The sequence below is a fragment of the Gymnoscopelus braueri genome, assembly GCF_963280865.1.
Source record: "Gymnoscopelus braueri genome assembly, chromosome: 22".
NCBI classification, from domain to species: domain Eukaryota; kingdom Metazoa; phylum Chordata; class Actinopteri; order Myctophiformes; family Myctophidae; genus Gymnoscopelus; species Gymnoscopelus braueri.
Genome location: NC_137624.1, coordinates 42,922,451 through 43,066,629, shown reverse-complemented (window position 1 = coordinate 43,066,629; position 144,179 = coordinate 42,922,451). Strand labels below are relative to the sequence as shown.

At 41.2% G+C, this 144,179-nt stretch overlaps 11 protein-coding genes and 1 long non-coding RNA gene across 14 annotated transcripts; 9 read left to right on the top strand and 3 right to left on the bottom strand.

Annotated features, from left to right (window-relative positions):
- The first annotated feature begins 3,123 nt into the window (after positions 1-3,123).
- Positions 3,124-5,379, top strand: LOC308078362. The gene is made up of 3 exons (XR_013932504.1): positions 3,124-3,194; positions 5,083-5,152; positions 5,327-5,379. It is a non-coding gene; the product is annotated as an uncharacterized lncRNA (long non-coding RNA).
- Positions 5,380-15,683: 10,304 nt separating this feature from the next.
- Positions 15,684-17,990, top strand: LOC308079053 (GTPase IMAP family member 8-like; the record flags this gene model as incomplete). Its single annotated transcript, XM_080420389.1, has 1 exon — positions 15,684-17,990. One exon carries the CDS (start codon positions 15,684-15,686, stop codon positions 17,988-17,990), a length of 2,307 nt encoding a protein of 768 aa, XP_080276515.1.
- Positions 17,991-23,268: 5,278 nt separating this feature from the next.
- On the top strand, positions 23,269-23,826 carry LOC308078442 (glucosamine 6-phosphate N-acetyltransferase-like; the record flags this gene model as incomplete). Its single annotated transcript, XM_080419605.1, has 1 exon — positions 23,269-23,826. One exon carries the CDS (start codon positions 23,269-23,271, stop codon positions 23,824-23,826), a length of 558 nt encoding a protein of 185 aa, XP_080275731.1.
- Positions 23,827-31,351: 7,525 nt separating this feature from the next.
- On the top strand, positions 31,352-36,287 carry LOC308079052 (uncharacterized protein; the record flags this gene model as incomplete). Its single annotated transcript, XM_080420388.1, has 3 exons — positions 31,352-31,421; positions 33,163-36,068; positions 36,276-36,287. The coding sequence occupies 3 exons, from the start codon at positions 31,352-31,354 to the stop codon at positions 36,285-36,287; spliced, it is 2,988 nt and encodes a 995-aa protein (XP_080276514.1).
- A 6,667-nt stretch (positions 36,288-42,954) lies between these two features.
- LOC308079051 (WD repeat-containing protein 44-like) lies at positions 42,955-45,477 on the top strand (the record flags this gene model as incomplete). The annotated part of the gene is made up of 2 exons (XM_080420387.1): positions 42,955-43,441; positions 43,823-45,477. 2 exons carry the CDS (start codon positions 42,955-42,957, stop codon positions 45,475-45,477), a joined length of 2,142 nt encoding a protein of 713 aa, XP_080276513.1.
- A 2,403-nt stretch (positions 45,478-47,880) lies between these two features.
- On the top strand, positions 47,881-70,497 carry gnsb (glucosamine (N-acetyl)-6-sulfatase (Sanfilippo disease IIID), b). The gene is made up of 13 exons (XM_080418944.1): positions 47,881-48,361; positions 53,077-53,136; positions 53,894-54,097; positions 54,919-54,984; positions 56,471-56,569; positions 60,544-60,711; positions 61,740-61,822; positions 62,920-63,038; positions 66,640-66,743; positions 67,234-67,335; positions 67,640-67,750; positions 68,303-68,410; positions 69,298-70,497. Exons 1-13 carry the CDS (start codon positions 48,095-48,097, stop codon positions 69,448-69,450), a joined length of 1,644 nt encoding a protein of 547 aa, XP_080275070.1. The 5' UTR covers positions 47,881-48,094; the 3' UTR covers positions 69,451-70,497.
- Positions 70,498-73,037: 2,540 nt separating this feature from the next.
- On the bottom strand, positions 73,038-77,090 carry mrps24 (mitochondrial ribosomal protein S24). Its single transcript, XM_080418820.1, has 4 exons — positions 77,024-77,090; positions 75,533-75,613; positions 74,998-75,109; positions 73,038-74,094 (listed from the first exon to the last, which is right to left on the bottom strand). Exons 1-4 carry the CDS (start codon positions 77,063-77,065, stop codon positions 73,811-73,813), a joined length of 519 nt encoding a protein of 172 aa, XP_080274946.1. The 5' UTR covers positions 77,066-77,090; the 3' UTR covers positions 73,038-73,810.
- A 1,098-nt stretch (positions 77,091-78,188) lies between these two features.
- nudcd3 (NudC domain containing 3) lies at positions 78,189-89,184 on the top strand. Of its 3 annotated transcripts, none has more exons than XM_080418958.1 (7): positions 78,189-78,548; positions 80,755-80,880; positions 81,918-82,159; positions 82,768-82,900; positions 83,954-84,097; positions 85,063-85,251; positions 86,446-89,184. In XM_080418958.1, exons 1-7 carry the CDS (start codon positions 78,351-78,353, stop codon positions 86,554-86,556), a joined length of 1,143 nt encoding a protein of 380 aa, XP_080275084.1. In that variant the 5' UTR covers positions 78,189-78,350; the 3' UTR covers positions 86,557-89,184. The 3 variants fall into 3 exon arrangements, with proteins under 3 accessions (XP_080275084.1, XP_080275085.1, XP_080275086.1); XM_080418959.1 differs by lacking the exon at positions 78,189-78,548 and adding an exon at positions 79,381-79,394; XM_080418960.1 differs by lacking the exon at positions 78,189-78,548 and adding an exon at positions 79,516-79,529.
- A 395-nt stretch (positions 89,185-89,579) lies between these two features.
- Positions 89,580-93,582, bottom strand: LOC308078663 (uncharacterized protein). Its single transcript, XM_080419930.1, has 3 exons — positions 93,480-93,582; positions 92,296-92,502; positions 89,580-91,808 (listed from the first exon to the last, which is right to left on the bottom strand). The coding sequence occupies exons 1-3, from the start codon at positions 93,547-93,549 to the stop codon at positions 90,718-90,720; spliced, it is 1,368 nt and encodes a 455-aa protein (XP_080276056.1). The 5' UTR covers positions 93,550-93,582; the 3' UTR covers positions 89,580-90,717.
- A 4,326-nt stretch (positions 93,583-97,908) lies between these two features.
- LOC308077935 (uncharacterized protein) lies at positions 97,909-106,831 on the top strand. Its single transcript, XM_080418949.1, has 3 exons — positions 97,909-98,097; positions 103,166-103,235; positions 105,373-106,831. The coding sequence occupies exons 2-3, from the start codon at positions 103,166-103,168 to the stop codon at positions 106,692-106,694; spliced, it is 1,392 nt and encodes a 463-aa protein (XP_080275075.1). The 5' UTR covers positions 97,909-98,097; the 3' UTR covers positions 106,695-106,831.
- Positions 106,832-108,826: 1,995 nt separating this feature from the next.
- LOC308079049 (uncharacterized protein) lies at positions 108,827-126,420 on the top strand (the record flags this gene model as incomplete). The annotated part of the gene is made up of 7 exons (XM_080420386.1): positions 108,827-109,217; positions 112,012-112,236; positions 114,052-114,199; positions 114,783-114,954; positions 122,938-123,031; positions 123,762-124,460; positions 124,545-126,420. The coding sequence occupies 7 exons, from the start codon at positions 108,827-108,829 to the stop codon at positions 124,883-124,885; spliced, it is 2,070 nt and encodes a 689-aa protein (XP_080276512.1). The 3' UTR covers positions 124,886-126,420.
- Positions 126,421-134,019: 7,599 nt separating this feature from the next.
- LOC308079048 (macrophage-expressed gene 1 protein-like) lies at positions 134,020-137,292 on the bottom strand (the record flags this gene model as incomplete). The annotated part of the gene is made up of 2 exons (XM_080420385.1): positions 134,020-136,423; positions 136,828-137,292. 2 exons carry the CDS (start codon positions 137,290-137,292, stop codon positions 134,768-134,770), a joined length of 2,121 nt encoding a protein of 706 aa, XP_080276511.1. The 3' UTR covers positions 134,020-134,767.
- Between the last annotated feature and the right edge of the window lie 6,887 nt (positions 137,293-144,179).

The following is a 144,179-nucleotide window of genomic DNA, read 5'->3' as shown; positions in this document are numbered from 1 at the left end:
AATGTCATATGTTTATGTTATCAAACTGATACGGGTCATATTAAAACCCCAGTCCTTTCCTTTTGCTGCCACCTGTGATTCTGTAACCTTCATCTCTGTCTGAATAGAATACAATGTAATCAACATACCCAATGTCTCTGTCTGAATGTTCTTGTTGCCTTTCTGAAAGTTATCTGTACTTTATATGGGTGATACGAAAATAACCATTATCTGTTTGACATCAGTCTGGCATTTTGTGGACTATGATTTATTACAGCAGGTATCATGTGTTTCTGTTTTGTAAAGCACTTTGGGGCAACTGTTAAGTGTCAACAATATTCTGCCTGTCAGTTGGCAGACTGGGCTTAAACAACAGCATTGTCTGATGCAGTCTCACATGTATTTTATATTGATGCAGTCACTTAGTCCTTTGTAAGAGTTTGTCATTGTTGTCAAATGTAATTAAAGCACATACAAAGTGCTGTAGGCTACAGAGCAGGATCAGTAGCTATGATACAGAAACCATCAACAACGCGGACGTTTTGCCATTTATTTCTATTTGGTACATTATATCATTAGTTTTTTCATTTTTTTCATTTTTTTTTTATATCAATTGTTAATGCCTCCAAGACAGAAACGACAGAAACGATCTACTGTTTAGATGCCTCAATAAAATTACATACTGTGCACATTGAAAAATTAGAAAACAAAGATTAGAAAACAACCTGTGATACTCATGTCTTCTTTTATATTCCTGAACCGATTATATGACAAAGGTCGCAATTGTTCAGAAATATTGTTGGTCCAGCCGGCTCCCATTCACTGCCATGTATTTCATCGAACAGTGGTGGAAGCCGACAAGCCTTCACTGGGGCCTAGCGATCAGTGTGCACCACCACCCGCCAACCAGCGTGCACCACCGCCCGGAGACCAGCGTGCATCTCTGCCCAGCGATGGTGAACCTCCTCAGCTGCCCAGCTATGGTGACGGTGAGTCTCCGCTGCTGCTGCTAAGCAACATCGAGGTGCTGCTGTACCCGAGCGACATTTCGTCTAATCCTGCGTCGGCTGTCCCCACCGACGTCCTGTCTGAACTCTGGTCGGCCAAACCTGCCGACATCCTGTCTGAACTCTGGTCGGCCAAACCTGCCGACACTCTGTTTGAACTCTGGTCAACCTGCGTCTGCTGTCCCCACACACAACCTGCCCAAACCTACATCGGTTGACCCCACCAATGCCCCACCTGACCGCCCGTCAGCTCTCCAGGCCAACTCCCCGCCTGAAGTCCTGTCGGCAGTCTCTGCTGACAGCCTGCCAGGACCCATGTCAGTTTTCTCTGCTGTCACTCCTGATGAACTCTCTGTAAAACCAACCCAGCACTCCAGCTGCTGGACTCAGGGGCCTCTTGGGCCTGCACCCCAGTCGGCGGGTCTTGGGCCTGCTCTCCTGCGGTTGGACCCTGGCCTGGCACACCAGTTGCCAGAATCAGAGCCTGCACTCCAGCCGCGAGCTGCTCTTCTGTTGCCCTGCTCCTGCTCTGCACCGCAGAGGCCGGTCTCTGTCCCTGACCCAAGGTGTGTTTCCAGCCCTGTCATTAGCCCCGTCCCCAGCCCTGTCTGTCCCTCATAGCTAGCTAGCCCGCCTTTTCCATTTCCCCAGTCCAACTCAGTTTTTCCTTCTGTCAGCCCTTTCACTCCCTGCATCCCTGGCCCTTTGTTTCCCTCAAACTGCTTCCTCTTCTTAGCCCCCTCTGTTCCCCCCTGTAATGTCCTGCCCTTCAGCAACCTTCTGCCTGTGTGTCTGCTAGTCTGTCGGTTACCGTCTGTCTAGTCCCCGGTCCACCAGTTTCCCTTTCGACCCTTTTACCCGCCTGATGTGTCAAACGCCATGTTTGTCCGCCTGCATGGCTGTCTGTCAGTTGATCTGTCTTGTCTCTCGGTCTGTCTCACCTTAACCTAACCTTATTTTGAACTCTATGTTTCTAACTCACTTCCAGGACTACAAACTAATTCTAAAGATAAGAATCGTACATTCCGATTAACTTTATTTTATTTTTTAGATTGTTATGCTTTATTTCAGATACATGATTAGAACATGCTTAAACATTCAACAATTAAGGTTTATATTTCTACAATTGCTTCAAATTGCTACAAATCTGTGTATCCAGTCATTTTGGGACATAAACAAGAAGTTGAAGGATAAAATCTGATAATAATGATGTACTGTACCATATTCACATCATGTATACCTTATATTACTTTTTCAAATATTTAATGTTTTAACATTTTGGACAAAATAACCAATTTTACATTGAGGTGCCCAGATGTCCCTAGTGCCCACCTATCCTGTTACCCTTACACTCACACAGAGAATAATGGTGTTGTGCACTAATTGGCTGAGCCACCTGGCGGTCCCTCTTTAGAACTATTTTAATAGTTCATATGATAATGATTTTGAATGCAATCAAATTGCTGTACTGCTGCACTTTGGACTTGTGGCATATTGTCAGTTAAAGTTATGTTTCATGGTTCACTACCAACTTAAAATTTCCCTTTTAATATGACAGAATGTTTCACAACCAATGTTGTACTTTTACCTGTGTGACACATGTAATGATATCAAATAAACTTTGCTATCAATTGTGGTTAATATTAAATACATAATCTTGTGTAAAAGGGATAAAGTCCAACTGTGTGTGGACTGTAAATTAATGTACAACAGGGTGAACAAAAAGGCAACGACACATTGATATAAATATATGAAAGACAATTTGTTCAAAACAAACATGTTCTTCCTTTATTTCCATTTTCAGATGTCCAGTGTTTGTGTTATTGAGTCTTCAGCTGTTATGTAGTATAAATGCCTTGTTGTTAATTAATTTAATTTATCTATTTTGTAATCAAATTATTGTTTTAATCGCAAGACTCTTTAGACACACAACTAGATAATGTAGTTTATACAGAGAGGGGATGAGATGGAAACCTGATTGACTTTTTTTGTCACTTTTTGTGTTTATTTTATTAAATATGTTTCCCCATCATGTTTCATATTAAACAGTCTGTTACTACAACGTGAGATTAGACACTTAATTGCAGGATTTATGATTCCTGTTAATGATTGTCCATTTCACATCCTATCTACAGTTGATCAGATCTGGTCTCTCATCATTCTACTTTACTTCTTCTCCTGTCCTTCAACGAGAGGAAGAATCCATTGGTAAGTAAAGACAACAGAAAATAATGAATTAAACAAAATGACTTTTAATCAGAAAACATGTCTGTTTGTAAAACATTATATACAATCATTATTCATCTGTTTCTTGATGGTACTGGACTTTTAAAGTGTTTTGGATCAGATAATGATTGTAAAATCAGACATTCAGGCTGATAAGTATGTATTATCTACTTTACTGTTGCCTTTTTATACTATTATTATACTGTTGTCACTTTTTCTACATAACGGAGCACCTGTCTGCAATCTGCAACTGGTCCTAGACAAGTCCTCTAAGCTTGACACCAGATATGACCTTCTGTACAGACTTCTGGACTTTTATTTCTGAATAGATGCCAGAATTCAAATGAAATGGCAAATATGAAAATTCAATTGAAATAAGATAAATGCTTTTTAATCTTCAGGATGTCAAGGGATATTTGTGACATTATTGAAATGAAAATGCAATATATAATTTAAAATGTATCTCCCAAGTATGCTCATTCTATGATGGATTTCAATTGATAAATAAAAGATCATTTGATTTGAAATGTTCCAAAAATGCCCTGCTAATTAGTGGACAATATTAAAATCCAAATTTTAATAAAAAGAAATGAAATAAAATAAATGCTTTTTAATCTTCTCATAATTAATTTTTTTTTTAAGACAAATTAATATATTATGCAATAACATTTACATCTAATCTTCAGGTGTGCTCATTCTAGCATGGAATTTAAATTATACATAAAAGGTCATTTGATTTAACATTTTCAAAAAATGCCCCGCTAAATAATGGACAATTCTCAAATGAAAAGGCTATTTTGAAAATGTAAATTAAATAAGGCTATTGCCTTTTAATCTTCAGCTTCTGTAATAAACACAATTTGAGACACAAATTAATGTATAATTCTATAGCAATTACATTTCATCTCCAGGTATGCTCATTCTACGACAGAATGAAAAAGCTAAAGAAAATGACATTGCTTTATCATTTACAAATCCTACTATTATTGTGCAGGGTAGGATTTGAAAATGATAAAGCAATGTAATTTTCTTTTGCTTTTTCATTTGGTCATAGAATGAGCACACCTGGAGATGAAATGTAAATGCTATTGAATTATACATTCATTTTTATAGCTTAAGATTAAAAAGCATTAGCCTTATTTAATTTTAATTTTCAAATTAGCATTTTAATTTTAAGATTGTCCACTATTTAGCGGGTCATTTTCTTAAAATTGAAAATCAAATGATCTTATATTTATCGTTTTAATTCCGTCATAGAATGAGCACACCTGTAGATTAAATGTAAACGCTATTGCATTTTACATTTATTTTTGTGTCAAAAAATGTGTTAATTTCCTGAAGATTAAAAAACATTCCTCCTATTTCAATTGAATTTTCGAATGTGCCATTTCATTTGAATTATGGCATCTATTCGCTTCCATAGAAACAAGCCCTTAGGGCTTTTTGTGTGATCCTTTTAGCATTATTGTATAATCGTACCACTGTACTTTTTGCAAACTGTTAATAATACATTAAACCTATCAACCATAAAAGCTGAACCAGAGGTTACCTCCACCATTCTGACTCTGATTCTGGTTCCTATGGCCCATTTACATTCTTGTAGCATTGGGTTTTAAGAAAGTAAGCTTTGTTGTAAACAAAGGACTTTGACATCCACATATACTGTAGCCTCGTCACCTTCTTAAACTAATGGCATATATTTTTTTTTCAGAAAATTAAAATGGCTTTTAATCAGAAGACATGTTTGATCAATAATGGTAATCATCACCATTAATATTGGGAATGTTCTTTATTCCTCTACATCTCTCATTAACGATCTAAGCTCTAATGTGTGTTGCATGCATTGTTTTTTCTTGGTAATTTAATCCAGAACCCTGGTTGGAACTTTGACCACCCCCATCCTCCCCACCTGTGTGTTGATGTGCTGAGGTTCAGTTCAGGTGAGGAAGGCCTCCATTCCCCCACATTACATCATAAACACAACTAGACCTGAGTTCTTTCATGTCTTCCTGATCATTTTTATGACAGAAAATACTCTGGCATAACATGGAGCCATGTTGAAATGTAAACTTAATCTGTTTATTTGAAGTCAATTTATTTTAATCTGTATTCAGATGGAGTTGGGATACAGCTTGTGTGAGTGAAGACTGACCTGGATGACGTTATGGCAGAATCACTGACTACATCACCTGGTGAGTCCAGTCACATGTTACCTCATACATATATAATATATGTGAACTTTCACTGAATCTGTTGACAATTACATTACATTTAATTCAGCCACATCACAAACCTTCTAAACCATTTTTCTCATTTTGCTTTTATTGTTTTGGTTAGATGTTTTGTGTAGTCTGTCTGTAAAGGGACATACAACTGTATTTTGACAGTTGCTTTTATCCCAGTCAGGTCTGGTACTACCAGTCACAGACTAACATTTTGTCTCTGTCGGGTACACATTAATCTGTGTGAGCATCTCAATCTACTTCAGACTTCAACTTTATTATCCTCATGAGGACATTTTCTTGGTCTTTTGCTCCAGATATAAAACATACATAAAATCCACAGTAAAACAACAACAGATTGCACAGTGACTACAGCACACATTCACACATTGGGGTCTGCAACAGGGCATCCGGGACCCCTAGGGGGTCCTCAGAGTTACTACAGGGGGGCCGCCAAATGTGGTTGTGATAGGATATTTAGTTTTTACATTAAAGCAGCACTACAGTATGTAGTTCTGGGTATCAGTGGCCACTTTAGACACAAATAACATGCCAAGGTCTTTATCTGCAAGCATGTCGGGCGAGGACGCGCTGTGATTGGCCAGTCTTCACTTTGACTGACAGTTCATGCCCTGGTGCCTTGGCAAATGTCAGGATGAAACTCATTGTCTCTCCTATACATAATAATACAGTCAAGCCCCTAGCAGGGACCTCCCTGAGTCTAGTTATACAGTCAAGCCCCTAGCAGGGACCCCCTGAGTCTATACATTGTAATACAGTCAAGCCCCTAGCAGGGACCCCCCAGAGTCTATACATTTATAGAAGGATGATTGTTATTGCTTAAACATGTAACTTTATAATTTTTGTGGGACATAATATGCTATATAGTTGTTAAAAAGTTACATAGTGCTGCTTTAACCACTTGAACCTTAGCATCCCTATTCTGAGGGGAACTTTAGCCATAAGCACACAATGCTTCACAGAGTAGATCGTCTTTTTTCGGCAAAGAGGTTTGGTGTAGAGGGAAAAAAGAGCTGACCAAGTACAGAGTGAAAGGTCAGGTTTACTAAGTATTTAGGGTTTAAGTGGTTAAACTTCTGAAAATACATATTAACATGAATCCAACACTGATGACAGTGCTGTTAAATAAGTCTATGAATCTATCTGTGAAATCTATGAAAAAGTATAATCTTTAACACAATTGTATACAATATGTAGTGGGGGTCCCTGCTTCATCTCTCTCGCAGCTAGGGGGTCCTTGGCCTGAAAAATCACAATGAGACCGGAGTAAAACAATAACATCTAATAAAAACAATTAATCACTTAATGGTCAAGTTAGATATAAAGTAACAGTTGATTTACACCTTTACCATGTTTTATAGACTGTTGCAGAATATTATTGAGTTTTGTTGTAGAATGTATAACATTGTGTGGCATGTGTGTGTTTTAACCTTTGATCACCGTTGATCTTTGTAGCAGGCTCTCTATAGTTATCTGATTAATCATTTATCTAAGAGAAGAAATAAAAAAAAAAAAATCTACAGTCATATAGTGAACAGGAAACTAAAACAGAATTATGATGCATTAACTGCAGGTCTGCTATTTATTTGAAAACACAACTGAAGACCTTTCTGTTTGCTGCTGCCTTTGAGTTATTTTTCTCTTTTCTTTTCTCTTCTGCACTGTAACTGTATCTATTGATTTTTACTTATTTTGTTTTAATGCATCCTAATGTCATTTTATTATTGTGTTTCCTCTGCTTGATGTTCTGTGTAAAGCACATTGAATTGCCTTGTTGTTGAAATGTGCTTTACAATTACAACTGCCTTGCCTTGCCTAATGGCCATATACCATACGTAATACATAAATTAACCATCTTCAGTAGTTAATGGAACATTTTAGTAATTATTTTGAGAGAACCTGAAGATTCATATGTGGATCACATTGATAACTCAAGGCAACAGTAAACCCACATTCATGTGATCATGACTAGGCAGGAGGCAATAATACACTCTGCTGTTTCCCATTGTGAATAAAACAAATACTATACAATTAACCTTTTGTGTATTTGGTGAAAAAATGGTGGATGCAAAGAACACCCAGTTTTATTAGCTTTTTCCTCCTTCTTGGGCTCTGCCCGACAATTACATCAATATTCAAACTCACAACTGACAACCAGGCAGCAAGAGGTTCAGGATTTGTTATCAGTACCTCAGTCCATATCCATTCAAATGTGATGACTTGTCTCCACCTAGTGGAATTACATGACACAACATTGGAAAGACAAGTAATGATGGAATTATTTGTCAATGATTTACTAGTGATTACAATGTGTCCATATTGTATGACAGGTAATTGGAAAAGACATATACCATAGAAACTAATATAAATGACATCTATATTAATATAATCATTATATTTTTTTCTATTTTCTATATTGTTACAGAGGGCCACGGTAAGATACCTCTGTGGGGGTATCTTGAACCCTAGCATCCCTATTCTGAGGGGAACTTTAGCCACAAATAGCAGATCTACAAACTCACAATGCCTCGCAGAGCTTGTAGATAGTCTTTTTCTGCAAAGAGTTTTGGTGTGGAGGGAAAAAAGAGCAGACCAAGTACAGAGTGAAAGGTCAGGTTTACGTATTCAATTATTGAGGGTTTAAGTGGTTAAAAATACTGATGGCCGAGAATACACATTAACATGAATCCAACACTGATGTCAATGCTGTCAAACAAGTCTATGAAGCTATCTATGAAATCTTTCAGAAAGGTTAATCTGTAACACAATTTTATACAATATGTAGTGGGGGTCCCTGTCTTATCTATCTCTGCAGCTAGGGGGTCCTTGGCCTGAAAAAAACATTGAAGACCCCTGCATTAAATCACAATAATAAAATAATAATAATATCTAATAAAACCATCACTTAATGGTCAAGTTAGATATAAAGTAACAGTTGATTGACACCTTTATCATGTTTCACAGACTGTTGCAGAATATTATAGAGTTGTGTTGTAGGATAGGTTTGGCTGATGATGTTTCCTGGTCAATGGCTATATTTATATCTGCAGTCTAACATGGTCCTGTATTACATTTACAATCACACAGATAAGACCAATAAAAGACATGGTACTGATGTGTAAAACATTCGTACAATCTCACACTTTACATTAAAATGGTTAAGTTTACATAAAAAGTACATTCCATGCTGCAATGTCCTGTTCATTTAAATGGCACAGTCCCTGAAGTTACATTTAGATTCTACAATAACATTGTGTGGTATATGTGTGTTGTAACCTTTGATCACCGTTGATCTTTGTAGCAGGCCCACTATAGTAATCTGATTTATTATTTATCTAAGATAAGAAATAAAAAAGGTAACACATGTAACTAAAACAAATTATGATGCATTAACAGGTCTGCTGCCACTCTTATCTTTTAAAACACAACTGAAGACCTTTCTGTTTGCCACTGCCTCTGATTTAGTTATTTTTTCTCTTTTCGTTTCTCTTCTGCACTGTAACTGTATCTATTACATTTCTTACTACTTTTGTTTTATGCATCCATTTTATAATTGTGCTTCCTTTGCTTGATGTGCTGTGTAAAGCACATTGAATTGCCTTGTTGTTGAAATGTGCTTTACAAATAATTCAAGGCAACAGTAAACCCACATCATGTGACCATGCCTAGGCTGGCAGCAATAATACACTCTGCCGACTCCCATAGTGAATACAACTAATACTATACAATTAACCTATTGTGGTGAAAAAAGGGTGGAAGCAAAGAACACCCAGTTTTTAGTTTTACCTTACCTTCTTTCTTTGGGCTCCAGTTTAGTTTAGTTTATTAGCACATTGTAATAAAAAATATAAACAATACATATCAATAGAAAACAAGTTACTGTGCAAGAAAAGGAAGAAACCGTCAGGCTTATTTGGAACCCTTTTCTTAATGGAAGAGGTCATTAAATAACATACATTAAAAGTTAAGAACAATGTAAAGAAAACAAGTTTACAAGGGGACCAGCAGTTCAATAAAGAAATATAAACACAAAAACTGCACAAGAGAAGAAAAAGACAGAAAAAATAATTATTAAAAAGTACAGAACTAAATCATTATGGACTACAGTGAGGAAGAAATTAGATATATATTTTTAAAATGTTTCTTAAATATTGGCAAGGATAGTGATGACTTAAGTCTCTAGAGAGCTCTACCCCATTAAATCAATATTCGAAATTACAACTGACAACCATGACAGGCAGTAAGATCTTAAAGTGGTAAAGGTTCAGGTGCCTATACACATGCAGTCATAGCTGAGTGGTTATAGTGAGCCCTTCTGGGCAGCCAGAGCCCTGACTCTTACCCTGAGTGCCGCAAAATGGCTGCTCTGTGCTCCAAGTAGTCATAGGATGGGTAAATACAGAAGACAAATTTGCAAATATACAGTGACAATAAAAACACACCAAGGGGATTGCATTATTATTACACTGTGGGTGTGGGTGTGCGTGTGCGTGTGCGTGCGTGTGTGTGCGTACGTACATAAGATATATATGTCATAGAAACTAATATCAATGACATCCTATATTGATATAATTGTCTCATTACAGATGGCCAGGGTAAGATACCTCTGAAACATCACAGCAGCTATGAGTGGCTACCTCCTCACAGTGAGTAAAACTGAACTGAATCAAACTGTTCTGGTGTTTCATTTGTAAAGACTTGTCATTTTTGCTATTAAAACACACCAATAGGAGTATTTGAATTTACCATTCCTGCTGTATTTTTACAAACTGCTCTAAAGTGGACATTAATTCACCTGTATTTTGCATTGTCAATGTTTATTTAAACTGATAAATCTGAGAGCAGAAGTGTGGCGTGAGTTTGTGACGTCCTGCATACTCATGTTAGGTCCAAATATATATCAGGGAAAAGTCATGAAAGTTTATATTTATTATTATGCTCCTGGCAAGATATGTTGGATGGGCAAATCTGTTCTTAATGTTAAGAACAATTGGTAACCGGAACGGTCGCCCACAAACCTAATCATCTTCATGTTCTTTTCTCTGAACGCTCATCACCATAAATTGGTAAATTAGGGAATAAGGGTTATGCATAGTTTTACTGAAGTTACGTTTAGGAATAAGGTTAGGTTTAAGCATAGTTTTACTGAGGTTAAGTTTAGGAATAAGGTTAGGTTTAAGCATAGTTTTACTGAGGTTAAGTTTAGGAATAAGGTTAGGTTTAGGCATAGTTTTACTGAGGTTAAGTTTAGGAATAAGGTTAGGTTTAGGCATAGTTTTACTGAGGTTAAGGTTAGGTTAGGCATAGTTTTAATGAGGTTAAGTTTAGGAATAAGGTTAGGTTTAGACATAGTTTTACTGAGGTTAAGGTTAGGAATGCCGACCATTCCGAGGTTGCCGGATTTGACCGGGGCGAGTATGTTTGGGAGCGACCGTTCTTGTATTCGAACAATTAGCATCTTTATTTTCATCCTGTAATGTTTCAATGGACTGTTTTTATTTCAGTGTCTGAGCTGAGTGTTGCACAGGGAGGAGCTGTGAGCTCGAGTCCAGTAGGAGCTGCTGGTAAGTGCAGGACAGCATTGTTATGATAATGTGATTAGTACATAATTAATACAAATTATTCTATAACATAATAGTATAATTTTCTAAAGAATCATTTTTTTGGCATCTGGCATGGCTAACCTCCATGTTGTCTGTAAGTTGACCTTTAGGAGTTTGGTCCACTTTTAGTTTAATGTTAAATCTTCCATCCTATTGGGAGTGGAAAACCAACACTTTCTCATCCCAACTCAATACACTGCTTGGTTTGCCATGATACGATTGGGTTATGGCGTCACTTTCAGACGCTGTGAGAATTTGGTAATTGAGATCCTTGGCAGCATGCACAAGAAATATGCTGATTAGCCTTGTAGTTTGCAAGATAAGCACGCGCGCACACACACACACACACACACACACACACACACACACACACACACACACACACACACACACACACACACACACACACACACACACACACACACACACACACACACACATTTTAACCATTTATTTATGTCCACATAAAGGATAATACATACAGGGACACAAGTATTATAGGTGCAGTAGGGTTACATTCACAAAATCATGGCATATGTTTTCATGATACAATAGGCATGTCACTCAGTACTCTACGGGTATAAGTAACAGCGTCTCCGCCATATATGGCGACTGCCAATTATAGCAGAGATAGCACAATACTTTGCCAGCCTTTTTGCCTCCTTTTTGGGCATCCTAAGTTGTTGAAGCCCTCTAACAACTAGTCTGTGGGTATGTCCCAGGCTGCCGAATATAAAAACAAATAGTCTGCACCTATAACCTAGCTCTGAGATGGTATGTAGGAGTGGTTGGTATTTAATGACCTTGGTCATAAAGGCCTCCTCTAGGCTAAGGTCAAAGGTGCATGCTATCTCTAACACAGACACTTCCCTGGACTCTTCATTCACCACAACAACATCTGGTGTATTAGCTGTCAAAGATGTAAAGATGTCTGGGTTATCACAGAGATGGAACATGGATGAAATGACACGGGAATGTTTGTACATTCTCACTGTAGATGCATGATATTTTGATATGTCCTTCGCTATGAGCTCCACTATTCTATCGTGACGTGCTATGTACATCCCTTTGTATGCATAACAGCCATTCAAGATGTGCGACAATGTTTCAGTGATCTGTTCTGTGGTGTGGTGCATGCAATGAGGAACCTGAGTGCTGGGGAACCAGATGGATAGGTTGAGTCTGGTGGGAAGGACTTGTAGTCTGGCTTTTATAGTGAATGTGATGATGTCCTCATTGAGTGCAGTGTTCTTAAGGAATGAGTGTGAAACAGAGTGATCAGCATAGGGAAGACATGCAAGTTTCCCTTGTAGTTTTAGTCCAGTCCAGTGTTGTTGTTGTTGATGTTGGTGTAGATCCATGAGGACTCGTCTGGCACCTGCAGCTGTTAGCAGGTGACTGTGACCAGCAAAGGTGACTGTTGCCCTGACCTGGATATGGGGGTCAGTTATAATGTCCTCTGAGACCCTCACAGTCCCAGAGTCAGACCGCACCCACTCTAAGGACACTCCAGTGCGGGTACAGAGGTCGTTCAGATCTGGCCAATCTGACCAGACCCCAAAACCAGTGGAACGGGTGTCAAGTTTCCCACTGGGTTTCCTCTTAAATCCAAGAAAGTGTGGCTCTGACTCACTGGCCAGTGGGACCTTACGCCTCCTTAGGTCCAGAAACAGGGAGGATCGAGCCAGCTCCCTAACATCCTTGTCGTCGTTGTTCAGCATTTTGAGGAGGTGGGACATCCTCATGCTGGTGTAGATCCATTCCACATTTGGCACCCCGAGCCCTCCCTCCCACTGTGGATGATGGATGATGTCACGGGTGCTGTGTGAGTTGAGTCCAAACCATTTTCGCACCAGGCTCACTGTTTTGTTATTCATCTCACACAGTACTTTCTGTTGAATGTGGACATTGGAGAACAGGTGTTGGATTTTAGAGAGCGCCACCTGTCTGACAGCTTCCAACTTCATAGTCAGAGGCAGTGGACATCTGTCAATCAGGTCCAGCCGAGATGTAAAATCAGACAGGATGTTGTTGACCTGCTCCTTCCATTCTCCTGCAATGTTGATTTTATGTCCAAGGTAGTTGTATATCTCATGGAGAGCGTATACACGCAGGGGTTCCGATGCTATGGTGAACACTGGGGGTGAGTCAGTTCTTGAATGGTACCACCTGTTCCCTCCACTCCTCCTCTCATACAAGACAGCACATTTTGTGTTCTTAACCTCTAGGCCTGACCATTCTAAAAAAAGGTCTGTCCTAGAGAGCATGTTCTTTATTGTGCTCTCTTCCCTAGAGGCTAATAAAATATCATCCGCATAGCCCTGTACCGGGTTGGGGGAGATTACACCATGGGGGACACACAGACACATCCACTTTATCCACTGATTGGTGGCAATTATAAAATTAACTGCGCTCCATGGACAGCCAGTTTTAATGCCTATCTGTAGAGGTGTTGGCTGGGTTCGCTCTTTTCCACAGATTACATGTATAAAGGAGCCCTTGTACACATTTTTCACAATATCAATAGATATCTGGGGCAGCTGTATTTCCTCCAGTGATTTAATCATGACATTGTGACTTAATGTCCCAAAAGCATCTCTGAAGTCAAGGAACACACAGTACAGTTTACAAGACTCATGCTTAAAGTCATCTATCCCCGTTTTAAGGCTAAAAACATGTTCGTTCATACCCTGCCTGTTGATATAAGCCTTCTGCTTGGTGGACAAGATGTTAGCATCCACCAGCCATGGGAGGACTCTGGCAAGTATACACTTCATGAATACCTTGTAGATGGTAGGCAGGAGAGATATATCTCTCCATGATGTTAAATCCTCTGGGATATTGTCCTTTTTGGGGATACGGTGGATTAATGCTCCCTTCCATGTATCTGGTACTCTTCTGTTTTCCAGACAGACATTAAAGATTGGTGTTAAAATCTGACATGACTGCGTGGTTTTAAGGGTCTCGTATGTCACCCCATCTATGCCACTGGCTTTACAGTTAGGGAGGCCATGTAAAACAGCCTGTACCTCTTCAACTGTAAAGTGCTCTGTGTTAGGGAGGAATGTAGGTTCAGGTGGTGGCACATCCCTGTGCCAAGGGGGTGGTGGGAGATCACCATTATGCCCGTGATTTTTACATTTATTGTCATAAAATGACTGTATGACTGCAATGTCACTGGGGCTGGGGGGCGGGTTGGGGTACTCACTGTTGTTCAAGATCACCTGGATCGCCTTTGATCTCCTGTTCTGCCAGAGCTCAGCCAGTTTGTCCCTGGTGCACAGCTGGAGGCGGATCCAGTCAGCTGTTGTTGTAGCTGTCAAAGTTTCGGGATATGGATACAACCGTGGGAACTTCTTAAGAACTCTTGCCACGTATTTCAGAAGTTTTATTCCAAAAGCTGTACCACTGTGGCTCTGAGCTGTGAATGCTCCGTTCTTGAAGAATATTCCATTGAGAATTGTAGCGAGTTTAATCCACTTTCGCGGATCGCCAGAGGAAACAAAGTTCCTCGTCTCGCATGGCCGCTTGGTGTTCAAGCTGTCCCTGTAGTTGTTCTCTTGGGCCTGGAAATCCACCCATTGCTGTTCCGACAGTGGACGGACATACCACTGGAATGTAGCCGGGTCTAAGGCCTCTCTCCCCAGTAAATGTTCACGGGGGGAGGCCGCGGCTGTTGGTAGATTCTACCGGTGAGCAGTGCCTCCTTGTATACAAGTTTGATCGTCGCGATCAAGCACATAATCCATATAAGTTGCAAATGCATCTCGATTCTGCACCTACTACATTAACGGTGGTAGTTACAACGGGTGTGGTTGTTATGTTATAAGAATAACATTGGAGTTTCGCTGGTGCTTCACCTCCGTGCTGCTGCTGCACACACACACACACACACACACACACACACACACACACACACACACACACACACACACACACACACACACACACACAAATCTCCTGGTGGAGATTAAAGAATTTCCCTGTGGGTTTGTAATCCACTGAATCAACATTAATTGGTGTCTATAAATGATAACAATGATTTTTATACTAATATGTCTCTAGTCCATATATAATATATATATGAGTATATACATATATTTATACATTTATTTGCTGCATGGATTGTATTAAATGAGCGTTTGTTGAAAATTATGAAGATTATATATCTTTTTAAACTCTTGTTTCTTTTAGCTTCTGGACTCAGGATTGTGCTTCTTGGGAAAAACAAAGAAAAAAAGACAGCGCTTTCTAACTTAATTACAGGGAAACGTGGTTCTTACAAACCTTCCTTCTTTCAAAACAAGCACGTTGAGGTGGAAGAAAGGGAGTGGCAGGGACAGTCTGTCACTGTAGTGAAAACCTCAGACCTCTTCAGTCAGTCTGTTGGATCGGTTAGACAGGAAATGGAGAAGTGTGCATCTCTTTGTTCACCTGGACCCAATGTGATCCTAATGTTATTGAAGCCTTCTGAATTCAGCCAGGGAGACAGACACACACTGAACTTCATCCTGCAATTGTTTCAACCAGAGGCCTTTAACCACACAATGCTCATCACAACACAAAAGGAAGCAAACATCTCTGTAGATCAGATCATTGGAAACATTGGAGGAAGACATTACAGGATGACTGAAGACGACCGTTCATCACTGATGGAGAAGATTGAGAACATTGTGAGTGACAACAGAGGAAGACACCTCACCTACGTGAGACCAAAGTCCAACCCTCCTCTGAACCTGGTGCTGTGTGGCAGAAGAGGAGCTAGGAAGATTTCTGCAAGCAAAGCAATTCTGGGTCAGACCCAGTACAACCCAGAGTCTAGTTCTTCTACAGAGTGTCTAAAGAGACAGGCAGAGGTGTGTGGGTACTGGGTGACCCTGGTGGACCTGCCTGCCTTTTATGAAACACCTAAGGAGGCAGTGATTCACAACGCTTTCAGATCTGTCTCTCTCTGTGATCCTGAGGGGGTTCATGCCTTTGTGCTGGTCGTGTCTGCGGGTTCCCTTACCGATGAAGATAAGAGAGAGTTACAGCGCATGCAGGATGTATTCAGCTCTCAAGTAAATGACTTCACCATGGTTCTGTTGACTACATATACAGATCCATCCGCTCCAGCCGCTGCCAACTTTGTAGGTGAAGACACAGACATGCAGGAGTTGTGTCAGAGCTGTGGAGGCCGATACATTGTCTTCAACATTAAGGACAGCAAACAAGTTCCTGAAGTGTTGAATGCTGTAATAAAGATGAGACCTCTTGAGGGGAAACCACTCTGCTTCACAAGAGAAATGTTTATCAAGGCCCAGATTGAAAACAATATACAACTGAAAGAACACAACGCCAGGCTGCATGCTGAACTTCAGGAGCTGAAAGGTATTCCAGGTGATGATGACAGTCAGAGCAGTGATTGCCTCAGGATAGTGCTGATTGGGAAGACCGGTGGTGGGAAGAGCTCTTCAGGAAACACAATTCTGGGCGAGAAGAGATTTAATTCCAAACCCAGCCAAACTTCTGTCACACAGCGTTGTCAGAAAGAACAGGGAGAGGTAGACGGCCGTCCTGTTGTTGTAGTTGATACACCAGGTTTGTTTGATACAAGTCTTTCCAATGAAGCTGTTCAACAGGAGATGATACAATGCATCAATTTGGTGGCCCCGGGGCCTCATGTGTTTGTGTTGGTGTTACAAATTGGCCGGCTCACACCAGAGGACAGAGAGTGTTTGAAAATACTCCAGACTGCCTTCGGAAAGAATTCCAAAAGGTTTACCATCATTCTTTTCAGAGGAGGAGACACATTGGAGCGTGACAAACAGTCCATTGACGACTACATCAATGGTTGTGATGATTCATTTAAGAAGCTGATTGCTGAGTGTGGAGGAAGATATCACATCTTCAACAACCGTGATAAAAACAACCGTAAACAAGTCAGTGATCTGCTGATGAAGGTTGAGAGGATGATGAAGGAAAATGGTGGGGGTTGCTACACCACAGAGATGTTCGAGGAGGCAGAAGCAGCCATTCAAAAACAAGTGTTGAAGATTCTAAAAGAGAAGGAAGATGATATGAAGAGAGAAATGGAGGCCCTGACAAACAAATATGAGGAAAAAATCCAAGCAATGACAAGAAAGATTGAAGAGCCGAATGATGAAATTAGAAAGGAGAGTGAACAAAGAGAGAAACAACTGAAAGAAAAGGAGGATTGTGCACTTAAGAAAGTGCATGAGGAAAGAGATAAAGAAGAAGAAAAAAGAAAAGAGGAGGAAACAAAAAGACAGGAAGAGGATGAAATGAAACAAAGGGAGTGGAAAGAAAAAGATGAGGCCTTGGAGAAAGAGAGAAAAATAGCAACCGAAGAAACAGAGAGAATGTTGGAAAATGAGAGAGAAGAAATGAAAAAACAACAGGAAGCTTGGGAGAACAAAAGAAAAGAATGGTGGAATAAAAGACGCCAGGACGATGAAGAGAGAAGAAAAGTCGAACAGAAGAAAATGGAAAAGCTTCGGGAAGAATTTAATCAGGAAAGAGAAAAACTTGAGAACAAAAGAAGAGAAGAGGATGAAATCAGACGAGAAGAAGAAGAAGAGGAACGGAAGAAAATTGAGAAAGAATATCAGGAAAAACTGAAGACCATGGAGAAGAAATACAAGAATGAGGCCAGAAAACAAGCTGAAGAATTCAATGAATTCACAGAAAAACACACCAAGGACATGGAAGTTCTCAGAGCGAGACAAGGAGCTGAAATTGATAAGCTGAAACTGAAAAGAGCTTCAGAAATGGAAGAGAGCGAAGAAAAATATGATCTTTTAGAAGAACTTTTAACCAAAGACATGGGTGAATTGAAGAAAGAACTTGAAAAGAAAACAGAACAACTGAACGAAATGAAAAAAGAGAAGCTTGCCGCGCTAAAGAAGCATGGAAAATGCAAGGCCAGCTGAGAGCATTGTCATGATGTAAGAATTTAAAAAGCACTTTGGATTTTACTATATTGTCTCTGTTGGGTGTAAACCTCATTGATTGATTGATTGATTGATTGAAATTTTTATTAGGCAAAAGAATGTAAAACAACACAGTTACATTTATAATGCTTTTGTCTAAAAGGTCCGGCCAAAAAAGTCCTTGCGGACTTGTTTCCGTTGGGGTCCTTGATCCTCATATGTCCAAAACCGTTACTTTTCAGTATTTAAATTCAAAAATAGCAAAAAAAAAAAGCAGATCTACAAGCTCATGCTTCGCTTCACGCCACGTTACAAGCTTGTGGATCTTCTACTTTTGATGCTTTTGTGTGACGCTGTAGTATGATCATATAGGGCATTAATTTACGTAAAAACACAAAAGGTTAGGATAGGGAGATGAGAGGTTTCTGCCCGACAGCAACGATATTCATCGGTCAATCACATGATTTGAATATGAATCTTTCACACAGAGATTCAACAAATTCAAGATTCAAGAGGCTTTTATTTGTCACTCACTGATAGTTACAAGCAGTGAAATGTTGGTGTGGCAAGACCACAAGATTTCTGAAAACTACAATATACACAAAATAATAATGATAATACTGGATGTAATAAAAAAAACAGAAAAAATAACAAATTGGCAATAGTAAGTACAGTATAGATATTATTTAGAATTATGGTGTACGCTTATACTGTATAATGTGCCTTATTGCATGTAACAGTATGAACCAAACCTACAAGGGAATATTCAAGGTTCAAGGTTCAGGTTCAAGGTGTTTTGTTTTGATGATTGTTGTTTCTGTGTGAATGTTTTGTCTCTTTCAGCAAGCCCCAGGCTTTGAGACGCCTCACACGGTTGCCATTCATTCCACATCGTCACAGACAGTCCATTACTGGGGTGTTGTTTGTCCTTCATAATCCTCTTTGCCCTGCTCAAGCACCTGCTGTTGTATGCGTCCTGCATATGACAGCATCCTGCAAGCATAACTAGTAAAGCTTTGTATTGAACCTGTATAATTATGTTGTTAACTAGTAAAAGTTGTATTGTTTGTTAAACTAATTGGTTAAAGATTTGTATTGATCCTGTTAAACTGTCTTGTGAAAAGCCTTGTATTGATTATGTAAAACTATCTAGTTAACTAGTAAAGCTTTGTATTGATTATGTAAAACTACCTTGTTAAAGGAGAATTTTGGACTAAAGTTTTCTTACCTTTTCTATGACGTTATGATATCTTAGGATGAATGGTACAGTAGAAAATTTTCATAACTCCACCCCTGAGCCGCCACAGCTTAAAAGGTGCGCGGATAGGCCTTAGGTTAGATCACATATTTTAATTTTTTTTTTTTTTTTTTTTTTTGTGAGATCTGACGTTCATAGTGACAGAACACTGTCCCAAAAAAAAAACAGAAGTCTCGCTAAACGAGATTGAAATCTCGAGATTTCAATCTCGTCTAGCGAGACTTCTGTTTTTTTTTTTTTTTTTTTTTGGGTTGCATAATGTTCTGTCACTATGAACGTCAGATCTCACCATTTTTTTTTTTTTTAAAAGCTATTAAAATATGTGATCTAACCTAAGGCCTATCCGCGCACCTTTTAAGCTGTGGCGGCTCAGGGGTGGAGTTATGACATTTTTCTACTGTACCATTCATCCTAAGATATCATAACGTCATAGAAAAGGTAAGAAAACTTTAGTCCAAAATTCTCCTTTAACTGGTAAAACTTTGTACTGATCCCGTACTGATGAACTGTCTTGTGAAAAGCTCTGTATTGATCCTGTAAACTATCTGGTTATTAACTAGTAAAGCTTTGTACTGAACCTGTAGTGAGTGTTACTTCTTTCCTGCAGCACAAGCAGTTAAACTATAACGTTATATTTTGTCCTATAGTGATGACAACATGTCACACTATTTTTCAATGTGTTCACTGTTCAAAGACATTTCTCTCATACAGCCTGTCACTCTGGTTGCACCGTAATGATGTAATAACGGTCCTTTATTATATGCCTGCCTGCCCACCATTACCCTGAACCATTTCATACACGTTCACAACCCCAAAGCCTCATCAGAATGATCTGGACAGACAAAAAGATGGAGCGCAGAAGGACATGCCTCCTGGTGGAGATGTGCGCTCTACAGAGCACCCCTTTCTAGTTGACATACTGCAATGGTTCCTAAACTTGAGGTCGGGACCCCCAGGGGGGGCTCTACAAATGATTTTGGGGGTCCCCAGATGATTTGCTTAATGTGTAACATTGTTTTCTCACTCAGAAACAGTAAACAAACCAAAATACAGTATAAGTGTATACAGGGTATCTGCAAGACTTTTAATACCTTTAAAAATATATATAATGATATCATAAAAAAGCTTGTAGTTAGGATATTTTCACAACATTTATTTATGGGACTGAGTTGAACTAAATGTAATGCCTCAACAGTGCTTGTCAGTTCAAATATGATTATTTTGGCCTTTGGGGGGTCACATCCTGAAAGGTTTGGGAACTGTTGACATATTGGACTGATGTCAGCATTAATGAACTGTCATAACGTTGCCACTTAGGTATATCATAGTATAACTGGAGAGGATCTGAGATCTCCACCTACTGAATCGTATGAGAACATTTAAATCAAATTTAGAGGCCCAGAACTGGACGGAAACTATTCAGAAATATAAAAACAAATCGCTTTGCAGAATTAATGCCTAGACTTTAGGGTGGTCTTTCATAATGGGAAAGTATCAGGGATGGTTTTCAAAGCAGTAGATGTAGGTTAGTACTAGTTCTCGCCACTGTTCTAGCCCATACATTGCATTTAGATGTCACCAAATGTATCAGCATCATCTGGCTACACACAAGGCAAGGCATAACCCATTTGTTGTCATTTGATGTCATGACTCAAAGTCTACATAGTATTTAAGTGATGACATATGTATCAGTGAAACATGCTGCTACTGTATATGACCAACCCGATCTCCAGAGAACTAGTATACATTGCACGGATCCAGTGCACTTCATTCCGTGGATAGTCGCCTAGAAACCCCAAAATTCCGTGCATATGTACATCTCTCCCTTTGTGACAAAACCATTTCGGAGGCGCGCAGTCTCAAGGGAATTGTCGCCACGTAAGGGGCCACCGAGCGAGCTAAAGCGAGCGAGTTGCCGTCCCGAACGTTGCGACATTCCCTTGTGCCTACTCAGCGCCGTTTGAGTTATGTACCGATAGGCACAGAATCGTACATTTTGTTGTGGGGACTGCTCTGCTTCCGGGTTTTTCCGGGTTGCGACTGGTTACGCCCACCGTGGGACTCGCCGTACATATGCACGCAATTTCGGGGTTTCTAGGCGACTATCCACGGAATGAAGTGCACTGGATCCGTGCAATGTATACTAGTTCTCTGGAGATCAGGCTGATATGACACTGTGATAGCTGTATCCCTCCTTCTTCTCCTCTAGGGGGTGCTGTAATGCTGCCTGAGCAATGGGCAGGATGCATCCTTTGCATTCTTAGTTTTTTGTTGTTTATAGATTTGTGAAAAACCATTTGAAATAATAATGAAAAGCAAAAGTAGGATATGCAAAAAAAAGGGGATATTTACCTATACTACACTTCTGTATACACGTCTGCTGTGTGCCTCGGTAAGTAACCTGCTGATGTATGTTAGTATCCTGTCTGAACCCCTGCCTGTGTTTATCTCCTGAATGTCACCTATAGTACTCTGTCCTGCATGTTCTGATCAGTGGTGGACAAAGTACTCAACCCCAGTACTTTAGTCAAAGTATAGATACTCCTAGATACTCCATGTCCACTACAAGTGAAAGTTGCATGCTTTAAAGAAAACGTACGTATTCAGGTACAAAATACAAAGTATATTTTCTTTTTGATATCAATGCAGTGTAAATAGCAGATCTAAAAGCTCACAAGGCTTGTTGTGAGCTTGTAGATCTATGCTAAGCCCACATAAGTTGGCACATGTGGGAAAATGTACTGTAGGAGTATGTTAGGTTGTGATTGGTGGAGAGATGGTTCTATTCTCTTCTTTGGCCAATAAGCCTTTTTCACAGCAGCCATTTTGATATACATTGTTACTTAACAGGTGTTACCAACGCTATTGACCCCGGAGTCCCAAATGTAGGCATGTAATTCATTATAGACTAATAATAATAAAAAAAACATTTTCTAAATGATGAGGGAGATTTAGACGCTGTCATAACACAGTTGTTAGGTCAGTGTGAGAACAACGGTCCTCCTCCAGCAGAAACAGAAACAACCCTCCTCTCTCCCAACTCTCCTCGACATCTCCAAGGCCATGGAGGTCTTGGACGAGGCGGTCCGACAGCTGCCTTGTAACCACTCAGACTGTATGGTGCCCTGGCTGGGAATGCATGACACATGTCCAGTATGCAGGAAGGGCTTGAATGGAGAAGACGACAGTAATCAGCATCCATCAGAGCCCACCCGTTCCACTGGCCCCCGAACACAGAACGAGAGAATGACCAGCATGATTCCATTTTGAGGCCTTACTCCCCTTCCTTATACTGTATCCTCTGTGGGACATATCCTTTCAGTTGTATCCTTTCAGATAAAACGCGAACCCAAGATGCCTTAACCACATGAACCCTAGCGTCCATATTCTGGACAAGGCAATAATAGGCGAAACATTTGTGAAAAATAGGCAAACATTTGTAGTGCCCCAGACAAGACCCAGCCACAACAGCTCTGGCAATCAAGCTCAGCTCTATTGGCACTGTAGGTTGTGCGTAATATCTCTTTTTGGTTCAATATTCATGAACCCCACAGAAAGAGAAAAACAAAACCATTGAAAGAAACAACCTAAAATCCTAACAAATATCAAACCATAAAAGCCCAAATTAAAGTGCATCACTAAACTGTAGCTTTTGCCATAACAGTTTTTTTCACACTGTTTTTAAGACAGTTTAGATTGAGACTGCCTAACACACAGAGATATCAAAGTGCATACGTCATATATCATGTGCATATGTCATGTCATATATCACTTCATATGAATATGTCATTATGCATAAGTCATATGCATATCTTATGCTTATGTCATATCACGTCATGTCATTATGCATATGTCATGTCATATGCCTATGCCATAATCATATTTCATATATGTCATATGCATATGCCAAATGCCACATTTATATATTTCATATGCAGACATAATTCACACGTTAAAGCTATTTCCTTCAGTCTTGTGTTACATTTCCTGTACAACGTATTGCCAGCTGAGCGAGCGGAAATGCCGTTAGACGAGACGCCCCTGTTTGAGCCCGCTCTGCTCCAGGAGCTGGACTGGAGCGGCCCCTCCCTCCCCTCCTTCTCCCCGCCCGTCTCCCCCTCGGACCCGGGCCCGGGCCTGCTGCTCAGGCCCCTCTGCACCGCCGACCTCTACCGGGGCTTCTTCAAGGTCCTGTCCCAGCTCACCCGGGCGGGCGACGTCACGCCGGACCAGTTCATGGACAGCTTCGAGCGCATGAGGAAGACGGGGGACTACTACGTCGTCGTGGTGGAGGACTCCAACCTCGGGCAGATCGTGGCCACGGCCACCCTGGTCACGGAGCACAAATTCATCCGCTCCTGCGCCAAGAGAGGCCGGGTGGAGGAGGTGGTGGTCAGTGATGTCTGGAGAGGGAAGCAGCTGGGGAAACTGCTGGTGTCGACCCTCACTCTCCTCGGCCGGAAGCTGGGTTGTTACAAGGTCACGCTGGAGTGTGCCCCCGACAACGTGGCGTTCTACCAAAAGGTCGGCTACGCCGCCTCGGACGAGACCTACATGCAGTGTCGCTTCCACGACTGAGGAGGTGTTTGTTGAGCACTTTAGAACTTCACTTAGAAAGCCCTGTTTTATAGTAGGCTGTCGCTCGAGCCTGAGTTTTCATTTTGTTTTCGCTCCATTATAAAGTCTGAAATGCAGCCGTTTTCTGAGATAGGGGCATGGCGATTGGTTCATACTGGATCATCTCCGTCCCCATTGGGCCGATTAGATTTTAAACAGAGAAAACCCCGCCTTCCACAGCGTCACCACCAGACCCTGAATGCAGCGATTCAGGGGCTGGAGCCAGGCTACTGTTTTCGGGCTATGATCCCCGATAAACCCTTTGAGATCACGACTGGCTTTTTTTTTTTTTTTTACAACTTTATTTATGGTATTTTCAGTTTTAAGGACATACAACCCCACATATACCCCACCCTCCCTGGTTCCCTCACAAAAATAAAATTACAACAATAAAACAACATTTATAAATGGGGGAGAAAAAAAAATAAAATACGAGAGCAGTAAATAATTGAAGTTCGAGTTGAGAACAATAGACAAAAAATAAATAAAATTGAAATTAAAAGGAAAAGTTCTTAATAAGCTTAAGGGGGTTTAGCATAACCAGACCAGACAGTTAGCAATGCATTTGGCAAATATAGGGTACCACGCATCCAAGTACAGTTAGAGAAGCGACCAGCATTTCTAGAAACCACAGTAAACAGGAACAAAATGAAAACACTTATTGAGTCAAAATACAGTATCACTTTCAGTAGTTGTAGGAAAAGACAGAGTAAGGGTGAACTCAATAAAAGGGGACCAGGCCTTTATGAATTTTCGGCGAGACTTGTATCTGTTGTACCTGAGCTTTTCTAATGGTATAAAGGACAGCACATCCTTGACCCAACTCGTAAATGTTGGAGGTTTATCTGATTTCCAATTGCGGAGAATAAGCCTCCGAGCTATAAGTGAAGAGAATGCTATGAAGTTGGCCTGAGGAGAGGTAATTGGTACATCATCATTGGGAACTCCAAATATAGCAGTTATTGGATTGGGCTCAATTATAATATGACAAATGGTTGAGAAGGCATTAAAGATATTATTCCAAAACTGAGTCAAGGATGTGCATCCCCAGAACATATGGCCAACAGTGGCTGGTTCCAGATTACATCTAATACAGGTAGAATCTATATCAGGATAAATTTTGGACAGTTTTTCTCTCGAGAAATGCAAACGATGAAGTATTTTAAATTGGATCAAGCAGTGTCTGAGACACAGGGAGGTGGTATTAATGCGTCTCAAAGAGCGCTCCCAGATATCCTCATCCAGCTCAATACCTAGGTCCTGTTCCCAGGCTAGTTTTGTTCTGTCCAAGAGAGGCGGTTTAATCTCCTGTATGGCCTTATATATATTAGATACGCTTCCTTTGGTGTATGGGTCCCAATCTAGTATGGTGTCTAGTATACTCTTATCTGGCATTGTCGGAAATGGAAAATGTTCCCTAGCAAAACTACGTACTTGGAGGTATCTAAAAAAGTGAGATTTTGGTAACTCGTGGTCCTGTTGAAGGATTTCAAAAGAGGCAAATGTACCATCTACAAATAAATCGCAAAAAAATATCAAGCCATTGGAGTGCCATGTCTTAAAAGCTGTGTCCGTCCGGGAGGGAGGAAAAAGATGATTGTTAGTCAGGGGCATATGGCCACACATGTTTTTAAAACCAAAATGATTTCTAAATTGGCGCCAGATTTTGAGAGAGCTTTTTATCACCTGATTACTAATGTGTGTAATAGTACCACCCGGAAGTGCAGAGCTCAGCATGGACACCGGAGAAACCCTAGGATCAGAAAGTGATTCCATGAGGGCCCAAGTCGGGCCACGTTTGTTTTCATGAACTGATACCCAGTAAATCATTTTTTTGATATTTGCTGACCAGTAATAAAACATAAAGTTAGGCAACCCCAGTCCTCCTGATGACCTTGGTAACTCTAGAAGAGCTTTTTTGGCTCGAGGACGGGCTTTATTCCAAATAAAGGTAGAGATACAGCTGTTGAGATCCCGGAACATGGATTTAGGTAAGAACAATGGAATCATTTGGAATAGATACAGAAAACGGGGTAAAACTGTCATTTTAATTGTGTTAACCCTCCCTGCTAAAGAGACGGGTAATGAAGCCCATCTCTCAAGATCTGATTTGGTGCGGTCTAACAGCTGTTTAAAATTACGCACATATAGGTCCTTATAGGATCGAGTGACAGTGACCCCCAGGTAGGTAAAAGACTGAAGTTCCAACTTAAACGGGAGGTTGTTATAACTGAGATCTAGGGCCAATTGGTTAATAGGGAAGAACAAACTTTTGGAAAAATTTAATTTATAGCCTGAAAGTTTGCCAAAATGATTGAGTATGTCTATGAGCGGAGGGACGGATTCAATTGGGCTCGAAACATATATGAGCAGGTCATCAGCATAAAGCGAAACCTTGTGTATAGCGCCCCCTCTCTCAATACCAGACACCCTGTCCTCTTCTCTGAGTGCTATAGCTAATGGTTCAATAGCGATATTAAATAAATATGGCGAAAGACTGCAGCCCTGCCTGACAGAGCGGTGAAGCGAGAAGTAATCTGAGCGTATAGAATTGGTTATCACTGAAGCTTTAGGAGCGGTATAAAGTAATCTGATCCAATCAATAAATGATGGGCCGAATCCAAACTTTTCTAGTACCGCCATAAGGTATTTCCACTCAATTCTATCAAAAGCTTTCTCACAATCGAGCGAGAGCACCGCTTCCGCCCGGAGGGTTGAATGAGAAGAGTAGAGCACATTGAAAAGTCGCCGCATATTGTAAAAGGATTGTCTGCCTGGTACAAAACCGGTTTGATCGGGTGCGATAATATTAGGGATCACTGTGTCGATCCTTTGAGAGAGGATCTTGGTGAGAATTTTGTAATCAGAACATAAAATACTAATAGGCCGATAGGCACCACAATCCAGAGGATCTCTGCCCTTTTTAAGCAAAACCGAAATAGTTGCTTGTGTCATGGTCTCTGGCAGCCTCTTGGCTAGGAGCGCTTCTTGGTATACTGAACTTAGTATGGGGGCCAATTTTGTGGAAAAAGCTTTATAAAATTCTATGGGAAACCCATCTGGCCCCGCTGCCTTGCCATTATGTATTGAATTAATAGCTAGAGTGATTTCTTCATTCGATATGGCAGCCTCAAAGCCAACTTGAGCCACTGGGTCAATTACTGGAATGTTAATTTTGTCAAGAAAGGCATTAATCTCTGACGAGTCAACATTGGACTCTGATGTATAAAGATTACTGTAGAACTCTCTGAACCGATCATTAATGATTTTGGGATTTGTGGAAGTCTCACCAGGTGCTACACGTATCTCTGGAATAGCTCTACTCGCCGCTGCCTGTTTAAGTTGGTGGGATAGGAGTTTACCTGACTTATCGCCATGTTCATAAAAAGTTTGCCTAGATTTAAATAAAAGCTGTTCAGTGTGTCTTATCGATAAGTTGTCAAATTCAGTTTGGAGCAGTAAACGTTCTTTATATAATTCAGGATCAGGGTCAATAGAAAATTTTTGGTCTAATTCAGCCATTTGAGTGGTCAGTTCTGTAATACGTTTTGTGCGTTTCTTTTTGTCATAAGCCGAATAAGAAATGATCTGTCCTCTGAGATAAGCCTTCAGAGATTCCCATATTACAGTAAAAGACATCCCCGGGGTAGTATTAATATTCAGATAGGTATCTATTTGGTCAGTCAAAAATTTTATGAAATTATCACTGGCCAGCATTAAAGGATCCAATCGCCAGGTACGCTGTGGCGCTACACTGTTGGGGAAACACATATCCATTTGAACTGGACTATGATCAGAGATTACTATATTGTGATATTGGCAGTTTGTGACAAACGGGAGAGACCCACAATCGAGAAGAAAGAAATCGATTCGGCTGAATGAACGGTGAACATGTGAAAAAAATGAGTATTGTTTAGCTGTGGGATTAGCCTTCCTCCAAGGATCTGTAAGTTTATACGAGTCCATAAATGACAAAACAACCTTACCGGATTTGGAAATTGTACTGCCGGGCCTAGGTCTGGATTTATCTAAACCTGGGTTCTGTACGAGGTTCCAGTCCCCGGCCTGGATCAGATAGTGCGTGTGAAGGTCTGGTAGCTTTGCTATAAAACGAGAGAAAAACTGTGGATTGTCCCAATTGGGTCCATAAACATTAGCCAGTACAACCTGTGAGCCAAAAAGATTCCCAGAAACAATTATGTATCTGCCGTTATTGTCTGCAATCACTGAAGTTGGAACAAAAGGAACTCCCTTCTTAATCAGTATGGCTGCACCCCTAGATCTATCACCATATTTAGAACAAAAAATCTGTCCAATCCAACCCCTCTCAAGTTTAGAGTTATCACATGTACGGAGATGGGTTTCTTGCAAAAACATAATTTCTGCACCCAGAGATTTCAAATGTGTAAATACACGAGTACGTTTAATTGGATGGTGGATCCCCTTAATATTCCAACTAATAAATCGAATTGAACCTAGAGTACCAACATTAGGAGACACCATAATGCGTTTCTAAATTATGTAATAAAATCAGGTGCATCAAATCTAGATAGACTGTAACCCTCAAGCTTAATCGTTCAAAAGTGAAAAGGCATATATAAAAAATAAAAACACATTTAGCAAAAAACAAAAAGGGGAAAAAGAAAAAACGGGTGGAAAAAGGGGAACCTAAACCCCTGTGCTGGTCTCCCAATCCGTGGGAGATCGCACTATCCCTCTCTACACTAGAGAAGGAAAAGCACATAATGAGTGCTAGAAAAACAGGGAAACCGCTATGCAAAACTGGAGGATTGCTGAACCCACCGCGGTCCGAAGAACAATTCTTATTAAACTGTAAAGGCCCAATCTGCGATAAACATTGGTGAATATATCTTAGATAGATCACAAAAACTATTAGATCACAAAGCTGAAAAATGTCAACATTGAGTAGAAAAATGAATACAAAAATAAATACAAAATCAACCCCTATACAGAGATCTCAGCCTCACACAGAAGGGAGGAAAATAAATAAATAGAATAAAATAAAAGACCCTTAATATGAGCATTAAGCCGTGAACAATGACAGTCCAATGATCAGGATTTAGAAATATCTAAAAAATGTATGTCCACTCACAGCATTAGAGAGCACCGCTAATGATCAATGTCCAAATATTTTAAAATAAAGGAAAAGAGTAGGAACTTTTCAAAAAAGAAAGTCGTGTACAGTGCTCTCAGATTGTATATTATACAACCATCCGAAGTGGAGAGGAATAATAAAAATAAAATAGAATTATGATAAATGAGATATTTATAACAAAGCCACTGGCTGTAGGGTCATAACTAGTAAGATAGATATCTAAATAGAGATCAAAATAATATAAATGAAAATAAACAAAAGCCCAAGCCTATTCTAGACAAAAAGTACACCACAAAACAAACACACACACACACACACACACACACACACACACACACACACACACACACACACACACACACACACACACACACACACACACACACACACACACACACACACACACACACACACACACACACACACACACACACACACACACACACACTCTAGCCTTGGATATTTACAATATTAAAGAGCCCCCTCTCCTGTATGAGGCTTAACTGAATAGACCTGTATCAAAGTAGCAAAAGGGGTGAATGAAGGAATAATAATAAAGTCAGCTTGTGCTGGTTATTCTTATGTAAGCCTAAATAAGCTATGGAGGTGGCTCAGGTGACGTGCTGCCTGCTCGAGATGATGTGCTGCCCGGTCGGGGTGATGTGTTGCTCGCTCGAGGTGACGTGTTGCCCGGTCGGGGTGACGTGTTGCTCGCTCGAGGTGACGTGCTGCTCGCTCGGGGTGAAGTGTTGCCTGCTCGAGTTGTCTGAGGAATGATGGTCTGTATGGTGTAGGACTGGGCCTCCCTGGAGTCCAGGAAGACCTTCTCCACGCCGTTGAAGGTGATGTGGAATCGGGCGGGATGGGTGATGCCATACCGGACCCCGGGTAGACCTTTGAGTAGATTCCTCACATCATTGAAGGCAGCGCGGGCTTTGGCCACCCGAGCAGGAAGGTCAGGGAAGACAGAAATAGTCATGTCATTTACCTTAAGCCTCTGATGTGTCTTGGCAAGACGTAGTATCTCAACACAGTCAGCGGCGTAGTGGAGGCGTGCTATGATGGTTCTAGGCGGCTGACCTGGCTTGGGTACCGGCTGGAAGGTCCTGTGTGAGCGGTCCACCATCACCTTGTCCCCCAATTGGAATGCTTTCTGTAGTAGATCTGCCACGAAGATAGGAGAGCTATTGTGGGGACCCTCTGGTACCCCCAGTATCCTCACGTTCTGTCGTCTTGACCTTGACTCAAGGTCGTCACATTTATTCAGCAAGGAGTCAGTCACAGTATTCAGTCGTTTAATCTCACCCTGCAGTGCTGTGATGTCATCAGAGCAGCCTGACCAGCTGTGCTCAGCGTCGCCAAGGGTGTTGCGCACTGAGGCTAGATCAGTATTAATTACCGATTTAAACTCTTCAAATCCTGTCTTAATTGCATGAACATCATTTCGAATCGTCGCCATTTCGCTCTCTAAGACCGTTCTGAACTCTGTTTTCATCATATCTACAAAGTCTGAGCGAAGAGAAGAGAGTAGCTCACGTTTGAAATCCTCCGTGCTGAGAGCCGCAGCCGCGACTCCCGAGCCGGCATCCTTATCACTCGAGACTGAGGCTACAGCTGGTGAAGTAGGCCTCAGCGACGCCATGAGTGTAGACTGTGTAGTCTGTCGTCTGGTGCTCTTCTGAGCCATATTTTCGGTTGAGAAACAATCCAAGTACTTATTCAAGCTTACAAAGTTAGTATGTCGCAGTGAACTAAGTTTTGTGCCGTTCAAATCATTATTTAATTACACGTTCTGCGGAGCTCGCAAATCCACGTCTTACTCCATGGTTTGCTCAACAGCGCCCCAAGACCTCACGACTGGCTTTTAATAGGTGCCTGTACTGTAATATGACTTCTGGTGATTAGTGGTTTTCCTGCCTACCTATGTTGAATGCACTTACTGTAAGTCGCTTTGGATAAAAGCGTCTGCTAAATGACTGTAATGTAATGTAATATCTGTGAGCAATTGCTGACCAAGAGGCAGAGAGGCCGAGTTTCAACAAACAGTATTTCATTCCAGGGATTTTTTAACATGGAGGGGGAATAATGCAAACAACCTAAACCCTATTCGCAACAACATTGTTTTCAATCTGAATCATTATGCGTCCCTCGCTGCGGAGAGTGAGCCTTCAGTTTACATAAGACCCTGGTTGATCAGAGCACAGGTGTCATCCCTTGATTAATCAGACACACCTTTCACATTTCTGATTGATTGTGTATTGTTTGTTTTTATCTGTATGAAATATGGACCCCCTGTGTGTCTGGAATAAAGTTTGAATTGAATTGAATTGAATTGTATGACACACACATGGGGAATGTACCTACCCTCAAATGTCGCTTTCTGAAGTGCTGAAGCTCAGCCAGAGAGCTCCTCTTACCTCTGTGAGGACGCTGGGCCGGGGTGAGCCCATGAAGACTCTCCACATATCATTGACCTATGTGTAGGTGATTTAGATCCGAGCTGGGATCGAACCCCCAGTCTCCCACTTGGCAAACCGACACACAACCTACCGTGCCAATAGAGCTGTTGTGGCTGGGTCTTGTCTAGGGCAAGACCCTACATCTACCCCCTGGGTTTTTGGGAGCGATATTTATTGGTGGGGGGGGTCGTCTCTGGAGGAAAAGAGGTGAGGGTCATGCTTTTAAAATGTTTTTTTAAAAGGGGAGGATCAACTGTTTTGAATGTGAATCACAGCAGTATGAACTAGTAGAACTACCCTGTCGCAGATCAGCTGATGGCTGTTTTACAAGAGATTCAACTTGTCAAATCGCAAGCAACAAGTTGCAGCACATTTCTAATCACACATTGCTCACATAAATCTGCAATTGTAATGTTACTAAATGTTCAGGCTAGAGTGCACTGCGATTTATTCAACTAATTGGCTGTATGTAAAACAGCAGCAACATAGGTTAAGAACAATAATACAAAATATAGTTTTTTTTTTTTTTTTACATATTGTGCAAATTGTTTAGGAAACGGACTACTATAGTCCAGAGCCACGTGGCCGCACTTCCAAAGACATAATATACATAGGCACTGCATTGGCCACTGCATGGATCGTTGCCAACATCAGCAGCATATTGGTAGGGGGAGGGGCAATTAGCCATAACTCATCATTCCTGAGTGTTCTGTTTGATAACTATTATTGTCACAATCTATGCAAGATACGGTATTTTTATGATTTTAACTAGGCTAATAGACAATGGCTGCGTCCCACATACTAACATACTATTTAGTGTGCCAAATTCCTATTCAAATCAGTCTGATAGTCAGGCTGGGCTTCATACACACATAGTCAATTGCAACATTCACATTAGCAAACTCCCAGAGCGGCCAAAACCCCCAACACGGTAGCCTGGACCAGACTGATTTGTTCCGTTCGGTCCTATTTGACTTGTATTGTATGTCCAAACGTCACTAATTACGTGGGCAAGTCAGGAAGTGACTCGAGTTTTACATTGGAACAGGAATTCACAGGTAGTAAATCTTTGGATCACGTTATCTCCTGGTTCTGTGTGCAAAATAAATAAAATAATAATATATGCATATATAAATATATATATATATATATATATATATATATATATATATATATATATATATATATATATATATTTAGAGACGTCAAAAGACGTCATTGGCAGTGAGGGCTTTCAATTTACAGCCGTCAAAAGACGTCATTGGCAGTGAATGAGTTAATTGAGGTTCCTCATAGACATATGCCTTCAGAGACATCACACTTCATAAAAAGATACATGCGGTCCAGAAAGTGGTCTCTCGCATTACATGCACGTACCGAACCGAACGCGACAGTTTGCCAACCGCCCGTTCAACAGCAGATTTTCAGCAACAGATGCTTTCCAACACTTACCGCCGCCGACGTCAGTACGGTGGAGAGTTACCTTAAGAGGGGTAATAACCATGAACCTGACTATGGCAGTGATGTGTTGCTGTTGTGGGCAACACGTCATGTGGACAACACGTCACGGGACACATCACCCTCAAATCCCCCTATAATTGTGTACACAGCCTGCTAGCTCATTATCGCTAAGACAACTTAGCTGAGCTGATTGAGTGGTAATAATGTCACTACACGTTAGGTCCGAAAAGATAAAGTCTCTCATTAATCAATTGTTTCCAGAAGAGAGACAACCAGAAGGTCTCTGCAGACGGAGCCCCCGACGGACCGTGACCAGAGATGCTAGCGTGGAGTCACCGGAGCCATCTAGCCTGCTGTCCTCCACCAGTACTATTAGTAGTAGCACCCAGGATCTCCAACACTCCCCTATTAGTAGTAGCACCCAGGATCTCCAACACTCCCCTATTCGTAGTAGCACCCAGGATCTCCAACACTCCCAGGATCCCGCCGCCAGTGCCATCAGCGGAGACGATGATAATGATGAGCAGGCTTCATTCCCCGGTGGTGCAGACATGCTGGACCCTCAGCTTCCATGCCCCGACTCTGGCACAGAGCACACAGACGAGGGGATCCCGGCCGACTTAATGATCAAGAATCTGGACACTGGAGAGGAGATCCCACTGATCCAGGCAGTGGCGGATCTTCCTTCGGGAATCTACCCGCTCACCCAGCACATCATGACGAGGACCCAGGAATACGGAACTTATGATGCAGACCAGTCAGATGATGATGACAGGGCGACAGACACGGATACAGAAGATGGAGGAAAAGTGAAACAGAAAACAATCAAACTGAAAGAGAGAACAATCCAGCTGAAGAACATTGTAGCGAAGTATGTGAAGGAGACCAAGCATCTAGCTGAGAAGTTTGGAGAGATGGCCGTCAATAAGGTGAAGAATGTTCACGATGATGCAGCCCAATCAACCCAACTACAACAACAACAACAATCAGATGATGGTGACAAGGCAGAAGGTCTGGTGACATACATAGAACAACAACAATCAGATGATGGTGACAATGCAGAGTCTCTGGTGATAGACATAGAACAGCAACAACAACAACAATCAGATGATGATGACAAGGAGGTAGATCCAGTGACCGACGCAGATGAAGGAATACCGGAACAGAAACTCCAGCTGGAGTTCCTAGGCATGTCTGTGGAGGTGGACGAGCATCTACTCAAGGACTATGGAATGGAGGTGGACGATGTGGACTATGGAGAGAGGGCCATCGATGATGTGAAGAGTGTTCACGATGATGCAGCCCAGTCAGGTGATGGCATGGCGGTAACTCCAGTGACAGACATAGAAGAACGAAAACTGAAACAGAAAACGAGAAGAGAAGAGCTGAAGAAGTTCATGGGGAGTTCTGTGAAGGGGGCCAGGCATTTTGTTAAGAAGTATAAGAGGAAGAGTGTTCGTGATGATGACGGAGTCCAGTCAACCCAACGACAATCAGATGATGGTGACAAGGCGGAAGCTCCGGTGACCGATGTAGACAGATCTAAGCTGCAACAAAAAACAGACCAGCTGAAGAAGTTCATGGGGAGGTCTGTGCAGGGGGCCAGGCGTCTGGCTGGGAAGTATGTCAACGTTGTGAAGAGTGTTCACCAAGATGCAGCCCAATCAGCCCAACAACAACAGTCTGATGATGACAAGGTAGAAGCATCGGTGACAAACACAGATGGAGGAACATTGAGACAGAAAGCAGACGAGCTGAGGAAGTTAGTGGGGAGGTCTGTGAGGGTGGCCAAGCTTCGGGCCGATGCGTATCGAGACAAGGCCATCAGTAAGATTAAGAGTGTCTATGCTGACCAGGACGACGAGGGAAAGCCATACACGGGGCCAGCCAAGTTCAAGGCAGCGCACAGCTTTGAGGGTCCCTTCAACTTTGATCAGATTAAGCTCGTCCAGGACCTGAGTGGAGAGCACACGGGGCCTGTGTGGACTATGAAGTTCTCTCATTGTGGGAGGCTGTTGGCGACGGCCGGGCAAGACAAAGTGGTACGTGTCTGGGTCCTAAAGGATGCCTATGACTTTTTCGACCATATGAGGAACAACCCTGAAGGTTGTGCGCCATCTTCGCCCTCTCAGAGAAGTGTGTGCTCCTCTGACACGGATGACGGGAATGCCCCCTTCTGCCAAGTCCCCTTCTGCGAGTACAAAGGTCACAAGTCTGAACTCCTGGACCTGTGCTGGTCAAAGGACTATTTGCTGCTCTCCTCCTCCATGGATAAGACGGTTCGATTGTGGCACATATCCAGGAGAGATTGTCTTTACTGGTTCCCTCACAAGGACTTTGTCACAGCCATCACTTTCCATCCCAGGAAGCAACTATTCTTCCTGAGTGGCTCTCTGGATGGGAAGCTCCGCCTCTGGAGCATTATAGACAAGAAGGTGGTGCTGTGGAACGAGGTGGAAGGCCCGAAGCTACAGCTCATCACTGCCGCCAGCTTCTGTGAAACCGGAAAATACGCCATTATCGGCACCTACGACGGCCGCTGTGTCCTTTATGACACGGAGCACCTCAAATACCACACTCAGATTCTCGTGAGGTCCTCCAAGGGGAGAAATACAGTTGGCCATAAAATCACTGGAATTGAGCCTCTCCCCGGAGAGAATAAGATTTTGGTGACGTCCAACGACTCGCGCATTCGACTGTATGACCTTGCCGACATGTCTCTGGTGATGAAGTACAAGGGCTACACCAACAGCAGGAGCCAGATAAAGGCCAGCTTTAGCCATGACTACTCGTTCATTGTCAGCGGATCCGAGGACAAATATGTGTACATCTGGAGCACTTACTACGACTCACGCAAATTCCCCTCCGTGCGGCGGGACCGCAATGACTTCTGGGAAGGAATTAAAGCTCACAATGCATTGGTCACGTCGGCCATCTTTGCACCTCACCCTGGCCTCATTGTCCCACAGGAAACCAGGGCGGAGAAGTCGGAAGCTGAGTGTAAGAGCATGGGTTCCGAAGACTCTGAAACCGTACCCTCAGGGACCCTAAAGACGGACCACTCAGACTCAGAGGTTTTAGTCTCTGCCGACTTCACTGGTGCCATCAAAGTTTATATCAATGTAAAAGGGAGGGAGGTGGCACTGAAAACTGACACAGGTCTGCAGGTACACAGAGTAAGAGGGGAGGACTCTTCTCCAAGCAGTGTTTCAAGTGTAGGAACAGAAAGGTAGTTCCAGCAGAGTAAGACAGCATGTTCTGCTAACTAGGAAGGAAAAAAAAGTGCTCTGTTGTCCAGATGGTTGACCTCCTGTCCATAAAAAAGGACCACAGGACCTTGAATTAAACTTGTCCTCCCATTTTTTCTTTGGCAGTTGGTCAGCTGAGCTGGTAAGCGTGTCCTTTTTTAATACATTTTTTTTAGTTAGTTAGGAGAGTGTAGAGAAAGCGTGGGCAGCATTTTTTTCCACAGGGCCATACTGGCGTTGATAAAGTGAGTGAAGGGCCACTTATTGGATAATAGAATTGTTTAGAAATAGAAAATTATATTAAAACTGCGTCGATTTGGTTGACATGACAGATTTACAATAGGCTATTTGCCAGGCCAGAAAGCCTACATGTGTGTGTCTTTGCTTCACAACACAAGAATGTTCTGTTAGAAAATAAAAAAATAAAAAGGAAATCGACATGCACGTCCCCAACCCCAACTTGGGCAGGTGCTGAGCAGAGAAACATTTATAAGCGCTCGCACACTGAGGGCTCCAATTCGACGGATGCTTTATTGCACCACAAAAAGCTGTGACATTTCGAGCTCAAAGCTCTTCCTTATAGTCCTGTAGCAAGTCCTTAGTTTTTGAGATACCCCCACCTGAGTTAGAACAAAACACAACCATGTTTTTTCTTATCTTTAGGGTCTCCCATTAATGAAATGGATTGTTGTGAAATTTTATTTTGGGGCAAAATTAGTTTTTTTGGCTATTCTTTAGAACTACCCCAATCTCTGAAAAAGGCAAATCCGAATAGGGCAAAGGTGACCAAATATGCTATAACTTGAGAATGCTCACTCTTATCTTCATCAAATTTGCTGAGGTATGAACCAGGTGTCTACCCTACATCACCAAAGAGTCAGAATGTAATTTACATAAAGAAATACTGAAATATAGTCCTTTAAACATACCTTTAGTTTGGGCGGAAATTGTACTTTTGTAGTGAGGACTCCTCTACTTTCCCTCATTTAGAAAAAAAACATACATTTATGTCAAATAAGCTGTTACTGCATAGCCTAAGATGCTATTAAACAATAACCAGTGGTTGTGTGGAGAGATCTAGTACAGTTTTATTGCAAATTAGAGTTCTTTAGACATACCCCTTCTCTGGAAATAAAACATTATAGGCGGGTGCAAATATGGTTTGACCCAAAAATTATTAGAACAAAAGGTTTCTCAATGGTTTATTGTAGTATCAGGTGTACTTAATAACATATCAAAAGTTTACCTAAATCTGATCATTAGAAATGTCAAATTTCCAAGATGGCCGCCACCAGTTCCTTAAAAGACCATTACTCCTTCATTATTTGCCCTACACAAGTAATTGTGGTGCCTAACCCCATGTTTTGGTGATCTAGGAATCCAATTAGCATATATAAATTATAGTCAAGTGATTATAAGTACAATTATATATTAAAGCAATTGGATATAAGCATATTTAACAATGTAATTTGACCTTTTCTGCCATAATGCCCAGGATTGGTGAATTCATCACCTATACATGTAATTCACATTCTGTTGAAGCTATCTTTTGATACCAATAAGGATAATTATTACTGGGTGGTACTGTGACATTTGTAAAAACATGGCTGCCAATGTGATAGACTGGGAATATTACACAAATCTTGGAAGAAATTCCTTACCGGGAAATTTCTTCACCAATTTGTTTGTAAAGGTGTCTGGTTCCCAAACTGGGGGTCCCCCAAATGATTTTGGGGGGTCCCCAGATGGTTAGCCTGATGTGCAACATTGTTCTCTCACTCAACAGTAAACAAACCAACATACAGTATAAGTGTATACAGGGTATCTACACATTTCTAAAGTTACAATTTAATTACTCTTAAGACTCAATATTATCTCAAATATTAGGTAAGAAAAAGACAAACATTGTGAAAATAGCCGATGTACAAGCTCACAACGCTACACTCAAAAAAGATGGCCACTTGTCTGGTCTATGGAGAAGATGGACTCCTCAGTGGGGATACAGTGGAGATAAATGGCCCCTTATGGGCCTAGAGTGGGTGTGCAAGTCAGTACAGAGCTATCACAACATGTATCTAGTGTCTGGGTGTCTAGGCAGGGGTGGTGGAGGAGTGTGGCGTGGATAAGGTGCAGATGTGCTTGTCACAAACATCTCCTTATTCCTGAGACTAGTAGTTGTGTGAGGTTTTAGTGCAAAATTAATTTCACATGTCTTTATTTTGTGATTAGTACTGCTGGCAATAAGCTTGAACCTTGATCTTTTTTTCTGGATAATTTTAACAGCAAGAAGGTACGTATAGGGGACAGCCCATGACGCCCTGGGCTCCAGTCTCCCCATAGAATCCTAATCTAACCGACCTCCACACCCATAAGGGGCTGTGTCTCTGCTGCTATCCAACAAACAAGCATTGCTTTTGGCAAACACCAAGTTTTTGTTCTGGAGCTGTTCTGGAGAGGGGAGAGGACACTCTGAGCCATAATGATAAGTCAGTGGGGGCCCCTGGGAATATTAATGGTCAGCCACCACCGACTCTCCTGTGAGCCAGTCCGACATACACCCTTGTCTGCCTGACACACAGTCATGCACCACCACGTGGAGGTCTTACAACCACTACTATGGGGGGGCTGACCCTCCTCACGAACGCCTATGCCCACTCACGAGCGCTTATCTCGGGCATAGGAGCCAGCCAGACCCGCCAGGTGGTCCATTTGGGGCCAGCATACATACATATGTATATGACACAGTCTTGCAATATGTGGAGGTCTTACAACCACCACCACTGGGGACTGTCCTCACTACCTATGCTAACTCAAGAGAGCCTATCTCAGGAGCCAGCGTGGAGGTCCACTTGGGACCAGTGGGACTATCCAGTGAGCCAGGCGACATAGGGACACTCCTCTCAGCCTCACGCATTAGCTAAATTCCAATACCTTAATTTCTGCCTCCTCCTCACTCCGTCCTCTAGCGTGCCGTGACTTAGAAATCGTTTGCTTCCCAAATGCTAATTTGCTTTTGGAGGAGCTGAGAAAGAAGAGAGCGCAGGCTCCCTAAGCCACTTGGAGTGAGATCTGGCAAAGATACAAGTTTATCTTTCATGTATCGTTTGCAAAAAAATCGTTGAAATGGCGTATAATTTCTGTTGGAGATTTTGCACATCGGGCATGGGGGAGAGGAGAAACTAAGGGTCTCCTTGGCTCCTAACTTTGCTCTTCTGCGCTCCAAGTGCCCAGGGAACAATCCAGTGACCCCCATACTCCCCTCTACCCACCTGAGGGGAACCCTAGGCCCACTAAACTCTAGACCAGACCCACCCCCCATACTCCCCTCTGTCTAGGCACCCAGTAGATACTCGGTTCTGACAGCTCTACACTAACCTCCATAACCACCCCCACCCCTCTTTGCACACTCACACTGATTGCCTTCCTAATGCGTTAAAACATCTATTTAATGTTTTTCAAAATCTTGTATCTACAAGATGACACTGCGCTAAAAAATATATATTCTCGTGTATGTAGGGGAGGAGTTATGAAGTTGGGTGGGTAAGGGGAGGGGTGCAGAGAGATTGGTTCATAATGCAATAATTTTTTTTGGGGTGGGGTGTATAGTCAAAGATGAATTTAGTTTGGGCTAAATTTGATCCACAGAGCAATCCAAAACCTTTCAATATTGAAAACAATACTATCTATCAACTGACAATATTCTCTGCCACCACCTTCTGAATTACTGCAAATTGTAATTTGTGACTATTAGTTTTGTTGTGTTTTGAGAATATCTTGAAGCCTTGTTCCAGTAAAACTTTGGGCAATGTTGAGGCAATTATGTATGTGAGCAAAGTACAGCACCATATTCAATCAAACTCACACATGATTGCTGTGTGTGGCAGGGGCAACATGAAGCCATGTCATTAATTAATGGAAATATGAATTTATGATTTCAGTAAGAACTTTTTTATATACACATCCAAACCAAAGGTGCATAGATTAATTGATTTTGTTGAGAATTGCAGGCCTCAATACAGAGAAGCATTACACAAATGGAATACTGTGATTAGGGGTATGTCTAAAGAAGTCTCATTTGCAATAAAACTGTACTAGATCTCTCCACACAACCACTGGTTATTGTTTAATAGCATCTTAGGCTATGCAGTAACAGCTTATTTGACAAACTTATGTTGTTTTTCTAAATGAGGGAAAGTAGGAGTCCTCACTACAAAAGTACAATTTCCGCCTAAACTAAAGGTATGTTTAAAGGACTATACTTTGGTGATGTAGGGTAGACACCTGGTTCATACCTCAGCAAATTTGATGAAGATAAGAGTGAGCATTCTCAAGTTATAGCATATTTGTTCACCTTTGCCCTATTCGGATTTGCCTTTTTCAGAGTTTGGGGTAGTTCTAAAGAATAGCCAAAAAAACTAATTTTGCCCCAAAATAAAATTTCACAACAATCCATTTCATTAATGGGAGACCCTAAAGATAAGAAAAAACATGGTTGTGTTTTGTTCTAACTCGGGTGGGGGTATCTCAAAATCTGAGGGCCTCTGCTACAGGACTATTAGGCTGTCTGAGGAAGAGCCTTGAGCTCGAAACATTGCAGCTTTTTGTGGTGCAATAACGCATTGGAGCCCTCAGTGTGCGAGTGTTTATTCATTTTTCTCTGTTACAAAAGTTACTTAGTCATCAAAAATGTTTAATAGTTTAATACATTGCCAGTTGTCTGACAGGGCCTATACTCACCACTTCATATGTCACTGGTGAAACACGTTATGGGTGCACGGTGCATGGGTGGGTGCAGAGCCTTCTATTGGAGAGTTACTTCAGCTAGGGGGCAGAAACAGCGCCGGTCACGTGGTTCATGTAAACTCGAAATAGTGACAAACGCTCATAGACTTATAGTCAGGGCTTTGTCACTACTCGTCAAAGAAGGCTCTGTAGAAGACTCGCCCGATGAAGTGAACGGAGGTGACGCAACTCTCCTTATATGGCTCTGGGTGGGTGGGCGTCACAAACGTAACATCCGCATTTGATTGGCCAACAAATGTCACAAATGTAACACCCAGATTTGATTGGACAAGCTTTGTGAGATTTTCAAGACCTAATGAAATGAAAAAAAATATCTGTTTTCCAAACCTTTAGAGCATCTGTGGTCATAATGAGGACAATAGATGCCAAGAAAATAAAATAAAGAAACATTTACATCAAAAGTCCAATTCTAAATACTTGACGTATGGGTTAGGTGAACGGAATAGACAGACCAAAAGATTGCATTCCATATATAGGCATATATGACATCAGGGATCTCCACAATGGGCATAAAAGGGACATGGACAGACTGGTACAATGGGTACTCTTACAACGGGTATTGCATAACCAGGTGGCGCATCTGCATTCCCAACTTGCATCGTTACCGAGTAGGCTGGTGCCCAGCGGGCATCGCTCTATTCAAATCAAAGTTAAATTAAACAAATTGAGAATCACTGGAATAAGATCAGTGTGAATCTACGACCTTGTGCATGGTTGGACCACAATGGAAACAAGCACTCAGGGCTTTCTGTGTTATCCTTTAGCATCATCCTACCACTCACTGCACTATTTGCAAACTGTTAATAAAGTATTCAATCAATCAATCAATCAATGAGACACCTGAATTCACCATCTGCCATTCCCACACTGTGGTGGATTATATTACCATAGACACAATCTGGGAACCCAGAACCAAATGAGAAGGAAAAACAGCGCCCTCTGCTGTTTGTACTATCTCACTTGGCTCTGGGACAATGACGACGTAGCACCCGTGCACAAGGAAACCAGGGTTTTGGTCTGCCTTCAGCGTTTCACTTCCGGTGGTGCGACTATGTTTTCATTCCCACTAACAATATTTCTACACGGAACACTAACACCACTTCTCCCAGAGAACATGGATCGTTTTGGTTATAAGCCCACTTGTTTCTATGATAAAAGAGCAAGTTAAAATGTGAATATCTTTTCGTGGTTTTGTCTGCTCCGCGGACGCTATTGTTAAATTAGTTTCGGTTGGTTTCGAGTGGGGAATGATCGGCGGACACGTAAATCCCGCCAACTACATTTGATTGGGTAAAGCGCGGCCTGCTTCCTGATCTGAAGGCACGCCCACTTGTAGCCCAGTGCGTACGCGTTATGACGAACCTTCACGACAGATTCCAACGCAGAGCAGAATCTGTTCTTGAGAGATTACCATAGACATAAAGGTGTCTACCTTTATATGTAATAAAACAAACAAACAAACAAACAAATATGTCTATGGTAATATAATCCACCACAGTGTGGTAGACGCCTCCTCTGACTCTGGGGGCGTCTGTATCTGCGGACGCCATTTTTGGGAATGCAAACTACCTACAGTATCAAAGTGACTACTGGCCAATCACAGATCGTCTTTTCCGGGACTTGGAAGAATCTAGTAGTATACAAATATAACAGGACATTTTTTATACAACTAGATTCTGACAAGTCCCGGAAAAGACGCGCTGTGATTGGCCAGTAGTCACTTTGAGTGGCAGCGTTCCTTCCTGATTATATCTCTCTGCGTCACCCATATACATGCATCCGCTAGCATGCTAAGATAAATGAACAGAAGCCCGACTTACGCCAGTGACACGTTGCCGGTCTACCTTGAAGTGCTAACCCTTATATGGGGTCGTGGGCAACACGTCATATGACTCATCACGCATAAAACACCCATAATTGTGCTCACCGCCTCCTGGCTCATTGAAGATAGCTTAGCTGAACTGATCAGAATGTAATAATGACAAAACATTATCCCGGGAAAATGAATTCAGTATTATTTCCAGAACACAGTCGGACGGAAGGTCTCATCAGAGGGAGCACTGATGAGGGTGAACGAAAGACTGTGTCCGGAGATGCTGGCGTGGAGTCACCGGGCCTGCTGTCCTCCACAGGTACTGTTAGTAGTAGTAGTAGTAGTAGTAGTAGTAGCACCGAGGATCTCCAGCACTCCCTGGATCTCGCCAATGCCATCAGCGGAGACAAGGTGGTGACAGCACATAATAATGAGGTGCAGGCTTCATTCCCCAGTGGTGCAGACATGCTGGGCCCACAGCTTCCATGCTCCGACGCTGGCAGAGAGCGGACGGATGAGGAGATTCTGTCCAATGTGATGATCAAGAATCTGGACATTGGAGAGGAGCTTCCACTGATCCAGGCAGTTCAAAATCTTCCTCCAGGAATCTTCCCGCTCACCCGGCACATCATGACGAGGACCGAGGAGTACACCTCTAATGATGCGGACCAGTTAGATGATGACAAGGCAGCAGATGGAGGAACACTGAAACAGAAAACAATCCACCTGAAGAAGTTAATTGGGAAGTCTGCGAAGAAGGCCAAGCATCTGGCTGAGAAGTATGGAGAGAAGGCCATCAAAAAAGTGAAAAGTGTCCGTGATGATACAGCCCAATCAACCCAACAACAGCAACAATCAGATGATGACAAGGCAGAAGCTCCAGTGATAAACACAGATGGAGGAAAACTGAAACAGAAAACAGACCAGCTGAAGGAGTTCATGGGGAAGTCGGTTAAGAAATCCAAGCATCTGGTTGAGAAGTTTGGAGAGAAGGTCGTCAGTAAGGTGAAGGGTGTTCACAAAGATGCCGCCCAATCACCCCAACAACAACAATCAGATGATGATGACGGGGCAGAAGCGCCCGAAGCAGACACAGATGAAGTCGAACTCAAACAGAAAAGCCAGCAACTGAAACAGTTACTGGGAAAGTCCGTGAAGGGGGCCAAGCATCTGGCTAAGTATGGAGAAAAGGCTGTCAATAAGGTGAAGAGTGTTGTTCATGATGAAGTGCTCTATACTGACCAGGACGATGAGGGAAAGCCATACGTTGGGCCTGCCAAGTTCAAGGCAGCACACGGCTTTGACGGTCCTTTCGACTTTGATCAGATTAAGGTTATCCAGGACATGAGTGGAGAGCACATTGGGGCTGTGTGGACTATGAAGTTCTCTCCTTGTGGAAGACTGTTGGCGACAGCTGGCCAAGACAAAGTGGTACGCATCTGGGTCCTGAAGAATGCCTTCGACTATTTCAACAATATGAGGATGAAGAACAACGCCGAAGAGTATGTGTCACCTTCACCCTCTCAGAAAAGCGTATACTGCTCTACATCTGAGTCAGACACTGCAGCCTGTATGCGAGAGGATGCTGACACAGAGGACACGAATGCCCCCTTCTGCCAGGTCCCCTTCTGCAAGTTCAAAGGTCACACGTCTGAGCTCCTGGACCTGTCCTGGTCAAAGCACAAAGGTCACATGTCCGACTTCCTGGACCCGTCCTGGTCAGAGAACTTTTTCCTGCTCTCCTCCTCCATGGATAAGACGGTTCGATTGTGGCACATATCCAGGAGCAAATGTCTGTGCTGCTTCCAGCACTTTGACTTTGTCACAGCCATCACTTTCCATCCCAGAAAGAACTGGTTCTTCCTGAGTGGCTCTCTGGATGGGAAGCTGCACCTCTGGAACATTATAGACAAGAAGATGGTGCTCTGGAATGAGGTGGACGGCCAGAAGCCACAGCTCATCACTGCCGCCAGCTTCTGTGAAACCGGGAAATACGCCATCATCGGTACCTACGACGGCCGCTGTATCCTTTATGACACGGAGCACCTCAAATACCACACTCAGATTCTCGTGAGGTCTTCCAAGGGGAGAAATACAGTTGGCCATAAAATCACTGGAATTGAGCCTCTCCCCGGAGAGAATAAGATTTTGGTGACGTCCAACGACTCGCGCATTCGCCTGTATGACCTACGGGATCTGTCTCTGGTGATGAAGTACAAGGGCTACACCAACAGCAGGAGCCAGATAAAGGCCAGCTTTAGCCATGACTACTCGTTCATTGTCAGCGGATCCGAGGACAAATATGTGTACATCTGGAGCACTTACTACGACTCACGCAAATTCCCCTCCGTGCGACGGGACCGCAATGACTTCTGGGAAGGAATTAAAGCTCACAATGCATTGGTCACGTCGGCCATCTTTGCACCTCACCCTGGCCTCATTGTCCCACAGGAAACCAGGGCGGAGAAGTCGGAAGCTGAGTGTAAGAGCATGGGTTCCGAAGACTCTGAAACCGTACCCTCAGGGACCCTAAAGACGGGCCACACAGAGGTTCTAGTCTCTGCCGACTTCACTGGCGCCATCAAGGTTTTTATCAATGTAAAAGGGAGGGAGGTGGCACTGAAAACGGACACAGGTCTGCAGGGACACAGGGGTGCCAGAACAAGAGGGGAGGACACCTCAAGTGGTTCAAGTAGAGGAACAGGAAGGTAGTTCCAGCAGAGTAAGGGGCCGTGCCGTGTCCACAGAGAGCATTTTTTGAGCTGCCAGCGCTTTTCGTCCATGCATACGTAGTCCCCTGGATATGACATCCAAAGTGCTCCGTAGCTCAAAAAACACTTTCTGTGGCCATGGCCCTAAGACTCTGTTAACGAGGAGAAAGACATAGATGGTCGACTTCCTGTCCAAACCCTTCATAAAGACCACAGGGCTTTAAATTAATCTGCCCTCTCCATCTTCTGCAATTGGTGAGCTGCAGGGTGTCTTTTTTTAAATATTTTTTTTATTTAGAGAGTGTAGAAAAATAGGAAACCTGGGGCAGAGAGAGGGGAGACATGACCGGGTTTGATTCAACCCCAGATCCTCCCAGTTCACAAGGAGCACGTTGTCAGCACACTTGCTGATAAACTAAAGTATCATTATAAACTTAGAAGTCATGTGTCTATCACAAGCTACTGCCTGCCTGCTATCTGTCAGTCCTTGTCCCGTTTATGTCCACATATGGGGATCCCTGATGTCATCAGTATATGCCCATATATGGGCATGCCCCCTTTGTGCCCATTTATTGAGCTAATTTGTTTGCGCCTGATGCCATGACGACACATTGAGGTTAGACAACATATACATCCATATTTGGGCGTAGCTGCATTGGGAACTCCTTATATGGTTGTGGCTGAGTCATGGTGACATGAGCGTGAGAATGTACGTGGTCCGCCACAATTTTATGATTCAAATAACATTTTTCACACTAAGCGAATACTAAGTCAGTGAATACTAAGTCAGTGAATAAGTGAATACTATTACTAAGTCAGTGAATAAGTGAATACTATTACTAAGTCAGTAAATACTAATTGAATACTCAGTCAGTGAATAGCCTAATAAAGTGAATGGTCCCCCACCAAAATGTCTCCTTATTTTTCACCATCTAATGTTGGCAGGTTTGCACGTGAGTGTTGGTTTGTTTGGTAGGCCTACCTGGAAGAAGTACTCACATCTTTTACTTAAGTAAAAGTATCATCGCATCACATTGTGAGCTTGTAGATCTGCTATTTTCAAATGGCCTAAATATATATAGGGCTGAAGTGTGTGTAAAAATAATAAAAATCTACAAATGAACTCGTTTTCATATAATTGTAGTGGAGTAAAAGTACAACATTTGCCTTTGACATGTAGTGGAGTAGAAGTAAAAGTATTGAAAATTGTAAATACTGAAGAATGTAAAAAAACAAACCTCAAAATTGTACGGTAAGTACAGTACTTGAGTACATGTACTTAGTTACTTTGCACCACTGCCTACCTATATAAGCTACATCAATAGTTAACTAGTTGTTAGAATAGATGAGGAAATCTTTACAATTCTGTACTGACAGCTGTTTGATTTATCATGCTTCAATAGCTGTGACTGGTTTATTTTAACAGGTCACTATTTTCGGTATAACACTCAACTATAGTAGTGAGTGACACAGCCATCCAAGCTGTGAGACAGGTAAGTGCAAGCAGACTGAAATCTTAATAATAATAATAATAATAATAATAATAACAATAACAAACTCAACTTCGCACTTAGTTTTATTTGAAGATACAAAATAAAAACTATAAGCAGGTTGTGAATCTAGCCTTGAAACATGACTCTCATATATTATGACAGTCATGGATGAACTTCAAGCTGGTGTTTGCACTTTTTTTTATTTACGGCTTGTACATGTACATAAACGTTCATATTTCAAATATAGTGTTCACCTTATGGCCAGGGATGTTACAATTGTGTACGGGCCCTCAGAAGTACCCGTATGTTCCGTATTGTTCAATAAAAAGCATTTTAATCCGATTGGTCATTTTATTCGTATTTTCTCCATGCTTTCAACTATGCGACCCTATCGATTGGGAGGTGTATTGCACCCTGATACATTATCTAAAAAATGACCACCGGTCAAATTAAAATGCTTTTTTATTGATTAATACGGAAGATACGGGTATTTCTGAGAGTCCGTACATAACAACAGCATCCGTGGCCATGAGGTCAGCACTTTATATTTGACATTTGAACGTTTACGTAGATGGACGGGTCGTAAAGGCAGAAAGTGCAAACACCAGGTTGAAGTTTATCCACGACGACCGTCGTGTGATCCATGGCTGGACGCGCCGCCCCCTTATGGTCTGGGGCAGCGTGATCTAATATGAGAGTGACGATACTAGCGTTAACGCCCATCGCGTAAGAACGGAATGCGGAAATGCCCGTTTTATCCCAATGAAGAAGTTCCAACGTTTGGGAACTATACAGCCGTGTGTACAGCGTGTCGTAACTCTTTCTCTATGTGGGTCTGGGTCTGGGGGAAGAAACAAACAAAAACGTGGTCATATGACCAGCAGCAGCAGCAGCACGCTGAGTCTCTCTACTTCCTCAAACTTTGAATTGCTTCACAACCACAAAACAACCAGTGTCCTGAGACTGTTCTCTGTTCTCTTTTCTGTAGAACAACGTCCATGTTCCTGCTGCCAGGAAACCAAAGTTACCGACGCAGAGAGAGACCAGCAGACAGACAGACAGACAGACAGACAGACAGACAGACAGACAGGGTGGTGTTAGTACTGTAGTCTCTCTGATGGCCTAATGGCAAGCCCAGACACCAGCACAACACATCATGGGCTTCAGAAGAACGACCAACAGAGGAGAAGACATCATCATCATCATCATCATCTGTGCAGCAGCACCCTAATAACAGGGAGGTGCAGCCTCCTCCTCCCCTCATGGTCATCATGGTGCATCCTCCTGGCTCTGCTGTCCTCCATGGTGAGGGGCAGCCTGTGTGAGGAGGAGAAGCCCAGCAACATCATCCTCATCCTGGCCGACGACCAGGATGTTCAGCTGGGAGGAATGGTGAGTCAGAGAGAGAGGGGTTTCCTGGGTCCTGGTTGATTTTCTTTGTGGAAAAAATGGTCATTATAATGTGATAAATGTGTCAAATGTATAAAAATCCATTGAAAATGAGCTTGTGAGCTTGTAGATCAGCTATTTTCAAATGGCCGAAAATGTATGTGGCTGAAGTGGTTAATGTATGTTTTGTAATAATAATCAAAATCTACAAAGTAACTAGTAACTAAAGTTTTCCAATAATTCCAGTGGAGTAAAAGTACAATATTTGCCTCTGAGATGTAGTGGAGTAGAAGTACAACGTTTTGAAAATTGGAAGTACGCCAGTAAAAGTAAAAAATACCTAAAAATTGTACTCGAGTACAGTACTTGAGTAAAAGTACTTACTTTACACCACTGATTATAATATGTTTTGTTTTAGTAACTTCCTTCTTGGTTGATTTCTTTGTGCAAAATGGACATTATAATGTGATTCAGTGGTTCTCAAACGTATTCATTTGGAACCAAATGGACCCTAAATGGACTCGTTAGGATCCATTTGGTTCCATTTGTACACTGAGTTATAGACTTGTATAAGGGTCAATTTAGAACCCCCTCAAGGAACCTTGAGAGTCCCCGGACCCCACTTAAAGAACCACTGTTCTAAGTGTTCATTTAATGACATTTTTACAGTCTCAGATTTAACATAAATTGGTAAATTAACAGGTTTTCACTATAATATGCTCAATATTATAATGTGGGTTCCTCGTAAAATCCTCTCATTTTCATTTTGTCCAATCTGTATGTTAATACAATATAACCTATTCAATCTGTATGGTACAGTTTGTTAAAGGGATAGTTCACCCAAAAAAATTATTTTTTTTCCCTATGGATTAGTCACCCCATGGAGACTTGAATTCATGGATGTTGTTTTTTGTTTTCCTAAGAAGACAATAATTTGATGACCAGTGGACCGGTAGGCAGGGGACACAAAGGAGGCTCTTTGTGTCTCCTACCGGAACCTCTGCCAGTCATCAAATTATTGGCTTAGGAATGCGATAAAAAAAAAAATACCCATGAATTCAAATCTCCATGGGGTGACTAATCCATAGAAAAAAAGTCATTTTGGGGGTGAACTATCCCTTTTAATACAATTAATATAACTTATATAATTGTGGTGGTTGTATTTTGTCTCCCTGCTCGTCTATAGACCATATTCACACGGCGGCCATGTTTCTATGAAGTCAATGAAAGTAGCTACCCCGGGTGGCGGCACTTTCAATGTTAAATTCCAATATGGCCGCCGTGTGAATATGGTCTATTGAGAGACATTTAGATGGTGTCAAAGGTCACGTCTCACCTAGACACAGGATCTGACACCAATTTTGACCTGATGGTCAAGATTCAATTTATGAATCCCCTGAGCAAGCAGGCAGGCTCTATTAGCTCAATGAGAAGAAAATAAATCAGCACTTTAGCAGGAAACCAGGTTCAAATCCGGGATAGAAGAGGCAAGTCACATAGTGCTGCTTTAAAATAAATTGGTAAATTAACAGGGTTTTTGCTATAATATGCTCGATATTTTAATGTAACCCTTCTTATAGTAAAAAACCTCAGTGTTCATTGAACTCCAGAGGCTGTACAAAATGTCACAACATTTTGGGTCCATTTGGTGACATTTGTACTGTTCAGCCTTCACAGAGTTACAAATGGACAAATTAACAGCATGTTTTACTGTGTTTTCCACTGTGTTGTTGTCTACTAGGACATTATGGGAACTGGTCAGACCTGTTGATATCCATGCCTTCACAGTGAAAGTGCTCAGTGTTGTTCACAGTGTTCATCTCAGGCTGCAATATACGGAACTTAAGTTAATGTATAACACGTTATTTATAACCCCTCTGAATGTATGGTAGAGTATGTTAATGGCTGCAGATGTGAAGCAGCATATCTACTGTGGTTGGTGGTGGGCAAATCTTTATGGGGGGTGGGGGGGGGGGACAGGTGAGAGGCAGCAATGTCGGAGGTGGTTTGCCAAGACCGGGAAGGCATCTGTGTCATTTTTAGATGTCTTTGGCTATTCAAAAATAGAAGATATAGCACAGAGTGCACCGCGCTATGAGCTTGTAGATCTGCTATTTTTTTTAAATCTTTCAAATTTGTGCAAATCTTTGAATATGTATTTTTTTAAAGTGAACATTTGCAACTCAAATCTTTGCTTCTGAGGGGTCCCTGGAACAAAACATTTTCAGATGGGGGGTCCACGGCCAAATGCATATAATTTTGAGGGTACTTGACATGAAAAAGTTTGAGAACCACTGATATAGAAACATAGGATTTAGAAGACATTTGTAGAATCGTGGGCAACAGTGTCTGCCTTATCACATGTATCTCTGGAAATAATAAACAGAGGCCCCCCTTTTCCACCAAAAGAACTTTGGCTCTAGAACTGGTTCCGTTCTAGATTCTTGGAACCTTTCACGGAACCGGCTGCGATTATTATACAACGTGAGCCGACGTTTGGAGTTCTAGGATGATGCAACTGTGCCATCATCCACAATTATGCTATGTACTGTACGGCAAGACAGCTGCAAGACCAGGACATTTCTTCTGTTGACTCAACTGCATCTTTTTGTCTTTAACCCATTAAGACTTGAGGCCGATTCTACAAATCGCCTCTGTCGGGTCAGTGGAAAGCTCACATTTCCAAAAGAAACTGTCACTTTTCAGGATTCAAAAACGGCAAAAGTAGCAGATCTACAAGCTCAAAACGCGTCGCTTCACGCCGCGTTTCGATCAAAACTTTTATGCTTTTTGTGTGACGCTGTAGTGTGATCAAGTAGGACGCTAATTTACGGGGAAAAAAACACAAAAAGTTAGAATATGGAGATAAGAGGTTTCTGCCCGACAGCAACAAAATGCCTTCTAAGTCCTTTAAGAGTTTTCTGAAAAACACATGTTGCTATATAAAGCTAAAATCTAAAAATTAGATGGATGCTTTCCCGGTCTTAATGGGTTAACAGAGTAGAGTGTAGATCTCACACTTTCTGTGTACAGACAGTCTATCACTGGTTTCATTCTCTTGTCAACCACACAGTCTCTCCCCACATGACTCCAGCACCAAAAAGCACCGTTATTGTGATGACTGTAGCACCAAACAGCCGTTTGGCACATGGCTCTAATGAGGGGGGGGGGGGCAGGTGAGAGGCAGGAATGTCTGAGGTATATATACAAGCTCATAACGTGGCACCGTGTAGATCTGCTATTTAAAAAAAATTATGACAATTTTTGCAAATCTTTGAATATATATATATATATATATATATATATATATATATATATATATATATATATATATATATATATATATATATATATATATATATATATATATATATATATATATATATATATATATATATTTTTTTTTAAAGCAAACATTTGTAACTCAAATCTTTGCTTCTGGGGGGGTCCCTGGAACAAAATATTTTCAGATGGGGGTCCGCGGCGAAATACATATAATTTCGGGGGTCCTTGACATGAAAAAGTTTGAGAACCACTGATAATAGCAACATTTTAAACTTAGGATTTAGAAGACATTTTGTAGGGTCTAAACAGGTTAAGTACCTCCACTCATCCAGAGAGGGGGTCACTCAACCCCTTTCTCATTCCTCTTGTGGCCGTACGACATGAGTGTGTCTGAGTACAGGCTCTGACTCCTCAAGATGTGTTGTCTAACCAAACATACTTTCAGTTCCTCCAAGTGCTTCTGAAGTTTTGTGAAAGCAGTCCTTTTTCCTTCTTTGAAGAGAGAATAAAAGTGTGTGTGTGTGTGTGTGTGTGTGTGTGTGTGTGTGTGTGTGTGTGTGTGTGTGTGTGTGTGTGTGTGTGTGTGTGTGTGTGTGTGTGTGTGTGTGTGTGTGTGTGTGTGTGTGTGTGTGTGTGTGTAGGATGGCGTACAACTACACTATCCTGGTGTCTGCTCTTCTTCATCACTCATACTAATGGATTCATTCGTACTGTGTATTTATTCCAGTTAGTGACTTGACTGTTTTGCTCTATAAAGGCATACAAACAAAACTGTATCAAAGGAAACTAAAATAAAATTCTCCATAGTGGAGGTGAATTCATCACTTTGTAGGCTGTTTGTTAATAGTCTACCTCTAACGTGATTTTAGAAGCGGATGTTTTGGGAGCTGTGGAAGAGCTAACCAGGCTGGAAACCAAGTCACCTTGGTGCTAATCTAATAAAACACTTCTGGAGCTTCCAGTGTGTGCAGACATTATTGTTCTCTTTTAAGTCTGTGTGCCTTTGGACGTGCGTGCTTTATTTACTTATGCTTAGCATTTCCAGTGGTAACGAAACCGACTGCGGAATGCCCTCCCTGACCTCCTGAGAGCACCACAGTCTGCTGATTATTTTAAGAGATGACTAAACACCTACCTTTTTAACAAAGCATTTGTTTTTAGCTACACTGGTTTTACCTCTAGGCCAGGGGTTCTCAAACGTTTTTATGCAGGCTTTATGCCCTCATGTTTTTACTACTGTAATCAATCAGGAGATTGTTGCTTCACATATCCATCCGAAAGGTGCACAAAGAAATGCCGTTGTGAACTTTTAGCCTCAGCTTTCTTTGAGAGCTGTGTTTACTGAAGGGATTTATTTTGAGATACATTTATATCAAAATCAAAACCCCTTTTTCATGTCTGTCTGTCTGTCTGTCTCTGCCTTCATTCTATAGATTCCTATGAAGAAAACCAAAGCTTTGATCGGTGATGCTGGGGTCACATTCGCCAACGCTGTGAGTAGATACTGAACCTTTTGTCTGATAAATGTCGAGTAACTTAACAGATGCACTACAACTACAAACCAGACCTTTTTTAAATATACTTTTATTGCAATTTTTTCATATTATATTTCATGTTGCAGTACACATATTATATCTTCTTGCAATTGTTTTGTTTTTCCCTTTCTTTTTATATACAGTACACCCAGTGTTACACACTAAATTAAAATGCAGCAAATAAAAAACATAATTACACAAATCTAATGTCAAACCAGACCACTTGAGTATGTTGAAACTACTTTTGAAAGTATTGAACTATGTTTGAAATATATATATTCCGTCATTGTGGGCAAAATAAATAGCAACAATAGCTGATCTACAAGGAAAGCTCACAGATAGCTTTTAGATTCTATTTCCACTGTTTGAGCCATCAGACAAAGTATATAGCGCTTAAGTCAGGGGTCTTCAACGTTTTCAGGCCAAGGACCCCCTAGCTGAGAGAGAGATGAAGCAGGGACCCCCTCTATATTGTATATATGTTTCAATTATTTTTATTTTTTTACTCTTTTTCCCTCTACACCTATACTTCTTTGTCAAAAATAGCCGATCTACAAGCTCACAACGCCTCACAGAATCATATCACACAGAGATTTGGCGGACCCCCTGTAGTAACTCTGAGGACCCCCTAGGGGTCCCAGACACCCTGTTGAAGACCCCTGGCTTAAGTTGTTAACTCTCTTCTCGTTTCCCTATTTTGTCGTCCTCTTCAAAGTTCACGTCCACGCCCCTCTGCTGTCCCAGTAGAAGCAGCATATTGACGGGTCAGTACCCCCACAACCACGCCGTGAGGAACAACTCTCTGTCTGGAAACTGCTCCAGCCTCCTGTGGCTGAAAGGCCCCGAGTCCGTGGCTTTACCCGTCTACCTCAGCAAGCAGAAATACCAGACGTTCTTCGCCGGGAAGTATCTCAACCAGGTCTGAACAGCATGCACCACATAATAAGCATGCAAACAGATCCGTCTCCTCTTGCAGTTGTGTGGGACAGTCACACCAAGCACTATAACTATCACTTAACACATTCAATCCAGGGACGCATATGTGTAACTTTAGATTTATTTGGCTATTCAAAAATAGCAGATATAAAAGCTCATAGCGCTTGTAGATCTGCTATTTTTGAAAAAACGTTTTCTGCAAATCTTTGAATATTTTTGAAAAAACCTTTGTCGCTATAATATCAGTGGTTCTCCCAACCTTTCCATGTCAAGGACCCCCAAAATGATATACTATTTGCCCGCAGACCCCCATCTCAAAATATGTTGTTCCAGGGACCCCCCCAGAAGCACAGATAGAGTTGAAAATGCTTGCTTTGAATCATATATATATATGTTCAAAGATTTGCACAAATATTCAAGACTTTTCAAAAATAGCAGATTTACAAGCCCATAGCGTGCCACTCAGTGCCACGCTATGAGCCAACATATAAAATAATATGGTTAAAGTGGTTGAAATGATTGTGACCCTATATTAACTAATTTAGCCAAGGACCCCTCCCAAGGACCCCTAGGGGTACCCGGACCCCACTTTGAGAACCACTGACTTAAGGTATAAAGATATATATATATACAGTATAGAGTCCAGTCCACACCACCACTTTACAGTATGGTGTTCTGGGGGGGATGTTGCAAGGAAACGATAGTTAGATGTTTGCAGCTTCATGTTGAAAGACTTTGGAAAAAGCGTACTATGGTAATGTTTGTTGTGATGAATGTTACTGAGCAGTTGTTTTGTCCATCCAGTATGGCAAGAAAGAGGCAGGAGGTGTTGAACACGTGCCACCTGGCTGGGACCAGTGGCATGCCCTGGTGAGACACACTCTCACACACACACACACACACACACACACACACACACACACACATATATATATATATATATATATATATATATATATATATATATATATATATATATATATGTATATATATATGTATATGTATATGTATATATATATATATATATATATATATATATATATATATATATATATATATATATATATATATGTATATATATATGTATATGTATATATATATATATATACACACACACACACACACAGAGACAGAGACAGAGACACAGACACACACATTTGAAATATTTATTTATGTCCACATAAACAGATGTACAAAGGACATAAACACTGCAGTCAGATAAAGGGAAAACAGCCAGTTACAAAGTGCATGTAAAGCAGAACATTGTTACATACAAAACAAAAGATGGCATACTTGTCGAACACAACAATCATGGGTAAAGGAAACAACGCCTCCTCCAAATTGAGCGGCTTCCTATAATAGCTGATATTGAGCAGAACCTTGCTAATTGTTTAGCCCTCCTTTTGGAGAGGCCGGCCATTTGAAGGCCCCTAACAACCAACTTGTGCACGTGCCCTATAGGCTACCAAATATAAAAACCAAAAGTTTACATCTGTAGCCTAGCTGAGAGATGGTCTGCTCTAGCTGATGATATTTTAGCACTTTGGTTAGGAAGGCTTCCTGTCTAAGCTGTAATCAAAAGTACAGCCGACCGCGAGAATGAACACCTCGCTATGGTTTTCATTAACAACAATGACATCCGGGGTGTTAGCTGAAATGTTAGAGAACACGGTGTCATTATTACACAGGTTAAACATGCTCAGCTTCACAGTAGAATGCTTATACAGCATGATGGAGGACCTGAAAATAGAAGTGATATCTTTTGATATCAAATCCACTATTCTGTCATGCCTACTTATGTAGAGTCCCCTGTATACATGGCACCCATTTAAGATGTGGGACATGGTTTCAGCTATTTGTTCATGACCATGATGTATACAGTGAGGAGCATGGTTGCCTGGAAACCAGATGCACACACACACACACACACACACACACACACACACACACACACACACACACACACACACACACACACACACACACACACACACACACACACACACACACACACACACACACACACACACACACACACACACACACACACACACACACATTTACCGATATAATATTTAAAAGAAGCACCCATACACAGCACCTCAAAGTGTGTTATTTCTTAACTCACTATTTGTTATTCTTAATAATTTCATGTTATTGTTCATTTCTTAATGCTGCTACAGTGTTGAGGAACCGAAACCAAAGAACTTCACTCTTGTGTACTCGTATGAGATTTAACACATTGAATCTTGAAACACACTCACGTACATGTACCGATAGGCCCACGCAAACACACAATACTGTATGCAAGTCTTTCTAATGCTAATATCATAACCTGTGGTTTTGCTGGTTCCAGGTAGGGAACTCCCAGTACTACAACTATACCCTATCAGTCAACGGCAAGGAGGAGAAGCACGGGGACAATTATGAAAAAGACTACCTCACCGACCTCATAGTAAGTAATCTGAGTTTTCCAGAAGTTTTTGCCAGCTCTGGCGAGAAACTTCTGGGCCAGAGCCCTGGTATTTGTGGGCGGGATGTAGCTTACGCTCAGAATCTGAGCGGACACGCCTCTTACCGGTCTGAGAGCTGTGCAACTCGTCTAAAAAGTCCGACGAGAGGCAAACAGCAGTACACAACAATGGCGGCCGCAATTTCTCAAGGGGAAATTGCTTCCCGTCGATCCTATTTAGATGCAACACCCACTGCATGTGGATCCTGCCCCCTTTTCTTAATTGGCTAGGATTTGGGGTCAATCGCCATTAAATCAAATGGGGGTCCATGGCCAAATGAAACTGGGGGTACTTGAAATAAAATAAAAAAGTTTGATAAAAAAATTATCTATAAGAGACAGAAGACTATTCAAATCAGCTTTCCTTGACAGTTCATGTAGAAGGAAACTCTTTTGTAAATTTGCTACATCAGCTTTTGTGAAATATGCTCACATTTTACACAATTTGACCCCTTCCTCTGTATTGCTTTGTACTTTTTAAAGGTGTCATCAGTTTAGAAAGTTAATTATCAACACAAGGCACTATACGTACTTGCAGGTACAGAAACTGTAGGTAAACTGTACACCTTAATGTACTTTATGTCTCTTGACAAAAGACCCAAAAAACTAAGAAGAACTTAACAAACGATCACAGACATTCTTACATGATCTGTATTACTGATGATGAGTAATACTGTGTTGCAGAAGACGTGTGGTGACTTGTCTGTGTGCGTTGTGTCATCTGAGCACATGTTACATGGAATCAGCATCATGTGACATTTGAGGATTTCTGCTCTGCCAGCTTTCTAGAGGCAGAATAAAAGTCACTCACATGTTACAGTGTTCCGTTCAGGGTTCAGCTCAACTGTTCCTTATTGTCAGTCTCCTGCCCTGTACACATGTGGCTATAGTAGCTTGGGAGTGCACTTAGCCACATAAACCCTATTTTGTACTTAGGCTATCCAAAAATGCAGATCTACAAGCTCATAACGTGGCGCGATGTGTTGTCAAGGAGAATTTAAAGGAGTAGTTCACCCAAAGAAATTACTTAGTTATTTTTGATCAATTACACACCCAATGAAGCCTTGAATTCATGGAGATTTTTTTAGTTTTTGTCGCATTCCTAAGCCAATCATTTGATGACCGGGTCATTGGTCAGTAGGAGACTCAAAGAGACTCAAAAAGTCTACTACCGGAGACTCCACCGATCATCAAATTATTGGCCTAGGAATGCGACAAAAACTAAAAAGTCCACGAATTCAAGGCTTCCTGACGTGTGTAATTGATAGAAAAATGAAGCATAGCGTTCGTTCATGCAGGACACGGAAGTCTTGCACGCCAAAGCTGTAACCAGCGGTCAGTCGGCTGATGTGAACATCAGCTTTCTATTCCCCATTCACAGCTCAGCTGGTCATTACGTCACACACTCATACTCCAATCACAGCTCACGCATTAGCAAAGAGGTTCCCTTTAAATACGGCTTCATATTCTCTAGGTCAGGGGTCTTCAACTTTTTCAGGCCAGGGACCCCCAAACTGGTGGGGAGATGGAGCAGGGACCCCCTACATTATATTTATGTATACAATTGTGTTTTATATTGCCTGCTCCTATACGCACCTGCCCCAGTAGGTGTGCAAAATAAAAATTCTCTACAAAATATGTATAAACATACCATGTTATTGTGCATTGTGCCTCCATTTATCTGTTTGCTATGGATTCATGTTATGTTTAAAGACAATGTGACATTTTGGGGATTTTTTTTTTTTTCAAACAAAAATATTGTTTAATCAAACAACAATTTCGCGGACCCCCTGCAGTACCTCCGCGGACCCCCTAGGGGTCGCGGACCCCCTGTTGAAGACCTCTGCTCTAGGTCTTTCTTGGTTGCTGAACCAATGCATTTTGCTAGCAAATTTTTGGGTGAACTATTCCTTTAAAGACGTCATGGCCACCGGCCCACCGCCAATATTTCCCAGAATGTGGCTGATTTAAAATGTGTTCATTTCAAGAGTCTGAAAGCCAACGATGCTGCGTGCTCCTTTACAGAATCAGTAGGGTTAAAACAAGATGAGGTCGAATCAAAGTGTGGCTTCTCTTTGGATCCCTGACGTCATGTCGACGACGTCAGTCTTGACCAAACATGGAGGGACATCAATCTGAGATTATGAATTCACACAAGGTGAAGATTATCTACAATACAGTATGTGAAGAATATTCAGGTGTAGGGGCTGTGTCCCACCAAGGCATTATGCTGTGAATATTTTTCAATGGGAGAAACATGTATTTACGCTATGCCACACTAACGCCAGCAGCGTGACAAGGCGATGAGCCGTGCACGTCTGGCGTCTGTATCTGGTTGCTGAGAGTTGATAAATATCAAACGGATGAGCGTTTTAGAAGACTCAAGAGTTTTCAGTTTTACTTCCTTGGCCTACTGGCGCAAGAAATGTTATGCTGATTGCTTGCTCCAGGGGTTTGTGAGATTTGCTGCAGACAGACTCTCTTCTAGACAGCTTGGCCCCTAGGAGCTAGCCTGGTAAACCCTCCCTCCGGAAATCTCATTTCTATTTGATTCCAGGAGTGAGTCTGGCCTGATAGACCTTTGTGGGGGTTTCTAGTGGAATTACCAGCTAACCGAGCCTATCAGCGTCGTCGCACATCGTTCTGTGATTGACAGCGACAGTTGGCCAATCAGGTGGCGAGTTCGAAAACACGAACGGCAGCCATCTTTTTCTTGTCCGCTATAATCTCCGCTATTTTTTGACTTCAAAAAGCTCTCTAACTTCTATTTTGAGGCACGGAATTTACTTATAATATATCGTTTGGATAGAATGTAGTTGTTTAACTTCATATATGTGGTCAATTAATCATGACAAAGCCTATTTAAAAATACAAATTTAGAGAACCGGTAGGGGTGGGCAGTGACACCCATGTATCCGAATAAGGCAACCCATTTTGGCCTTGGCTGTCTCAAAAGTCCCGTTGCGTCACACATTAGACTGGTGAACTGCTGATTGGCTGAAGGGGAAAAAATATCATTGGCTGAAGGGGTTGTCAGTCAACGGTATTACTTCCGCCCAACTCAGCCTGCAGCCAATATTGCAGAATGGGCGATCAGCCCAGACTCACTCCTGGAATCAAATATAAATGAGATTTCCGGAGGGAGGGTTTACCAGGCTACCTAGGAGCCACAGCATAAAAACTCATTTTAATCTAGTTGTCTTGCTAACATACTGTAGATTGTTGGTGGTGTTGTTGTTGGGTATCCGGTGCTGGTACTGTCTAGTTTTAGACCACTATTCCCTGAGTTCTGCTTTCACTTCCTTGTCTGGATCATCTAATGCAATGATTCTCAACCTTTGTATTTTATTCCAAGGACCACGGTTTGATATTATCTATAGATTAGACCACAGAACCCCATTTGATATGATTTGAATCTCTGGGACCCCCAATCTACTCTGTAAAATCCTCAGTGTTCATTTAACTCAGGGTGTGTACAAATGGAACCAAATGGACCCTTAAGGGTCCATTTGGTTCCATTTGTACACTCCCTGAGTTACAGTCCTGTAAGTACAAAAGTGTCCATTTGGTTCCTAACTTGCTAGCTCCATAACTATTTTTGAATCTAGATTAAAAACTATACCATATTATTAAAAAAAGCCTTTTAACCCCCTAATGCCCAATGCAGAAATGGGTGCATCTATTCTCACTGATACACTGTTAATGTGTGTTGTTGTCTTGTTATCCTATTTTTCCAGATTGTTTATGATTTATTGTTTGATTTCATGTTGTTAAGCACTTTGTAACTTTGTATAAAAAGTTAAATAAAGTGTTATTATTATTATCATCGGTCATTTAGCTGAAAGTTGATTGAATAATAATGTACACACAGCCTGTATACACTGTAACGGTAGCGTTGTGTTGAACCTGTGTTGTAGCTGAACAGGTCCCTTCACTTCCTGGACGACCGGAGCCCCCAGCACCCGTTCTTCGTCATGCTGTCCCCCCCGGCCCCCCACTCCCCCTGGACCGCGGCCCCCCAGTACCAGAAGGAGTTCAGTGACGTTAAAGCCCCCCGCGACGGCAGCTTCGACAAACCGGGGAAAGTAAGAAGAACCACGTGCACGTGGAAATGTTTTATTTGTACAACATACGCACACACACGCGCACATGCAGGTACACACACACACACACACACACACACACACACTAACTGCTGGAGAATGAAAGGGATCTTTCACTTTCAAACATGTTTGGGGTCATTTTATCGTCTACTCAGGCGTCACCCCAAGCATGTTTGAAAGTGAAATATCCCTTTAACACATCGACCGCCAGAGGTTAATCTCATAATGTACTCACCAGTGCCAACGTTTTATTGTTGTTTTTTGTTTTTTTCACGTCGCCATAGACCTCGTTAAAATCCTTAGGATCGAGCTGTGCACTTTTTGTAAACATCGCGGAGATCTCCCTGCGTCTACCAGTCCAAACCACGTGTCAAACGGAGCCGCCATGTTGTAGTTAGAACGGTTTATGTTAAACAGTGATCAGCGAGGAGAAAAAACTACAGGAAGAGAATTGAGTTTCAGTGTGCGCTTTAGAATGGGAGCCGGCGTGATCGCCAAAACCGGATCCCAAATAATTCTGTTTCCAGTGGTGTTACAATGAAATGTGCCGTACCGGAAAATTGAAAAAAGTTTTTTTTTTCGGAAAAAAAGGAAAAAGCACCGCAGCCCGTAGGCTACGGGATCGGCGCTTAACCGTTGGATTTAACGGCCCGTAGAACTACGGGCCCGGCGGTCTATGTGTTAAGCTGAACCGTCTCAATCAGTAGCAAAGTTCATTTACTCATCTACTGTACTTGAGTACAAGTTTTAGGTACTTTGAACGTGCATAATTCCACTTCTACACTGCATTTCAAGGGACAAATATTCTACTACAATTATTTGACAATTGTATTTGCAATTTGCAAATGTATATTGCTCATACAAAACATGCGAAAAATGTAACCTTTTGAATACAGGACTTTAACTTGTAACTGAGTATCTCTACGTTCTGCGATATGCTAGTTTTACTTCAAGTAAAACAAATATATTTTCCAGCATGGTGATAACATGTGTTACGTATGTGTTTTCAGGACAAGCACTGGTTGCTGCGTCAGCCCGTCAACCCCATGCCCAACACCTCTGTGGAATACCTGGACAACGCCTACAGGAAGAGGTGTGCTTCTGTTCATCATTATTCCATAAAGCAGCAGTGACCAGCAGGGAGACGTTAACACTTAGGAGCTTCAGGCAGTGCTACTTGCCAGCCAATCTCAGTGGTTCTCAAAATGGGGTCCAGGGGGACTCTCAGGGTTCCTTGAGGGGGTTCTAAATGGACCTTTACTCTGACAGTGGACAAATGGAACCAAATGGACCCTCACGGGTCCATTTGGTTCCATTTGTCCACTGTCAGAGTTAAAGGGATAGTTCAAAAATATTTTTTTTATCGATTAGTCACCCCATGGAGATGTTTTTTTTTGTTTTTGTCGCATTCCTAAGCCAATAATTTGATGACCAGTGGGCCGGTTGGCAGCGGTAGGCAAAACAATTAAATATCCATGAATTCAAGTCTCCATGGGGGTGAGTAATCGGTAGAAATGTTGTTTCATTTTGCGCGTGAACTATCCCTTTTAACCATTTGACTGCCAATCACGTAGATCTACGCGAACCGATTTAAAGCCGCCACGTGCCAATCGCGTAGATCTACGTGAAGTGAAAAAAATTAATAAAATATATATATATATATATATATATATATATATATATATATATATATATATATATATATATATATATATATATATATATATATATTTTTTTTTTTTTTCTTCCAATTTCACCCAAAGACCAAGGAGATATGATTAGTTGAAGATCTAGACTCCTATCCACTTCCTTGTTAACTTAAAACTTAAAAAGTCTATATTTCGGCTCCTGAGTACTTTTTTTTTTCCAATGAAAAACTCTGGCACTGGCTAAAAAAATATGAAAATACCTCTGGCAGTTAATGGGTTAAGGGGGGTCCTTGAAATGTAAAGGTTTGATAAACACTGCCCTATCTGACAACAGGGTCTGATTATAATGTAGTCTCTCAATCTGTTCTGAATTTTTTTTAAACAACTGTTGAATAATAGTAATTGGAGTGTTTATTAAATGTCACCTGAACCACTTATTAATACTAAACATGAACCACTTATTAATACTAAACATGAACCACTTATTAATACTAAACATGAACCACTTATTAATACTAAACATGTCATTGTGTTTTATCAGGTGGCAGACTCTCCTCTCTGTTGATGACATGGTGGCTACGCTGGTCAAAAAGCTGGAAGAAATGAAGGAACTTAATAACACCTACATCATCTACACTTCAGACAACGGCTACCACACAGGTGTGGGTGTCATTCTATCTGAGCACACTCTGTAAAGTTAACTCCAAAGAGTGTTCATTTGGTTCACTCTTTAAATTAACACTTAGGATTTTACTCTGCAACAGCCCTGAATATGTCATTGAAACACAAGACTTCATATCTCTGATATGTATTACACTTATAATAGGGGTGGCAGTGGCTCAGGGGTAGAGTGGCCGGGTAGAGTGAACTGGAACCTTTTAAAATACATGTAGCTGTATCTAGGCAGTTCAAAAAAGCTGCGAGGAGCTAAACATGGAAGTTAGAAACACTGTATGACACGCACAATAATCCAGGTCCACTCCAATCCTTGCTTTGACCATTTTATTCTCCACAACACACGTAAAATACAACAGTTCCCAGCAATTAACTATTGTAAACTAAACATGGATGTTAATGTTTTTTTGCAGTGTTTGCGTTGCGGTCAACAGAAAAGGTTGGCTCCCACGCTCAACCCCTCTCTGTACAAATTCCCACGTTATAATAATATGAATAAAACTTTATTTATATAGCACCTCTCAAAACCGGGTTACAAAGTGCTTCACAAAGGAAACAACAAAAGAAAACGACACACAAAACGGAACAAAAGAAGGAAAACAATGCAGAGATGCACACCAGCAGAGATAGACTATAATCAAGAGGAATGGGCATTAAAAGCTAATCTATAGAAGTGGGTTTTAAGGAGGGATTTAAACCGGGGGACAAACTCAGTGAGAGCCTGCTCCTCTAGGGCAGGGCATTCCAAAGGGTAGGGGGACTCTGAAGGCAAAGGCCATGCAACCTTTTGTATTTAACTGACCTTTTGGAATGGCCAGGAGTGCTTTGTTTGAGGATCTCGGACGCAAACGGGTGCTTCCTCCCACGTCTCACTAGCCTCGCCCAGTAGGGTGGGCATTAGAAGAGTTGGGAACGGTGGGCGTTGTCACATTCTAATCCAGCCCGAATACCCAATCTCAGCTCCGGCCTCAGTGGCTTGCCTCGTTAATCTCTGGACTCTCAACCCACACCTCCTGCTGATGACCGCGGAATACTTTTTTTCGCCGATAAAGTATTGTTTTGGACCGCGACGGAGGGGGCGCAGTCTCAAGCGAACTTAAGCCTCGAGAAGCACCACCGAGCTCGATTAAAGCACGCAAGTTGCCGTGCTGAACGTTGCGAAGTTCGCTTGAACCTACTCAGCCCCGTCCCCGTACCGATAGGCACAGAAACGTAAATTATCGCTAGGCAATGCATCGCATCCCTAGGCAATGCATAGCAGCCGAGCATTATTTTCTACCACGGAGTACTGCATGACTAGTGAGACGCGGGAGGAAACGCATGGTCGCATCTCAGACTACGTGCTGATGGCACGTAGGGGGGGAGTAGGTCCGAGATATAGGCTGGGGAAAGACCTAGCCTGGCCTTACCTGTAGTCAGTAAGTAGTTCACTACTGTGAGCAGGTGAACGCCATGACTAGGGATGGGACGATAATCGTTATTAACGTTTATAGTGATAAACAATAATCGTATCGCAGAGATTTTAAGTTATCGTGAAATTGTCCTCCATCATACACTAGGATGAGTTAATCAAATTCAGTACAACTTCCAAAAATAGTCGATCTACAAGCTCAAAACGCGTTGCAACGCAACACGTTGTGTTTATGTGAACGTTTATGGAGTTACATTTGTGTCTTTATCAACCAAACAAAAGAAAAACATTTGAGAGAGAAAAAATATAAACAGAGCAAAGAATAGTTTTGAATGAAAACGAATTAAAACAGCAAGCAAAAAAATATAATTTGTAAGCAAAGGAAATTATATAAACAGAACAAAAAAATATTTTTAATTAAAACAAATTAAAAACGCAATCAAAAAAATATATTTGCAAGCAAAGAAATTTAAGATTTGAAAGAAAAGAAAAAAATAATTGAGAACAAAACTTAAAATTCAAGAGTAAAAAAATAAGGAAAAACGGTTTAAACTACATAAAACAAAATACTTAGTAAAATGTTTGGGTAATAAAATGTGTTGTGCTAAATAAAATGTTTTTAATGTTTTTTTTCCTCATTTGCGAATGAAAGTTGTTTTTTTCTGATTGCAAAATGCCTTCTCTCTCAAAACCTATGTCTTTGGTCTCGATTTTTTTTCTCTCTCTCTTGGATTTGTTTGTGTGAGGGGTTAAAGTTCAGAAGGCGGGTCCTACGCTGATAGATGTAAGACACCTCTCCATTGGTCACTTGGAGTCTGAGTGACAGCTCCCCCTTCCTTATGTAGCTTGTTGAATGCAGGGATGTGTTACGGCCAGCATGGTTTTTTGATTGATTGAATTAAAAAAAAAATGAATTTGCAAAAAAAACTAAAAAACATGAAAGTATAATGCAAGGTCAGCTAAGAGTATTTAAAACCCAAGAAAGATGACTTGTTTCCATTGGGGTCCTTTGTACTCAATTCATAGAGACATTTAATGACAGACAGATATACACTACTATGCAAAACATCATAAAAACAAAAAAAATATGTACAGTAAACAGTTTGAGTAAACAGATTGATGGAATACTTTATTAACAGTAGGATACAGAGGTACAATTGTACTGCTAATAATTCAATCAATCAAAAAACCATGCTGGCCGTAACACATCCCTGCATTCAACAAGCTACATAAGGAAGGGGGAGCTGTCACTCAGACTCCAAGTGACCAATGGAGAGGTGTCTTACATCTATCAGCGTAGGACCCGCCTTCTGAACTTTAACCCCTCACACAAACAAATCCAAGAGAGAGAAAAAAAAATCGAGACCAAAGACATAGGTTTTGAGAGAGAAGGCATTTTGCAATCAGAAAAAACAACTTTCATTCGCAAATGAGGAAAAAAAACATTAAAAACATTTTATTTAGCACAACACATTTTATTACCCAAACATTTTACTAAGTATTTTGTTTTATGTAGTTTAAACCGTTTTTCCTTATTTTTTTACTCTTGAATTTTAAAAGTTTTGTTCTCAATTATTTTTTATTTTCTTTCAAATCTTATATTTTTTTGCTTACAAATATATATTTTTTTGATTGCGTTTTTAATTTGTTTTAATTAAAAATATTTTTTTGTTCTGTTTATATAATTTCCTTTGCTTACAAATTATAAATTTTTGCTAGCTGTTTTAATTCGTTTTCATTCAAAACTATTTTTTGCTCTGTTTATATTTTTTCTCTCTCAAATGTTTTTCTTTTGTTTGGTTAATAAAGACACAAATGTAACTCCATAAACGTTCCCCCTAGAATAGGGATGCTGGGGCTTCAAGTGGTTTAACAAAAGTGTCATTTTAAGTTTTAAGCATATTTTGATAATATCGTTAATCGCAATTATTTTTGCCACAATAATCGTGACATGTAATTTTCATATCGTCCCATCCCTAGCCATGACTAATTATTAGCGTGGCAGCGCCCCAGCTCCGGTGATCACGCCCACCGCCTGCTACCAGTGCACTGTGCAGTGCCCAATCTGTCAATCAAGTCCATACCTTCACGTCAAAGATAAAAACACTTGGCTTAGTCTCACATGACTCCTACTGTACATAGTCCTTTAATAATAGGTGCTGTTTCCTGTTTCAGGTCAGTTTTCTCTGCCCATTGATAAGAGGCAGCTGTATGACTTTGACATCAGAATTCCCCTCATGGTCCGGGGTCCTGGCATCAAACCAAACCAAACACTGCAGGTGAGAACAGAGACGGTTCCTTCTCACTCTCTCTATGCTCTCTCAACCTCTGCTTTCTCGTGGCTGTTGTGTGTTCAAGCTGCAAAACACAGCAAAAACAGTAATGCCTTATATTTTACCTACAGTAGAGTATAATATAACTAGTGTTGGGCAATGTGTTTTTAGCTAGGTAAGCTACTATACTGTAGTTACTCTACATGAAAAATAACTGACCTGCATTAAAAGCTGCCTTTCAAAATATAAACTATGTTGTATTTGAAGTAGTTGGTAATGTGGCTGAGAACATAGACATTAAGTGATTGAATGAAACATACAAACTGCATTTCAAAACTCATGCTATTCTATGTTTATGTGCCATTTAAAATGTTATGATGTAGCTTTTGTCAGGCTATACAAATACTCGTCTCTTATCTTATGTTACTGTGGGGTTCTAAACTACAGCCCAACACTGAATATAACATCAGACATTCATTCCCTTGTTCTCCGCCAGGCTCCAGTGCTGAACATTGACCTGGCTCCCACCATCCTGGACATCTCTGGTTTCAACCTGTCCTTCGTCAACATGGACGGACAGTCCTTCCTGCCTCAGATGGTTAGAGATGTCCAGCACTAAAGGAAATACTTATTAGACTTAATGATAGTCATGGGAATTTGTCGACTAATCGACAGTGGTGGCCTTTGGATTCCATTGAAGTCTTCAAATGGAAGCACATGTCGCGCACCGAAAATAGCCGATCTACAAGCTCACAACTTGTAGATCGTCAATTTTCGGTTGTTTGTTATTTTAAGATGAAAGAGTATTTGAAGTGGACCAAACTAGCACTAGAATAAACGTTTATTAATCAAAACAAGAAGTCTTCATCCCAAGCCATTCCTTTACCACTCTGTACCTCCAGGCACCCTCTCTGCGCAACGGCACCGTGCGCCCATATTTCCTGGTTGAGTACACCGGGGAGGGGCACCCAGCACCGGACCCCGCTTGCCCAAAACTTGGCCCTGGCCTATCGGTGAGTCACTAACCCGACTGACTAACTCTAAACACAGCATTTAAACTGTGTCCACCCATTCAAGATGGTTCTACCGCTCACATCTGTGAGAGGTAGTTCATCAGGTCTCAATGGATCTCAAATGGTTGATAGCTTTAGGAACCAAATGCACCCTCATGGGTCCATTTCATTCCACTTGTACAGTCTCTGCAACATTAACACTGAGGATTTTACAGTGTAGATTGGGGTCACAGAGAATGTTATAAAATGGGGGTCTATAGAGCAATGACTATGCATTTAGTAATGTAGGAAAGTGAAGACTTGTTGAGAAACGGCGCACTAAATTACCTGGTGACCTCTGATGACGCGTCAATGAGGTCAGTTACTGGGAAGTCAGAGGTCGAGAAATTCCACAGAACAGGGAGTTAGAATCTCAAGAAGTGAAAGTGTACCGGATTGATTGATTCATCATTATTAGGAACATGTGCCCATATAATCACATGTGTCTGCTCATAAGTTACAATCAGTATATCAGTTATATCAGTCACCATTTTTCTTTTCTGCGTCTCTTAGCAATGTTTCCCTGACTGTGTGTGTGAGGACGCGTACAACAACACCTACGCCTGTGTCCGGAGCCTGGCCGAACACAACCTGCAGTACTGCGAGTTCGCCGACAGTGAGGTATATTCATGCATGTTGTGTGTGCTAGACCAGTGGTTCTCAACCTTTTCAGGCTGCGACTCCCCAAAACAATCATAATTGAACTGGGGACCCCACACAATAATCATAATTGAACTGGGGACCCCACACAATAATCATAATTGAACTGGGGACCCCACACAATAATCATAATTGAACTGGGGACCCCACACAATAATCATATTTGAACTGGGGACCCCACACAATAATCATATTTGAACAGGGGACCCCACACAATAATCATATTTGAACAGGGGACCCCACACAATAATCATATTTGAACTGGGGACCCCACACAATAATCATAATTGAACTGGGGACCCCACACAATAATCATATTTGAACTGGGGACCCCCCAAAATAATCATATTTGAACTGGGGACCCCCCACCCTGACAAGCACTTGGGATTGTAGGAGTTGAGGCATTACATTGAGGGTTTTTTTTGTTCAAGGTTTCTTTATTGGTATTTTCCATTTTCACACATAGGTCAACACGTATATACAAAAACAGCGTTTGTTACCCCTCCCACCCCCCAGAATTCCCGCTCCGAAAGAGCCACAACCCTGGTATCTTGTTGTACCATTAACACAAAAAGACAATACAAACAAATAAGACACAATTGCAATGAAAGTTGAAAGAAAATGTAAAACCAGGTTGAAAACAAGTCAAAGCATTTAGCATTATTTAGTTTCCGACTCAGTTCCGCAGATAAATATTGTGAAAATGGCCGATCTACAAGCTCACAACGCCTTGCAACGAGCTTGGTAGATCAGCTAAAATCACCCCAACTGTTTCACCCCGTTGTCTTTTTTGTTGTCGACTGACATCCTCTCTGCTGTGTTTTTTGTCTCCCCCCTCGTGGCTCCAGTCGTTTGTGGAGGTTTACGACCTGACGCCGGACCCTCACCAGCTGGAGAACATCGTGAAGAAGGTAGACCCCGCCCTCCTGCAGGCCATGAACCAACGGCTCATCAAACTCCAGTCTTGCGTCGGCGCTAGTTGCCGGGACACCACAAAATAATAACCCAAAGCTACACAACTTAATCCCATTAAGAAGACCGGGAAAGAATGTCATTTTTGAGATTTCTTTGGCTATTAAAAAATAGCAGATATAAAAGCTCATAGCGCGGCAACGAGTGCCGCGCTATGAGCTTGTAGATCTGGTATTTTTAGAAAAATCATGACTTTTGCAAATCTTTGAATACATATTTTTTTAAAGGGAACATTTTTAACTCATCTTTGCTTCTGGAGATTCTACAAATGTCTTCTAAATCCATTTTTTTAAAAGGATGTTGCCAACATCAAGGACCCCCAAAATTACATTTACTTTTACATTTAATATTTTGTACCAGGGACCCTCCCAGAAGCAAAGATTTGAGTTACCAATGTTCGCTTAAAAAAATATATCTATTCAAAGATTTGCACACATTTTCACGATAAAAAAAAGGGTTAAGCTGTGGCTGGAAGATTCCACCAAATCACCGACATAAATAGTCTGTCGCACGATGTCGCCGTAGATCGCCGTTCGATCTTACGAGATTGTCGAGCGCTGAAAATAGCCGATCTACGAGCTCTGCTATTTTCGGCAACGTGACGGCATCGAACGACAAAAGCACAAACCAGGCAATACTCCTAGCGTGGTAAAATAAGGCATGGAATTGGAGGATTTTTAGGGTACTCTCCTAACCTTATTCATAAAGAAGAAGTTATGGAGTATTTCCATCTGCTGTCTTAAGCCAATCCATAATGCTGTAGTCCTTAATGCTGATATATTGCACTTTTGTGCATATTTTTTAGCAATATCTTTTACAAAGTACAGGGAATATAAAATTAAAACAACTCGTAAAGACTGTCGGCGTGATTGTTAAAGAGGAATTGACAACGAAAATGTTAAAATGGTGGTGTGGGTAAAAAAAGATTAAGCCCATCATACAGTTAGTTCATGACCAAAGATTTTGCTAGTTGGCCAGTTTGGGATAAAGATGTTAGTTTAAAGGAATAGTTCACCCAATTTTTTTGTTTTGTTTTTGTGGCATTCCTAAGCCAATAATTTGATGACTAGCGGACCGGTAGGCTAGCGGTTCCGGTAGGAGACACAAAGGACACTCTTTGTGTCTCCTACCGGAACCGCTGCCGGTCACCAAATGATTGGTTTAGGAATGCCACAAAAACAAAAAAATAACCCATGAATTCAAGTCTCCATGGGGTGACTAATCCATAGAAAACTTTTTTTGGGGCGTGAACTATCCCTTTTTTTTTAAAGCAAAAATGTAACTTTGGTAGAGGTTTGGGTTGTGTAGTTAACCGTAGAAGTTAACAAAGCACGCACACATCCAAACAATCCCAGGTGTTGAACAGAAGAACAGTCTGAAATAGAGTGACTTGCCATGATGGAACTAAAACATAATGGCGAGATATCTTCAGCAGTTGCTCCTTTGATTAGAAACTGTTATTTCAAAACTAGTCTCGTCCATTGACTTACATTACACGGTGAAACTGGGCTCACACACAGTACACTAATGTATAATAAACACAGTGGATTCTGAGAATGTATAACATTACAAAACCCAACACAAAAAAATTATATTATAATTATTTTATACAAATGTCAACTTTCAGTTGATTTGACTATTTTAACCCCATTAACATTTTATATTTTGGCTATTCAAAAATAGCAGATATATATTTTAAAGCAATTTCTTTTACTCAAATCTTTGCTTTTGGGGGGTCCCTGGAACAACATATTTTGAGATTGATATTGTAAAATAAACAGGAAGTTGATGTTTTTGTTATGCCAGGTTTTGTAATGTTTGGCAGAATCTACTATGGCGGATATGGCAGCAATATATGTGGAGAGTTACATCATAGCAAGGCAACTACACGACCCAGACCTCTACCGATTCCAAAGTGTCTTTTTCCTGGAATGGAGTTTCTTAGAAGTTGACCTTGTTCTAACTCAGTGGTTTTCAACCTTTTACATGCCAGGGACCTCCTAAATTGATATACATTCAACCCCCCCAGAAGCAAATATTTGAGATAAAAATGTTCTCTTTGAAAGATTAATATATTCAAAAGATTTGCACACATTTTCAAGATTTTTCAAAAATAGCAGATCTACAAGCTCATAGCACGGCACTCGGTGCCGGGCTATGAGCTTGGCTATTTTTGAATAGCCAAAGCTAAGTGGTTAAAATGATTCTGAGGCTATGTTAACTAATTTAGCTGGGGACCCCCCTGGTAGCCCCCCAAGGACCACTGGTGGTCCCCGGACCACTGGTTGAGAACCACTGTTCTAACTGTATACTTACAGCATTTCTGCACAGCTTGAGTGAAGTAAAGACTGCACACACGGGTCTGTCTCCATTGTGAATGTGCCTTCAACTTAAAGAGAATGGACGTTGCTATAATTCTTCATTCTTTTATCTTTATTTTCTATCAACAAGATTTTTTTTTACATGAGTATTAATGTTGTGCGGTTGGCTTTCACAGAGGGAAATGTGATGTTGTTTTTCCCTGATTTCAACGTTTTGTGTGCCGTGTGATGTTTCCTGTTTTTGTCAAATTAATGACTGTTCCTAGTTTTTTTTTAATTTAAGGGAAGTTTACTTTAATAACTTTTTAAAAGATTTTTGAATGAATCAATCGTTGTGCCTTATATATTTGCACTGAAATGCACCTGCCATAAATGTGAATGGGTCTTCACTGTGACTATGAATCAATAAATATTCAAAGAAGCATTCCAGTTTAATGATGAGTAGCCTACCTTTTTTTTCTTAAGAAAATACATTTAAGCAACAAACATTTGTCCAGTGAACAAAGAGAACACAATGGACAGTGCCGTCGCATTAAACCACTTAAACCTTGTGAGCTTGTACATTTTAATAGCTTATATTGTAGAAACTAGAACCATATTATTGCATCATCTTGTTTTAATGTTGTATTTAATTTAACTGAGTGAAGTACAGTGAACACTGGATTTACTAACGATTCCCACTTGTATTTATTCATTTTGTCCACAGGAGGGCGACAGACGCTTGAATATAAACGGATCAACGGAGTTAGAGAGAGACAGATCTTTGCAAGTGTTGTAAAGCAGTGGTTCTCAATCTGTGGGTCGAGACCCCCAGGGGGTCCCCACATGATTTTAAGGACTTTTAAGACTGTTTTAATACCTCGAAAAAGACCATTACAGCATCAAAAGTAGTGATCTTGTAGATCTGCTATTTTCACAGTATAATGTAATGCCTGAACTCCTACATTCCAAGTGCTTGTCAGGGTGGGGGCGTCCCCAATTTTAATACCACTGATTATTAACATTAACACACGATGACATTTATCACACTATATTAATGTTCAATGGATTTAGACATTTTATATGAATGTTGCGTTTTTTGCCCCCATGCTGTTATTTAAAAATGTAACAAACTGTTGTTTTTTGGGACTAGCTTTTGTCATAGCTAATGGGTATCCTAATAAACAATAAACTAATAAGTGTTTTAAGGTTCTATTACCCTAATCCTTCAGAGCTCTTTACACAAAACTAACACATTTAGGTTGAAAACTTGAGGATAAATGACATTTAAACCGGAAAAAAACGGACCACACTGATCAGGAATTATAAACCATTTATTGATTACTTTTGAACAAAGACAATTGGTTTTCATAGTAGTTCATAGTTATAAAGTAGCATGACTCAGCAGACTTTCGTGGTGGTGAACTATCGCAGTGCTTTTTCAACATGGGGGTCATGGGAACCCCCTGGGGTCCTTGGAGGGGGTTCCAGGGGTCCCCAGCTAAATAGTTTGGAACCAAATAAGACCCTTATGGGACTAACTCTGAGAGTTAAATTAGCACTGAGGGTTTTAGTGTAGATTCTTGGGGTCCCAGATGACCTAATCGGGTCGCGAATTGTCCTCGGTTGGAAACCCCACATACAATATGCAACGGTTTCATGTTTCTGTAACTTGAATACATTGTGTTTTTTATACTGTCCCCGTTAAATAAACATATACATAAAATTCATGTCAAATCTGTGACATTAACCCCCTTCAATCCAGGAACGCATCTCTGTCATTTTAGATGTCTTTGGCTATTCAAAAATAGCAGATATACAAGCTCATAGCTTGTAGAAAAAAATGTCCGTGGACCCCCCATCTCAAAATACTTTGTTCCCGGGACCCCCAGAAGCAAAGATTTACCGGTAAGTTAAAATGTATTCAAAGATTTGCACACATTTTCATGATTTTTCTCGGTACTCGGTGCCACGCTACGAGCTTGTAGATCTGCTATTTTTTGAATAGCCAAAGAAATAAAAAAATTGACACACAGATGCGGAACCAGTGAACTTCTTAAATCTTTTCCACGGACAAAAGGCGTTTAAATCAGAGGTATTTGTACACGGCCTTATCCTGCAGGGTCTGGAGCTCCAGCTTGACGGGGCATTTGTAGAAGTGCGAGAGCAGCGACTCCGCGTAGCCGATCAGGAAGTAGAACTTCTGCGGCGGCATCTTCTGCAGCATCAGAGCGCACACCGCCAGCGCGTTGCCCCGCCGCTTGATCACCACCTCGTTGGCCAGGCAGCCGTGGAACGTCCCGAACATGAAGCGCCGCACGAACACGTCCTCTACGGTCCGGTCGGCCGCGCCGCCTTCTCCTTGCAGGTTACCTAAAAAAAAAAGAAAAGGAGAATGGAGTAAGGCTGTCACCAATTAGCTCATTTAAGTTGATGATTAATTGTCATACGAATAATTGAGATTAAAGGAGTAGTTCACCCAAAAAATTACATATTTTCTATCAATTGCACACCTCATGAAGCCTTGAATTCATGGATTTGTTTTTGTTTTTGTTGCATTCCTAAGCTAATAATTTGATTCCCGTCTCCTACCGACTAATGTATCCGGTAGGAGACACAAAGTTCATTCTTTGTGTCTCCTACCGGAAATACACACGGCCATCAAATTGTTGGCTTAGGAATGCGACAAAAACAAAAATAAATCCATGAATTCAAGGATTCATGGGGTGTGCAATTGATATAAAATAGGTAATTTTTTGGGTGAACTCCTCCTTTAACGTGTTATATTTAATATTATAACATATTAATATTTTCTAAATCACGATTTAATCGTGATTTTGGCATTGAACATTGGAACATTATGAATGAAAATTAGGCTAATACATTTTAGGCTTTGTAATCAAAAATTGCACAGGGCAGATGCGACAAAAAACTTTTTTTTTTTACTGATATATTTAATAATTTTATAACTTTCCAAACGACAACGACCCGACGACACCAGGGTCTAAAACCTTCAATGGAAGAGTGTGTGTACAAATGTAAAATTTGTACACACACTCACACAAAAAAAAGCTATAAATAGATAAGTTAACGCTGAGGATTTGAAAGTGTAGAGGAGCTCTATACTGAGGCAGACCCTGTGACAGGAATAAATGTTTACCCTGAGTATTACCAACCAAGCAACGGACAACAATGTTTTCAGATGCTCTGAGGTTTCACCACATGTAGTGATGGCCCTGGTCATCATCGACAACAAATAAATGAATGAATACGTACTAGTATGCTGTGACAACCATCCTTTGTAGTGTCCTATGTGATGAGGGTGCAGTGCTTGCTCATAGGTTATAGGCCTGTCTCCTTTCCCCACGCGGATACGAGCCGCTCGGTTCTGGCACCCAGACAAAGAGAGGAGATAAGAGTCAGAGATGACAGGACAAATAGAGTAATGATCTCTCACAGTTACAGAACACAGATGGATATATAATAAAGACTGTGTGGGCCAGTGGTTCTCAAAGTGGTGTCCGGGAACACCGCAGGGGTCCTTGGGGGGATTCTAGGGGGTTCCAGCTAGATCGCTGATAGGTACCAAATGGACACAATTATAGATCTGTATTCTGTACAACTCTGACAGGGTACAAATGGAACCAAATGGACCCTTACGGGTCCATTTGGTTCCATTTGTACCCTGTCAGAGTTGTGGGGGGGGGGGGGGTCTGTGTGGCCTAATGCATTGCCAAACTGGGGGGGGGTCCTCGACATTAAAAAGTCTGAGGACCACTGGTGGTAGGCTGATGTTGAAGACATGTTTTACCTTGCAGCACACTGAGGAGACATGGATGGCTCTGCTCCCAGCGGGACAGCACAACGTGCCAGAGGACTTCACCAAAGTTCTCTACAACGGCAAGAAGACGGAAAACCTTGGTTAGAGCAACGTTTCATTAGTTTAGTTACTTGTATATGTAACGTGACGGTCAGTGATTAAAATCAGCTGCACCTTGACCAACTGCAACATTAAGGAGACGAATACTGAACAATAGCCTCAAGAAAAGTAGCCGTAGTGTTCTAAGAACTTAGATAATATGTCTTTCACGTGTGACTCTGTGGTGAAACCCCTTTTAAACAGGGAACATTCCTGCTTGTTAGACCACATGTCTGCTCGGGTCATCCTGATGACGCTACAACAAATCAATCATATCCATAAATGGAGTTTCCACAATATCTACGCCCAAATATGGTGTGTATGAGTATGACATCCAATCTATCCTAACAGGTCCATTTGGTTATGACCCGCTCAGTTGCCTTGTGGTTAGAGTGTCCGCCCTGAGATTGGGAGGTCGGGGTTCAATCCCCCGGCCGGCTCATACCAAAGACTATAAGAATGGGACCCAGTTCCTCCTCGCTTGGCCCTCAGCATCAAGGGTTGGATCGGGGGGGGTAAGACCCTGTGACATGCTGGCATCATGTCCAGAGGATGTACTTGCACGTAAAGCTGCCTCACGCTACAGAAACAGGAGACAGGCTCCTGAGCCTATGGACCACATGGCTCGGCAAGGCTTACTTGAACTTTAAAAGTTTGAAAACCCAGTGGAAACAAGTCCAGAGGTCCAGTAATGATGAAGTGACGCAGGTGGAAGTCGATCTGCGCTCTGCCCTAGGCTGGAAATGTGCTTATAGGCACATTTTGGATGACAGGAGCCAACTCAATCAGACAGTAGAAAGTTTCTACTGTCTGATTGAGTTTGCTCCTGACCTGTCATGGCGATGAAGTCATGATGTGCCAACCATGTCCAAATATGAAGCCCGATAAGTCGCTCACCCTAAAACCTCTGTAGTAACCATGGCGATCTAATGTATCAGATCTAGTGACATGAAATCAGCTCTAACAAACATTAACGCCTTAATTAAATGATTAATGAAATGGGCCATATTTCTGCTTAATTAGTACTTCTATACGTTTGGTTCTGTGAGTATATTTAGTTTGTGCTTTTATTCTAAATTAAGTTTTTTTTCAATAATTGTAAAATATATACATATTTGGCTGGAGATTATTTCAACCACGAACATGTTTACATAAAATGACGATTTTTACAAACCACTAATAAATCCTCTACAGATTGTCTGTGATGATGAACTGTCATGTTTACATCCAGTTAAACTGTTATCATTCATTCTCTGGTCAAATAAGCATTATTTCCCAGTGGAGTTAAACACAGCTGACGGTATTTAATCAAACTAAAGTCCTGACATTATAATAATGTTCCCTCAAACGTTTATAATTCATATTTTAAGCTGGTTTTCTCACCAATAACGTCAGGCTCCGAACGTTGCTCAAGGACGCAGCCATTTTCCTCCCTCAGGTGAAGCAAAGGATTGTGGGAAATGTAGTGTCTTCAATCTGTGGAAGTGTAGTCTTCAATCTCTTCAATCTAATAATTATGAATTGCTACCAGTATAAGTTAAATAAAAGACTTAAATCACTATTCTAATATTCATATTAAGAATCAGACATGACCAGCATTTATTTTGTAGTTTAATTAAACATTCGTAAAATGTAATCATGGAACTGTTCATTTCAAGAAACGTTCCCAGACGGACCATACGTCGGGTCGTACCAACCGGACGTTGCCAAAGCAGAAGTTGCCAGATCCGATAATTATGTGGAAAATATGACACAAAAATAAATATAGAATCATTTTAGTCTCTGACTTTTCATAAACATAAACAACTTCTAATCACTTCCAGGCTCACTTTGAAGTGATACACTGAACCTTTTCAAACATTATGTTAAGCAGTGGTGTAACTAAGTATGTACTCAAGTACTGTACTCAAGTAAAAAAAATAAATGAGTACTTTTTTCCAGTGGTGGAAAAAGTACTCAAATATTTTACTTAAGTAAAAGTACTAATACTGCAATGTAGAAATACTCTGTTACAAGTAAAAGTCCAGAATTAAAAATGTACTTGAATAAAAGTACAAAAGTATTGGCATCAAAATGTACTTAAAGTACCAAAAGTAAAAGTAAAAGTACTAAAATATTTGAAAATAGCCGATCTACAAGCTCACAACGCGTCGCAATGCGACGCGTTGTGAGCTTGTAGATCGGCTATTTTCAAACAGCCTAGGTATAAAATAGGGCTAAAGTGATTAAAGTATGTTTCATAATATAATAATTTATATATGAAAAGTAACTAGTAACTAAAGTTCTCAAATAATTGTAGTGGAGTAAAAGTACAATATTTGCCTCTGATATGTAGTGGAGTAGAAGTAAAAGTATTGGAAATTGGAAATACTCAAATAAAGTACAAATACCTCAAAATTGTACTTAAGTACAGTACTTAAGTAAATGTACTTAGTTACTTTCCACCACTGCTTTTTTCCACCACTTGTCTTGCGAGCGTGCTTTGTTTTGGTCTCTGCTTTCAACACGCAGGGTTTACTTGTATCTCTCACAACACCTGGCAACCCAACCCGGGCTCTGGCTGCTGGTCTGTTATGCTATCATTACTTAGCACGTCCTGCTAGTTTTATCTCTTAAACTATACTTTAATTCACCGGCTTTTCCACATCGTTACGGACACAGACTCCATCATAACGCGTGTTTATCGGTAGAGGACTACAGAACTACAACAATGGCGTCGGGTCCTCCTCAGACAGAGATGTATGACCACGCTCTGCTCGGCGTGCTGCAGCACGTCGGGAACATCCAGGACTTCCTGCAGGTTTACTTCGGCTTTCTGTACAGAAAGACCGACTTCTACCGCCTTCTGGCCCGACCCACCGACCGTATGGGGTTCCCCCCAGGGGCGGCCCAGAGCATGGTGCTGAAGGTGGGCTTTATCACACTTTAGAACCTCCTAGAACCCTGTATATAACCCTTTAGAACCCTGTATAACCTTTTAGAACCCAGAGCATGGTGCTGAAGGTGGGCTTTATGACACTTTAGAACCTCCTAGAACTCTTTAGAACCCTGTATAGCCCGTTAGAACCCACTATAACCCTGTATAGCCCTTTAGAACCCTGTATAACCCACTATAACCCTTTAGAACCCTGTACAACCATTTAGAACCCAGAGCATGGTGCTTAAGGTGGACTTTATCACCCTTTAGAACCCAGTGCATGGTGCTTAAGGTGGACTTTATCACCCTTTAGAACCCAGTGCATGGTGCTTAAGGTGGACTTTATCACCCTTTAGAACCCAGTGCATGGTGCTTAAGGTGGACTTTATCACCCTTTAGAACCCAGTGCATGGTGCTTAAGGTGGACTTTATCACCCTTTAGAACCCAGTGCATGGTGCTTAAGGTGGACTTTATCACCCTTTAGAACCCAGAGCATGGTGCTGAAGGTGGGCTTCATGACACTTTAGAACCCTGTATAACCCTTTAGAACCCAGAGCATGGTGCCTAAGGTGGACTTTATCACCCTTTTTAGAACCCAGCGCATGGTGCTTAAGGTGGGCTGTATGACACTTTAGAACCTCCTAGAACCCGGTATAACCCTTTAGAGCCCTGTATAACCTTTTAGAACCCAGAGCATGGTGCTTAAGGTGGACTTTATCACCCTTTAGAACCCAGTGCATGGTGCTTAAGGTGGACTTTATCACCCTTTAGAACCCAGTGCATGGTGCTTAAGGTGGACTTTATCACCCTTTAGAACCCAGAGCATGGTGCTGAAGGTGGGCTTTATGACACTTTAGAACCCTGTATAACCCACTATAACCCTGTATAACCCTTTAGAACCCTGTATAACCCACTATAACCCTTTAGAACCCTGTACAACCATTTAGAACCCCCAGAGCATGGTGCTTAAGGTGGACTTTATCACCCTTTAGAACTCCCTAGAACCCCCTATAACCATTTAGAACCCAGGGTGGCCCAGAGCCTGGTTCTCAAGGTGGGCTTTAGAACCCTTTATTAGACTTAAAAACCCTGGATAACCCGGGGTGGCACAGAGCATGGTCCTTAAAGTGCACTTTAGAACCCTTTTTATAACCCAGGGTGGCAGGGAGCATGGTCCTCAAGCTGCACTTAAGAACCCTGAATAACCCTTTAGAAGCTTTTAGAACCCTGAATAACCCCTTTAGAAGCTTTTAGAACCCTGAATAACCCTTTAGAAGCTTTTAGAACCCTGAATAACCCTTTAGAAGCTTTTAGAACCCTGTAAAATCTATGTTGGCACAGAGCATGGTCATCAAGGTGCACTTTACTTTAGAACCCATTGTTCTGATGTTGAACCTTTTGGCTACACAGTAAACAAACAGCCCCGGTGTTACGATTTACATCTTAACCAGAGAGACGTATACAGTAAGCAAGGTAAACACATCAAATGCAGACGGTGTAGTGCAGTCTACGGTCCATAGACCATCATGGCCAGAGTCTAAAGTTTAGACTGTAATTGTTAGTTTAGACTCTAAACTAACAATTACTATCAAAAACAATAATATTTACATTGAAACTATAGCCTAGGATACCAACCAGGTAAACAATGAACCTAGCATCTGTCTAAATATGTGGTCTTCAACGTTTTTCAGCCCAAGGACCCCCTAGCTGAGAGAGAGATGAAGCAGGGACCCGCCCACTACATATTGTATACAATTGTGTAGCAGATTAAACGTTGACATAGATTTCATAGATAGCTTTATAGACCTCTTTCACAGCACTGTGATCAGTGTTGGATTCATGTGTATTTTCAGACTTTTAGCCACTTGAACCCTCAATACTTAGTAAACCTGTCCTTTCACCCTGTACTTGGTTCTGCTCTTTTTTTCCCCCTACACCAAACCTCTTTGCCAAAATTAACCGATCTACAAGCTCACAACGCCTCGCAGCGCGAGGTGTTGTGAGCCTTTCCTGGCTTTGCCCTGGGTTGGCTTCCACAGTGTCAGTTATACAGAAGACTTATCTAGGTCCTGTTGAGCTCTTTTTCTTTGTACACTACACATGTATAAATGAACACTGCTGTTAGGATGTCACTGCCATAAAACCTTAAGTTTAGGTGAAATCTTTCTGGCTTGTGTTTTGTTTTCTTTCCTCCAGACATTCAAGTTGTTTGAGCGGCTGGCGGAACAGGACAGAGAGAGACAGCAGAGAGAGGAGGAGACCAGAGCTGTCCCTCCTGCAGCCATTCAGGAGGTGGAGGTGGAGACTCCACAGCAGAAGGAGGTAGGGATGGATGGGACCATATTATGAAAACTACACGCCACGGTTATTGCGGCAAAAATAATTGCGATTAACAATATTATCGCGATAATCAAAATATGCTTAAAACTTAAAATGCCACTTTTGTTGTTAACCACTTGAACCCCCAGCATCCCTATTCTGGGGGTGGGGGGGGCGTTTGCCAAAAATAGCCGATCTACAACGCGTTGTGAGCTTGTAGATCTGCTATTTTTGGAAGTTGTACTGAATATGCAGCTCAACAAAAGCTAATTCATCCTAGTGTATGATAGAGGACAATTTCACGATAACTTAGAATCTCCGATTATTGTGAGCGTTTCTTATCACGATAAACGATAATCCAATCCAATCACTTTATTTATAGAGCACATTTAAAAACAAAAGTGTTGAACCAAAGTGCTGTACACTCAATAAAATACTAAAATAAACAAGAGAACACACACAATAAACAAGAGAACATTTGACACAATGCCTGGGGAAGCAGCAGCTTCTCAATCTGAATTTTCAAACGCCAAGGAGAACAAGTGAAGTTTTCAAACGTGATTTAAACACAGGCAGGGTTTGAGACACTCTAACATGGGGTGGCGGCTCGTTCCACAATGTGGGCGCTATGGAGGAAAATGATCTATCTCCCCGTGTTTTCAACTTTGTTGCTGGGACCTTAAGGAGTGACTGGTCAGTAGACCTCAAGACCCTTGTAGCGTTTTTGTGAGGTAGAAGTTCGGATATGTACAATGGTGCCAGCCCATTTAAAGACTTAAAGACAAACATTAAAGTCTTAAACTGAATCCTGTAACGAACAGGGAGCCAGTGTAGGGAGGCAAGGATAGGGGAGATGTGATCATATTTCCATGCCCCTGTTAAGAGGCGAGCGGCCGCGTTTTAGACTAACTGTAGTCGTGACAAGCAGGCTTGGCTAATGCCAACATAAAGTGCATTACAGTAGTCTAGTCGGGTTGAGATAAAAGCATGGATAAGACGTTCAAAATCATGGATAATAATGATTATCGTCCCATCCCTAGAAGGAGGCAGGGGAGACGTCATCGTCGTCGGACCACCAGAGTGCTCCTGCTGTGGCTGCCCGCAAGACAGAGGCCTTTACCTCCTCCGCCAAGGCCATGGAATCCTCCTCATCCTCCTCCCCATCCTCCTCCTCCTCCTCATCCGGCCCTCAGCTCCTCCCCCCCAGCAGCAGTGCTCCTGTCCTCCAGACGTCACAGAGAGACCAGACGCCTGCAGCCAGCGCCAACACATCAGCAGACGCGTTAGTAGGCTTATGTTGTAAATGCTGTGTGTGTGTGTGTGTGTGTGTTGTGTATGTTTTTATGGTTGGAGGATTTATATATGTTGGTGGATTAAAGGGGTGGTTCACCCAAAAAATTCCTAAGACAATAATTTGATGACCAGCGGACCGGTATGGAATGCGACAAAAAACAAAACAAATATAGAGTGCATGTCAATAAATATTTCTGTAAATGTAGCAACATTGCAATGCGAGAGTGTGTTCTAGCCAACACCAACTCGGGACTCCTGAATCGCTGCTCTCCACACTCTCCTCTCTAGCGTCAGGGTCTTGAGCTCTACAGTGTTGTTAGCTAAGCTGTCGTGCCGCAGTGCATCTACGTAGGTTTACTGGTATCGTCTAGGGCTAAGGGGCCTTTCACACCAAGAATGACTGCTAAATGTTTTGAATTGAAGCTAAGTGCAGTATTATAAAAATGAAATAATCTATAGTCGCCACCTCGTCAAGAGCCAGATGACCAGTTAGCTGACCAGCTGACTGAGGAGAGATTTCCAACATGGTTGTGATTTAGTTTATAATTGTTTTTAAAGTGAGGTTCTGTGCATCTGTTTTGTTATGTTTTGTTTCAGGGGTCAGGAGAAGTTTCAGTCGGACCCAGAGAGTTATAATGGTGCAGTGAGGGAAAACTACACCTGGTCTCAAGACTACACCGACGTGGAAGTCCGTGTCAACGTCCCTAAAACCGTCGTCAAAGGCAAACAGGTGAATAAAGACACGTCACAAAGCTGTTCTCCAGGACTTTAAGCCTGATTTATACTTGGTTATGTTGCATACATTGCAACGCATTGTGAGCTTGTACTGTAGATCGTCTTGTCTTTGCGTGTAAAACACTGGTGTGCAACCTAAGATGAATCAGACTTTACTTGCTTGAGATACTTGAAGACTCACCTCTCCAGGCTCCACCGTAGCCTAGCCTTGACGACCTTGCAGGCTTATGCAAAGGCTAAAATGTCATTTAGATAGCATGTTAATATGTAGACAGATGGCAGGTTCATCTGTAGACCTGGCATCCTATAGTGTGTGTATAGTTTCAATGTACAGATGTTTTGTTGTTGTTGATATTATACTGTTTACACTGGTGATAGGTTCTTGGTTTACCTATGAACCAAGAGTACTATTTCTATGCATTTGTTGATGTATTACAGTACCTTGTGTTTACCTTGCTTACTGTAAATCGCTCTGGATTAACCCATTAAGACCTGAAGACGATTCTACAAATGTCTTCTAATTCCAGTAACAGTTTTCTGAAAAAAAACATATGTTTCTATATCAGTGGTGCTCAAACTTTTTCATGTCAAGGACCCCCAAAATGATATGTATTTGGCCGCCGACCCCCATCTCAAAATATGTTGTTCCAGGGACCCCCCAGAAGCAAAGATTTGAGTTAAAAATGTTCGCTTTAAAACAATATATATTCAAAGATTTGCACATTTTCACGGTTTTAAAAAAATAGCAGATAAAAAAATAGCAAAAAAAAATAGCAAAAAATAGCAGCTCTACAAGCTCGTAGCGCGGCACTCGGTGCCGCGCTATGAGCTTGTAGATCTGCTATTTTTGAATAGCCAAAGTGTAAAATAATGCTTTCTTTAGCTCAAATCAAAAAGTGACACAGATGCGTTCCAGGTCTCAATGGGTTAAGAGCATCTGCCAAACGCCTAAATTGTGAGATACTAATATCTTTTGATAACACATGAAATCCTTGATTGTCGCGATGCAAAATGAGTTTGTATTCATCCATGTTGTAACGGTCGTCAGGTGGTGGTGAACCTGCAGAGCAGCAGCGTGCGTGTCTGTCTGAAGGACGGAGCAGAGGAGAACGTGTTGGTGGAGGGGGAGCTGACGCACAAGATCAACCCCGAAGAGTCACTGTGGAACCTGGAGCCTGGACGCTGTGTGGTTGTGAGTACCTTTATGGTACAGATAGTACTTTTGGAAAACCAGGGAGTTTTGCATTACATTTCCTACAGGCTGATAAGAAGTTTGTCATAGCTGTCCCCCCCACCGCAGAGTCTTGCGGTTCGGATCTACACAAACACAATTGGCCCGTGTTCGGGGGAGGGAGGGCGGGGAGGGTGATATTTGTCACTACATATAATCATACGGGCTGGGGGGGGGGGGGGGGGCACCTGTCGGCGGGAGAAGTAGGAAGAGAATAAATGTAATATATTTCTACTAAATTTCAATTCAATTTTATTAAAGTGTCAAATCACAACAAGTTGTCTCAAGACATGTCTCAAGACATGTACAGTAGAGCAGAGACCCAACAGTCCTAAAGACTGTAGCCTTAAAATATGAGCTTTGATACAGGTGATAACATGGCGCTTGTCAACTTGGAAGGCCATCGGCTGCTCGCCGTGGGCACTCGCTCGCCTGGCGGCTCGCTCAGAGAGACTACACAAACACCATACTAACAGGGGCTCCGGGACCCCTAGGGGGTCCTCAGAGTTACTACAGGGGGGCCGCCAAATCTTTCTGTGATGGGATATTTTTTTACATTAACCTCTTGAACCCTAGCATCCCCAATCTGACGCGCTGCGAGGCGTTGTGAGCTTGTAGATCTGTTATTTTCGGCAAAGCGGTTTGGTTAACTGTCTGAAAATACGCTTTTATCATGAATCCAACTCAACTCAACACATTGACAGTGCTGTCAAACAAGTCCATGAAGCTATCGATGAAAATGTTTAATCTGCAACACAATTTTATTCAACATGTAGTGGGGGTCCCTGCTTCATCTCTCTCTCAGTTAAGGGGTCCTTGGCCTGAAAAACCTTGAAGACCCCTGACTTAGACATTTATTTTAGTGTGTGTGTGTGTGTGTGTGTGTGTGTGTGTGCGTGTGCGTGCGTGCGTGCGTTTGTTTCCAGCTAACGCTCAGTAAGGTAGGAGAGGTGTGGTGGAGTGCGTTACTGAAAGGAGAACCAGAGATCGACATCCAGCAGATCAACCGTGAGCGCTCCATGGCCACGGTGGGAGAAGACGAGCACGCCGTCCTGGACAGACTGACCTTTGACTACAACCAGAAGCTTCAGGGCAAGCCTCAGAGCCATGAGATGGTGAGGACCTCATTATACTGTGAAACCGTGTTGGAAACAGAAACAGAGTGGCTAACAGAGTGAAAGCACAAACAGCAAAAAAGGTCTTGATTTTACTAATCAGAGATGGTAGTTTTCTTTCAATTCATAGCCTATTTTAACATCATCTATGATGCGGTGTTGATTTTGACAAAATTGTTTTATTTTAGTCATATTTGAGTCATCAGATTTTTTTTCTTTTAGTCTAGTTAGTCGACTTAGTTTGGTCAACTAAATCTACAGTTGATTTAGCCGACCGTGACGGCATCGAAATGATTTTCACTTACTGTAGCTGCATGCCGAAAATAGCTCACAACGCGGCGCAGCGCGACGTGTTGTGAGCTATTTTCGGCATGCAGCTACAGTAAGTGAAGATCATTTCGATGAAGATCAACTATGTTGGGTCTGTGACACCTGCGTGCACCTTTACCGTGTCTTAGTTCTACTGGATCTCTTCTCCACCAGTCCCTCCCAAACATTTTAGTCTAGGTTTTATTTGTTCTCGAAATTGTCAGTATATTTAGTCATAGTTTTAGTCATGAAGGCTTATTTTTTATTTATTTTTTATTTATTTTTTGTAAGTGCCATTTTTCGTCATAGTTTTAGTCAACGAAATCAACACTGCTATGCTGACAACAGAATTTTTTCTTTGGAGACCTTATTAACTAAAAACATTATTGCGAACTGTGCCAGCCAAAAATACATAGTAAAAAAAAAAGTGCTCAGGAGCCGAGATACAGCCTTCTTTCAGTAATAAGTTAAACAAGAAGTGAATGGAGCAGCAAATCTTCGAATGATGATATCTTGTGTTCTGAATGTTTTTTTTCTTCATATTATTTCAAAAACACGTCAAACACGTCATTGGCACCCAGCGCCATTGCGGTAAAACACATCAAACACGTCAATGGCACTCAGTGAGTTAATCCAGCGTGGGAAATTCTGGTTCTGTCTGTCTGTCTGTCTGTCTGTCTGTCTGTCTGTCTGTCTGTCTGTCTGTCTTATCACACAGTATATGTTACAACGTGATATTATAACACTAACATCTACTAACTATACCATGTATAGTTTGGTATGTTCTGTACGGTCATGGAAAAAATAATTTCTTGGAAAAAAACCCAGGAGACCCTGATCATCATCATCACCCTCTGATCTGTTGTGTGTGTCTTCACTTCACAGAAGGTGCACGAGATGCTGAAGAAAGGCTGGGACGCAGAAGGCTCGCCGTTCCGGGGCCAGCAGTTTGACCCCACCATGTTCGACATCCCGCCCAGCGCCGTACAATTCTAAAGCCCCCCCCCCCCCCCCGTTATTTCTTTTTTTTGGTATTACTTTTCTCGTTGGATGATGACACAGGCGTTCCAGAAGATGACAGCCGCGTCTACCAGCTCACAACGAGTCGTGATGAGCTCGTAGACGGGGCTGTTTTCGGCGTCTAAACGAGTATACGCATATTTATACGCCGTACAAACCAAGCCAAAATGCAAACCCAAGGGGGTTTAGTTTACAGGGGGATGGCAGGGGCTGACCCGCCTGTACCAGTATGAACGTCGTCATCACTGTCGGGTTAGAAACCTCCTATCTCCGTATTTCAGCTATCTCTCTAAATTAATCTCCCATCCTATCTCCTATCATACAAGAGTGTTGCACGAAAGTAGTGAAAATAGCAGATCTACAGGTTGTTGTGAGCTTGTAGATCGATGCGTTGTGAGCATCGAGGAGGTTTTGGTCAATACAAGGTTTCCACCCGGCAGTGAAGATTTATTATTGTTTGGATTGATACATTCAGAGAGGAAGGGGCTCGAAACACGTTTAGTTTAACCCATTAAGACCGGAAAACGCATTTGTGTCATTTCTGTCTAAGATTTCTTTGGGCTATTCAAAAATAGCAGATCTACAAGCTCTGTGCCGCGCTATGAGCTTGTAGATCTGCTATTCTTTTGAAAAATCATGAACATTTGTGCTCAAATCTTTGCTTCTGGGGGATTCTACAAATGTCTTCTAAATCCTAACAGTTTCTTTTTTGAAAAAAAATAAATGATGTTGCTAAAACATCAGTGGTTCTCAGACTCAAAAAATAGCAGATCTTAAAATGACGATGCGACCGATGCGTTCCTGGTCTTAATGAGTTAAGAGGAACTTGTGATCAAAAAGCATTTTTGCGTTTCTGTTCAAAGAAGTCACAGTACGATTGTTTCAGACTGTTATTGTTTGTATTGCGGTGTCTGCCGCGCCACGCCTACTGAGAGAGGGATTACGTCCGTGAGATTAATTCATGATGAATACAGCTTTTATATATCGACTCTCCATTCGTGTAGCGCTTTTTGAAACGGCGTTTGCAAAGTGCTTTACAGAAAACCAGATGACGATTACAGCAACGTCATGGACTAGATTACAGATAAAAAAAGTACAAATGTATAATTAATATCAAATAAAAACTAATAAGAAAACAAACATCAAAGGAGGGTAAAATAACCACTATGACCTTTTCTGACTGATACTCCTTGTTGTTGACCATTTAGTTTAAGAGTCTAAAGCTAAGCCAGGTGAAACAGTCCTCTTACCTGAGAAGAAGGTCTTGGCTCACAGCTTTTAAAGCTGCATTCTGGAACTTATGTCAATGAATAAACATTATTTTAATCCATCTAGTACAGTGGTCACTGGTTCTCAAGCGTTTTCATGTCAAATTAAGTGTTCGGCCGAGGACCCCCCCCCCCCCCCCCATGTGATAATGATTTGTGCCAGGGACCCTCATACAAACTTTAAAATGTTTTTTTTAATGACAACAAATATATATTTTCAAATAGCCAGTGCATAGGGTTAAATAGTTTTTGATGCTATATTATAAACTCATTTTGCTGGGGACCCCCTGGAACATCCTCAAGGACCCCACTTTGAGAACCACTGGATCGTACTGGTTGAATAGTACTGCCTGGAGCTCATCAGTGAAATGTCGCTCCCTGGATAAGTATTGTCTTTTATTTTCATTTCTTGCTGTCTCATGCTGTTTTACCGCCTCTGTCTGGTTGCGTTGGTTACAATTTACGTCCACATTTTGCGCGTCATAGGCGGGTTTTTCTTCTTCTTCTAAAATAGCTTAAAATTGTGTTTTCTAAAACAGCTGAGAACAAGCTCAGACATTCTGCCTGTGTTCATGTTTTTTAAAGCACTGTAAACGCTGTTTTAGAAAGGAGCTATAAATAAAAGTTTATTATGTCATGTGTGTTGCAAAGTTGTTGCACACCAGTCCTTTTAAAGCAGTGGTTCTCAATGTGGGTCTCCTAGGGACCCCCAGTGGTCCTTGAGGGGGTTCCAGGGGGTCCCCAATACAGTGAGTTAATATAGCAGACACAGGTCTTGTATGGGGGGGTCCGTGGTACAAAATATTCTCAGATGGGGGTCCTTGACATGAAAAGGTTTGAGAACCTAACGGGTCCATTTGGTTCCATTTGTACACTCTCAGAGTTAAATCAACATTGATTTTACAATATAAATTGGGGTCCCAGAATCAGAGTTGGGGGTCCGTAGACTAATGCATGTCCTTGAAATTAAAATAGTTGAGAATTGACTGCTTAAAGCCGTAAAAATCTTCTCTTATGGGGGTCCCTGGCTAATAAGTGTCAATGTGGGGGTCCTTAACATGAAGAAGTTTGAGAACCAGTGCTTTAGAGGTGCCAGCCAACTAAAGACAACTAAAATCATTGAAGAGTCGCTGCACATAGCTCATAGCTGTCGATTTTATTCGGGTCAAGAGAAAAGAAATGACACCAACGTTTGAAGGAATTGACATGGACAGCTACGAGTGTGCGGAAACTCTTTTATGTTTTCAATGTTTATTTTTTAATTTCTTTTATCTTCATTTTCCATAATGTATGCATCATGTGTGCAAAAAAATAATAAACAGTTGTGTGTAAGGATGGTGCCGGACATGTATTTCATTATTATTATTTTAATAGTATCAGTATCCCTGTTTCCACCGGTTCCCGCACGAACATATTAAAGGGCAAGTCTGTCTAAAATTGTATTTACATTATTTCCTTCCTTTATTTTTTTAATACTCGTGTGAATGCCTTGATTTAAGATTAAAAGGAGGAGACAAAAAAAGAAAACAAACTTAAAGAGACCTGAAATGATCAGCTCCTCTAAAGTAGACCCTTGTTCAATTAAATTATGAGATGAATTAATAATACACATATAATAGTTTACAGCAACACTGGTATCAATGGTATCACAAGTCGAAACTTTCTACTGGTTTTGATGGAAAGAGACAATGTATCAGGGAAACAGAATTGTTTTCTTCATAGACTAATAATCTCTGGGGTGATTCTGCCCTCTAGTGGCTTACATTCATTACTGCTTTGACTTAGTTATTTGTTGGAGAATGTTTTTTTTTGTTTTGGGCGGAATTCATGTGTTTTAGGTCATGTTTTGTTAAAATGTGGTTGATACCATGGGGCTACACGTTTTGTGGTTCTTTAATACATTCGTGATTATTATTTTTTCTTTTACAGTAATGCATCCATGGTTACAGTAACAGGCTTTCAGACCAGTGACGTTCTCTGTCAGACTGTTTCACTGCTACAGAGTCCAATGTTACTGAGCTTTAAGCTTCCCCAGCAGACACTAGACACTGTGCATGGTGGTCTGAGGCTCATGAAGAAGTTATAATAATATGTTTTAATTCAATACATCATCTGACACTCTCTCTTCTCTGTGTACAGTATATGACCTCCACATGTGTTTCTGTGTTCCTGTGTGTGTTCCAATTCAACTACAGTCACTTAACCACATGAACCCTGGCGTCCTTATTCTGGGCACAGCATAATAGGTCAACAGTCAACAGAAATAGATGATTATTTGGCAAAAAAAAAGCTCACAATAATGTGAGCTTGTAGATCAGCTACAACAAGTGGTTAAAAAGTAGATCTGTCACAGTATAAGGTAAAGACAAGCCGTAAAAAATAAAATAGACAGAAGTGGTATCATGTTATGCCCATCTTCAATTATATGAAGATAGGCAATCTAAGAGATGCATTGTAATGTCAAAAGTCCAATACTTTTGGGCACTAGTGGTTGCCGACGGCTAGGGTTTGTTTCGACGTGTGCTCAAAAGACTGATGTCCAAACCGCCCGTAAAGTTCATTCATAAACACTTTATTTCTTAGTAGCTTAGTCGTGCCAATCACTTTAGCATACAAATGCATAAATAAGATTAAACATAAACACTTAAACGCACGGCGGCTAAACCAACAGCCCTGTTAACACAGTCAGAAAACAGTTTGCCTCCCATCAGCAACACCTGCCCTTGATTTCAGACCTGGTTAAATACCGTGGCAACCTTGGCATTGACCACGCCCTGCGGTGACGTCATCAAATAGAAAACATGGCTCAAATGGCTCTTACATGCATTTTAAACCAAAGTATTTGCCACAAACTACCAACTTAAGGTTTTTAATTCCCCTGTATGAGTCCTGGTGGATGGACTCTGTTCATGTGCTTCTTCAGATTTCTATGTTGTGAGAAGATCTTTTCACAAACTGTACAAATGAAAGGTTTATCACCGGTATGATGGAATATTAAACCAAAGCCTTTGCTATTAACTGTAGAAGTAAAGGTTTTTAAACCTGTATGAGACCTCATGTGTTGCTTCAGATCACCCGTTTCACTAAAGACTTTGCCACACTCGGTACAAGTACAGCGTTGCTCACCTGTATGAGTACTCATGTGTCGTTTCAGATGACTCATGTAACCAAAGAGTTTGCCACACTCGGTGCAGGTAAAGGGCTTTTCGCCCGTATGAGTCCTCATGTGTTCTTTCAGGTGACTCATGTAAACAGAAACCTTACCACACTCGGTACAGGTAAAGAGTTTTTCACCTGTATGAGTGCTCATGTGTCGTTTCAGGTGACTCTTGTAACCAAAGACTTGGCTACACTCGGTGCAAGCGAAGGGTTTTTCTCCCGTATGAACCCTCATGTGTCGTTTCAGGTGACACATGTAAATAAAGAATTTGCCACACTCCGTACAGCAGTAGCTTTTGTTCTCCGTCTGGCCGCTCGCGGGTGGAGTTTGTTTCGATGACGTTGAGTCCCGGGACAGCTTGTTGCTCAAAGACGAGCGTTGTCCTTCCATGTTGTCTGTCTGAAGTGAGCTTGGTTTGTTTAAAGCTGACCGATCGTCCCTGGTCTCCTCCCAGTCATCGCTGTCATCAGTGTCAGATTCAGAACAGTGTGAAGAGAGGAGCTGGTCATCACTAGCTGGTTGTGATGGGACCCAGTACTCTATATAAGCTTGTGTTTTCATGTGTTCAGTTGAGGTGCTGGCTAGAGGCTCTGGGTCTCTGTTTTCATCATCATCGTCACTTTTCACTGCTAGTGATGTCAGCAACGTTGAGCCAGCAGCCTCCTCTGGTCTTTGAACAAGCTCCTCTTCCTGTTCCTCTTTAATCTGTAGAGGTTCTGCTTCCTCCTGGACCAGACTGGAGTTCCTCTCCTCTTGTTCATAGGAAACCTCTTCTTTACACACGGGGAGGTGCGGGAATTCTAGACAAAAGATAAAATGAGTGTTAACTATTTAATGTGTTTTCCCATCTATAGTGTTTAACCTACAGAGGGTACCATTTAGAATAGTTATTTGAAAAAAGCGAATGGATAAGACTGCTACATAGAATGAAGAGCTCTTAGCCTTGCCTACTTGTTGTCAATTATTTGTACGAGCTCTTGTTTTATTGGATCTTGTTTACTTGATACACTTATTTGTTTTAGCTCTTGCTCCTTTGATTTTCCTATTTTCCTCATCTGTTTAAGAAGTAGGTAGCTGATATATTGCACTTTTACCTCTCTAGGTATACTCTTAGTTGCTTGTTTTAGAAGAGAATGCACTTAAGACTTATGGTGATTAGTCGTTTTCTTGCCTACCTATGTTGAATGCACCTATTGTAAGTCACTTTGGATAAAAGCGTCTGCTAAATGACCGTAATGTAATGTAACAGAATATCAGCTCTACAGATACAGAAAGATAGAGATCTACCTCCATATTCCATTCGGTGAACATATCTGGATCCAAGTCTATGTAATGTCAATGTCGACCCATCAGAATCCTCCGGACTTTGAAGTAGCTCCTCCTGCTGTTCCTCTTTCATCTGTGGAGGTTCTAGTTTCACCTGGACCAGACTGGGGCTCCTCTCCTGGTGTTCAGGGGAAACCTCCTCTTTACACACAGGATGGAGTGAGAGATCTAGGAGGAGGAGAGAAGAGGTAACGTCAGTGTGTTTTATGATTGCATCAGATTGATTCTCTGACTTATTGATTTGTTTTGTAACGATCGGCGTGTGTGTGTGCGTGTGCGTGTGCGTGTGCGTGTGTGTGTGTGTGTGTGTGTTAAAAAACTATTCGTTTTTATCTTTGGTGGCCTAGGGCATTGGTTCTCAAAGTGGGGTCCGGGGACCCACAGGGGTCCTTGACGGAGTTCCAGGGGGTCCCCAGCTAAATGATGGGTAGTTAGGAACCAAATGGACCCTTATGGGTCTGTAATTCTGAGAGAGTACAAATGGAACCAAATGGACCCGTTAGTTTGTACTCTCTCAGAGTTACATTAACATTGATTTTACAATATAAATTGGGGTCCCAGAGATAGAAATGCCATTAAATGGGGGTCCGTAGCCCTAATGCATGTCAAACTGGGGGTCCTTGAAATTTAAATGGTTGAGAATCACTGCTAGAGCCGTAGAAATCTTCCCTTGCTGGCATATCTTTTCAAATAGGGGTCCGCGGGCTAATGTGTCAATTTGGGATTCCCTGACATGAAAAGGTTTGAGATCCACTGGCCTAGGGCACGTGCAGAAGTTGGTTGTGAGGGTTCTTCAAATGGCCGGCCTCTCCAAAAGGAGGGCCAAACAGTGAGCAAGGTACTGCTCAGTACCCCTAACCCCAATCTGGGAACCCATCGCCAACTGAAAATGAAAAACAGCGCCCTCTGCTGTTTGTCCAACGCAGTGCAGAATCTGTTCTTGAGAGATTACCCTAACCCTATTATAGGAAGCCGCTCAATTTGGAGGAGGCGTCGTCTCCTTTATCCATGATTGATGTCTGCTGTGTCTGACAAGTATGTCAACCGTATTGTATGTAACAATGTTCTACCGCCTAGGCACTTTGTAACTGGCTGTTTTCGTTTGTTGAGAAAAATCAAGTGTGTGTCTGTGTGTGGTTACTCACAGCCTGCCTCAGTCTCAGTGTACTCGTCCTCCAGGGTGAAGATGGGAGGCATGTGGCACTGAGGGGACATGCTGTGACTGGACAGACAGCCATCACTGTTGGACATCTGCTTCACACACACACACACACACACACACGTCAATAAACTCTGTGCAGCGATTATTTGCCTCCTGCATTTGTGCAATTTTTAAACAGGTGGTGCACGCAGGCAGGACGTTGGTTGATTTACAGCCTGTGCTTCCGGTCACCAGAGATTTCGACCCAGGACGATTCGACCCGCCCTTGACCCGCTTGGACCTGACATTTCGACCCGGACCGCGAGAGAGAGAGAGAGACACAGACAGACAGACAGACAGAGAGACACAGACAGACAGACAGACAGACAGACAGACAGACAGACAGACAGAGTATAGTTTTGGACAGACAGACAGACAGAGTATAGTTTTGGACCATGACGGAGGCACGCCGACTCAGGAGACCTTGAGGCCAAGGAGTCGCGCCCGAGCGCCTCCAGGCGCGAGTGCCCGCGACGACCGGCCGATGGTCTCCTAGTCGACTAAGTGCCGTCCGAGTTATGTACCGATAGGCACAGAATCGTAAATGATGTTGTGGGGACTGCGTTTGCCCCGCTATGGTTTGCCCCAACTGCCACTCACTGCACTAACATAGCCCGCCAGCCCCCTGTATATAAAGTTTGTTGTGTCAGTTAAAGTGATGAAGTACATGCAGAGTAATATTTAAGTCAGGACAGCTAGTTTATGAGATGAAGAACTGGGTCTGAATGCACGCACCTTGTACCTTCAGGACCTCACCACCGTCACCTTGTACTCTACTACCCTCTAGGGGTTAATAATTCGATAATAATAAAGATAATTCGACCCGGTCGATTTGGGTCGAGCTGACTCAAATTCGCGGCTGGGCGAATTGTCCTGGGTCGAATTCTTTGGTGACCGTGCTTCCTATCCTAACCCCATTTGAGTTTGTATGGCCTTTATCTAATGCACACACTGTATTTGGCAATTGTATATTTAGAACATTCAATCTTAATTGACTTAATATTTCAAATCTCCTATGCCTATTTATTTATTTGTGTTTATTTTTCTAATGGGATCTGTGTAGCTCCATAAAGAACCTCTCACTCCGCTAGCCCTAGAATGTCTGTGATCTTACATACATTTCAAGTATTCCAAATACACAGTCATAGATCGCTCTCGGAGCCCCACTGTGTAGTGGCGATCTGCGCGGCCATAAAAGTGCTCTAAACTCCGTCTGTACTCACCCAATAATTAATTCCTAAGAGTTGGAGTCATATTTTGTCCTCTAGTTTCATATCCATTTGAAAGTTCTGCCAGAAAACGGGCGACTTGAGTGATGGACCGTTTGGGTACATTCGGTCCGTCACTCAAGTCGCCCCCCCTAGCTCCCTACAGAAAGTCGCCCGTGTGCAACTCGTGGAAAAGTGGAGATATTTGACTAAACACACGTTTTCTGGCAGAACTTTCAAATGGATATGAAACTAGAGGACAAAATATGACTCCAACTCTTAGGAATTAATTATTGGGTGAGTACAGACGGAGTTTAGAGCACTTTTATGGCCGCGCAGATCGTCACTACACAGTAGGGCGCCGAGAGCTATCTATGACTGTGTATTTGGAATACTTGAAATGTATGTAAGATCACAGACATTCTAGGGCTATCACTCCGCTATACAGCGCCGAGATGAGGTTCTATGTCGTTCTCATCCAGAATCGGGTGAACGTCCGCCAAGGCTCCGCTGTTTACCCTTCTGTATACATCGTATCCCAAAACTAATGGTAGATTCCAAACCACACGGATGTTTAAGCTTTGGTTCGGAGCATAATATTTTAGGAACGGAGCGAAACTACCCGTTTAAATCGCTTATTCAGTCAGCCTGTGGCCATGTTTCCCATTGTAGCCAAACCGGGAGCAGTACTGGCAGCGGACGTAGGGGGGTTTTCCGGGTTGAGCATAGCCCCTACGGAACCTCTCCCTCCGCTAAGTAGCTCCGAGATGAGGTCCCTCTTTAATTCCTGCCGGCTGCGGTTGACATTTTGGCACATTTTCCAGTTTTACATGTTTCTTACCCCTTTCTGCACATCGTATCCAAAAAGCAAAGCAATTGCGCCACTCTCTCAGATGTTTTAAGTTCTAGCGGAACATAACAGCTTCCAACGAGTTGAAGAAAGTATTTAATTTGCCTCGGTTTTCATCCGGTTACATGTTTTTAAGACATTGCCCAAGAGTTGCGCCCGTAGAGATAACATTACTGATTACCCTACTGGTCAAATGTTGAATTGCATCTTCTAATGCAAAATATTATGGAACCGGATGAAAACCGAGGCAAATTAAATACTTTCTTCAACTCGTTGGAAGCTGTTATGTTCCGCTAGAACTTAAAACATCTGAGAGAGTGGCGCAATTGCTTTGCTTTTTGGATACGATGTGCAGAAAGGGGTAAGAAACATGTAAAAGTGGAAAATGTGCGAAAATGTCAACCGCAGCCGGCAGGAATTAAAGAGGGACCTCATCTCGGAGCTACTTAGCGGAGGGAGAGGTTCCGTAGGGGCTATGTTGAGCAGAAGTACAAAAGTATTGGTTTCAAAATGTACTTAAAGGACCTATAAGTAAAAGTACTCGTTATGCAGAATGTCCCCATTTCACAACTTTTCAAATGTCTAAAAAATCCTTTGAAAATAGCCGATCTACAAGCTCACAACGCGTTGCGTGAGCATTGTAGTTCTGCTATTTTCAAATAGCTAACGTTTAAATATAGGGCTGAAGTGGTTAATGTATGTAACTAAAGCTGTCACATAATTGTAGTGGAGTAAAACATACAATACTTGCCTCTGAGATGTAGTGGAGTAGAAGTAAAAGTATTGAAAATCGGAAATACTCCAGTAAAGTAAAAATAATCCTCAAAAAGGTTTAAAAGTAATAAGCAGACATGGCAACACCGCCTGTAAACATAGCAACATACACAGCTACACTCCACTCCTCGCGAGACTACGGCGGCTCGTGTGGGACAACAACAACAACCAAGGCATGCATGCGTGTGCTGTGTAGAATAATACAAGACAAGTGGGCACTAGGGATATCTGGGCACCATATTTTTCAAGTATGATAACTGACTGACTGACTGGCAGTGGTGGAAAAAGTACTATATTTATTTACTTAGTAAAAGTATCAATACTACAATATAGAAAATACTCCTTTACAAGTAAAAGTCCGGAATTCAAAATGTACTTGAGTAAAAGTACAAAAGTATTGGCATCAAAATGTACTTAAAGTACCAAAAGTAAAAGTACTCATTATGCAGAATGTCCCATTTCAAGTTTTCAAATGTATAACAATCTTTTGAAAATAGCAGATCTACAAGTTCACAATGCGTCGCATCGCGACGCATTGTGAACTTGTAGATCGGCTATTTTCAAATGGCCAAAATGTATATAGGGCTGAAGTGGTTAATGTATGTTTTGTAATAATAATAAAAATAGACAAAGTAACTAGTAACTAAAGTTTTCAAATAATTGTAGTGGAGTAAAAGTACAATATTTGCCTCTTAGATGTAGTGGAGTAGAAGTAAAAGTACTGAAAATTGGAAATACTCCAGTAAAGTTGAAATACCTCAAAATTGTACTTAAGTACAGTACTTGAGTAAATGTACTTAGTTACTTTACACCACTGCTGACTGGGCACCTGGAGAGGTGGGCACCAGGACAACTGGGCAAGCCATCTGGGCACCAGGGACATGTGGGCACTTAGGGGGGGGGGGGGGGGGTGGAGATAACTGGGCACCTGCTGGAGAGGTGGGCACCAGGATAACTGGGCACCAGTGGTGGGAAAAGTACTCAAATTCTTTACTTAAAGTAAAATTCAAGGAATTCAAAATTTACTTGAGTGTAAGTACAAAATTATTGGCATAAAAAAATGTACTTAAACTACCAAAAGTACTAAAATATTTGAAAATAGCAGATCTACAAGCTCACAACGCGTCGCGATGCGACACGTTGTGAGCTTGTAGATCGGCTATTTTCAAATAGCCTGTGTATAAAATAGGGCTAAAGTGGTTAATGTATGTTTTATAATATCATAATTTATATCTGAAAAGTTATTACTAACTAAAGTTTTCAAATAATTGTAGTGGAGTAAAAGTACAATATTTGCCTCTGAGATGTAGTGGAGTGTGGAGTAAAAAGGTACAGTACTTGAGTATATGTACTTTATCAATATAAGCAGGAAAAAACAAAAACAACATCAGACTTTATTCTGTGTGCGGAACTCCAAATCCGCGTTCCCGCACGAACATATTAAGGGAGTGCACCGAGCCGTGCACCCTCTTAATATGTCCGTGTGGAAGCTGCAGTAGTTGCTGTTGTTGTTGCTGCTGAGCTTTGTTGCTGCTGTTGGGTTGGAGCGTGATGCGATCTACAAACAAACGTGTTGATTGTTGATTTGTAGATCTGTTCTCTTCGGCCTTTTCTGTCACTATCATCAGGTATTGTTTAGTTAGTACTGGTACAAAGGGAGATAATAACACTATCTAATCACCAAGTCCTGCTGTGTTCACACAGAGAGAGCAAAGGGTTTACATTCTAAGGTAAGATTGAATACATGTACTTAAGTACTGTACTTTAGTACAGTTTTGAGTTACTTTGACTTTACTAGAGTATTTCCAATTTGCAGTACTTTTACTTCTACTCCACTACATCTGAGGCAAATATTGTACTTTTACTCTATTATCTGAAACCTTTAGTTACTAGTTGGTAACTAGTAGTTACTTTGCGGATATAAATTACTGTATTATAAAACATACATTAAGGGACCAGTCGAAATTTACATAAGGGGGGGCATGGAGGAAAATAGGGGAGGGTCATGCCTTTCTAATTTTGGTCCAAGGGAGGGTCAGCTCATTTTACTTTGAATCCAAGGGAGGGTCATGCAATTTTGAATTGATAAAATAGTCCGTTTTTTATATACCTTTTTAGTACAGCAGAACAGTGGTCAATGACCCCTCTCCATTTCAAAGGATACAAAGAATTCAAATCAAGTAACACCTTGTCTATTTAGAATCAATGACGGTCGTTAACAAGCCATCAACGCACAGCGAGTGTGAACAACCCAGTCAAATCTATTCAGCATCTTAACGATGGTGGTTGAACAATTAAGCAAAACTTCAACAGGCGTTATTGGAGAGATGCATTATAAATAGGCCTACTATAACTGGATATTCATAATCATTTGAAGTAATTCTGTGCATGGGATTAATGTGGATCTATATGGACAGTTGTGTATAGATGCCTAGCTCCACAAGTAAAACCAGAAGCATCAGGCCATAATTGATAGCCTAATTTGTTTTATGTAGGCAACAGTGTAGTTGTAGTCACTGTAGTTGATAATTAAAAGGGCAGAGTGACAAAAGTTTTAAACTACTGGTTACCAAATATTCAACTTTCTTCAATCTGACCAGGATTCAATGGGTTTCCCACATGTAAGATGAGAACACTATCCATTCTGCTACCACTACTACAGATACACTGTGCATTTAGCAAGACTGACTACACTACAGCAATGTTCTAATCAATGTGGAAAGCAAAACATTGGACATATCAGTTTTAAATGTCATGTTGTATTTGATGGGGAGGGTTAGGGGTGTCAAGAATTTCACAATACGATACATGATGTTGGGCTTGATATCGATATGATATATTATTAATGTTCTTTTCTCATGTATCATCAACATTGGCCATCATCTTATAAATAACGTTATAAAGCAAGTTAGAAACAATTACAAAGTGCTTTGTACACACAAATAAATACATTTGTGCAAGCTTAATGGAGAAGTGAAGTTCTCACTAACTATAAACCCATTGTTTCAGAGGACAGATAGACACTAATATAACAAATATAATATAATATAAGACTGCATAACTATAAATTCCACAAACCTCATACTTTTGTCATCTGGACTTTACCAACCAAGTGCAGCCTAGTTATTTCCAACAGCTAAAAAAAATCTATAATACCAGATACAGTATAATACAATCTTAGATTAGATGTAGGCCTATTTGAGAGTGCAGATGCATGTCACATTAACGAGCGTCAACGAGCATCAGCTGACACACAACACCTCCCCTCTGCAGTGCTTTAAACTGAAAGTGACTGACTGGAGTCTGTTTCATTTCTCTCCAAAATACCTTGAATATGATGGAGGACATGATTAATAATTACTATGATTATGATAAGCTTTACATTTCATATCATACAGTAAAAACTCCTAACTTTCACCGGCAAAAAAAAGTGTTTTTTTTTTATTAAAAAAACAATTAAAAAAATATTACGATACAGTATGACATCATGACAATACCTATCATCACATTTTAATACCACGATAGGCTATATCGTGACACAATATATCGTGACACTTCTAGGCGGGGAGGGTTACTCTTTTTTTTGTAATCACTTGGGGAGGGTCATTGATTTTTTTTTTTTGTCAAAGGGAGGGTCATGGCATTTTAGATCAGGGCACATACATTTCCTCCATGCCCCCCCTTATGTAAATTTCGACTGGTCCCTAACCACTTTAGCCCTATTTTATACATAGGCTATTTGAAAATAGCCGATGTATGCGAAGTGACGCGTTGTGAGCTTGTAGATCTGCTATTTTCAAATATTAGTACTTTTACTTTTGGTGCTTTTAAGTATATATTTTTTTATCCCACTATTTTGTAACCTTTTTTCACCCGGTGCCAATTATCTAAGTTATCCTGGGAGTGTACCTGGGCGCTACACTCCCCCCGCCAACCTAGGGAGCCCAGAGCCGAGCTCATATACCTCCTTCAATGCATGAGAGCTAACTGACCTTTCTTGTCACCTGACAGGGGGAGTTTCCCCGGTAGGACGTAGCGCGTGGAAGGAACACGTTATTCCAACCAGTTCCCTTCCCCTCCATCAGGCGCCCCGGCTGTCATGGGGGAGGCGGTATAGCGACCAGGATTACTACATGTTTTTGTGAGGGTATTACCTACCCTAGGAGACACGGGGAGAACATGCAAACTCCACACAGAGTAGGCCCTTTCGCCCACCCCACCTGCTTTAAGTATATTTTGATGCCAACACTTTTTTACTTTTACTCAAGTAACATTTTGAACACAGGCCTTTTACTTGTAACAGAGTATTTTTATATTGTGGTATTACTACTTTTAGTAAAGTAAAGTATCTGAGTTATCTGAATATATAACTAAATGATGTAACAAAAGGCAAACAAATAAAATGATTACTTTACCAGATAGCTCTTATGTCTATACTACACACAGGCAGAACCATAAGCCCCCTCTCTCCACCTGTAGCTGTTATAGCAATGACATCATACAGAATCACATACAATACAGAACATATGTCAACCCATTTCTTTTTTCACCTTTGCACACACTTAACATATACTCACAATTCTCCAGTTTAAATGCCTGCACGCTACTGTGAGTCAGTTGCACCACCTCACGCTAAGTTCAAACTTAGCCTAGTTATAGCTTAGTCCATTCAATCCGGGGACGCATCTCTGTCATTTTAGACTTATTTGGCTATTCAAAAACAGCAGATATACAAGCTCATATGAGCTTGTAGATCTGCTATTTTTTTTTAATCGTTAAAATGTGTGCAAATCTTTGAATATATATATATATATTTGTAACTCAAATCTTTGCTTCTGGGGGTCCCTGGAACAGAAATATGTTACAAATGTTTAAAAAATTGTATAAATATATATTTAAAGATTTGCACACATTTTCGCGATTTTTCTAAAAATAGCCGAATAAATCTAAAAATGACACAGATACTTTCCCGGTCTAAATGGCTTTTTAAAAGCCATTTAAGCTATAACTAGGCTGAGTTTGAACTTAGTGTGAGGTGGTGCAACCGGCCCCACCTGAAGAGGCCACACCCCAAACAATACTGGACAGGCAAACATGACACGACACGAGTACCAGAAATCTGGCACAGACCTGACAATATAAAAACATTCTCATTGTAGACCATGCAAATAAATAACACAACAGTAAAACACAAAGTAAACGTTGCCAAGTTCGATTAAGCCGACTCAGCGCGTGAGCTTTTGCCCCAACTGCCTGCCACTCAAAGTGACTACTGGCCAATCTGTGTGTGTGTGTGTGTGTGTGTGTGTGTGTGTGTGTGTGTGTGTGTGTGTGTGTGTGTGTGTGTGTGTGTGTGTGTGTGTGTGTGTGTGTGTGTGTGTGTGTGTGTGTGTGTGTGTGTGTGTGTGTGTGTGTGTGTGTGTGTGTGTGTGTGTGGAGACAGCAGAAATCCCATGTCTATCATTAGTTAAGTCGCATTGAGATCCATAACAGACCCAGAGTATAATTCATTCAACCTTTTATTTAAGATTCTCGGTGAGATCAATTGAGGGAGACCCTCATTTACAATGATGCCGAGATTACACACATATAAATAACATAAGAGTAACAAGAAAAAACAATAAAGTTGACACAAACCGTTAAAACAATTGCATGTTAACATCAATCAGTTAAAACAGTTGCATATAGGTAAGACACGGTTATTATATAGATTCCTAAAATGGCCAATAGATACTAAGGTATTCAGTTTAAGCTCTTGTTGCAAGAGGTTCCAAGACTCGGGTGCACCAAAGCTGAAAGCAGCCTTTCCCTGTTCTGAATTGGCAAAAGGAGCCAACAGGATTAGCCAATCGCTGGAGCGGGTAAGCGGGTTAGAATGTGATTAGGTTTCAGACGTAGCATGGATGAGATATAAGGTGGTAATTTTCCAACCAGGGCTTTATAAATAAAAAGATGCCAATGCCTATTGCGTCTCTCAGTCAGAGAAGACCAGCCCACTTTATCATACAATGCACAATGATGGGTGTTGTAGCCATAGATATATATAAAGGCTAGATGACTCACCCGCGCTGCTGGCCAATGGAGTACGACGTTGCCACATGGCGGCCATCTTGCGACGGTCATTCATAACATTATGTCTATGGTGCATGTACTTTGTAATAATCATAGCGTGCTCAATTTTCATCCGATTTTCAAACGGTTTGGTGTGTTGTAAACACAAAAGATGTAGTTATGATACTGCATACTTAATTTTATTTAAAAGAAAAAACATGTTTATAATTATAAGTATGCAGTATCATAACTACATCTTTGGTGTTTACAACACACCAAACCGTTTGAAAATCGGATGAACATTGAGCACGCTATGGTTATTTCAAAGTATATGCACCATAGACATAATGTTATGAATGACCGTCCCAAGATGGCCGCGGTTGAGCTACGCTTGCGACGCTCCCTTGAGCCATCTAGCCTTTATATATATCTATGGTTGTAGCTATCACCAGTAATACATCTCAGAGCTGAGTGGTAAACTGTGTCCAGAGGCTTGAGTGTGGAGGCGGCTGCATGACGGTAGATTATATCTCCGTAGTCCAGTACCGGTAGTAGCTGGTCTAGACACATGTCTCACTTGTCCACATTTTTTGGGGCGTTAATGTCTGACCCTGAGAGTTGTCCAATGTAGTGTGTATGTGTGTACCGATAGGATCTAAGTTGCTTTCTGCTAGTGTGCAGCCATATTATTTCCATTGATTATTTCATGTCAGCTCATATACCTGTGTGTGTGTGTCTGTAAAGCAGATGTCCAACAGTGATGGCTGTGTGTCCATCTTCACCCTGGAGGACAACTGCACTGAGACTGAGGCAGGCTGTGAGTGACCACACACACACACTTGCTTTTGCTCTCTCCCGCCACATAACATTTATAACATTTCTTCTAAAAAAGTCAAAAGTTATTACTGTTTGTATTTAATCCTGATTTAAAGATATAGACAAGACATGAGTGTTGTGTTTGTTATTGCTGTGTACATCATAAATATATCTGTATAATATAACTGAAAACACTGGCAATCGTTACAAAACAAATCAATAAGTTGGGGAATCAATCTGATCCAATCATAAAACACACTGAATTGCAATACCCCAAATCTCGGATTTAATTCATAAATGTAAGTTTGCTCATCCTGGCGCTTCATTCACTATTTCAGGAATAAATTACTTTGCACAACAATGTTAACTATAAAGAAAACGATGTGGCCATCCAAATTGATGAATTGTCAATTTTTATATTCTGTATTATTATATACCTGCATATTATTCTATGCATTTATATTTTTATCCACGGCTCTGGTCCAGCTGTATGAAACGTTATAGACCCCTTAACGGACGACGTCACACTGGTTGCAAGCGTCATACTGCGCAAGCGTCAAACCCATTCTGTCAGGTCTCGCTAGGGCGCGCAGCACTAGCCAACACACAAGAGGGGGTTGGGGTGTGCTGAAACCAGCGCACCCCAAAACAACGGGTTGAGAATTGATTGCATGAAACAATCACCTGTGCGTCCAGTCTCAATGTTGGTAAACAAATAACTGGTCTATAAGTAGGGCTGGGACTCGATTAAGAAAATGTATCTAATTAATTAGAGGCTTTGTAATTAATTAATGGCAATTAATCGCATTTTAATCGCATATCAATATTTGACCTGAGAACAGTGAAAAGCATTTTTTTCAAATGGATTTTGGCATACATCTTTAAGTACATGTACTGTACTTAAAGGGCAAGACCACTTTGGTAGAGGTTTGGTTTGTGTAGTTACGTTGCCATGATGTAACTCCAAAGGTGGACAAGAAATGAAAAATAATTGCTCCATTAATTAGAAATTTATAATTAAAAATATGCTCCCCATTGACTTACATTGTACACTGAAACAGCTCTCAAAGTCACTCTTTTAGCCCATAAACGAACACAAACTAAGCTGATTCAGACAATATAGAACATCACCAAACCCAGTAGTGTTTATTTTTTAAATAAAAATGTCAACTTCCTGATGATTTTACTATTTGAAGATCCGGATCCGCCGATCCAGTCCAGGGTTTCTTTTGAATAAAAATAGCTAAATCAACAGTAAGTTAACATTTTTATTTAAAAAAAAAGCAGTACTGGGTTTGGTGATGTTCTATATTGTCTAAATCGACTTTGTTTACATTCGTTTACATGCTAAAAGAGCGACTTTGAGAGCTGTTTTACTGTACAATGAAGGTCAATGGGGAGCATATTTTGAATTATCAATTTCTAATCAATGCAGCAATTTTTTTTTTTCTTGACCACCTTTGGAGTTACATCATGGCAAGGTAACTACACAACCCAAACCTCTACCAAAGTGGTCTTGCCCTTTAAGTACTCCACTTTTTACTCCACTACAATTATTTGAAAACTTTAGTTACTTTGTAGATTTTGATTATTATTATAAAACATACCATGTAACCATGTGAAAACAGCAGATGTACAAGCGCAAGGCATTGTGAGCTTGTAGATCTGCTATTTTCCACCACTGGAGGCTGGTAGAGTGTGTTGTTGTTACTGATGTTTTATAGTAGTTTAATTAATTATTAATAAAAATCGCGCGCATGTGACCCGCACCGCACTGTCTAGTGAGAAACGTCCCGCGGTGCGATTAAACTAAGTACATTTTTTTAACGAGATAATTTTTCTGTAATTAATTAATCGGAATTAACGCGATAAAGTCCCGGCCCTAGTTATAAGTGATTGTGGAATTTGCCGTCGCTTTGAAATGACGCTAGAGTGCGTTCCGATCCTGTGAGGCCAACGGGTCGACCACTCCGTCCTCGCATTTAATCCTCTCCTCCTCGCAGGGATGGGGCTTAGGCTCGCGCCTAAGCCCCATCCCTGCGAGGAGGAGAGGATTAAATGACCGAGTTTGGGGCTTTGGAATTCAGCCATAGAGTTGGTCTGTGCTGGCGTTACCTCCTCTCTTCTCCTCCTCCTAGATCTCTCACTCCTCCCTGTGTGTAAAGAAGAGGTTTCCCCTGAACATCAGGAGAGGAGCCCCAGTCTGGTCAAGGAGGAACCAGAACCTCCACAGATTAAAGAGGAACAGGAAGATGAGCTACTTCAAAGACCAGAGGAGGCTGCTGGCTCAACGTTGACAATACTAGCAGTGAAAAGTGAAGCTGATGATGAAAACGGAGACACAGAGCCTCTAGCCAGCACCTCAACTGAACACATAAAAACACAAGCTGATGTAGAGGACTGTGGAGCATCCCAACCAACTAGTGACCAGCTCCTCTCTTCACACTGTTCTGAATCTGACACTGAAGACAGTGATGACTGGGTGGAGACCAGGGAAGGTCAGTCAGCTTTAAACAAACTGAACTCAGAGCTGTTCCAGGACCTGAAATCATCAAAGCAAACTCCACCCATGAGGACTCGCACATCAGGGAAGAAAAGCTGTAGGTGTACAGTGTGTGGCAAAGTATTTCGTTACATGTGTCATCTGAAACGACACATGATGACTCATACAGGTGAAAAACCCTTTACTTGTACAGTTTGCAGCAAAGATTATTGTTCAGTTTTTTATTTGAATTCACACATGAGGATTCATACAGGTGAAAACCCCTTTACATGTAGTGATTGTGGTAGAGTTTGTGTTACCAAAAGTCACCTGAAAGAACACATGAGGACTCATACAGGTGAACGATCCTTTACTTGCACCGAGTGTGGCCAAGTCTCTGGTAACATGAGTAATCTGAAACGACACATGAAGATTCATACAGGTGAAAAATCCTTTACCTGTAGTGATTGTGGTAGAGTTTGTGTTACCAAAAGCCACCTGAAACGACACATGAGGACTCATACAGGTGAACGATCCTTTACTTGCACCGAGTGTGGCAAAGTCTTTGGTTACATGAGTAATCTGAAACAACACATGAAGACTCATACAGAGGAAGAATCCTTTACCTGTACTGAGTGTGGTATATTTTTTGATTACATGAGTCGTTTGAAACAACACATGAGTACCCATACAGGTGGAAGATCCTTTACTTGTACTGAGTGTGGCAAAGTCTTTGGTTACATGAGTGATCTGAAACAACACATGAGTACCCATACAGGAGAAAAACCCTTCACTTGCACAGAGTGTGGCAAAGTCTTTGGTAACATGAGTTCTCTGCAACGACACATGAGAACTCACACAGGTGGGAAACTCTTTATTTGTACTGCGTGTGACAAAGTCTTTAGTGAAATGTCTGATCTGACGCAACACCTGATGACTCATACAAGTTTCAGACCAGTGGCGCCGTCGCCTGTTTAATTAAAAGTTACTGTCCCCCCCCCTATGATTCACTCCGGTCCCATTGTGGGGAATGCGCAAATCGTTGCATATTGGCTGGCTGCTCAGCAGTGTTGATTTCGTCGACTAAAACTATGACGAAAAATGTTCGTCGACTACCTTTTTTCACTGACGAAAACTAAATAGAAAAACTAAGCTATGATGACAAACTATGAATATTTTGACGATTTCGTCAACAAATAAAAACTAGAATAATATGTTGGTGAGGCACTAGTGGAGAAGAGATCCAGTAGAACTAAAAGACAAGTCATTTTATGTTTGGTTGCGCGCTGAAAATAGCAGATCTTCAAGCTCACAACGCGTCGCCCTGCGCTTGTAGATCGGCTATTTTCAGCATGCAACCAAGTGTAAAAGCAGCCATTACGGCGCCATCAAGGCACCGCCAAAATATATTTTAGTCGACTATAATCTTATGATATTTAGTCGACTAAAACTAGACAAAAACTAAAACTTTTCAGATGGCTAAAATATGACTAAAACTAAATGGAATTTTATACAAAAGACTATGACTAAAACTAATTCGAAATTTGCTGTCAAAATCAACACTGCTGCTCAGACCGTATACTTGGCTCTGTAACACTCTGAGTTGTCTGATTGAGCACCGTCTGTGGGCCACTCGACACAAGTCGACAGACATCCACGACTACGAATTCCCAACCAACCACCTATTCAGATTTGTGTACTGGGAGGCGACGGATGCATCCCCCCACCCCCCCCCTCCCGCGCTCTTTCAGAAAGTTGCAGACGCTGTGCCTGGCTGGCAGCCTGCTGTGAGCCAATGAGCCTGTGAAATTAGTTCGAAGACTCCTATATTTTTTTTCAAATGACGGATTTTCGAGATCTCAGTTGGTGCCGTCATAAAAAAAGACGCACCCGGACGCTAATTAGACCCATGAGGGGAAAATAGCCGACCGACAAGCTTATAATATTAAAGTTAAAGTCACTTCCCAAATCTTAACAAACCCTCATAGATGAAATCATACCTAACAATTGATGACAGATAATTCTGTCATCACATCAGATGTAAAAATATATGGTCATGTGTATGCTTTTTTTTGGTCAAATGTCAATAAAAAACGAATCAATCAATCAATTGAACAGAATATTAATTGATGAGAAAGTCAATATTGTGCATTGAAGATTAGATATCTGTAACTGCAATTTCCCTTAAAGAGAAAGACAGAAAATGACTTTCCTACATTTACAATGTGGTCTTTATCCAGAGAGCTGTTTAAAATTGTCTTCTAACAACACATTACACATGTGCTTATTGTATAGTTAATTAAACATAGAGGAGTCCATTTGGTTACATTATTTTGTACACTAGTCTAGCCTGGAGATGTCTAATCTTGACACCGGACTTCCTGACGTCTTTAGACAAAGTATTTTAAATCTAACTGTGCTGTTTTACATTGTTTGCCCAATAAAATATTCAATCAATCAAAAGTAATCCTTTATGACAGTGCAGATGAATTACACAAACTGTATGTCCGTCTGTCAATCCGTACGAATCTCAGGAACGCCTTTAGGGAACTTCATGTCATTTGGCACAATTCAAACATTCCCGAGGGAAACTTAAGTATCTTTAGTGTTTTGTTTTAATACAATTAAAATGTAACCAAATTTAATTTGAATCTTCCCTAATTCTCCAAATTCTGTGCGTTTCCATTTTCTTTATAATAATTATAATATGATATTTGAATATGTTTTCATGCCCCGTTTCCATGTGTGTTTTCTGTGTCACAGAAGTCAGAGGGCTCGCCTCTTACAAACAGAGCCATGTTTGGAGGCAGTGTGTTATCTTGTTCAGCGTAAAAGCCAATGTTCTGTTTTTTTGTGTTTTCACTGTTTTTAACTTGTCTTTAACTTGTATTATGGCAGAGATCTACGCTCTTTTTTTTTTACCACTTAGTCTTACCAGTTTTACCATCAACTGACAGACCTATCTGGGTTTCATGGATGCCAGGAGAACGTTACTGGTCTGAAAGCCTGTTAGTGTAAGGTGGAAAGTCTGGTGACGCGAGGTCACATGATTCCCGGTTTGACCAATAGGGGTGGCCGCTTCAGTGTCACAACATAGCCTAGCTACCAACATGGCGACGATGTTCACGTCCAGCAGCCAAATAGAGGAGGAAAACAAACCGAAACGGAGAAGAAAACCTCCTTCAAAAGTGCGCAAAAGAAAGGAATCAAAACTATGCTACATGCATCTGATATCTGTCCATAAGAAGAAAGAAAAGGTCCAGGGTTTCACGCGGAAGAGGTGGGAGACCTACAGAACCTGCGTGGGACGGTGGCTCGGTCTGCAGGGTGTGAGTAAGGACGTGTCTGAAGCTCATAAGCATTGTGTTGAAGTGGGTTTTGAACATCTTCCCCAGGACGCCGGGTTTCACCTGACCTGCTACCGGCGTTTCACTGACATACAGCGGTTGGCTGCGGCCGAGAAACGCCTCGCACGGACGTTGGAAGATCCAGACGCAGCAGGTCAGCAGTTCTTAAACTTATTCATGTCAAGGACCACCCCAAAATCAGTGGTTCTCAAGCTTTTTCATGCCAGGGACCCCTAAAAATTGATATATATTTGGCCGCAGACCAGTGGTGGAAAAAGTACTCAAATTCTTTACTTAAGTAAAAGTACCAATACTGCAAAATAAAAATACTCTGTTACAAGTAAAAGTCCAGAATTCAAAATTTACTTGAGTAAAAGTAAGAAAAGTATTGGCATCAAAATGTACTTAAAGTACCAAAAGTAAAAGTACTAACATGTTTGAAAATAGCAGATCTACAAGCTCACGTTGTGAGCTTGTAGATCGGCTATTTTCAAATAGCCTATGTATAAAACAGGGCTAAAGTGGTTAATGTATGTTTCATAATATCATAATTTATATCTGAAAAGTAACTAGTAACTAATGTTCTCAAATAATTGTAGTGGAGTTAAAGTACAATATTTGCCTCTGAGATGTAGTGGAGTAGAAGTAAAAGTATTGTAAATTGGAAATACTCAAGTAAAGTACAAATACCTCAAAATTGCACTTAAGTACAGTACTTAAGTAAATGTACTTAGTTACTTTCCACCACTGCCGCAGACCCCCATCTGAAAATATGTTGTGCCAGGGACTCCCAGAAGCAAAGATTTGTGTTAAAATGTTCGCTTTAAAAGAAATATATTAAAAACAACACATTTTCAAGATTTTTCAAAAAATAGCAGATCTACAAGCTCATAGCGCGGCACTCGGTGCCGCGCTATGAGCTTGTAGATCTGCTATTTTTGAATAGCCAAAGTATAAAAGGTAAAAATTATTGTGATGCTATATTCACACATTTTAATTGCTGGGGACCCCCTGGAACCCCCTCAAAGACCCCTAGGGGTCCCCGTCCCCACTTTGAGAACCAATGCCCTAAATGATATGTATTCGGCCGCGGACCCCCATGTCAAAATGTTTTGTTCCAGGGACTGTTACGTCTACAATTATTTGAAAACTTTAGTTACTAGTTACTTGATGCAGACGTAAATTATTCTATTTCAAAACATACATTAACCACTTACAGCCCTATTTTATACATAGGCTATTTGAAAATAGCAGATCTACAAGCTCGCGTCGCGTCGCAAGCTTGTAGATCTAGAACATTCTAGCTGTAGATCTAGGACATTTTAGTACTCTTACTTTTGGTACTTTAAGTGTATTATGATGCCAATACTTTTGAACTTTGACTCAAGTAACATTTTGTTAACAGGCCTTTTACTTATAACAGAGTATTTTTATATTGAGGTATTGCTACTTTTACTCAAGTAAAATATTTGAGTACTTTGATTGATTGATGTATTTTATTTAGTAAGACATGAGAACATCAGTACATGGAAGTACAAATTCACAATACAAGGTCTACTAACCTGGAAGACTCATTAAGCGCTGCAGCTTGTTTAAGATGAGAACCCCATGCACACACATCATGATGACATATGAGAGACAGACAGATATACTCACTACTATACAGAACGTCATACAATCAGCTTACAGGTTACTGGTTAGTATGGTGGAGTATGTTAATACATTATAACTAACACAGGTTGGAGGTGGTCTCCCAGCTCTGTGCATATCCTGCGGTCAGGTAGGACAAGAGGTATTGCATGATGCTTAAGGCGTAATATCTCCCCTGCTGAAACCGGCTTTCCGTCTTAGCTCAGTGCGGAAGACCAGGGTTCAAATAGTCTGCAGCTGCATCCAACCGCACCGGACCCCCTACCAGGGTTGCCAGGTCCGCTTATTATAAGTGACATTGGGCTTGTTTTTCTGTAAAGTCGCAAGTAAACATTTGTTGGTTGCAGGTTTTTTTTTGGGGTTGTTTCTAAAGTGTAGTTGCTTATTTGGGCTTGCTTCCTAATGACGTTTAAACCAGAGGTTCTCAAACATTTTCATGTCAAGGACCCCCTAATTAATAGGTATTTGTCTGCAGACCCCATCTGAAAATATGTTATGCCAGGGATCCCCATACAAGATTTGTGTTGTTAAAATGTTTCAAAAATATTCCAAATGTTTCACATTTTCTTCAAGAAGTATTATTTTCTTTACTCTGTGTGGAGTTTGCATGTTCTCCCCGTGTCTCCTAGGGTAGTTAATACCCTCACAAAAACATGTAGTAATCCTGGTCAGCCGGGGCGCCTGATGGAGGGGAAGGGAACTGGTTGGAATAACGTGTTCCTTCCACGCGCTACGTCCAACCAGGGAAACTCCCCCCTGTCAGGTGACAAGAAGGTCAGTTGGCTCTCATGCAGGAGGAATGAGCTTGGCCCTGGTCTCCCTATAGGCTGGTGGGGGGAGTGTAGTGCCCAGGATCACTTAGAAAATTGGCACTGGGTGGAAAAAAAGGGTTACAAAATTGTGGGATAAAAATTTAGAGAAAAAAATATATATATATATATTATTATATATATATATATTTTTTGAAAACATGCTCACAACTGTGAGCTTGTAGATCGGCTATTTTCAAATATCCGATGTATATGGGTTTAAAGGCCTAGTCACTTCTTTTGGGCTTGTTTTAGACCTGGTTGCCCCTACGCTCTGGCCAGAGCATGGTGCTGTATATGCTGCATCGCAACTACTGTATGTACAGTATGTACAGTATGCCTCGTTGGGTGGTGCTTGGGTTTTGTTTTGCCACAACAGTCAAAGCAGCCAAGTACAACACAATCTCATTTGACAGCTAAACAGTTCACTACAGTATTGTTCAGCAAACATTTGTGGTGATTGATTGATTGATTATTTCACCACTGCAGGTCAGTCAGTCCCTTCCTCGGACAGCATCGGAGCCAAAGCAGCCACGTCTGAAACTCCTAGAAAGAAACGTAGGTCCAGGACACGTTGTTTCCCCGTAGCTTCTGCTGCTGCTGGCCCTGTTCCTCCAGGATCTTGCATTATTTGTCAAAAAGTGGACAAGCACGTTACTGTGGGAGGCAAACGGCAGAGGGATCAACTCTCACAAGCAAAAACGTTATCGGCAGGTAAGACACACTCACTCACTCACTCACTCACTCACTCACTCACTCACTCACTCACTCACTCACTCACTCACTCACTCACTCACTCACTCACACTCACATGGGGGAGACACATTTTAACATGAGAGACTGAAATAATTGGCAATATGGCCAACTAAGAGATTGTAAACAAAACATGCATGACAATTTTGGACTCGCCTATTAGTTTGTATTGGCCAGTGCAGTGCGCTCAGTGCTGTATTTCCGAACGCACCCTTAGTGACTTTGGGCTTCTTTTTCTGTAAAGTTGCTTATTTAGACTTGTTGCTTATTTAGGGTTGTTTCCAAATTTGTTATTTAATTATTATTTAAACCAGTGGTTCTTGAGTACTTTCATGACAATGTTTTGTGCATTTGTGTTGTTAGAAAAAATAATGTGTAAAAAATATTCAAAATATTCCACATTTTATTGCAAGAGTTTTTGAAAATAGCAGAGCTTGTAGATCTGTTATTTTCAAATAGCGGATGCATGTAGGTTAAAAGTGCTCATGTGGTTGCTTCTTTTGGGCTTGTTTTCCTAGACCTGGTTGTTTATTTCTCTCACAAAATATGGCAAAACTGCCTGTAGAAATGAGTCCTCATTAACGTCGGCTGACAGTTTGTGCTGAACTAAATGCCAACTTTTGCCAACAGACTGCCAGCCTGTTGTAGTCTGTTGTATTACTGTATATATTTATCATCTTGTTTTATTTGACCACAGGTATGTAATTTGTAATGATGGCAAAACAAACCTGTAAGAAACAAGATGACATTTATTTCAATTCAAAGGGCTTTATTGGCATGAGAAAACATACGTTTACATTGCCAAAGCAGAAAGCACAATACAACAATACAGCAATACAATCAAAACAAAAAATATGTACATTTGAAAGTCAGAATCTTCAATAGATCAATTTCTATGTACCAAGATCACTGGGTGCAGGTATAGTGCAGGAATATACACAATGATTAGTCTTTAGGGTGGTTGTGTTCCGTTTGATATCCTTCTCCTATCACAGCAACTCACGAATCTTGCTGCTGTGTTTGCACATTGTTGTACTTAGCCCAGCAGATATGGGAGTTTTTTGTCATTGGTCATGTTTTCAAAATCTGAAACCAAAAACATTTATTTCATCAGTGTCATTTACAGCCCCCCCACCCCCCCCAACACACACACACACACACACACACACACACACACACACACACACACACACACACACACACACACACAGACACAGACACAGACACAGACATACATTACAGTCATTTAGCAGACGCTTTTATCCAAAGCGACTTACAATAAGTGTATTCAACATAGGTAGGGAACGAAAACTACTAATCACCAGAAGTCTTTAGTGCATTTTCTGCAAAAACAAGCAACCAAGAGTATACCTAGCGCTAAGGTAAAAGTGCAATATATCAGCTACCTATTTCGTTAAACAGATGAGACAAAATAGCTAAATCAAATGAGCATGAGCTAAAACAAATAAGTGTATCGACTAAACAAGATCCAATAAACAATACAACAATAGAAAACAAGCGTTCGTACAACTAGTTAACAACAAGTAGGTCAGGCAGAGAGGAAGGGTGTTTCCTGAAGAGGTGGGTTTTCAGCCTGCGGCGAAATATGGGCAGTGACTCTGCTATCCTAACATCAGTGGGAAGTTCATTCCACCACTGTGGGGCCAGAACAGAAAAGAGTCGTGACCGTGTGGATCGGCCAGAAGGACCCATACACACAATGCAATCGCCACCACAAACACACAGAGCATTTACGTGTTATTTGTTTGTTTAAAGGCCAGGTGCTGAAGGCTGCTGAGATGAGGGAAGACTCGACGGTCTTTGACAACGTCTGTGTGGCCCTGGAGGTTCGGTACCACAGGTCCTGTTACCAACAGTACACCAGAATATTGTCAAGGTCTATGGAAACCACAGATGAAGGAGAGTGAGTTATTACATTGCATTATCAATTTGCTCACATTGCACATTTATTGATTTATTCTCTCACACAAAAGTCTAATGAGAGTATATTTAACCCACTGCGACAGGGAACGCATCTGTGTAACCACTTAAACCACTATTTTATACTGGCTATTCAAAAACAGCAGATATACAAGCTCATAGAGCTCTATGAGCTGCTATTTTATGCAATTTTTTAAATATATGCATTTTTTTTTAAACAAACATTTGTAACTCAAATCTTGGATTCTGGGGGATTCTACAAATGTCTTCTAAATCCTAACAGTTTCTTTTTTTTTTTAAACTTATGTTGCTATAATATCAGTGGTTCTCAAACTTTTTTTTTCAGAAGCAAAGATTTGAGTTGAAAATGTATATATATATTCAAAGATCTGCACACATTTTCACGATTTTTCTAAAATAGCAGATCTACAAGCTCTGCGAGTGCCGCGCTACGAGCTTGTCGATCTGCTATTTTTTTAAATCCAAAAATTACACACGGATGCGTTCCCGGTCTCTATGGGTTAAACTAAATCGTGCTCATCTTTCCCTATAACGTTATGTTGCAGGCAGGATAAATTGAAGAGGAGGAGGACCCGTGAATTGGCCCAGCTGGTTTTACCCTGCCCTACCAAGAGCAACATCTCTGAGCTGGTTTGTGTTGAGACGTTATCAGCAGATAAACTGTTAGACAGGCTGCCTCAGCCATCGGGCACAGAAACTACAACCGAGTCAACTGAGGTAAGCCAAGCTGAAAGTGACAGTGAACACGCACGCACGCACGCACGCACGCACGCACGCACGCACGCACGCACGCACGCACGCACACACACACACACACACACAGCAAGGATAACATCTGGACAGAAAACTACTGAGCACACAAAGACACTGTATTGTGCATTGGTTCTCAAAGTGGGTTCCGGGGACCACCAGGGGTCCCTGAGGGAGCTCCAGGGGGTCCCCAGCTAAATGATGGATAGTTAGGAACCAAATGGACCCTTATGGGTCTGTAACTCTGAGAGTGTACAAATGGAACCAAATGAACGGGTCCATTTGGTTCCATTTGTACACTCTCAGAGTTAAAATAACATTGATTTTACAATATAAATTGGGGTCCCAGAGATATAAATGCCATTAAATGGGGGTCCGTAGCCCTAATGCATGTCAAACTGGGGGTCCTTGAAATTAAAATGGTTGAGAATCACTGCTAGAGCCTTAAAAATCTTCTCTTATTATGCGGGTCCCTGGCATATCTTATCAAATGGGGGTCCGCGGGCGAATAAGTGTCAATTTGGGGGTCCTTGACGTGAAAAAGTTTGAGAACCACTGGTATAGTGCAGGATTGATATTGAAGAGGCTTCTATGTGACTCTCCCGGTATGACATGTCCGTGGCCTCCCACACTAGAGGCTAAGGGACTTTCTTTGGTTAAAATAAGTGTTAAATAGCTCTACAGGCTGGGAAATAGATTCAGCCCATTGCTTCAGGACCCCAGATGCCCGTCTGATGACAGACCAAACAAATCCTCTTCACCCAGCAGGGTAAGAACCAAGAGTAACTCAGAAGGAAAAAGGCTATATGATGAGCCTGAATTTCTGATCATAGGGGATGCCGCTATTAAAGATGTTAAAAGCTTGATAAGAAGAAAGGCAAAAGTGTTATGCTTCCCCAAAGACAAAGTCTCTGACATGAATGACAGAATTCTGAATCTTGTCGCTGAACACCCAACGGTGAAAACCCTGATTTTGCACGTTGGCACATGTGATACAGAGGACAAAAAAAATCCTAAAACGGAATTTCACTGCCTTATTCAGCAAAATCAGCTCACTTGATGTGAAGGTGTGCATCAGCGGCCCAATACCACCTACAAGAGGCGGCGATGAACGTTTCAGTAGACTGTCTGCACTGAGCAAATGGCTTTCAACTACGTGCACCAACAAATCTGTACATTTTATTGACAATTTCATTTTTTTTTGGGATAGAAGACACCTATTTTCCTCGGATGGGCTTAAATTGAACAAGCTGGGAGCAAAATTGTTCATGTCTAACCTTTTCTATAATGTTCCTATGTCTTCACCAAGCTCTCCCAAGGCCAGAGCACAAGATTCCATAACAACAGATAGTGCTCTGTTATCTGCTACCGCTGCTGAAAAACATGAATGGCTTTGTGTAGACGCTACCACACCATCCCCCACCGCTGCTGAGGGGGAGGGGGGCGCCACACCCCCCCCTACCAAGGATGGTGGAACATCCATAACAAATGAACTCTCTGATAACTCGGAAACAAAAACAAAGGCTGATGACAGCCTGGAGGAGATTGTCGACTCTGATGACAGCCTGGAGGAGATTGTCGACTCTGCAGCCACGGTCTGCAGAGGGTCACGCTGGGTCACGCTAGAAGAGGGATGGCCTCTCGATGAGGAAGATCAACCAACTCTATCACCTTCCTCCTCCTCATCATCATCTTTTTCCCTGTCCCCAATACCCCTTCTGGAGTTCACCAGTAGCATGAACGACTTGATTAAAGAGGGGACTAGAATCACCCCCCAAATCAAACGCCAGGCCCCACAACCATCAACCGTGACCTGCCCCCCACCCATCCCCCCTCGACGGTTGACGCTGTTGGCACTAGCGATACAGAGGCGCAAGATCAGGAACGAAGAACGTGAAGAACAGCGCAAGAATTGTCCCTACGAATTGTCCCTACGTCTAGAGAATACATTTGACTGCTGAGATAGGCAGGGTCCATTATGCATAGCCAAAATCATGTCTGGGCCCAAGGCTATTTCAGTTAGCCTTGTTGAAAACAAGGTTTACAATATTCCCACTGTTATCTCAAATAGAGCCTCCGGGACAAGGAGTGACTTTAAACACTCTGCAAATATAGCAAATTTAACACGCATTCCCTGTAGAGGCAACAGCCAGATAGTTGAATGCCTGAAGCTAAACCTGGCCCTATTTAACATCAGGTCACTTAATGACAAGTCTTCCTCTGTAAATGATATCATCTGTAAAGAGAAACTAGATATTATCTTTTTAACAGAAACTTGGCTTGGATCTGATGGAGCGGTGCCCCTAGCTGCAGCATGCCCACCAAAGTACAGTTTCATTCACTCAGGACGTGAGGGAAAAAGAGGAGGTGGTCTGGCGAATATCTTTTCTGACACTTTAAAATTCAAACCTCTGCCAAACCTCGGCAGTTTTAAATCATTTGAATACCAGGCCACCATATTGGAGAGTCAATCCTCTGTGCTTATGATTAGTATGTATCGACCTCCAAAGTGCAGCAAAGCCTTATTTCTAACAGAAATATCAGAACTTTTATCTATCTGTTCCACTAATTATGACAGAACTCTGATTACTGGAGATGCTAATCTACATGTTGACATTGTTTCGGATGTTGTGGCTATGGGTTTCCTACAGTTACTGCACAACTTTGACTTTATTCAACATGTTGTTGGGCCAACACATAAACATGGCCATACCCTGGACTTGGTGATCACTAAAGGTTTGAATATCACTGTTGACAGTATTATTGATAAGCCCGAACTAACAGACCACTATTTATTGTGTTTTAATATGACTGTCTCTGATCTAGGGAAAAACAATACAGAATATACTATAAAAAAACGTTTTTTTAGCTCATCTGCAGCAAACGAGTTTCCTCGTCATCTGGCGTGTGTGCAGGTGCCCCCCCTACTTGATGCTCCCTCAGTGAATGATATGGTTCAACATTTTAATCTCAAATTAGAGTCAGCTCTCGACATAGTGGCTCCTATGAAAACTAAAAAGAAACTTAACTCTAGAGTAACACCCTGGATCGACGCGCACATGCGCTCACTCAAGAAAGAATGTCGTAAAGCTGAGCGAATTTGGAGAAAAAACAAACTCACTGTCCACCTAGAGATCTTTAAGAAGTCAACAGTGGCCTATAACAAAGCACTGCGCTTGGCAAGGCAGGCATATTTTTCACGCATTATCATTGACAACAAGCAAAATGCCAGAGTCTTATTCTCTACCATTGAACATCTCTTAAACCCCCCCCAGGCTTACAAGGAGTCGCTCCCTGCTTCTAAAGCTAAGTGTGATGAGTTCGCATCCTTTTTTGAAAACAAAATTTTTAGCATTCGAGCTGGTATTATGAATGCTGCTGCTAGCACTGCAAATGCGGCAAATGGTGCATGGTGCAAAAATGTAGATCCCTCCAGAGGAAGCCTAATATCATTCTGCGCAATTAATGAAGAGGAACTCCGTAAAACTATATCACAGATGACATCATCATCTTGCTCACTGGATGTAGTACCCACCCCGTTTCTCAAAGAGGTTTTAGACAGTGTTATTGGAGATATCCTAAGAATTGTAAACAGCTCTCTACTTTCAGGCGTCTTTCCAGACTCACTGAAAACGGCTGTAGTCAGGCCGCTACTCAAGAAACACAACCTTGATCCATTGGTGCTGGGTAATTATAGACCAATCTCAAATCTGCCATTTTTGGGCAAGGTCTTAGAAAAAACTATCTTTCATCAACTGGATGTGTTCCTACAGAACAATAAGGTTCATAACAAATTCCAATCTGGCTTCAGGAAAGGTCATAGTACAGAAACAGCACTTGTAAAAGTAATTAATGATCTAAGGGTGTCCGCTGACGACAAAAATGTATCTGTTCTCCTACTTCTTGACTTAACCGCTGCTTTTGATACGATTGATCACACAATTCTACTACAACGTTTGGAGTACTGGATTGGTTTGTCAGGCACAGCCTTGTCTTGGTTTCACTCTTACCTAACAGGCAGAAGCTATTTTGTCAGTCTAGCTAACTTTGACTCAGACAAACACAACATCTGTTCTGGTATTCCACAGGGCTCAATTCTGGGTCCCTTATTGTTCTCCCTGTATATACTACCGCTGGGAGAACTCATCGCCGATCACGGAGTGAACTTCCATTTCTATGCTGATGATACCCAGCTGTATCTTTCAGTAGCTCCAGACGACCCCTGCGCTCTAGACCCATTGTTGACCTGTCTGTCCAGTATAAAATGCTGGATGAGTGAGAACTTTCTTAAGCTAAATGAGGATAAAACAGAAGTTCTCATAATTGGCTCCAGTGAGCAGAGAGAATCAATAACAAATAGACTTGGTAACCTGGCTGTAGAAAGTAACACCACAGTAAAGAACCTGGGGGTGATTATCGATTCTGAATTGAATTTCAATACACACATTAATCATGTCACCAAGATTGCTTTCTTTCATCTTAGAAATATTGCGCGAATTAGAGACTATCTGTCGTTAGACGATGCAAAGACGCTGATCCACGCTTTTGTTTTCTCTCGGCTTGATTACTGCAACGCACTCTACTCTGGCCTGCCAAAGAAAACAACTGACAGATTACAACTTGTTCAAAATGCGGCAGCCAGAATTTTAACTAAAACCAGGATGAGAGAACATATCACTCCAGTTCTTGCTTCACTACACTGGCTCCCGGTTGTTTTTAGGATTGATTTTAAAATTCTTTTAATAGTTTATAAAGCTCTAAATGGTCTGGCACCTACCTACCTCTCTGACTGCCTAGAGAGATATGTTCCAAACCGGGCCCTCAGGTCTTCAAGTGCTGACCTGCTCGAGGTGCCTACAATGACATATAAAAAATACGGTGAAGCAGCATTCTGCTTTTACGGACCGACAGTGTGGAATAAACTCCCATTACACCTAAGACAGGCAGCCTCTGTCGATAGCTTTAAAGCACAGCTCAAGACCTATTACTTCACTCTTGCTTTTAGCTGATTCTTTGGTTGATTTTTAATTCCTCACTGTATTCCCTATTTTAATGTTGTTTTATGCCTTTGCTTTTGCTTGCTTTTATTTTATTTTATTTTATCTTTGTTTGCTTTATTGTTAAATTGGTTCTAACTGTAATTGTATTCTTGCTCTGTAAAGCACTTTGAGCTGCATTTCATGTCATGAAAGGTGCTATACAAATAAAGTTTATTATTATTATTATTATTATTATTACATTCTGATAGTACTCATTGCTATAGAGTTTTTGTTTAGTAACAGGAGTCTCCGTGTCTCTCCAGCTCTTTATTAATCTGCCTGCCAAAAACGTTTATAAACGCTTTTGTTTTTTTAAATCAAAAACAAAATAAAAATTATTCTAAATTTAGGAACCAGGAGATAACATTTTCCAAAAAGTTGCTGCTCCAGTTCATTTCAATGTTAAAAAATAAACTGAGAAATAAATAACATTTTTCCTATGTTTTACCATGTAAACTGCTGGCAGTTTTTGAGTACTATTTTTTTGAAAAACCCTGGCAGATTAAGAGTTAAACAGAAAATGCATTTTCAGGTTGGGATACCAATTTTATCCAATCAGGATAGAGAACTCAGCCTGGATACAGATTAAACAAGTGAAATTGGAAGTGATGACACAGCAGACACACAAGTGGAACTGGAACACTATAAAAAATGAAGATGATAAATGGGTACTCTCTCTCCTGATTGGCTAAAATGAATGTCACCTACCTGAAAATCTATTTTCTGTTTATTAACACCTGGAACCCCTTTACGTAACTATACCTTTCAAGCCGGGAACCCCTTTTGGGGTTCTTGTTGCTATGTACAGTATATAGCAACATATTCTTTTGCAATTTTTGAATAAATATTTGAAGTTTTTCAGAAAACTTAGGTCAGGATTTAGAAGGTGTTTTCAGGTCTTTCAGGCCTCAGGTCTAAATAGGTTAAAAAGCTGGAGAGACCGAGAGCCCCCTGTTACTGAACACAGACTCTATAGCAGGGGTCTTTAACCTTTTCAGGCCAGGGACCCCGAAACTGATGGGGAGATGGAGCAGGGACCCCCTACCTCGTAGGGTAGGGGGGGCTACCACATATATTGTATATTTATGTATACAATTGTGTTTTATATTGCCTGCTCCTACGCACCTGCCCCAGTAGTGTGCAAAATAAAAATTCTCTACAAAATATGTATAAACATACCATGTTATTGTGCCTCCATTTATCTGTTTGCTATGGATTCATGTTATGTTTAAAGTTGTACAATGCAGAATCACAAATAATGATTTTTAGCAACCTCTGCTGGTCACTACCGTCACTGCATACAATTTCCGTAGTCCTCGATTACCCAGAATTCCATTCGTTTTCACCGGAAGCCGGAAGTGTTTCAAAAAGCGATCTTTTAATTGTTTTATACTATCTACGGATCGTTTCTCTTAGCCAGTGGAGCATTAGTTACCATGAGCTGTGCTTTCTTTTTCTGTTCTTTTTCGATCTTCCAATCCTACATTCTCTTAAAATCAGCGTGAGGTTCCTTTTTGTTATTAGCGCGGTAGTTCCTGGCCAAACAGGAATGACGTCGGCCAGGACGTCGGCCACGACGTCATGACGTTGGCCAGGAACGTCATTTTCCCGGGAAAGTCCCCCCCGTCCACGTTCAATAGAAAATATATAAATAAAAGGCTTCCGGGGGTGAAATTCATGGAGTGGGTGTTGTGAAACTTTTGCCACTCACAAAAGATATACAATTTAACTTTAGTTTTGTTGAAAACGTTACCTAGTATGCCTTTAAAGACAATTTGACATTTTGGGGGGATTTTTTTGTTTTTTTGTTTTTTCAAACAAAAATATTGTTTAATCAAACAACACTTTCGCGGACCCCCTGCAGTACCTCCGTGGACCATCTAGGGGTCGCGGACCCCCTGTTGAAGACCTCTGCTCTATAGCAATGATTACTATCAGAATATAGTGCTTTAAAGGTTCTATGCTATTCATTTTCACTTTTTTAATTTTTCATGTTTTTTGGGGGGGTTTTATGACCTCAATTGCACCCAAAAAACCTGAACTTTGAACATTCAGTGGATTTTCTGTGGTCTGGGGTTTTCTGAATAATTAGGCTGAAAAGTAATCTGTGATTGGCCCTTGGACTGTGAGGTCCATTATTCCCGCCCACTCTCCTCCTCGCCCCTCCCCTCCGCGCGCCTCCCCTCCCCTATCCTTTCCTTTGGCGGGGGGGGAGCAGAGGCAATGATTGACAGGCAAAATCCCTCAACAGTGACACCCGCAGGCAAAGATTTATTTTTTCATTGCAGTTGAAAAGGCTTTAGAAATGTGAGAGAAAAACACCTGCAATGGCTCACTAGAGTGGAATTTTCAGTTAAAACTTTATATACACGTTTGAAGGACCATGACAAAGACTTTTAATGTATTGTAAAACTGAATGTCATGAAACCTTTAACAAAAATCTTTTTGTTTTAACCTGTGTCTAAATCTGTAGTGCCAGTTGAACTGTACAATGTAATTGCCTGGATTATAGGTGCAACAGAGGAACCAACACTAGCCTGTTTATGTTGATACTCCTGATGATGTGAACCGAAGAAGATCTGCTATTTTAGAAAAATCGTGAAAATGTGTGCAAATCGTTGAATATATATATATTTTTTAACTCAAATCTTTGCTTCTGGGGGATTCTACAAATGTCTTCTAAATCCTAACAGGTTTCTTTTTGAAAAAAACGTATGTTGCTATAATATCAGTGGTTCTCAAACTTTTTTCTTGTCAAGGACCACCCAAAATGATATGTATTTGGCCGCGGACCCCCATCTCAAAACATTTAGTTCCAGGGACCCCCCAGAAGCAAATGTTTCAGTTAAAAAATGTTCGCTTTAAAAGAAAATATATTCAAAGATTTGTGTGTGTGTGTGTGTGTGTAAAGCAGATGTCCATCAGTGTTGGCTGTGTGTCCAGTCACGGCATGTCCCCTCAGTGCCACATCTTCACCCTGGAGGACAACCGCACTGAGGCAGGCTGTGAGTGACCCCCTCCCCACACACACACAGAGATACATTTATATCTAGTTATAAATACTCACACACTCATTTTGTGTCTATTCTCAGAGTGCTTTCCCACTGCAGGGCCTAAAACAAATCATTGAATATATATATATATACGCTTCATGGGGTGTGTAATTGATAGAAAATTAGTCCTTTTTTTGGGTGAACTATTCCTTTTTTTGGGTGAACTATTCCTTTTTTTGGGTGAACTATTCCTTTAAGCCCTCGGCTGGGTTGAGCTGAGCACGGCGTCGGTTAGCCAACCAGAGCCAAACCGTGTGCATGTTAATATTAACCATGATCTGAACATGAAGTGCAATGAAAAAGGGCCTTTAATAGTATTAATGAATTATAATAGGATCACAGTTTTACTGAACAGAGATGTCAGTTAAGCCAATTACTTAAGACACTATTTGACTTTACGCAGTGGAATCTAAATTAGTTTCCAGGTTTTTCAATAGACTAGGTATTGGAAACATTGGTTAGTGCTGTTTGGATTTGTAGATCAGTCAGTTACACAATTCATACTTTGTCCACAACCCTTTTTTAGAAGTGAGACTATAAGTGTGAATTAATTTGTAACAGACAATATAAAACCTGAAAACGCCGGCGATCGTTACAAAACAAATCAATAAATAGGGGAATCAATCTGATCCACACATAGAGTTGATCTCTGCTGACGTTACCTCTTCTCTCCTCCTCCTAGATCTCTCACTCCTCCCTGTGTGTAAAGAGGAGGTTTCCCCTGAACAGCAGGATAGGAGCCCCAGTCTGGTCCAGGAGGAACCAGAACCTCCACAGATTAAAGAGGAACAGGAAGAGGAGCTACTTCAAAGACCAGAGGAGGCTGCTGGCTCAACGTTGACATTACTAGCAGTGAAAAGTGAAGCTGATGAAGAAAACAGAGACACAGAGCCTATAGCCAGCACCTCAACTGAACACATGAAAACACAAGCTGATGTAGAGAACTGTGGAACATCACAACCAACTAGTGACCAGCTCCTCTCTTCACACTGTTCTGAATCTGACACTGAAGACAGTGATGACTGGGAGGAGACCAGGGAAGGTCAGTCAGCTTTAAACAAACTGAACTCAGAGCTGTTCCAGGACCTGAAGTCATCAAAGCAAACTCCACCCATGAGGACTCACACAGGGAAGAAAAGCTGGAGGTGTACAGAGTGTGGCAAAGTCTTAGGTTACATGAGTCATCTGAAAGCCCACATGATTACTCATACAGGTGAAAAACCCTTTGCTTGTACCGAGTGTGACAAAGTCTTTGGTTACATGAGTGATCTGAAACGACACGTGAGGACTCATACAGGTGAAAAACCCTTTATTTGTACTGAGTGTGGTAAAGTGTTTAGGAGCATGGGTAATCTGAAAGTCCACATGAATACTCATACAGGTGAAAAGCCCTTTGCTTGTACGGAGTGTGTAAAAATGTTTAATAAGAAGAGTGATCTGAAACAACACATGAATTCTCATACAGGTGAAAAACCCTTTAGTTGTACAGTTTGCAGCAAAGCCTTTAGTTCATTGTATACTTTGAATACACACATGAGGATTCATGCAGTTGAAAAACGCTTTACCTGTACTAAGTGTGGCAAGGTTTGTGTTCAAATAAGTCACCTGAAATACCACATGAGGACTCATACAGGTGAAAAACCCTTTACTTGTACAGAGTGTGGCAAAGCCTTTAGTTCCATGAGTAATCTGAAACAACACATGATTACTCATACAGGTGAAAAACCCTTTACTTGTATAGTTTGTGGGGAAAGATTTTCACAAAATGGTACTCTGAAGAGGCACATGAACAAATTACATCCATAAAGATTGATACAGGGGAATGAAAAACTTAAGTTGTAGTATGTGGCAAATATTTCGGTCTAAATGCAACTCTTAATTTCAACAAGTGGATTCACACAGGAGAGAATTCTGTTGAACAGGAACATGCTTTTTTTCAAAGAAACTATCTGAGGTGTCACGTGATATCTCATTTAAAATGTTTTATCATGCATCAACAGTGGTGTAAAGTAACAAAGTACATTTACTCAAGTACTGTACTTAAAGTTATACAATGCAGGTCCACAAATAACGATTTTTAGCAGCCTCTGCTGGTCATTACCGTCACTGCAGGCCGTTCGTTTATTCCTCTGTTATCCAGAATTCCATTTGTTTTTCACCGGAAGACGGAAGCGTTTCAAAAAGCGTTCTCTTAATTGTTTTATACGATCTGTGGATTGTTTCTCTTAGCCAGTGGAGCTTTAGTTACCGTGAGCTGTGTTTTCTTTTTCTGTTGTTTTTGGATCTTCAAATCATACAATCTCTTAAAATCAGCGTGAGTTTTCTTTTTGTTATTAGCGCGGTAGTTCCTGGCCAAACAGGAAACCGGTGCGGTAGTTCCTGGCCAAACAGGAAACCGGTGCATTTCCGCTTCCGTTTTCCGGCTACATGACGTCATTTTCGCGGGAAAGACACCCCTATCACCGTTCAATAGAAAATATATGTATAAAAGGCTTTCGGGGGTGAAATTCATGGAGTGGGTGTTGTGAAACTTTTGCCACTCACAAAAGATATACAATTTAACTTTAGTTTTGTTGAAAAAGTTACCTAGTATTACTTTAAGTAAAATGTTGAGGTATTCTTTACTTTACTGTAGTATTTACAATGTTCAATACTATTACTTCTACTCCACTACACCTCAGAGACAAATATTGTTCTTTAACTCCACTACCCTTATTTGAAAACTTTAATTACTTTGTAGATTTTGATTATTATTACAAAACATACAATACCCACTTCAGCCCTATTTAAACTTCTACTTTTCATTTGGATGTATGCATTTATATTGCATATTGCATATATACGTTTTTTTCTTAATTTTTTAACAAAAATTCTTAATATGTTCCTGATTTTAATCTGCCTTAAATCTCAAAATTCTGTTGTTTGTATAACAATTATAATTATAATATAATATTTGAATACCTTTTCATGCCCCGTTTCCATTTGTGTTTTTTTGTGTCACAGAAGTCAGAGGGCTCTTCCATGTTTGGAGACGATGTATTATCTTTTTATTTTTACTGCTTGTCTTTACCTTGTATTATGACAGAGATCTAACACCGCTTTGTTGTGCTGTAGGTCCAATAGCGAAAATAGCCATTTTACAAGCTCACACCATTGTGAGCTATTTTGGCCAAATAATCATCAATGATTTTTTGAATGTCGACCGATTTTTTCTGTTTTTTTTTTACAGTTTTTTTCCCTCCAATGTGAGGACTTAATTCGTAAACTTACATGTAAGCATATGTGATGCATAGGTACCCCTCCTTTCCCTCCCATCCACCCGCTGTCCCACCCACCCACCCACCCACTCTTCCCAGATGCAGAGACAATACTGCAAAAAATAATAAAACAAAAAAAACAAGAAGTTTAAACAACTTTTCCTTTCTTTCTCCTTCCCCGCTTCCCTTTTCTTTTTCTTTGTTTTTTAAACTAAAAGTAAGCAGAAGAAGAAAGAAAAAAAAAAACAAGAAAGCAACAATAACAATAATAATTTAACAATGGTAATGATGATGGAAGATGGGAAACAGATAGAGACGAGGACATTTAATAGAATTTCTTTTTTTCCACCTTTCCCTCATTTTTTGTTTTTCCTTTTTTTGTTCCTTAGATGTAATTAAATACCAAAAGTGAAATATGCTATTATACTGTGCCCAGAATAAGGACGCCAGGGTTCATGTGGTTAAGTGACTGTAGTTGAATTGGAACACACACAGGAACACAGAAACACATGTGGAGGTCATATACTGTACACAGAGAAGAGAGAGTGAATTAAAACATATTATTGTATTTTCTTCATGAGCCTCAGACCACCATGCACAGTGTCTAGTGTCTGCTGGGGAAGCTTAAAGGTATCATGACATTCCCTTTTACACCACATTCAAAGTCTTTGTCCTGGTCCTTCAAAAGTGTACAAAAAGTTTTAAGTGAAAATTCCATTCCAGTGATCAATGGCAGGTGTTTTTTCTCTCACATTTCTAAAGCCTTTTCAACTGCAATGAAAAAAGAAATCTTTGCCTGCGGGTGTCGCTGGTGAGGGATTTTTCCTGTCAATCATCGCCTCTGCTCCGCCCCCCCCCAAAGGAAAGGATAGGGGAGGGGAGGGGCGAGGAGGAGAGTGGGCGGGATTAATCGACTGTGACCTCACTGTCGAAGGGCCAAGCTCAGATTACTTTTCAGCCTAATTATTCAGAAAACCCCAGACCACAGAAAATCCACTGAATGTTCTAAGTTCAGGTTTTTTGGGTGTAATTGAGGTCATAAAACCCCAAATAAAACATTGAAAATAAAAAAAGTGAAAATGAATGTCATGATACCTTTAAAGCTCAATAACATTGGACTCTGTAGCAGTGAAACAGTCTGACAGACCTATTGATTGATTTAATACTTTATTAGTCAGACATGTAAACAACACGTGGTACAGTAAGACATTAAGGCTGAAAGGATAACACAAAAAAAGCCTGGGGACTTAATTGTTTCCATTGTGATCCTATGTATTCAATTCATCAACTTAGCCTAAAAAATTCACACAATAATACATGTCATCAACACATACAAAACACTTATGTACAAAAGAGATGAGGAAATTACATTTTCCTCTCCTTGTGGTCTCCTTTTTTTTTCAAGATGTTTCCTGTTTTTCAGGCAATTTTCTTTTAGCAAAACGCGAAGGAAAACAAAAACCTGGAGATCGAGGCTAGTCTACAGTAACTTGGTAAAGTGCGCCCCCTACAGTTGATGCAGATATGACGCTGGGCAGCTGTCACCTCACAGGTGAAATGAATCAGTATTTTAGTGAAAAAGACAATAAAAGACACCAGTTTGGAGCGCAGGGAACAAACCGTTTTTGACCGCTTTTTTACGGGTGATTTTTCCATGTCATATAACCTGGTTTTGGAAACAGAAGGCAAGCTGTACTTGTACAAGGACTTTATATTTTTGTTTCTTTTTTTTAGTGCATCTTTGTAACTGTGAGCTGGATTTCAGTAAAGCTCCATAAACGTCATCCCTGTCTTGAGGAGTCTGTGAGTACCTTGGTACAGTTTCTACCGAATTAATGTGCAATTACAGTAAACCCCACCTGTATCTATGTGTCTTAAAACAGTGGTTCTCAAACTTTTTCATGTCAAGGACCCCCAAATTGACACTTATTACCCTCGGACCCCCATTTGAAAAGATAAGCCAGGGACCCCATAAGAGAAGACTTTTACGCCTCTAGCAGTGATTCTCCCCAGTTTGACATGCATTAGGCTACGGACCCCCATTTAATGGCATTCCTATCTCTGGGACCCCAATTCATATTGTAAAATCAATGTTAATTTAACTCTGAGAGTGTACAAATGGAACCAAATGGACGCATGTACACTCTCAGAGTTACAGACCGATAATGGTCCATTTGGTTCCTATAAATCATTTAGCTGGGGACCCCCATGGTACCCCTCAAGTACCCCTGGGGGTCCCCGGACCCCACTTTGAGAACCAATGTCTTAAAAGCCTACAGCAAGGTAGCCCTGATACATGACTGTCAATCATACCATGACAGTCATGGAACCGAAAGTTCCTGGTTAAGAGTCGTGTTCGATTTTTCATTACATTTACAACTCTCACATGTACTTAAACGTTCAGATTTCATCCGTGGCTCGTATAAACCCACGAGCCATGGATGTTACAAGTTGATCCGTTCCGCGATAAGTACCCGTATCTTCCGTATTGTTCAATAAAAAGCATTTTAACCCGATCATCAGAGTGCAATACACCTCCCAACCTTTAGTGTCGCATGGTTGAAAGCATTGGAGAAAATTTGGAGAAAATGGCCAACTGCTCCAGTGGAGCCGCTCAGTGGCCAACAACAGTATCAGACTGTGGTTGTACTGGTCAGCTCCCAGTACAGCAGTATCAGACTGTGGTTGTACTGGTCAGCTCCCAGTACAACAGTATCAGACTGTGGTTGTACTGGTCAGCTCCCAGTACAACAGTATCAGACTGTGGTTGTACTGGTCAGCTCCCAGTACAGCAGTATCAGACTGTGGTTGTACTGGTCAGCTCCCAGTACAACAGTATCAGACTGTGGTTGTTGTACTGGTCAGCTCCCAGTACAACAGTATTAGGCTGTGGTTGTACTGGTCAGCTCCCAGTACAGCAGTATCAGACTGTGGTTGTACTGGTCAGCTCCCAGTACAACAGTATCAGACTGTGGTTGTTGTACTGGTCAGCTCCCAGCACAACAGTATCAGACTGTGGTTGTACTGGTCAGCTCCCAGTACAACAGTATCAGACTGTGGTTGTACTGGTCAGCTCCCAGTACAACAGTATCAGACTGTGGTTGTACTGGTCAGCTCCCAGTACAACAGTATCAGACTGTGGTTGTACTGGTCAGCTCCCAGTACAACAGTATTAGGCTGTGGTTGTACTGGTCAGCTCCCAGTACAACAGTATCAGACTGTGGTTGTTGTACTGGTCAGCTCCCAGTACAACAGTATCAAAGCAAAGCAAAGCAAAGTTTGTTGTTTACCCAGGGTGTTGGACTAAGTTAACACTTATTTACAGCCAGGCCCTGCATGGAAGCCTTGCTCAAGGGCTATTCAGCGGTGATTCATGATTGATGTGATGAATTGGGGAATCGAACTAGGGACCTTCCGGTATCAAGGCCGCCCCTCTAACCACTAGGCCACCGCTGCCATCAGACTGTGGTTGTACTGGTCAGCTCCCAGTACAACAGTATTAGGCTGTGGTTGTACTGGTCAGCTCCCAGTACAACAGTATTAGACTGTGGTTGTACTGGTCAGCTCCCAGTACAACAGTATCAGACTGTGGTTGTACTGGTCAGCTCCCAGTACAACAGTATTAGGCTGTGGTTGTACTGGTCAGCTCCCAGTACAACAGGATCAGACTGTGGTTGTACTGGTCAGCTCCCAGGTTTTAATGTGTATGTCTACAGGCCGTTGCTGAAAATGAGCACTACCCTGGGTAAATTACTGCCTGAATCTCATAAGCCCATTATCTCCCCTGGACAAAGGAGGATTCACTCTTTGTGAGCAGTGGATGTGGGAGAGTTGCAGTTACATCTCTGCGTCAGTAGAGGACAGTAGAGGACATAATATTTACACATTGCAGCTTTAAACTCTTGCCAATTTCCTAACACTTTATAGATTATAAATTAGACCTGTTAGGCCAGGGTTCCTTTCCAGGTAGTTATAACATTCAGTGCTTGTCCGGGGGTCGGTCAAAGGGGGTGAATATAGCTATAGTTGCCCTGCCTGAAGCCCACACACATAATCTCTCCCTTGGGTCAGGGGGGATGTATTAGCAACATATGGTTAGGTGGTTATGATTACATTTATTAAATGTGGTTGCTTGTAGTGTAATAATACAGGTTTTTGATTGATTGAATACTTTATTAACAGTTTGGCAGTACAGTTCTATACAAGGTCTGCTAAAAGGATTAAAACACAAGAAAGCACTATGGGCTTGTTTACATTCATTGAAACATTTAATGACAGACAAATATACAATACCATGCAAAAACATCATATAAACGAGTAATAAAAAAGAAAAATATATGCACAGAGCCTACTTCCTCTCGTATATATTATATTGTCTTATGTATGTACTTTGTTTTTTTGTGTCATGTCAAATGTATGTACTGTTTATGTGTTGCATACATGGCTGCTGGGTCGCAAGACAAATTTCAGTGTGAACTGACAATAAAGTATTATCGTTATCGTTATCTCCATATACAGTACCTCTTCGGATGGTCTTTGAGCTGTTAAAAAGTAAATATTGGTGGTGTGAATAGACCTACTATTAAATAACATATATTTAGTGTGTGCAATTAGAAGCTGTCTCTGCTCTGATAACTTGTGTTGCGTGCACGTTATCAGTTTTCAATTGATATAACGCACTTGCCACATGTGCCTTGTAAGTCAATAAATAATGTAATTGAATGTTGGAGGCAAAATAAAATAATTTTTTTATTTCTAGAATCTGGATAGGCCTATTACATGGTTAACACTGTCGGAATGGAGCTGGCCGGGTGGTTTCAATGCGTGATGTGTAACTACAGCCCCATTAATACTGCTTGGCGATTAGCTGAATGCAAGAACGAGACCGTCCCCTTCCTACCAAAAAGGGAGTGGCGTCACATTCAAATAACTCTCGAAACTCCCAATTTGCCAGCTGCCAACACGGTTTCAACTGGCTGGCTGCTGCTGCTTTGCTTGTTGAAAAGCAGCAGGGTTTTTCTGAACCAGTTTCTGGCAGAGCTCACTAGTTTCTGGCTCACATATACGCCACCAAAAAGGGGTTTTGTGAGGCCTACCCCTTCACAAGAGTTGTCTTCAACATTAGCTTGAAAGTTAAAGTTTGGTGAGTCATGGTTGACACAGCCAGGGTGGGTGTTAACTGTGTAGTAGCGTTCTATGGCCTGCTGCAGGGAGTCAGCCACCTTGTTAATGATTGCCTCTGGCAGATCAGGAAGTGTGTTCGTGTTTATGACATAGTGTAGTGGCAGACCAGACTGGTCAATACCAACAAGATTATTGTCTCCGCCAGGCCGAAAGGCATGGCGAGAGTACGTTTTACCCCCTGTCCGTCCGTCCGTCCGTGTGTCCGTGTGTCCATGTGTCCGTGTGTCCGTGTGTCCGTCCGTCATTCTGTCATTTTGTGTACAGCTAATCTCTGGCACCGTTGGCTTGATCGCAGAGAAACTGTGCACACACACTCCCTGGATGCCAGAGCAGAACCTCTGCCCCAAATTTTTCACATGGGCCTGTTATAGCGCCACCAGGAGGCTGCTTTTTGCAAAACACATTTTTTGACAGTACTCCTACAGATTTTATCCAAACATCACGCAATTCAGTACACAGTATCTCTATAGTCATGTGATCAACACGGATCTGTCCAATTTTCCATATTCTATCCTGATTGGCTAAGGTTGGCTTCCAAAGTTTGCAGGATTGCTCCGTTTTCAACAAAATGCCTCAGATCATGAACGCGGCTTGTGATTTCTGTGAGATTTCACACGCACATTCCCACTAGGCTGAGGAATAAATGCCAATGAAATGTTTCAAATCAGCCTCATGGTGGCGCTATAAAAGGCTGATTTGTGTTTTGAACTATAGCTGCACCGATCTGCGTGAAACTTTGCACACACACTCCCTAGAGGCCAAGGAAAAACATTTGCCCTGCTTTTGTCACATTTGCCTTTCATAGCGCCACCAGGAGGCCGACTTATGTAAAACAAATGTTTTGATTTAATCCTTCAGAATGTATCCAAATTTCACGCAAAGCGGTAAACATGATCTCTATAGTCATGTGATCAAGATGGATCTGTTTAATTTGTCATATTCCATCCTGATTGGCTAACATTGACATCTAAAGTTTGCAGGAGTGGCCCGTTTTGAACAAAATGCCACAAATCATGAACGCAGCGTCCGATTGCGGTGACACTTTGCACGAACATTCGCACTACGTTGAAGAACAAATAACACTCTTTTAACATTGCCCTATTATAGCGCCACCAGGAGGCCGATTTTTGCAACACTTTTCTTTTTTCTTTTATTCCTACAAATGTTGTCCAATCATGCAAATCGGTGATCAAGATGGTTCTGTCCGATTTTTCATATTCCATCCTGATTGGCAAATTCTGAACATTGCTGCCCCACAATAACCTACCTGAACTGGCGGAGACCTGTGCTCCGAGGAGCTTTTTCTAGTTTCTAGTGCTTTCTTGCCACTTGTCAAGATGCATGCCAGGGTAGAAGGGTGAACCTCCGTGGCCCTCCATGAAGGAGGAAGTGATGCTACTGTCATATTTACTTTGCTGTGATGAGTCATGTTTGTAACTATTTTTGCTTGTTGTTGTTGCATCATAGAAACCATAGACATGATAGAAACGCCTGTTGAATGATGGTTGGATCCAATTGGCCATCTCATTGGATGGTCACAATTGGGCGTTTCATAGAGTACAGTAGTAACAAATGTGTGTTTCATGATGGTAGCATCTAGATCCCAGTGGTGGAAAAAGTACTTGCATTCTTTACTTAAGTAAAAGTATCAGAAATACTCTGTTACAAGTAAAAGTCCAGAATTAAAAATTTAATTGAGTAAAAGTACAAAAGTATTGGTATCAAAATGTACTTAAAGTACCAAAAGTAGAAAGTATTCATTCCGCCTTTCATACGTTTTCAAATGTATACAAATCTTTAGAAAATAGCAGATCAACAAGCTCACAATGAGCTTGTAGATCTGCTATTTTCAAATGGCCTAAATGCATATAGGGCTAGCTGCTGAAGTGGTTAATGTATGTTCTTTAATAATAATCCAAATCTACAAAGTAACTAGTAGGCTAACGAAAGTTTTCAAATAATTGTAGTGGAGTAAAAGTACAATATTTGCCTCCGAGATGTAATGGAGTAGAAGTAAAAGAATAGACAATTGGAAATACTCCAGTAAAGTAAATGTACCTCAAAATTGTACTTAAGTACAGTACTTGAGTAAATGTACTTAGTTACTTTACACCACTGAAGTGCTAGATCGTATATTCTGGAGGGCCAGTAGCTTGAGTGTGATTGGCTAACTGCTTGCCTGCTTGTAGTAACAGCTAAGATTAAGATTTCATGGCTATGAAAGTATTTAAATTGTGCAGACACTCATTTGAAAGCATGAAACTTTAAAAAAATTCACCTGCTTACACAAACCCCATTATCACTGTGACATTTTTATTTATAGGTTGAACATCATATCTTTCTGTTACAACTTCCAGACGTTGTCCCTTCAGTTGCTCTTATAGAAAGTTAATCTAAATGCACGTTTATAAAGATTTATTCTCCATCACAAAACGAATCTCCATTGACAATGATAGTAAATTCCTCCCATGTATCCCAATTCTAGGGCCGTTTTTTCCATTTATTGTTATTGTATGTACAATGTGCTGATTTATCTATCTATTTATATTATGATCATTTAGGTCAGGTGACCATATTGCAGTGGCTCTAAATTATGTAACTATTTTGTTAACTTATAATACAAATTAAACCAAATGGAAATAAAACAAATAACAACTAGATTCTGTTTTATTTTTCATTTTCCCTTTATTGTCAGGCCCAAACTACATGACAAATTGATCAAATAATGTTTATGCACCAATTTGAAAGATCCACACAATTCAACACATCAATCACAAAAATACTTAATAATGTATCTAAAAAAGACAAACAAATAATCTTAAATTGAATTTGAGAATTATTGTAAGTTGCTTTGGCAGTAGCAAGTTATTAATCCCAAGAATTCCATACAATAGCTTACTGTATGTCATTTGCCTGATCATGTATATTTGCTGGATGACCCACTATATGTGAGATTTGCAATTAAGCAAGCATATATATATATATATATATATATATATATATATATATATATATATATATATATATATGTTAGATAATTATTACATAATCGATAATTATTACATAATCGAAAATAAGAAAGCTCACTGTATAATCTTAAACTAAAATTATTGTTTGATTCTTTGTGAAGAAATAAAAGTTCAATCTGCAGTTTCCTTACTTGAGTCAAATAAACATGTTGATAAGCATGTTGCTCTCAAGGCTGTTCCATCTCATGTACAACCTGCTTCTCTGCCCCTGGCATCTTTTAATGACACAAACACCAGACTGTGAGCACCACACCTACAATCATTATAATGGCCAGACCTGTTGTCCCAATCCCTATGCCTGCCCTCTCCCCTAGAGAAAGTGCGGTCCCGGTCGCCGAGGCAGTTCCTAGCGCCCCAAAAAGCCCTTTGCCTGCCTTCTCCCCAGAGACATCAGCAGAATCTGTGGCAGACTTCTTGATCACATCCTGGACATTGTCTGTTGCAGCCCTTGTCCATTTTGATTGACCCACTTTGACCCATGACTGGTTCCCTTCTCTCAACACCTTGATTGTGTTTCTGTTGGATTGCAGACCTATCACTGGAGGTCTAGTGAAAGGAGGTAAACGAACTGGCAATAGCTGCTTAACTCTGAGTCTGAAGGCATCTGTAGTATAGACGCAGTAGTAAATGGGACAGCCGTCACTGACTGTAAGTAAATGCTGGCTGTAAAGGAAAGGACAGTGACGGCCTTCTGTAAAGGGGTTAGTTGAGTCACAACTGAAAAAACCTCCAAAGAGGATCGCAGCAGCACCAGGTTTATCATTTTTTCTAAGACAGATCATTACATCATTCATGAATTTAATTGGAGCGAAGTGTTCAAGACAATCTCTACGTTTGGTGAAGGGATTATTTAAAGAGTTGCCATAGAAACCTCCAAATAGAAGTAGAAACTCTTTAAAGGTCTCAGGATCAGGTGTAGGATCACTGGAATAGCACCAGTATGTATAGACTTTAATCGATCTTGCATGCAAAACATCCTTACATATGTTGTGAGTGCATGTTTCATGTCCACATGAATACTCTTCTGTTTTACATTCTCGTTCAGAATAGGCTTCCTCTTTCTCCTCAGAGCGTAATAATATTTGCTGTAACGGTGAGCAAGTGTAGGCACCTGTAGCTGGGTTTTTCTGAACCAGTTTCTGGCAGAGCTCACTAGTTTCTGGCTCACATAACTGGAATACCCCACCAAAAAGGGTAGGTTTTGTGAGGCCTACCCCTTCACAAGAGTTGTCTTCAACATTAGCTTGAAAGTTAAAGTTTGGGGAGTCATGGTTGACACAGCCAGGGTGGGTGTTAACTGTGTAGTAGAGCTCTATGGCCTGCTGCAGGGAGAGAGCCACCTTGTTAACGATTGGCTCTGGCAGATCAGGAAGAGTGTTGGTGTTTATGACATGGTGTAGTGGCAGACCAGACCGGTCAATACCAACAAGATTATTTCTGGTGCTTTCTTGCCACTTGTCAAGATGCATGCCAGGGGAGAAGGGTGAACCTCCGTGGCCCTCCATGAAGGAGGAAGTGATGCTACTGTCATATTTACTTTGCTGTGATTCGTCATGTTTGTAACCAAATTCTGCATCAATGGTAAACAAAGAAAAAAAACTATAGCCAGCTGATGCTTTGATAGAAGTCAGATCAGAGTCACTGTCTGAGAAAGAGGATAACTTGATGTAGTCCTCTTTAACTAAGTTAGCCCCTGCATCAACACTAGTTATCACATGTGTTCCATAGTCAGCCACTAGCTTCTCTGACAGGTAAGTGGCTAGCCTCGTTTGGTTATTTGCAATGGCGTCTGCAATGTCCTCTACTTGTTGAACAAAGTGGGAGTCGAGTGTGAAGTCAGGATTAGCCTTTACTGTGTAAATGTTGTTCCGAATCTAGGAAATGAGAATGAATGAAGTGAATTAATCCAAAACTCAAACATTTCAAGAATCAAGAATACAACAAAACCCAGCACATTTATTTGTCACTACTTGAAGCAAAATGCAGCTATGTAAGGTTCTAAAAAGAAAACTGTACTATAATATAACAATAATGAAAACTAAGATAAAAAAAAAAAAAAAAAAAAAAAAACCTCTTAGCACTGCAGCAACATTAGCACAACACAATGGAACCTTGTGTATATAAAGAGTAGAAATGAATGTTAAAATGCAGTAGTAACGTCAACATAACATAAATGTGTTAGGAAAAGGAAAGCATGAGAGAAACAGAAAATGTGAATGAATGAGTCCATCATTTTCCACATTTGCAAGATCAGATAAAAACATAGACCTAAACTCACTTGTACTCTGGTTATGGTAGACTTGCCATTGATTTGGTTGGTTTTCACCCTCTGATGTTCAGCAGAGAATCTTCCATTCAGTTCTCCGTATTCTTCAGAATTGCCAGACGCATCTCTATTGATGGTGTAAGACGTGGTACATTTGTGCTCGAGCCAGGAACTGATGACTTCCGCGAAGGTCTCAACATTTGTCACTTTCTGGGGGATGACAAACACGTCGTCCGGGACGAAGTAGAACCCGTCCTCGGTGGTCTGGCACTGGGAGTAGCTGAAATCCATCACCCGACCCATGTCTATGTTCCTCAGGTTGTCCCAGCCTCCGCCAGGCAGAACCTCCAGAGCTGTGATGGAGAGGTTGGTGGAGGAACGGCATTGTAGAAACCAGCTGGCAGAGCGACGGACAGGGGCAGGGGAGCAGACATGGAGGACGGAGAGAACAAGCAATGTTGCTGCTCTCAGGGCCATGGCTGAGTGAGACATGAGCACATGAAGCACTCCAACCTGTTTTATATCTGCCATCAAATCTGACAGTTGTAGGAGGGACTTCAAATGAACATCCCCTAAGTGTAAAGGCTATAATTGTTTTTATTTTTTTTATTAAAGAAGGAAACACTTCCTTGTATTTATGTGCTGGAACTGACTAAACTGCCCACAAAAAGTTCGGAAACTTAACTTTGGTCGATTATTTCTCTCCTTTAATAATACCAATTGGTATTGTATTTTATATCATTTTTAGCGTTGATTAGTTACTTTTACAACGAGGTACAGCTCGCAAGGATTGTGCAATCACAGAATGAGCAACACAGCTAAACGTGTAGGTACTGCCCCCAATAAATGTGCCAAAATCCCCCAATATGCTTTTGTTGATAATCACTCTTGTTTTGAGTGACCTGCCAGTCACTCAGGTGCCAGTCACAGGTGGGTGACTGGCACCTGAGCATGGGTCCATTAACTTTGTTTGTGTATGCTCCAAGCAGCAACACTGCAACCCATGGAAAGATACCACGTTTATCATGCAAACATTGAAATAGGGCAAGTGGAAGCTGGTGTTCCGTTATGCAGAGTGGCAGCATTATTTGGTGTCAGCCCTGGTACCATTTCCAAACTTAGGACCAAGTTCTGTGAGGCTGGTGAAGTCAAAGGAAGACAACACCCCAAGAAGACCGGTTCCTCACCCTTGCTTCACTGAGGAACCATAGGTTTTCTTCTAGAGATGTACAGGCAAGATTTGCACAACGGTACGAAAGACAGATGTCAAAGTTAGTGCCAGTCACACACCCATGACTGACACCAACTGGTACCAGTTGAGTACTTTAAGGTTGGCTGTTTTTTTTTTTTTTCTCTTGTGAAGGAGGCTGATGCACACCTCAAAGGTTGGAGACAGGTGCGTAAGTCAAAAGTGCAAAAATTAGGGAGAGATCTCTGATGGTTAAACCAAAGAATAGGACCCGCACACCGTCAGAAACTTGCAAAAAAAGTTTAGCTCTTTATTTGACGTTTCGGTCGTTAGACCTTCATCAGGACAGACAATACAGAACACAAAAAACACCAAACATTTTAAAGGCTACACCCCCAGAATGAAGGTCATCTTACATGCATCCCATTGGCTGCACCCGCAGTCTCAGACCTAAAGACACTCCCATCACCATCATATTAAAGCAACCCCAATCCCATTCACAAAATACATTTTGTGCCTGTACAAGTCATCGGGCCAGGTCTTCAACATCTATAAAAGAAGAGACGATATTAGTGGACCCAATAATAATAAAAAGACACACAGTGAGAATTAAGGTAAAAATATACAAATAAAGCACAAATCTCCAACAAATTAAAAGTACAAGTCTATTACATAGCTAGTCCATCCAAATAACGCATGACTAATCACAACATAACATTAAGTACAAATTCATCATTTAAGCCTTTAGGGGCCAGTGTCTGGAGTGTGAAGATCCAGTAGGCTTCTTTTCTCTTTAAGAGAAGGTCTGTATCGCTACCTCTAGGTGGCCTCTGGATCTGTTCTATCCCCTGGAATCTAAAAGAGGATATGTCATGTTTAGCATAATTAAAATAGATAGCCACAGGATATTCGCGATAATTCCTGCGTATGGAGCTTTTGTGCTCACTGATGTTGTTTTAATTTGAGTAATTTTGCCAACACATGCTAGGCCACAGGGGCCCTGAATCATGTAAATTACATGGGTGCTATCACAGGTGATGACACTTCTAATGGGAAACTTTTTTCCGGTGTGTGGATGTCTAAAGTGCGTTAGTTTGGTTGTGTTATTAGAGATGCACCGATTAATCGGCCGCCGATTAAAAAAGACGGTTTTAGGTCAAACCGGCTGGATCGGTGCTCGGCTGGTCACTGTCATAAATTGCGATTTTATGCCGGTCAAACTGATACTGCATGGGCACTGCGCAGCAACAGCATGATGATCAAATCGTGCGAGTCGACTCGGTAAACATTAGCAAGAAGTGACAGCCTACAGATGGTGCTGATTACCTTTGAAATATAAGGATACATATATCGAATATATATATTATGGAATATATTATATATTCCATAATGCTGCACGCAGTTATAGCCTAGTCAATAGACCCCTTAACAGACGACGTCACACTGGTTGCAAGCGTCATACTGCGCAAGCGTCAAACCCATTCTGTCAGGTCTCGCTAGGGCGCGCAGCACTAGCCAACACAAGGGGTTGGGGTGTGCTGAAACCAGCGCACCCTGAAACAACAGGTTGAGAATTGATTTTATGAAACAATCACCTGTGCATCCAGTCTCAATGTTGGTAAACAAATAATTGGTCTATGCCGTGGCTGTCGGTCGGTCCATCACTGAGAGTTTAAAGGCAGTAAGTGCGTCACCAGGCTTCTCACAGCGTCCATGCAGTTGAAGTTAGTTTCACTTTCAGTGACAGACAACAGCATTCAATATTGACATAACATGACATAATACTGTGTGTGTGTGTGTGTGTGTGTGTGTGTGTGTGTGTGTGTGTGTGTGTGTGTGTGTGTGTGTGTGTGTCAGTAGAGTACACAGTAGCTTCTCCTACCTGCAGGGTTGCTTTTTGTTCCAAATAACTTACTAGGGGCCATCTGAAAAGTCCTTAATGCTGTAAGCAGCTTCCAACAACAACTCAAAAAGACGATGTGATCATATAGTCCATCCACAGTGCACTGCTGGTTTAATTCATGTGCCTACAGACGTCTTCTCATCTATCCAGCTGTAGCCTATTAAAGCTTGTTAAGACTCGTCCGAAAGTTTAACAAAGTCCACTGAGCAACAGAGAGTAGTGTAACATAAGTCCCAGAGGTTAAAACAAGCCAAAACAGTGACGTATGGTGATATTTTGCCTTTGATATCATTGAAAGGCAAGATACTAGACTAGACTAGAGCAGGGGTCTTCAACATTTTCAGGCCAAGGACCCCCTAGCTGAGAGGGAGATGAAGCAGGGACCCCCTCTATATTGTATAAAATTGTGCTGCAGATTAATTATTTTTTTTTAACTTGATCTGCTCTTTTCCCCCCCTCTACACCTACACCTATATACCTCTTTGCCAAAAATAGCAGATCTACAAGCTCATGAGCTTGTAGATCCTCTATTTTTGGCTTAAGTCCTCCTCAAAAATGGGATGCTAGTGGTTAATGTAAAAAAATATCATATCACACAAAGATTTGGCGGCCCCCTGTAGTAACTTTGAGGACCCCCTAGGGGTCCCGGACCCCCTGTTGAAGACCCCATGACTAGTGACATAAGGTACATTTCTCACCTTGAAAACAATTAAATGCAGACATACATGCTATGTGTCTGAATGGGAAAACCTTATTTATTTTTGCTTTGTCAAAATAAGAAAATCATTTTGCATTAAGATGAGATTTTTTGTTAAAAAATATTACCATTTAAAAAAATTATCATTTCAATAACTGATCTCAATATGGACCCATAATTTGCCATAATCATGCAGCTCTATTACAGTGACAGCCATGACAGCAATGGTAAAAAATAAATAAAAAATAGACAAATTATTTTTCTTTTTGTAATCACTTTAGGCCTTTCGTTGTATAGTTAGGGCATCAATATTATAGCCATATCATGATATTAGACTGGATATCGTCTGTGATTGTGGATATTGTACTATTATGATATGGCGTAAGTGTTCTTTTCCTGATTTAATCTTATTGGTACTCTATATTGGCAAATACACAAAATTAAGTACTTGTACTCGGCCTGAACAAATTCTAGTTAGTTGTTTAGCTCTTAGATAGAAAATCGGTATTGGTAAAACCGGTATCGGCAGGTCAGACTTAAAAAAAAAAAAACGGTAATCGGTATCGGCCAAGGATTTTTCAATCGGTGCATCTCTAGTTATTATACTGTGCACAATGGCCACAACGATAATTTCCCTTTGGTAAGGGGCAAAGGCGTGTTTGGATGGACTGTGCTGGTTTATTTTGTGCAAAATAGGCATTGACAAGGTTGTCTCGGAGATTGCGGTCACGTTTAAAAACAAATAGAGGAGGATCACAAAAGGCAGTGGTTAATTCAGGGTCTGACTGTAAAATGTGCCAGTGTTTTTTGAAGACTGATTTTATGGCTTGCAAGTAAGGGGAACTGTATCTGTATGGGCACTGATGACGTGGAGGAGAGGAGTGAGGAGACGCCCACAGCGTCCGCGGACTTGAGCAACATTTTGACTAAGCTACTTTTACTTGTAGTGGAGTAAATTTGACCAGGGGGATCTGTACTCTTACTCAAGTACTGGGGTTGAGCTTCGTCCACCTCTGCAAACGTGGCATCTTTCCATGGGGGCAGTGTTGCTTCTTGGAGCACACACAAACTCAACAAAGTAGCAAGACCCATGCTCAGGTGCCAGTCACACATCTGTGACTGGCACACGCAGGTCGCTCAAAACGAGAGTGATTACCAACAGAAGTATATTGAGGGATTTTGGCTTTTTTTTTTGGAGGCGACCCACACGTTTGGCTGCGTTGCTCATTCCACGATTGCACGATGCTTACGTTTGGAAATGATACCAGGGCTGACACCAAATAATGCTGCCACTCTGCATAACAGAACATCAGCTTCCACTTGCCCTATTGCAATGTTTGCATGACAAATGTGGCATCTTTCCATGGGGGCAGTGTTGCTGGTTGGAGCATACACAAACAAATGCTCAGGCGCCAGTCTGTGACTGGCACCTGAGTGACTGGCACTCTGGCAGGTCACTCAAAACAAGAGTGATAATCAGAAGCATATTGGGGGATTTTGGCACATTTATTGGGGGCGCTACCTACACGTTTAGCTGTGTTGCTCATTCCACGATTGCACAATCCTTACAAGCTGCACCTTGTTGTAAAGTTGACTAATCAACGATACAAACTTTAAAAAATACCAATTGGTATTATTGAAGGAGAGAAATAATCGACCAAAGTTAAGTTTCCGAACTTTTTGTGGGCAGTTTATATAAATACTAGGCTAAATGCTAATATTGTTTATAAATGTATCCATGTCTTACTGTAATTTTTTTTTTAATACTCTGGATCTGCTCTGTTCATGCTGTCAATCTTTGTAACAATTAGAGGAATTACATAATGGGGGAATTGACAGTGGTAGATAACATTTCCATTATAATAAAACGCTACATGAAAACTTTAGCTCCTTGCATGCATGGGGCTGTACAGCAAGAAGCAGTTGTGACACCTTTGATTAAAAAAAAACTGGATACCTCTGTCTTAAACTACAGACACATTTCTAAGCTTCCATCCAATAGATGTTATTTTCTTCTGTTAAACTTGGTCACTTTCCATTGTCTTCCGCCACCCTATCTTGTGGAGTTCCCCAAGGCTCGATTCTTGGCCCCATCCTATCCTCCTTATACCTTCTCCCCCTAGGACTAGGAAGAAATAAAAATAAAACGTCTCCTTGAATGTCTTAATGATGTTTAAGCTGGGATGGCTCTAAACTTTTTAAATATAAATGAGGGTAAAACAGAAGTCATAGTGTTTGGACCCCGTTCTACTTCTTATGCTCCCCTTTTAGACCTGGGTTCCCATGGTCTCAAACCTTGGTGTGAAAATGCACATGTTTATAAAACATGATAAGCGGATAAACGCTGTGGTTAGATCCAGTTTTTATCATTTGAGGCTTTTATCCCGATTAAATCTGTTTTTTCTTTTAATGATTTAGAGTGAGTGATACATGCTTTTATTTCCACACGTTTGGACCACTGCAATGCTCTTTATGCGGGCATAAACCAGGTCTCTATTTCACGATTGTAGTTAGTCCAAAATGCTGCAGCACGTCTTTTAACTGGAACCCGCAAGCATGATCACATCATTCCGATCCGGGCCACTCTCACTGTTCATCACAGAATCAATTTTAAGATTGAATTGTTTGTTTTTAAATCTCTGAACAAGCTGGCACCTCTCTGATCTCCTACATGATTACACCCCTCCCAGGGCCTTGAGATCCGCAGATCAGCAGAAACGTATTGTCCCAAAGACACGTTTGAAAACTTGAGGGGGCCACGCCTTTTCAGTAGCAGCCCCCTAAATTCGAACGAGCTATCTTTCCATATAAAATTTGCCCCTCCTGTTGAAACTTTTAAAGCCCGCCTTAAAGGGATACTTCACTTTCCGCCGGGGGACACATTTAAAAAAAATATTAAAAATAAATGAAAAAAGTTATGGAAAATTCATGGCCCCCTCACACATTAGTAGGACACTGCGTGTCGTGAGGGGGCCATGAATTTTCCATAACTTTTTTCATTTATTTTTAATATTTTTTTTAAATGTGTCCCCGGCCCGAAAGTGAAGTATCCCTTTAAGTCAAATTCTTATACTTTGGCTTTTAATCCAGCTTGAATTGTGGTCCTTGTCTCTTCGCTGGCTTTTGATGTTTTATTTCTTCATGTTTTTTTAATGTTTATTATTGTAAAATTTTTATTTTATTTTAATTATGTATTACTTTTCTTGATTGTTTTATGTATTTTCTCTTGTGCAGCACTTTGGAAACCTTGTGTTTGCAAAATGTGCTACCTGTATATAAATAAAGTTGGATTGGATTTTGGTTTCTGGCCGATGATGATGGACTGTAGAATAGTGTAGGTATTGCAGAGCATATACTGCTTTCTTACCTCTGAATGCTTGTCCTTTAGCTGGAAGACAGGACTTAAATGAGCATGAGTCCTATATATGCTATATATGCTATACAAATAAAGTTTATTTATTATCTTCCTATCTATGTTTGTTATTTTTGTTTCTGCACCTTAATATTTTTGGCGTCCTCAAGTTTTGCAAACTAAACTAAGCATTTTACTGAAATTTATCATTAATTATGTGTTG

Bases quoted from the DNA above. Each gene is read 5' to 3' on its own strand.
- gnsb (XM_080418944.1), top strand. From the start codon at position 48,095: ATGGCAAGCCCAGACACCAGCACAACACATCATGGGCTTCAGAAGAAC. The intron at 54,985-56,470 runs GTGAGACACACT...TGCTGGTTCCAG, and splicing joins GGGACCAGTGGCATGCCCTG to GTAGGGAACTCCCAGTACTA. The intron at 68,411-69,297 runs GTATATTCATGC...TCGTGGCTCCAG, and splicing joins GCGAGTTCGCCGACAGTGAG to TCGTTTGTGGAGGTTTACGA.
- mrps24 (XM_080418820.1), bottom strand. From the start codon at position 77,065: ATGGCTGCGTCCTTGAGCAACGTTCGGAGCCTGACGTTATTG. The intron at 75,614-77,023 runs GTGAGAAAACCA...TTGCCGTTGTAG, and splicing joins TTCGGAGCCTGACGTTATTG to AGAACTTTGGTGAAGTCCTC. The intron at 75,110-75,532 runs GTAAAACATGTC...TCTGGGTGCCAG, and splicing joins TCTCCTCAGTGTGCTGCAAG to AACCGAGCGGCTCGTATCCG.
- nudcd3 (XM_080418958.1), top strand. From the start codon at position 78,351: ATGGCGTCGGGTCCTCCTCAGACAGAGATGTATGACCACGCTCTGCTC. The intron at 82,901-83,953 runs GTGAATAAAGAC...AACGGTCGTCAG, and splicing joins CCGTCGTCAAAGGCAAACAG to GTGGTGGTGAACCTGCAGAG. The intron at 85,252-86,445 runs GTGAGGACCTCA...TTCACTTCACAG, and splicing joins AGCCTCAGAGCCATGAGATG to AAGGTGCACGAGATGCTGAA.
- LOC308078663 (XM_080419930.1), bottom strand. From the start codon at position 93,549: ATGTCCCCTCAGTGCCACATGCCTCCCATCTTCACCCTGGAGGACGAG. The intron at 92,503-93,479 runs GTGAGTAACCAC...TCCTCCTCCTAG, and splicing joins CACTGAGACTGAGGCAGGCT to ATCTCTCACTCCATCCTGTG. The intron at 91,809-92,295 runs GTAGATCTCTAT...TCTTTTGTCTAG, and splicing joins TCACCGAATGGAATATGGAG to AATTCCCGCACCTCCCCGTG.
- LOC308077935 (XM_080418949.1), top strand. From the start codon at position 103,166: ATGTCCAACAGTGATGGCTGTGTGTCCATCTTCACCCTGGAGGACAAC. The intron at 103,236-105,372 runs GTGAGTGACCAC...TCCTCCTCCTAG, and splicing joins CACTGAGACTGAGGCAGGCT to ATCTCTCACTCCTCCCTGTG.